General features: G+C 46.2%; 5 protein-coding genes, 3 long non-coding RNA genes and 1 pseudogene across 43 annotated transcripts in view; 4 read left to right on the top strand and 5 right to left on the bottom strand.

Annotated features, from left to right (window-relative positions):
• Positions 1 to 2,477, top strand: part of LOC112902640 (protein ACTIVITY OF BC1 COMPLEX KINASE 1, chloroplastic-like) — a 13,915-nt gene extending 11,438 nt beyond the window's left edge. Inside the window, exon 12 of the mRNA XM_025971783.1 lies at positions 2,015 to 2,477. Coding sequence (XP_025827568.1) covers positions 2,015 to 2,437 — 423 coding nt within the window. The 3' untranslated portion in view covers positions 2,438 to 2,477. The remainder of the gene's footprint in view (positions 1 to 2,014) is intronic.
• Positions 2,478 to 34,168: 31,691 nt separating this feature from the next.
• On the bottom strand, positions 34,169 to 42,688 carry LOC112902641 (cysteine-rich receptor-like protein kinase 5). Its single transcript, XM_025971784.1, has 7 exons — positions 42,468 to 42,688; positions 42,257 to 42,395; positions 41,806 to 42,070; positions 41,486 to 41,714; positions 41,242 to 41,392; positions 40,945 to 41,133; positions 34,169 to 34,567 (listed from the first exon to the last, which is right to left on the bottom strand). The coding sequence occupies exons 2-7, from the start codon at positions 42,359 to 42,361 to the stop codon at positions 34,559 to 34,561; spliced, it is 948 nt and encodes a 315-aa protein (XP_025827569.1). The 5' UTR covers positions 42,362 to 42,395; positions 42,468 to 42,688; the 3' UTR covers positions 34,169 to 34,558.
• An 11,318-nt stretch (positions 42,689 to 54,006) lies between these two features.
• Positions 54,007 to 58,451, bottom strand: LOC112903653 (serine/arginine repetitive matrix protein 1-like). The gene is made up of 5 exons (XM_025972886.1): positions 58,374 to 58,451; positions 55,067 to 55,959; positions 54,528 to 54,609; positions 54,371 to 54,423; positions 54,007 to 54,169 (listed from the first exon to the last, which is right to left on the bottom strand). The coding sequence occupies exons 1-5, from the start codon at positions 58,449 to 58,451 to the stop codon at positions 54,121 to 54,123; spliced, it is 1,155 nt and encodes a 384-aa protein (XP_025828671.1). The 3' UTR covers positions 54,007 to 54,120.
• Positions 58,452 to 58,553: 102 nt separating this feature from the next.
• LOC112902642 lies at positions 58,554 to 60,139 on the top strand. Its single transcript, XR_003230633.1, has 4 exons — positions 58,554 to 58,699; positions 59,118 to 59,282; positions 59,463 to 59,730; positions 60,125 to 60,139. It is a non-coding gene; the product is annotated as an uncharacterized LOC112902642 (long non-coding RNA).
• Positions 60,140 to 62,936: 2,797 nt separating this feature from the next.
• Positions 62,937 to 70,762, bottom strand: LOC112902637 (cysteine-rich receptor-like protein kinase 5). Of its 20 annotated transcripts, XR_003230630.1 has the most exons (10): positions 70,542 to 70,762; positions 70,331 to 70,469; positions 69,880 to 70,144; positions 69,560 to 69,788; positions 69,316 to 69,466; positions 69,019 to 69,207; positions 67,244 to 68,190; positions 67,024 to 67,089; positions 66,698 to 66,910; positions 65,406 to 65,538 (listed from the first exon to the last, which is right to left on the bottom strand). XR_003230630.1 is itself a non-coding variant. In XM_025971761.1 (9 exons), exons 2-9 carry the CDS (start codon positions 70,433 to 70,435, stop codon positions 63,515 to 63,517), a joined length of 4,026 nt encoding a protein of 1,341 aa, XP_025827546.1. In that variant the 5' UTR covers positions 70,436 to 70,469; positions 70,542 to 70,762; the 3' UTR covers positions 63,377 to 63,514. The 20 variants fall into 20 exon arrangements, 19 of the variants coding, with proteins under 19 accessions (XP_025827542.1, XP_025827545.1, XP_025827547.1 ...); XM_025971761.1 differs by lacking the exon at positions 66,698 to 66,910 and adding an exon at positions 63,377 to 63,517 and having other exon boundaries at positions 63,622 to 65,538; positions 67,024 to 68,190; XM_025971768.1 differs by lacking the exon at positions 66,698 to 66,910 and having other exon boundaries at positions 65,324 to 65,538.
• A 2,003-nt stretch (positions 70,763 to 72,765) lies between these two features.
• Positions 72,766 to 89,927, bottom strand: LOC112902635 (putative disease resistance protein RGA1). Of its 17 annotated transcripts, XR_003230622.1 has the most exons (12): positions 89,702 to 89,927; positions 89,498 to 89,636; positions 89,050 to 89,311; positions 88,733 to 88,958; positions 88,489 to 88,639; positions 88,192 to 88,380; positions 86,196 to 87,362; positions 82,255 to 84,777; positions 81,755 to 81,874; positions 75,732 to 75,783; positions 75,415 to 75,624; positions 72,766 to 72,984 (listed from the first exon to the last, which is right to left on the bottom strand). XR_003230622.1 is itself a non-coding variant. In XM_025971747.1 (9 exons), the coding sequence occupies exons 2-9, from the start codon at positions 89,600 to 89,602 to the stop codon at positions 81,866 to 81,868; spliced, it is 4,632 nt and encodes a 1,543-aa protein (XP_025827532.1). In that variant the 5' UTR covers positions 89,603 to 89,636; positions 89,702 to 89,927; the 3' UTR covers positions 81,593 to 81,865. The 17 variants fall into 17 exon arrangements, 9 of the variants coding, with proteins under 9 accessions (XP_025827532.1, XP_025827536.1, XP_025827537.1 ...); XR_003230628.1 differs by lacking the exons at positions 72,766 to 72,984; positions 75,415 to 75,624; positions 75,732 to 75,783; positions 81,755 to 81,874 and adding an exon at positions 85,819 to 86,099 and having other exon boundaries at positions 84,640 to 84,777; positions 86,196 to 86,261; positions 86,416 to 87,362; XR_003230625.1 differs by lacking the exons at positions 72,766 to 72,984; positions 75,415 to 75,624; positions 75,732 to 75,783; positions 81,755 to 81,874 and adding an exon at positions 85,819 to 86,082 and having other exon boundaries at positions 84,640 to 84,777; positions 86,196 to 86,261; positions 86,416 to 87,362.
• Positions 89,928 to 97,048: 7,121 nt separating this feature from the next.
• LOC112903030 lies at positions 97,049 to 99,193 on the top strand. Its single transcript, XR_003230714.1, has 2 exons — positions 97,049 to 97,248; positions 98,851 to 99,193. It is a non-coding gene; the product is annotated as an uncharacterized LOC112903030 (long non-coding RNA).
• Positions 99,194 to 112,411: 13,218 nt separating this feature from the next.
• Positions 112,412 to 118,077, top strand: LOC112872439 (annotated as a pseudogene).
• Positions 118,078 to 136,874: 18,797 nt separating this feature from the next.
• Positions 136,875 to 137,452, bottom strand: LOC112903365. Its single transcript, XR_003230791.1, has 3 exons — positions 137,390 to 137,452; positions 137,051 to 137,160; positions 136,875 to 136,935 (listed from the first exon to the last, which is right to left on the bottom strand). It is a non-coding gene; the product is annotated as an uncharacterized LOC112903365 (long non-coding RNA).
• Between the last annotated feature and the right edge of the window lie 5,708 nt (positions 137,453 to 143,160).

Genomic DNA, 143,160 nt, shown 5'->3' with positions numbered 1-143,160 from the left:
AAATAAGCAGAAGGGATGAGGCCCGATGAAGAAAATATTGATATTAGACCATAGGAGATGAGACCACATTAATGCACTGCACAATACTCTGGAGATGACCATATAGCTTAAAAATGTTCTTAATATGCACTACACCACAACACCAAATTGGCAACGGACATGAGTCGGTAAAAATCCAGCATTACCAATGAACAATCAGTTGGCGATTCTTGTTTTGCAAAGCAACCATTAGTCGGTTAATATCTATATTTACCGATATTTACTGATGAAAGGTTAGTCGGTGAATTGTACTTTCTATATCGAACCGTAGTAAAAAATGAAGCGTATAATTTTATTAGTCACTTTATAGTTTCTGAAATTTAATAATACCCTAATTTAATTATGATTTTCACCATATCATTTTTTCATGACTATTTAATATAATCTTGATTTAGTATTTTTATTCATAAGAATAATTTAATTATGACTTTAATGCAATAATTTGCTTTTTTATAACTTAAATGTACTTCGAAGTATTTATCTAAATTACCTTGCATTTGAACTGCATGTGTTGTAAAATGTTCTTTAAATTACAAATAATCATATATGCCAGCACATAAGACATTTCAATACCACATGAAATTTTGGAAGGAAAACTTCAAACCTTTTTACACTTTACAGTCTAGTTTTCTTAGTTACTTTATTGTTTCTAAAATATTAAAGTACCTAAATTTTCTTGAAAAGTTCAAAAATTTGGCTAGGAACCACAAAACACATTCTTATAACATCCCTAGAAAAGTTTCACCAAGAAACTAATTGAGGTATTTGTTTGCTTCATTAGATGTTCACTTGCGAGCACATGTTTATAGTCAATACTCCCATCTCTATCAAGACTCAGTGTTTTTAATTACTAACTTTATATTTTTTAAGAAAATTTAATACCTTATTTAGTATGATTTTTCATGAGAATAATGTAATTGCAATTTTAAGCAATAATATTTCTTTTCAACAATTTTATTGTATTTCGACCTATTTATTACAATTACTTTACACTTGAACTAAATGTGTTGTAAAAATGGTCTTTAATTACAAATAAGCATTATATAACTAGATCCATAAATTTTATTAGATGCACTTAATATTATCCTTAAATAACACAACACTTAACATTAACATCATTTATTAAATAAAATGGACTTAATAAGAAAATTGTAAAATAAAAGCATTTTAAATTCTAGTTGGCTTGAGACAACCTCATCTCAGCCCAATGCGTTAATTCAGACCAACAATATTGTCCAATCTGAGCCGTTGGTTTTGACATCCTATGACAGACGTCCCAACCCATCCTTGTGCTCTCGCACCGGCCGCTCCGGTTGCGACATGGTAGCTGGGCGGTAGCTAGCATGCACGGTCGGCCGCACTATGGCCTTCTGCCAGTGGGGCAGTGCGTGGCGTGCTTGCGGCGATGAGGGAAAAGAAGTGGCGTGGAGAGAGATGAGCAGATTTATTAACTCGTTTGGATTTAGTTTTCGGGTCCGTGTCGAAGAACAACGCCAGGTGGTGTGAAAACCCTATGGTGATACTTTCACCGATGGTTTTAGCGTCCAACTAGCAGTGAAGAATCACCGCCAGTTTCAACTGTAGCTGCCCCAGCTTCTACTAAACCGGTGGCGAAAGTACATCACCCGCCGGTGATAGGCCGTTGGTGAAAGCATCTTCTGTAGTAGTGTTTGCGTATCATTGGATTCTAAGTACTTCTTGCGCTTGTGACCAATTACATTGGTGCAATCCATCTCTAAGAATGGCACTTTGTTAGCTCCTCCGTAAAATTCGTTCATAAAACTCGTAAACCTGTGCTGGCTTCATCACGCCTTCCCTTACCTGGCCAATTAGTTGCATGTCCACTTCTACAACATTTTGTTAGGAACCCAGCTTAAACCTTTTATTTGGACTAACAAGGCGATGATTATGATCAAGTACAACATTCTGCACTGTCCAAATATCCTCCCTGATGATTATGATTATGACCTTTTAGTTGCCACGTCAAGTCGCAGACGAAGATGCCGCGAGTCGAACGATATCCCAGGCGAACAGATCGTCAAGAGAAAAGAATAGAGTCCAGGTGCTGAGGAAGCCGCATGTTGAGCCGAGCGTGTGCCGCCCCTGGAGCCGCGCTGATCGCGTCGAAGCAGCCGGAGCCACGCGTCTGCCGACTGCCGTCTACGCTTGGACGATACGTGGGCTGTCCACGTGGTGCAAATCTACGATGGTGCTGCACGGCGCTTTACAGCCCTCATATAATTTTTTTCCCGACGAACGGAGTGGCTGCTCGGCGTTTGTTGGCAAGCTACTGGGAAACTTTTTGTATGCCGCATCAGGAATGTTGCTGGAAATTTTTTTCTACATTACTGAGACGAACCAGCTGAGTCTCATGGTCGTCAAGCAGCTGAGCCATTAGCAATATATATTCAGCATAGCTATCTAGCTGATCAATTAAATACTAAGGTGATGCTTTAACTACTATCATGCCAATTCTACTTCTAAACATCATTGTCCCCGCATAATCTATCTGAAAGGCATGTAGTTTCTCTTGCTACTGTTTTGATTAAACTGATCATTATATTATCAACCAAAATTTTTTACTAATGGACAAAATCAAATTAGTTTGATCATCTAATCATCACCATCTCCATGGAACAATTAATTAGCATAATTAAGTATTCAAAATACAGCATGTAACTCGGCTACCACATTAACTCAATCACATGATCACCCCCCGGAGTTGTCAAATTTTATGGTAAACAAAGCAGAAACAAAGACTGAAGCAGAAAGGGTAATACACATCCTGCGGCCGCAAATTGGTGCTGTTGCTATAATTATTTTATGTACGGTGTGCATATGCATGCACGTAGATCTGGAAACGATATAGTAAATTACATCCTCTTACACACGTACGATTCATTATTCAATTTCTTACTAATTTGGTGCAACAAGAAAAGTATCATGGACATCACTGTGGACGCCGATCTAGCTAGTTAAACTAGAAAAGCTTGGATGCATGGCGATTGTTGGGTCCAATTATTTAGTTTATTCAAGCTCCATAAGTATCAGGCTCAAATGAAAATAAATGGGCAAAGCTACCCCTGGGTTGGAACTCGAGATACGATGGAGTTGAAACCGGTGTCAACGAATTGCCAAACAATGACACGGTCTAATTCTTCGATTTCTGGCTCCGGGTCATGACCCTCCGGACGGCCAACAACACGCAGGTCCGGCCGGTCTTGGTGTATAACATTCACGGCGTAGTCAGTATGCTTGCCCACCAGGTCCGGCCATGATTGCAGCTCTGGGACATTGTTCATGCTCTTCATGTTTCTCCCAAATCCCCTGCGAATTCAAAACAACAAAAAGTAATTTAACATGCATGGGTGACAAACAAAGACAAGTTTCAATGTTTCTCTTAAAAAACAACGAAAACATTCAAACAAAGTGCACGGAATGTACTGGTGTGAGGTTAATGCATGCGAACAAACCTGCAGATGAGATGGAGAACGAATCTGCACTACTGCGCTTGTTATTAGACATCGCACTGATAGGAGTGCTCTATATATACACTCACGCATACATGTACATCAACGTGCCACTCGTATTGATGACAACGATGCATATACATTTGCATTCATCTTTGCAATTAAACAGCCATGCATCGCGTAAATCGACACCATCTGTCTCCCTCTGCAAGCGTTGTTGGCACATATTTATTTACGGATAGATAACAAAGGACAGCAGACGATGCGTGGTGAATACACAGACAGAGATAGCATATACTGCACTTGAGTGTCCCCTATTGTTGCTGACTCGGCAACCACATTAATTACTTGGTTACATGATCATCCCTGATGTCAATTTTTGTTGTGCAGATGTCATAATTAGAGGAAATAAATTTTGTTGCGCTTAAGTTAGAGCAACTCCAAAAGTCTAGCCAAATCTTATTCTTCATATTTCCATTTACCTATCCATTTAGCCAAGATCCCTCTCTATATTTGGGTACACTCCAACAGACTAGCCAAATCTCACTCTTCATCCACGCGAGCTCCCTCTCCACGTGCAACAGGAGCAGCAGCTCATCTTCTACGTCCCCTTCTATGGCCGGCGCCCCTCTCCTCGGCCTCCTCCACCACCAGCAGTCGATGCCCCTCCCCCTCTTTACTCCCCTCGCCAGCAGGGGCCGCGTCGAGATGGCTGGGTCGTCGGAGGCCGGCCGCGCCTGACTTGCCTCGCGGCCGGTGGCCCTCATGGCGAGGCTTCGGGATCCGTCTGGATCTGCCGCAAGCGAGTTGCTGGGCCGTGCCGTGCCGCGCCTGGAGCCGCCCCGCGTTGGCTGCCTGGTCGTGGTTGGCTGCGTCACCGCCCCGGGTCCGGCCGCTGGCCACGTCCGTGGCGGCCCCGGTGCAGCGCTGGTGGAGGTGCTCCATGGGAGAGAGAGGGAGGGCTCCCTGGGGCTGCTCGGTGGAGAAGAAAGGGAAGAGGCAGGGAGGCTGCTGCGCTGCCGCTGGTGAGGGAAAGGAGAGGGGCACGCCATGGCTGCTGGTGGATCTTGGCGCGCGGGAAAGGAGGGGGAGGGCGTGGGAGCGCGCGGACCGCACGGATCTCGGCAAAGATTGCTAGTGGGGCGCCACGGATGGCTAGCGAGATAGCGAGGATTGGGAAATAAAGAGACCATTGGATCCAATTTTTACCCCAGTTTAGCTATTGTTACCTATCCAACTCCTTTTACAACCACTAGACATAAGATAGCACAAATGCTTTAACTATTCTCTAGGTTCTACCTGATGAAAACTTGAGTATTAAAAGGAATTGTCTCCGGCTTCTGGCACTACTGCACATAGCCAAGTTTTTACAATATTCTCAGCACAAAGGATTATTACAAATAAAATGAGAAGTTAGACAAACGAAAGAAACTTATCAAAAGTAAAGTCTATTATTGTTTCTCGGATTCATCTACTCCTAGAGAAAATATCCAGAGGAATATAACGAGCTTAGAATTGTTTCCAAAAGAACTCGTTTTTTTTATAGTACTAGGCAAATATACCCGTGTGTTACTACGGATAAAGTTGGTATAAGTATTGGATACGTACAGTTTCCCGTACGTTAATTTGTATAGGGATATACGTGATCGAGTCGTGGACGGAGGGCTGGTTCGACTCGCATACGAGATGGACTAAGACCCACCTGTCAATAACACAGGGCGGACCAACCAAAAATTTAGGTGGAAACCTTACGTGCTTTAGAAATAGGTATAGATATAGAAGACAAATTGATATAGATAGAAAGATTTATAGTAATATAGATATGAAACAACTGTGTCATCAGCACGTGAGAGTCATGAGATTTTAGGTGTGCGAAACTTTTCTCTTTCATATTTAGTAATCTCCTTATATTCATGAAATAGGCTGTTGAAACATTGATACTGTTGAAACATTCAAACATACTTCCCTTCTCCCTTACTTAGACTATAGTAGGCATGACGTAAGTCATGGCGTCCTTTATCACAATTTAATGGATGTAGGGCAGCTTGTTGTTTCATACAGTTCAGATCTTGCCATACTTACGGTGTATCTTTTATCTTCCCATACGTACCAAGGAAGACTAACATGTTCATGTAAAGATTCTTCATGAGGTGCATCATGTCAATTGCGTTTTGGACCTCTAAGACTTTCCAATAAGGTAGGTCCCAAATTAAACTCGTTTTCTTCCATAGAGGTGCATGGACGTTATCACTTGGCACTATTTTGCTACCAAGTCCTTTTACAAAGACTAATTTTATATCTTTGACCATTTCAAAAACAACTTTTCCATAACGGTACCTGGCATAGTATGATGGTCTGCCTTTCCATTATAATGCAGACTCATCTTTCTTAATGGGTGCTTGGCAGGAAGAAATCAACAATGGCCGGCATACAATCATTTGAAAGTGTTTCAGATATATGTTGTCAGTTTCGTCTAAGTGCAGGACAATCTTTGATGGTTATGAACAATAATGCACATAGGTTAAAATATTCTTGTTTGTGCGCATTCCACGTACTAACAGCCTACCCTTTTCACAACAATAGAAGATTGTCAACCAATAAGTTTAGATACACATCAATATTGTTACCGGATTGCTTTGGGCTTTGGATAAGCACTTGTATCATAATTGTCGGAGGAATCCTCCAGCCGGGTGGCGGAAAGCACCCGCCTAATCCTAGTTAAGGATGGGTTTGGAGGGGATTTAGGAGCGCTCGATCGGTAGGCGGATGAACACAGGAAAGACGCGAGGTTTTAGAGTGGTTCGGGCCGCCGGAGCGTAATACCCTACGTCCACTTTGGTGTCGTATTGACTGTGAGAGCCCTGAGAGGAACTTAGCCTGGACTAGAGCTTGTGTATCTGACCTTGTGTTCTAACGAGTGCACTCTCCCTTTTATAGTCCAAGGGGAGTGCTTACACTGAGCGGGGCCCCGACAGGTGGGTCCGGCCAACAGGAGCTGTTCTGCGAGAGATATGGAGGTCATCTCCTCGAGCTCCTCTCCGTAGTCCTCTCTATCGGGAAGTTGATGTGCGTATCCACAGTCAGGATACGGCCGTGTACAGCCTTGTCTTGCACAGTATCCTGTGTCAGCGTTGTCCAACAGTGAAGCCGTGCTGTCTCTGTTGGGACGGGACCTCCTGTCAGGTGGTGAAAACGCGCTGACCCGCGGCATGCGCACTGTTACAGCGCACGCCGTGGCCCGCCTACTACAGGCCATCATCACGCGCGCAGCGCCGTGACGGGACCATGCGCAGTATGCGCACTGTGCACGGTGATACGACGCGCCACCTTGGTAACAGGCGGGCTTACCGTGGTGTCAGTCTACCTGCCCCGTGCGTCAGTGGCAGGCCGCTCTTTTTGACTTGGGCGCGCCCAGCCCAGCTACCGCATTTAATGCTGGTAGGTGGGTTGGAGACCCGCGAAGGGCCTTCAGCCGGAGGCACGTGGCAGGGCCAGCCCCACTCCCTCTACAGGACGGCACGTGGCGGCACCGGACCCCTTCCCGGGGGAAGGGGGGTCCGGGCCCTCCGAGGCCGGTTGAAGCAGTCTGGCCCGTGATGGTCCGGCCATCACACGTAGTGGCCCCGGACCCCCTGGGGAGTCCGGGTCCGCGGGGGCAACCCGAGAGCCCTCCTGCCCTCCTGGGTGCGCAGGGGCCCCGGACTTCTTAGAGCTCGGGGAGGGTCCGGAGACCGTGGTCCCAGCTGTCAGGCCCGGGCAATGTGCCACGTCACCCATAAGGCGAGGGGGAGATTATTGGATTATGAGACGCCAAGGGCCTGGACACCCTAGCAGGAGGTACCCCTGTCTGTATGTACCGACAGAGGCCCCCGGGCCCACCTTGGGTGAGGGATGAACCCGCAGGTGGGGCCAAGTCCCAGCTTCACGCCGGGTGGACAGCTCGTTCCCGCCGGGTAAGGGCATGGATGTCCTTTCGCCCATAGCGGGATCCCCGAGGGGCCCGTCCTCCGCGCGCACTGTGCGCGTCAGACGGTTCAGATTCTTGTCTTATTCGAGCCCGTCGCGCGGCTCGGGCGGTTCGGATTCCGCCTTTCCCTCGATCCTCCAGCACCCACGCCGATGACTGGTGGGCCCGAGCCCACTGGTCATAGAGTGTGAGAGGAGGGGAAGCTGGTGCCGGCAACCGTTCGACTTCTCCTCGGTCGCCGCGGGACGCAAGAGAGGAACAGCTTTTTGCATAAAAGGTATGCGCCGAGGGGAACGGCTACCTTTTTGCTCTTGCCAACAGCAGACACTGTAGCGCCCCTTCGTCTCTGCATCCCTTCTCGTGATCGGTTTCCTTGCGCTCGGCTCCCTTCTCGTCCCTGCTCCTTTGCAATCCACCCCCAACAATCACCATGACTTCGCTTCCTTTCCCGCGCCGCTTCCAGAGCCAGGATCAGTTGGACGCGGTGCGGCGCCTTCTGGGGTGGACCGCGCCGGCATACGCCGGGAAGGTCAGGGCTGGCAAGATTCCCCTCCGCGACCTTGCCGCGGGGGAGTTCGTCCTTTTCAATTCGTACATTATGTGCGGGTTGGTTCCTCCGATCTCCTCCTTCTTCCTCCTGCTCCTGGAGGAGTTCGGCCTCCAACTTCATCATCTCACCCCCCACTCCGTCCTCCTCGTGGTGATCTTCGCCCACTTTATGGAGATGTTCATGGGGGTGCGCCCCTGCACCACCATCTTCAAACATTTCTACTCTCTGGTTGGGACCGGGAAGGCTAAGCGCGGCGAGATCAGCGCTTATTACTTCCAGCTCCGGCACGGGATGGCGGGCTCCTACATCGCCACCTTCTCCAGCTCCAAGTGGGAGGACTGGCGTGAAGGCTGGGTCATCGCGGCCGTCGAGCCCCACGACCGCCTGGAGCTGCCAACGGAGGGTCCCCAGAGCGACCGGAGCACCTGGAAGGCCAGGCCAACAATACCAGCGGAACTCGACCCGGTACTGTACCGGATCAAGAAGCTGGCAAGGAGCGGCCTGACTTCCATGATGGTGCTGGGCGACTTCCTGAAGCGGCGCATCGTCCCCCTGCAGCAGCGGTACCGGATGGCCTATGTGTACATGGGACTAAATGATTGCTGCAGGATCGCACGCGGGCCCGGTGGCGACTTCACCAGGACGGAGCTAGAGGCGGCGCTCCGGGCGATGACCGGCGAGGTGTTCATCCCAGAGTCCTTGGTCCTCCCGAGCGGGGTCAAGGCCCTGTGCGAGGACCAGGCATTGCGGTCATCAGTCCTGGCGTCGATGCCGACCCTGGACGAGGGCGGCCTGGCGGTCCGGCAGCTGGGAGGAGACCCCAACCGTGGGCTCCAGATCCCTGGCGCCTCTCCAGTCCGCCAGCAACGCCCCAGCGAAGGTGCCGGGGAGCCGGGACCCGGAGGTCCGGCTCCCGGCGGGAAAGGAAAGGAGAAGGCGCCGGTGCCAGAGCACCGGCAGAAGGACCATTCGGAGGGGTCGAAATCCCGGAGGCTCCAGCGTGGCGACGGCTCCTTTGTCGGGGAGCCGGCGCCCAAACGCCAGAGGACGGCGGGGGCAGAGGAGCAGAGCAGAGCTCCACCACCCCCGCCACGACAACAGCAGCCGGCGAGGAGACCGGAGGAGGCGCGACGGCCTCCTTCGAGGCAGCAAACTCCTCCACCACCACCACCGACACGGCGGCCGACGACACCACCACTGCCACCAACAGGGCAGAGGTCGCAAGCCCCACCCCTGCCTCCAGAAGCATCAGCGGCCGGAGACCAACACCAGAGGTCCGGGGGGTCCTTGACAGAGAAAAAGGTCCCCCCGGCTGCCCGGGGCAGATGGGAATGGTGCGACTTCCCATAAGTAGTTTTGACAAGGTTTTTCATTTTCTTTCTTGGCTTCTGGTCCTTAACCATACAGGTGATACGACAGGCCGCAATCTTCAGACGCACCAACTGGGGGAACCGGCCCCCAGCCAACGTTGGGACCCTCGGCGCCGACCCCAGCAGGACCCCTGCCTGAAACAACTCCAGAAGCCCCCGGACCCATGGGCCCGGAGCCGGAGGCCACCACACCGCCACGACCCGAAGCTGCCCCCCAGGAGGGGGGCACCAGACCCGCTGCGACGACCGAGGCATCGGCAACAGAGCCGGGTGTCGAGGTCGGGCCCTCTCCAACTGAGCTAGCAGCAGAGGGGGCCGCTGCCACGACGGAGGCTGCAGCACCAGAGGCAGCGGAGGTGGTGGAGGTCGCGGCACCGGAGGCAGCGGAGGTGGCTGCACCAGAGGCGACAGAGGCGGCGGCACCAGAGCCAGCAGAGGCAGCAGCACCGGAGGTCGCTGAAGTTGCCAGCAGCGCCGCCCCACCGGCAGAGGAGGAACCGGAGGTGGTGCTGGGAAGGCACCTCCTCCCGAGCACAGCGGAGGTCCCGCTACCCCGGCTCATAGCCAAATGCCAGCAAGCTCAACAGGAGCTAGAGGCTAGCATGCGCCGGGAGTGGGAGAAGCTGGAGGCGGAGCGCCAGCGGCTCTCCGACTGGGAGGTCCGCCTGGGGGACCACATCAACGCCGTCTCCGCCCGCTACGCCGAGGAGCGCGCCAAGCTAGTGCTGGGGCGCGAGCTCCTACGGGAGGAGCTGGAGCAGGCCCGCGACCGGGAGGCAGCGGCGCTCCAGCGGGAGAAGGCGGCCACGCGGCGGGAAGCGGAAGCCCTTAAGGGGCTGATCGCCGTGGAGGAGATGAAGCAGGCGGTAGCAGACAGGGAGCGGACCACCCGGAAGCTGGCGGCTCAGGCCAGGAAGGCGTCGGCAGCGGTCGAGGCGGAAAAGTCCGCCCTCGCAGATTTGGCGGCGGCGGCAGCAAAGAAAGAAGAATGGCTGGCCGCCCGCGAAGCAGAGGAGGTGGCCCGGCTCCAGGAGCTCCAGAAGCGGGAAGAGGCCGTGGAGGAGGAGCTGGCAGCCGGGAACCGGAGGCTCCAGGAACGCGAGGCGGCACTCCAGGAGAGGGAGGCCAAGGTGGAGGGACTCCTGGCGGAGCGGAGTGCCGGCATCGACCGGTTGACCAGATGGGTCGGTGCCGTGAACCCTCTGCTGGAAGCACTCGGAGCCAACCCCATCTGGGTGCCGGAGGCTCCTTCACCGTTTGGCGCCGCACTCCAGCTGTTGGACTCCACCGCCAGACGGCTACAGGACGTGGAGGCCGGCATATAAGACTTCCTGGAGACAGAGGGACGAGCAGTCGCTCGGGAGATGGCGGAGTACATCCTCACCAGCTTCCGGAGCCATGACCCCGCCGTCCAGCTGACTCCCATCCTGGTCGGACCCCTCCGGACGACAGCGGCCGCCGCGCGAGAAGGGGTCCAGGAGGCGGTCGACATGGTCGCGGCCCGATTCCGGCGACGTCCCGAACCTGCAGGGAGTGGGAGTGCCTCCGGACCACCAGAGCAGTAGTGCTAGTATCTTTTTGTTATTTCTTTTGTAACATAACTTTTGTTGTTGTAAGATAACTTTATAATGTTGTGCACATTATCAGTAATACGTTTAAGTATTTAATGTGTCTACTTTTTGCGAAAAACTTAGCTGGTTTCCTGATTGTCGATCTGCAAAGTGTTCTTGAGCACACCGAGGTCCCATGGCCCCCTGGGAGGTAGTCGCGATAGGTCGGGACTAGCTGCCATAGAGCCGAGGCCCTGCACATGACTTAGGATCGACGCTTAGTGGACATCCCCATGGGTTCTCAGTCTGGCCAGCGAAGGCCTCCTAAGTTGCGTAGCAAGCCAGAGCACTAGGACCTATGTTCGGGGATTAAAAGGGGTCCCGGCCCCTGGGTCCATGGTTCAAGGTACGACGGTACCCACCCTAGGGGGGCAGAGTGTGTAGGCTTAGGGTACGGAACCAGGCTAAGCGGCTACACGACCCTGGACCCCAGCAGAGGGCGAGCACGTCCCCCTGAAGCCAGTTCCCAGGGGTCCGGTTCCTTCTCTCCTGCGAAACAGAGGTCCGAGGCAGAGACGTAGCGTAGCAACTCAAGGGAGGCTTTAGGCACAACACAGACGTGAAGAACACGTGGGGGGTTAGCGTAACAAGAAGCGAAAAAAATATAGAATCGCATAGACTTCAAGGACGCATTTGAGAACAAATTTTTCCTTAATGAATTGGTACAGAAGAGTTGTGCGATGTACGCCAGGGGCCGGGTTTACGAGGGCGGACCTCTACCGCCCTGGTCCGCACGGCGATGCTACCAATTACAAAGGAAAAATTTCCTCTCAACCAGGTCCTAGGGATAGAACTTACGGAGGTGCTCAATGTTCCACGGATTGGGCAGTTGCATACCATCCTCCGCAGCCAGACGAACAGACCCGGGTCGGCACACCTTTGTTACTTTGAAGGGCCCCTCCCAACTGGGGGAGAGTTTGTGCATGCCCTCTCGGTTTAGGATTCGCCTTAGGACTAGGTCCCCGACCCGGAGCTCCCTACTACGCACGAGCCGTTGGTGGTAGCACCGGAGCGCTTGGTGGTACCGTGCGTTTTGGACTGCTGCTCGCCATTTGCGCTCATCAACGAGGTCCACGTCTTGGCGACGCTCCTGTTCCTGCATTTCCTCATCAAAAAACCGGACTCGCAGAGAGCCCATGGTGATCTCCGGGGGAAGGCACGCTTCGGCCCCGTAAACCAGGAAGAAAGGGGTCTCCCCTGTTGCGCGGCTGGGTGTGGTCCGGTTCCCCCATAACACACTCGGAAGCTCTTCGATCCACCTTGCGCCATGCTTCTCAAGATCACAGTAGGTCCGGATCTTGAGCCCTCTGAGGATCTCAGCGTTGGCCCGCTCAACTTGGCCATTGCTCCTAGGGTGCGCCACTGAGGCGAAACAGAGCTGGATGCCCATATCCTCACAGTACTCCTGGAAGTACTGGCTCGTGAACTGAGTCCCATTGTCAGTAATGACCCGGTTCGGGACCCCGAACCGGCACGCAATTGACCTAAGAAAAGCAGTTGCTGACGCCTTGGTGATGTTGACCACTGGGGTTGCCTCTGGCCACTTAGTGAATTTATAAATGGCGACATAGAGGTACCGGTACCCGCCGACGGCCCTAGGGAAAGGTCCCAAGATATCCAGCCCCCACACGGCAAAGGGCTAAGAGGGAGGAATCATCTGCAGTGTCTGAGGTGGAGTGTGAATCTGCTTTGTATGGAACTGGCACGCTTTGCAGGACCTTACCAGCTCAGCTGCATCCTGGAGCGCTGTCGGCTAGTAAAAGCCATGCCGGAAAGCTTTACCAACCAGCGTGCGGGATGAAGAATGACTTCCGCACTCACCTCCATGGATCTCCACAAGCAAGTCGCGGCCCTCTTCCTGGGTGATGCACCGCATGAGGACGCCGTTGGCGCCACGGCGGTAGAGATCCCCTTCTACCACTGTGTATCGCTTAGCCATCCGGACAATGCGCTCAGCAGATGCTTGATCTTCAGGAAGGTAATTATCTTTCAGGTAGTCCCGGACCTTAGAGATCCATGCATCGGGACCTTCCAGAGAAACTGGGCGTGGCTCCCTGAGGTCTTCGGGACCCTCAAGGGAGCACACGACCCTTGGCGGGCACCACGGATGGAGCGCCGCCGGGACCGCTAGCTTCGAGGTGCTAGTCCGACCCCCTTCGCCCAGGTCGGCAGGCTGGGCGGAAGGCTTCAGCAGACGTCTCTGGAAGACGCCCTCAGGCACGGGCGCCTAAGTCGATGCGCCCGCGGAGAGTGCATCAGCTACTGAATTGCCTTCGCGTGGAACATGTTGCAGTTCCAGCACATCGAAGTCCTTCTCCAGCCTCTTCACATGAATGAGGTAGGCTGCGAGCTGGGGGTTGTTGCAGCAACACTCCCCCCGGACTTGCCTGATGACGAGTTGGGAGTCCCCTTTGACCAGGAGCTCCCGGACCCCCAGGGACAGAGCCGCCGTGAGCCCAAAGATTAAGGCCTCATACTCCGCCATGTTGTTGGTGGCCTCAAAATCGAGATGCACCATGTACTTCAACTGCTCGCCACGTGGGTCGATGAGGACTACGCCAGCCCCGGCCGTCTTGCTGCGGGCGGACCCGTCAAAGAAGAGGGTCCAGTGAGGTCCGGTGAAGGCTGGAGTCCTGACTTCCGGACGCGGGGGATCCGTCCCTTGGTCCGGACCTCCGAAGACGCTTGGTGTAGGCGTCCATTCCGCGATGAAGTCAGTAAGGATCTGGCTCTTGATGGCATGGCGCGGCTGGAAGTCGAGCTGGAACCCAGCGAGCTCTGCTACCCACTTGGCGATGTTGCCTGTGGTGTTGGAGTTGTGGAGGATGGCCCTCAATGGGTAGGAGGTCACCACCACAATCCTGTGGGCCTGAAAGTAGTGGCGGAGCTTCCTGGACGCAACAAGTATAGCATAAAGGAGCTTATGCGTCTCAGCATACCTGGCCTTTGCCTCATGAAGAACCTCACTGACGTAGTAGACCGGCTTCTGGACGGTCCTGACTCTGCCAGGTGGACTGGATCCTTCAGCTTGAGCTGGGGACCCGTCGGCCCCCAGGTTGCTTAGCGCTTCTCCGGGTCGGGACCCGGCCGGACCCTCCGAAGTAGGACCAGTTGCTGGAGTGGCGGAGGCCGGACCTCCTTCTCCTGCAGGGGGGTCCACGGAGACCCCCTGCGGGAGAGGCTCGGACCTCTCGGTGACCAGCACCATGCTGATCACTTCGGTCGTAGCTGCAAGATAAAGAAACAGTGTCTCACCTGGGTCCGGAGCGACCAGGAGCGGCAAGGAGGTAAGGTACTGCTTCATCTCTTGGAAGGCACGTTCTGCCTCTTCGGTCCATGCGAATGGGCCGGACCACCTCATCAACTTGAAGAAGGGAAGTGCCCTCTCCGCCAGCCTCGAAATGAAGCGGCTGAGGGCTGCAAGGGACCCCGTCAACCTCTGTACATCTTTGAGGCGTGCAGGGGGCCTCATTGCCTCGATTGCCCGGACCTTATCCGGGTTGGCTTCGATCCCCCGGTGGGAGACCAGGAAACCAAGGAGCTTCCCCGCCGATACGCCGAAGACGCACTTCTCGGGGTTAAGCTTGGTGGAAGTCACTCGTAGCTTGTCGAAGACTTGAGCTAGATTTTCTAAGAGGGAATTCGACTCTCTAGTCTTGACAACGATGTCATCGACATACACTTCAACTATATTTCTAACCAAATCACCTAGAGTGATGTTCATTGCACGAGCAAAGGTGGGTAGAGCATTGAGCAATCCATAAGGCATCACTATATAACAATAAAGACCGTCCACTGTTACAAAAGCTGTGTGCTTCCTATCATCTCTAGCCATTTTGATTTGATGAAAACCAGAATAGGCATCTATGAAGGACAGCAAATCACACCCGGAGGTGGAGTCTACAATCTGATCTATACGCGGGAGTGGATAAGGGTCTTTTGGACATGCCTTATTAAGATTGGTGTAGTCGATGCACATCCGAAGCTTCCCGTTGGCCTTTGGGACCACGACTGGATTGGCCAACCATACAGGATGGCAGACCTCCTCGATGAAGCCAGCCAGCAGCAGTTTGCGGACCTCTTCACGGATGAAGTTTTGCCGCTCGATGGGCTGCTTGCGTGGCTTCTGCCGGACCGGCCTGGCATCAGGGTGGATCTTCAGATGATGCTCAATCACCTCCCTAGGGATCCCGGGCATTTGTGACGGTTCCCAGGCGAACACATCAACATTTGCCCGGAGGAAGGCGATGAGCGCGCTTTCCTATTTCTCTCCCAGGTTGCCACCAATGCGGGTGGTCTGGGAGGTCTCCGTTCCGACCTGGACGGTCTTCACGGGAACATCGTCCGTGTCGGACGGGCGGACCTTCGGTGCCTTGGCCAGAGCCTTGGCACGTAAGGTCGAGGGGTCGGACCCCTGGGCGCCAGCTGCAGGGGAAAGTCCTGTGGCCAGCGCATGGAGCTTTTCGACCGCCACCACGGTGGCGGCACGATCGCTCTGGACGGTGAGGACACCTGCCGGAGAAGGCATCTTTAGGACCGGGTACCCGTAATGGGCGACGGCCATGAACCGGTACAGGGCCGGTCTGCCGATGATGGCATTGAAGGGGAGGTTAACTTCCGCAACCTCGAACTGCACGTTCTCGGTACGGAAATTGTCCTCCGTCCCGAATGTAACCGGTAGGGTGATGGTCCCCACCGAGTACACGGGATCCGGGCCCACTCCTGAGAATGGGCGTGATGGAGCCAGCTTGGACTTCGAGATCTGCAGGTGCTTGAATGCTGCATAGCTGATGACGCTGAGGCCGGCGCCTCCATCGATCAGCACATGGTGAAGGCGAACATTGGCGATGGTGGGTGCCGTAATGAGCGGCAGCACTCCAGCACCCGCCATGTTCTCTGGGCAATCAGACGGCCCAAAGGAAATGGTGGTGCCCTTCCACCGCTGGTGGGGCGCCGCCCTCGGCACCCCTGGCTTCACCGAGAGGACCTCCCGGCGAAGGGCCTTGACGTCCCGCCGGGAGACGAGCTCCGAACTGCCGCCGTACATAACGTACAGCTTCTTGCGGCGCTCGTCCCCGCCGGACTCGGAATCGGACTGCTGGAAAAGTCCCTTGAGGTCTTTATTGGGGGTTTGAAACCCCAACTCCCTCTCTGTGGCAGCTGCGTCGGCATCGGAGGCTTTTTCCTTGCCGGACCGCCGTGGAGGGGAGGAGCCTTCCTTGGAGGCTTGGTCACGCCTCTTGCTGAGGCGCTCCGCGAGCTTCTGGATCTCGTGGCACTCAGCGGCGCTGTGGCGAGCCCCAGGATGGACAGGACACGACCCGGGGTCGGTGCGCTGCTGTCGTGGGCGCTTGCCACGGGAGTTCTGGCCCCCGGTCGTCGCTGCTGCAACGGCCGGACCCCCAATCCGTGACTTGTCGAAGCCTCGGTTCTTCTTGTTCTTCTTCTTGCCGCTGCCAGGGGCAGCGACACTGGGCCCACTCGTTTGAGCAGGTCCTGCTTGGGTTGCAGAGTGCCATGCACGGCCTTCTGCAGCCCGGGCGCACTTATCCGCCAGAGCGAACAGGGTGGTGACGGCTTCCACCTGGTGGGTCGCCAGCTTCTCTAGCATCTTTTCGTCTCGGACCCCCTGTCGGAAAGCCGTGATAATAGATGCATCGGAGATACGTGGGATAGTTCCACGTACCTTGGTGAAGTGGGAGATGAAGGCCCGGAGGGTTTCCCCGGGCTGTTGCCTCACGGCGTGGAGGTGGGCCTCCACGCCGTGCTGCTGGTACGCACTGGCGAAGTTCGCCGTGAACTGTGCGCAGAGCTCACCCCAGGACTGGATGGATCCCGGGGTAAGGTTCATGAGCCAGGTCCGGGCTGGCCCAGTCAAGGCTACATGAAAGTAACTTGCCATTACAGCTTCGTTCCCTCCAGCCGCCGTGATGGCGGTGATGTAGACCTGCAGGAACTCTGACGGGTTGGTGGACCCGTCATATTTTTCCGGCAGGTGAGGCCGAAACTTGGACGGCCAGGCAACCACGCGAAGGTGGTCTGCAAGCGCTGCGCAGCCCACGCCCGACACCGGCGCCTGGGGGAGTCCTTGCGGCCTGGCCGCAGCTGCATCGAGCTCGGGCGCAAGGTCCCGACCCTCAATGTTGAGCCGTCGGTTACGTGCTCGCTCGATGGAGAGCCTGGCATCCTCTCCCGCATGTCTGCGGTTGAGCTCCGCCCGGAGGTCCTCGGTCCGTGCACTCCTCACTGATGGTGAGTGCACAGAACCGGATGCGCCGCCCGGGCGACGGCGCTGCCTGGATACAGACCCCCCGCTGAGCTTGGGGAAGCCTGTGCCAGGTTGAGGAGGCGGTCAACGTCGTCACGCCATTGTCTGTGCGCGTCTGGCGACGCCGCCTCACCAGGGGGGTTGCGGAGCAACTCCCTGGCTGCCATGAGGGGCCCGCTCGGTGCGGGCACCGATTGGGCCACCGAGGCCCGCTCCGCCGCACACTGTGGAGCAGCACGCGGAGCCGTCCTGGAGGGGGACGGCGCGAAGCGTGTGGCGTCGTGGACGCCACTTCTTCTCCAATCAAGAGGTCGTGATGACCATATTCCTGTGCCATCGTGGCCTTGCACTTTGACCAAGCACGAACCAAAACTAATCCCCCTACCTGGCGCGCCAAATGTCGGAGGAATTCTCCAGCCGGGTGGCGGAAAGCACCCGCCTAATCCTAGTTAAGGATGGGTTTGGAGGGGATTTAGGAGCGCTCGATCGGTAGGCGGATGAACACAGGAAAGACGCGAGGTTTTAGAGTGGTTCGGGCCGCCGGAGCGTAATACCCTACGTCCACTTTGGTGTCGTATTGACTGTGAGAGCCCTGAGAGGAACTTAGCCTGGACTAGAGCTTGTGTATCTGACCTTGTGTTCTAACGAGTGCACTCTACCTTTTATAGTCCAAGGGGAGTGCTTACACTGAGCGGGGCCCCGACAGGTGGGCCCGGCCAACAAGAGCTGTTCTGCGAGAGATATGGAGGTCATCTCCTCGAGCTCCTCTCCGTAGTCCTCTCTATCGGGAAGTTGATGTGCGTATCCACAGTCAGGATACGGCCGTGTACAGCCTTGTCTTGCACAGTATCCGGTGTCAGCGTTGTCCAACAGTGAAGCCGTACTGTCTCTGTTGGGATAGGACCTCCTGTCAGGTGGTGAAAACGCGCTGACCAGCGGCATGCGCACTGTTACAGCGCACACCGTGGCCCGCCTACTACAGGCCATCATCACGCGCGCAGCGCCGTGACGGGACCGTGCGCAGTATGCGCACTGTGCACGGTGATACGACGCGCCACCTTGGTAACAGGCGGGCTTACCGTGGTGTCAGTCTACCTACCCCGTGCGTCAGTGGCAGGCTGCTCTTTTTGACTTGGGCGCGCCCAGCCCAGCTACCGCATTTAATGCTAGTAGGTGGGTTGGAGACCCGCGAAGGGCTTCAGCCGGAGGCACGTGGCAGGGCCAGCCCCGCTCCCTCTACAGGACGGCACGTGGCGGCACCGGACCCCTTCCCGGGGGGAGGGGAGTCCGGGCCCTCCGAGGCCGGTTGAAGCAGTCTGGCCCGTGATGGTCCGGCCATCACACGTAGCGGCCCCGGACCCCCTGGGGAGTTCGGGTCCGCGGGGGCAACCCGAGAGCCCTCCTGCCCTCCTGGGTGCGCAGGGGCCCCGGACCTCTTAGAGCTCGGGGAGGGTCCGGAGACCGTGGTCCCAGCTGTCAGGCCCGGGCAATGTGCCACGTCACCTATAAGGCGAGGGGGAGATTATTGGATTATGAGACGCCAAGGGCCTGGACACCCTAGCAGGAGGTACCCCTGTCTGTATGTACCGAAAATAATGAACTTCCGCTTCGTGCACAACCAAGGAGAAAGGTTGTATATACAAAGTGTGATATGCCAAGTACTAAGACCGCTGCTCATTTCACCGAAAGGATTCATATCATCCGTACTTAAGCTAAATCTTATGTTCCTTGCATCATCTGCAAACATTAGGAATGTTCTATCTACTTTTCTCCACTGGAACCATCAGCGGGGTGTCTCAACATCTGGTCTTGCTTACGATCTTCTTTGTAATATCGCAGTATTTTAGCATGCTTTTTTTCATTTACAAAAGTATCAAACGTGGTGTTATAGGAAAATACTACATCTCTGTGAAATTTAAAGAGAAACTTCTTGAGGAGGCTCACATTTTTCTTAGCCAAATTAGGGACACCCAGACCACCTTTTTCTTTAGGAAAGGAAAAATCATCTGATGTGAACCCGCTAGGGTTTGTTCCTGATCTTTCGATAAGAGGCATGGGATAACTCGATTGATGGAGGAGACGACGTTCACAGTCCGACTACAGCCTTCCAAGAATATTGCGCCTTAGCAACCGATACACCACCTCATATGGTTGCCGCGATCTTATGAAGCGCGACACACCGGCCACTAGCGCACTTGTACTGCAAGCAATCAAAGAACTAGAAAGAACAAGTAGAACAAGTACTTAAAATACAAGATGTAATTGAAGTTCTCAAACTAAATCTCAAATATGGTGGGGTTCCGAAAACAAGTGGACGGGTGGCTGCATCAGCACGCGCGCCTACAAGGAAGTAGCAAAACCTAAACTTGCATCTAACAAAACCCGAGTGTTTTTGGCGGCGGCTAAGGGTTATAAGGAAGTGGGAGAATGACCACAAGGGTTCTGGGATCGTATCCCAACCCTAGGACGCGGACTCAACTTGATACATGGTCCATTGGGCCAAAATAGGGTGACACAGCACCGTGGGCCGAAAAAAACTCTGTAGTAAATTGACGATTGCGGATGAATCCGAACAGATATGGAGGTGATTCTAGATCCATTGGAAAGTAGATTTGATAAATTTCCAGGAAGTACTTGAACACCCAAAATGGAGTCCGGATGATGTCGTGGCAGCCGTCACAAGTCGTGTCTGTACTGCTGTCCGAATCCAGCCTGCGCGATGCCTCTTCCCTTTTGATCCACTCCATTATTCCTAAGTCAAACAAGAGTGCACGTGTCTCCATTGTTTAAATTTGATGAACCTGAGCTTAAATACGAGCGCGAGTAATAGGATCAAGTGGTATTGGCGAAGAAGATGCTGGTGTAGGTGTGGATGTATCGTTGTTGTTGATATCCTCATCATCCTCCCTTTCTTGCATTTGAGTCGTCCTCAACTCAAGCTCATCATACTCTCCCAAATATGGCTTCAAATCCATAATGTTAAATGTAGGACTAACCCCAAAATCTACAGGCAAGTCTAGCTTGTATGCATTATTGTTAATTTGCTCTTGCACTTTTAAACGGTCCATCAGCCCAAGCCATCAATTTAGACTTTCGCAAAGCAGGAAACCTATCCTTTCTCAAGTGCAACCAAACCAACTCACCGGGTTCAAAAACCAATTGCTTTCTACCTTTATCACCAGCAAGCTTATACTTAGAATTCATGCGCTCTATGTTTTCTTTAGTTGTTTCATGCAGTTTTAACATCAGTTCAGCACGTTGCTTAGCATCAAAGTTTAATTTTTCAGAATTAGGCAAAGGCATTAAACCAATAGGAGCACGAGGTAACAAGCCATAAACAATCTCAAATGGGCACATCTTTATAGTAGAATGCGTGGAATGATTATAAGCAAACTCAACATGAGGAAAACATTCTTCCCATAATTTAATATTCTTCTTTAAAACAACCCTAAACATGGTAGACAAGGTTCTATTAACAACTTCAGTTTGACCATTAGTTTGGGGATGACAAGTGGTAGAAAATAGAAGCTTAGTTTCCAATTTTATTCATAAAGTTCTCCAAAAGTGGCTAATAAATTTGGCATCGCGATCAGAAATAATTGTTTTTGGCACACCATGCAAACGAACAATTTCCCGAAAGAACAAATTAGCAACATGTGTAGCAGCATCAGTTTTATGACATGGTATAAAGTGTGTCATCTTATAAAATATATCCGCAACCACAAAAATGCTATCACGTCCCTTCCTAGTTCTATGTAATTCTAACATGAAATCCATAGAAATACCTCCCAAGGAGCACAAGGAACCGGCAAAGTCCTAATCGTGACTTAGCTTTTTGACATGTAGTGCAGCGTGCAACAAATCGCTCCATATCTCTTCTCATCTTTGGCCAAAAGAAATGATCAGCAAATACATCATTTGTCTTCTTTGCTCCAAAATACTCCATCAAGCCACCTCCATGCGCTTCCTGTAACAACAACAAATGAACGGAGCTAGCTGAAATGCATAGCTTGTTAGCTCTAAACACAAACCCATCATTGACAACGAATTTGTTCCATACTTTTCCATCCTTACAATGCAGCAAGACATCCTTAAAATCAGCATCATTCACATATTATGTTTTAGTTGTGTCCAAACCAAAAATCTTGCAATCAATGGGTGTCAACAAAGTATATCGCCTAGACAAAGCATCAGCAATGACATTCTCTTTCCCTTTCTTGTGTTTGATAACATAAGGAAAAGATTCAATAAATTCAACCCACCCACTTAGCATGTCTATGGTTCAATTTTCCTTGACTATAAATATGCTTCAAAGATTCATGATCAGAATGTATAACAAACTCTTTGCGCTACAAATAATACTGCCATATTTCTAATGTGCGCACAAGAGCATACAATTCCTTATCATAAGTAGAATAATTCAGAACAGGTCCGCTCAATTTCTCACTAAAATATGTAACAGGTTTACCATCTTTTAACAAAACACCACCCAAACTAATTCCACTAGCATCATATTCAAGCTCAAAGATCTTATTAAAATCAGAAAGTTGGAAGAGAGGTGCATGTGTCAACTAATCTTGCAATATGGTGAACGCATTCTCTTGTGTGGTGCCCTAAGAAGAAGGCACCCCCTTCTTTGTAAGCGCATTCAATGGTGCAGCAATGGTGCTAAAATCCTTCACAAAGCGATGATAGAACCTAGCAAGTCCTAGAAAACTCCGCACCTGTGTGATGGTCTTTGGTACAGGCTATCCCTGAATAGCTTCCATCTTGGCTTGATCAACTTCAATTCCCTGTAGAGTAATGATATAGCCAAGAAAAGATACTTGATCTGCGCAAAATATGCACTTCTCAAGGTTACCAAATAAACATGCATCACGTAAAGCATTAAAAACAGCACGTAAATGATCAAGATGTGCCTCCATAGATTTGCTGTAAATCAATATATCATCAAAGTAGACGACAACAAATTTTTCAATGAAAGCACGCAGAATCTCGTTCATTAATCTCATGAAAGTACTAGATGCATTAGTTAACCCAAAAGGCATGGCTAGCCACGCATATAACCCGAACTTAGTTTTAAAAGTAGTTTTCCATTCATCTCCCAATTTCATACGAATCTGGTGGTACCCACTACGCAAATCAACTTTGGTAAAATCAACTCTGGTGGTACCTGAGCACGTCACCCACATCATGATGGGGGCGTATCTTGCAGCGCTGCTGCGGAAACCAATCAAACTGGTTCGGTAAGCCGACGAGGCCGGTTTCATCGGGGTGCCCGATGAAGATCCGATGTACGCTAGCCCGAGAGGGATCCCGTTGGAGTAGGCGCACCTTGAGTTGTTTTAGGGTTAGCAAAACACCGAGAGCATCCTCAAATACCGTAGAGACAAAATGAAGAACAATTGTATGGGGTTAGAAAAGCTAGGTTAGTGTTTGATCGATTGGATACCCTGAATTGGCTGTAGCCCTTTATATTTATATTTAGAGATTGGAAGTCTTACGCCATTAGGAGTTGAAACCCTAACAAATTTTATATCAGATAAAATACAACTCCTAACTCAGATTACATACTTAAAACCGATCTGGCCGTTTCAGAAATCCGTTATGATCGGTTTTCCTGGATCAGATCTTTCCAAAGTCATAATCCCTCATCTAAACTTCAAAGCAGAGGAGTTGCCAGAGGAGGAAGAAGAGAGGAGGAGGTCCGAGGGACTTTGTTGAAAATTGCAAAAACTTCAGGGACTGCATTGTAAACTGAAATTCTCCACTGATCCAGAGCTCTAATGAGAAAATGATCAAAATGAAAGTTGTAGAACTTTTCAAAACCTATAACTTTACTTTAGGGCTCAAGTTCAGAAACTTAAAGTACAAAATTTTATTCCACCATTTTGCACTCAAGTTAAACTTTACATAAGTTTTGCCCTAGTAATACAAATCTTATAACTTTTGGGGCTTATTTGCAAGCATTTAAGGCTGGTAATGATTACTTTCACCTTTTTCACTTTGATCCTTGGTAATTTTTGGATATTACTTTTATACTTCAACTACTTTACACAAAAGGACTTATACTTTCATCAATTTACACAATTACCCTTACTTTCATAACTTTGCTAGATTTCCACACAATTTCACACACACAGCAAACATTATTTCAATTGGTTTGATCTATTTGACACCTAGGGTGTCACAACCTTCCCCCCTAAAAGGAATCTCGTCCCGAGATTACAGGAATGTGATGATAAGAGCATAGATACCTAGGAATTTCTGAGAAAGTCTTGGAAGTTCCTCTGGAGATAGTCTTCAGTTTCCCAAGTAGCTTCTTCTTCTGTATGATGATCCCGCTGGATTTTAAACATTTTGACCGTTGCTCTTCTAGTACTTCTTTCCTTGGTATCCAAGATTTTGATTGGAAGTTCCTTATAAGAAAGATCTGGCTCGATGTCGATACTTTGTATATCAACGATTTCGGTAGGAACACGAATACATTTCTTGAGTTGAGATACATGGAAGATGTTATGAATGGCTGCTAGTTGAGGAGGAAGTTGAAGTCGGTAGGCTATAGGTCCACAAATTTCAAGGATTTCAAAAGGACCAATGTAGCGAGGAGCGAGTTTGCCCTTGATACCAAAACGTTGAACACCTCGAGTAGGAGATACTCGCAGGTATACAAAATCACCTACTTCAAACTGTATTGGTTTCCTCCTTTTGTCTGCATAGCCTTTTTGTCTTGATTGAGCTGCTTTAAGATTATTTCGAATGATCTTTACTTTTTCTTCTGCTTCATTAACAAGATCAGGTCCAAAGATTTCGCGTTCACCAATTTAAGACCAATTCAAAGGGGTTCTGCATTGACGACCATATAAGGCTTCAAAAGGAGCCATTCTGATACTTGACTGATAACTGTTATTATAGGAGAATTCTGCCAGAGCTAAGCATTTGTCCTAATGCTTATCATACTGGATCACACAAGCTCGAAGCATATCTTCTAGAATTTGGTTGATCCTTTCTGTCTGTCCATCTGTTTGCGGATGATATGCAGAGCTTCGGATTAACTTGGTTCCAAGAGTTTGTTGAAACTGCTCCCAAAAACGAGCAATAAACTGTGCTCCACGATCAGAAATGATCATTTTTGGTATCCCATGGAGACGTACTATTTGGTCGAGATATATTTCTGCATATTTCCTAGCAGTGTAAGTGGTATGCATTGGAAGAAATTGAGCGGTCTTAGTTAACCTATCCACAATCACCCAAATAGAGTCATGTTTTTGGGAAGTATTGGGTAAACCTACGATAAAGTCCATACTGATATCCTCCCATTTCCATGAAGGAATAGACAAAGGCTGTAGTGTACCAGAAGTCCTTAAATGACTGGCCTTAACTCTCTGGCAAACATCACACTCAGAAACGTATTTTGCTATTTCTCTTCTCATACGAGTCCACCAAAAATTCCGTTTCAAATCTTGATACATTTTCGTACTACCAGGGTGCATAGCAAATTTAGATAGATGAGCTTCATCCATTATTTGCTTGCGAAGCTGATGATTCTTGGGTACAACTATACGTTCCTTAAACCATAGAACTCCTTCAGAATCTTCTTGGAAACATTTATACTTTTCCTCTCCTTGGGCTAATTGTTGCTTGATCATTTTGACTCCCTTATCGTGTTGTTGTGCCATCACAATACTATTTTGGAGTATAGGCTCAATGGCTATATGATTTAGACTGCCTTGAGGAACGATTTCCAGATTAAGCTTACTCATTTCCCAGCAAAGAGTATTGCTAAAAACTTCTACTGATAAACAATGACAATGTGACTTGCGGCTAAGTGCATCCGCAACCACATTGGCTTTGCCTGGATGGTAGTGGACTTCAAGATCATAATCCTTTATAAGTTCCAACCAACGCCTTTGCCTCATGTTCAAGTCTGCTTGTGTAAAGATGTATTTTAAACTTTTATGATCCGTATAAATATTGCACTTGGTACCCATAAGATGGTGTCTCCAAAGTTTAAGTGCATGTATAACGGCTGCAAGCTCAAGGTCATGAGTAGGATAATTCTGCTCATGTGTCCGAAGTGCTCTAGAGGCATATGCAATTACGCGGTTGTTCTGCATAAGTACACATCCTAATCCGGTGCCTGATGCATCACAATAAACATCAAAAGATTGGGATGGGTCTGGTTGAGCCAAAACTGGAGCGGTGATAAGGTGTGCTCTTAAAGTATGGAAAGCTTCTTCACATTTCTCATTCCAGAAGAATTTCACTCCTTTCTTTAACAACTCTGTCATGGGCTTGGCTATTCGAGAGAATTCTGGGATGAAACGACGATAGTAGCCAGCAAGATCGAGAAAACTGCGGATCTGATGGACCGAAGTAGGGGATTTCCAATCCATCACTTCTTGAACTTTACTTGGATCAACAGATATATCGTCCTTGGAGATGGTATGACCCAAGAATTTGACGGTGTCAAGCCAAAATTCGCATTTAGAGAATTTGGCATACAGACGATGATCTCGTAAACATTGAAGAACAACATGAAGATGTTTAGCATGATCTTCAAGAGTTTTGGAATAGATTAGAATGTCGTCAATAAATACCACGACGAATTTATCAAGTTCCGGCATAAAGACAGAGTTCATGAGATACATGAAATATGCCGGTGCATTGGTAAGGCCAAAGGACATAACCAAATATTCATAGAGTCCATATCTGGTGAAGAAAGCTGTTTTCGGGATATCACTTGGTCTAATTTTTATCTGATGATATCCGGAGCGAAGGTCAATTTTAGAAAATATCTTGGCTCCGGCTAACTGGTCAAATAGGATATCAATGCGGGGAAGAGGGTACTTATTCTTAATAGTAACCGCATTGAGGGGACGATAGTCAACACATAGTCTAAGACTATTATCTTTCTTCTTGACAAACAAGGCAGGGCATCCCCAAGGTGAAGCACTTGGACGGATATAACCCTTATCAAGAAGTTCCTGAAGTTGAAGTTTTAACTCTGCCAGTTCATTGGGCGGCATACGGTAGGGTCTCTTAGAAATGGGGGCGGTGCCAGGTTGTAGTTCTATAACAAACTCAACCTCTCTATCCGGGGGCATTCCAGGTAACTCATCTGGAAAAACATCTGGATATTCACATACAACAGGAATATCCTCTAACTTGATTCCCGTTGTAGTATACACACAAGATTTGCTATATTCCGGTGATGGAAGATGAAGGATGGTATGTCCATATTCCGGAGAATTTATTTCGACCACCCGAGAAAAGATATCTAAAGATACTCGATGTCTGGTCATCCAATCCATACGTAGAAGAATATCCATCCCTTCGAGGTTTAACACAATTAAGGCTGTTCTTATTAAAGTGCTACCCATCTGGATTGGTACATCTCTACAAATTTGATTTGATGCAATTCTACCTCCCGGGGTTGTTATCATATAAGTTCCATTTGTGGGGTAGAAATCCAAACCTATTTTGGTCCCAAACCTTGTACTGATAAAACTATGGGTTGCACCAGAATCAAAAAGTATAATAGCAGGGTAATGGTGTAGAGTGAATGTACCCGTCATTACTGGTGCACCTTCCGGGAGTTCCGATAGAGTGGTGAAATTCACTTTTCCTTGACGGACTTGCATAATCTGCCTCTTGCCTTTATTCTTGGAGTTGGAGTTGGAATTGGAGGCTTGTCCGGGAAATGTTCTTCTTGGTTGTGGGCAGTCCTTAACAAAATGTGCCGGACTACAGCAGTTGAAACATCGATTGATGTTATTCCCTTGATTAGTTTGCGGAGGGTTCGGCCTTGGACCGACTGGTCGTTGCTGCTGCTGAGGTTGAGGCACAGGTGGCCTGTTGAATCGGGACTGCTGAGGAGGTCTAGCTACCCATCTGCCTGTGGGAGCATTTCTAGGTGGAGCTCGGGAAGTCGGGTTTTGAACTAATCGATATCTCGAAGGTTGTGCATTCGAGGATCCAGTAGATACTTTCTGCCTCTTCTCAGCACGATGTGCCGAGATACAGTCCTCTTGGGTAATGGCCATATTGACCAACTCATTGAAATTGTTAGCCCTGACCAAATTCAAGCGCTCCTTTAGCTTAGTGTTCAATCCACGACGGAAGCGATCTCTTTTCTTGGTGTCCGTGTCAGCATGGTAGCCCGCGTACTGGCACAGGTGATTAAAAGCCTGTGCATATTGAAGTACCGTACGGTTCCCTTGAGTCAGTGCCAAAAATTCATTGAGCTTCCGCTCAATGAGTCCTTCCGAGATATGGTGCGCTCTAAAGGCTGTCTTAAATTCTTCCCAATTGACAACATGTCCATCTGGCTGCATTGCATAGTAATTGTTCCACCAAATGCGAGCGTTACCACGAAGCTGTTGGGCTGCGAAGAGAGTTTTGTTTGCTTCGGAGCATAGGACGGAAAGTAATGCAAACTTGGACTCGATGGTATGGAGCCATGCATCTGCATCAAGAGGTTCTTCCATCTTATGAAAGAGTGGAGGCTGCGTACTGAAGAAATCCTGATATCTAGCTGATGGATGCTCCTCACATCCACGTTGAGGAGAACGGAACTGATGTTGCTGGGCCTGCACTATCATGTTTAGGAGTTCAGTCTGACGGGCCATCACTTCCGCTAGATTTGGTGGTGGCGGAGGTGGTTGTTGTGATCCACTAGCTTGTTCCTGTCTAAATCCCTCCGGGGTTCCGCGCGTAGCGCCAACCATCTGAAATATAGAAGTTATCCATGAGCATTCACCAATACTTGCTTCTAATTTCAGAAATCATACTATATCATCATAACACAGTGCAAAGTAATAACTCCAAATCTCAGGTGTTAACTCCACTATCCAAACAGCAACCCAAATTTACATAACCAACTGAAACTTATTCCAGATTACATCACATTGTTCCAAACCAAACCGTACATAGATTTGCCACACATACTACATCAAGTGGCTCGTAGGTCATTCAACTACTCACTCCCATGTCACACTATATTACACTATCTACATCTAGGATGCCATCAACTCAAACGAAACTAGAAGTCATCGAGGTTGCCCACGGATGACTGACTACCGGAGGAGGAATGGTAAGGACTAAGAACAGGATCTCCATGCTCAGAGTCGATCTCAGAGACTCCTTCGACTTCTTCAGGGTCTTCTTCTTCATCATCCTCCAGTTCATTGGCAACAGGTTGCTCTGGTTGTTCATGAAGCATGTTGATGTGGTCAATAGCTTGGCCCAGATTAAGGTTGAGCTCATGAACTTGCTCTTGGAGGAAGTCAATAACAGTGTCATGCTGGGTAATGAGGGCATCACTCTCAATAATCTGTTCTTCTCGATGTTGTATAGTTTCTTCGCGCTGAGTAATATCTTCTTTCTTGGCAGTGATAGTAGCTTGGAGTGCCTCAATCTGCGTATTCTGTCGGCCAACCTGATTACGATACCTTTGAGCTATGTTGGTCAAACGATAGATACCGTGTTGCTGAAGCGTCTGATAACGGTACTGTACACTCATGAATTGGACGGCAGTATGTAGAGTCTCTCCAGCCAGAGTTCCCAGTAAATGGTCACAATATGTCACTCTGAAAGTCCATTCTGGGTCACAAGAATCCATTGTAGGAAATAAACCGATAGGATGTCCTGCAACTTCCTTAGGATGTTGATCACAGAAGATGTGGATAGCTTCTATTGCTGCCGCTTCAAAAGTATCGGCGAGGCGATGACCGACCACATTGACTTCAATAGGTGGCCACAGAGATAAGGTAGGATGTGAAGGAACAGTCATCTTCACCCTACAACGAGGAACGCCTTCTTCATCATACTCTACTCCATCATAAGGTGGAGGCTCAGTGTAGCCAAACACCTGGAGAGATTCCCACAAGAGACGAGGAAAACCCTCCCAATGCAAAGCATTGGTATGAGCGTGTCCTGCGGAATCCCAAAAGAACCTTGGAAGCTCAGCCATCTGAAACAAGGACTCAAATGGTGAGATTACAAGTTTTCAACCATACTCCTTGAGAAGACTGCGGAAAAATGTAGGTTAGCTTGATAGATTGATTGGAATGCAGCTATCCTCACAGGGTAAAGGAAACAAGATGACCTACCCTGATAACAGCAGAATCTGAAGATCGAAAGATTGTTCTAGATCTTGGGAATAAAGCGATAAAGGTAGAAACATTAACCTTAAAGCTGTCAAAAATTAATCATTTCAAAATTGTACTGTTTACTAACACACTCCAGATATCCCTAAATTATCAAACCATGTCACTCATTCAATCAAATCAAGGAATATGCATGCACGTGCTACGCGTCCTCACATAAAACAACTGCCAAAACACTTAAACTTATGCGATTAATTCCGGTGGCACAATATATTCGTCTCTCCCTATAATAGCTAGTCGGATATCCCTATTCGTCTTAACCTATTTAACCGTGGTTAGCGTACCTGCAGAAAACCACATTGTAGATGAACCTTTCATGCCAGCACTCATGAAAACGTCCTCAAACATTACTGTTCACTATAGAAACAGTATCTATACAATTACCGCCGTACAGACAACGCTAGCATACGTTATCGAAACAACGTATTTACGGAATACCGCAAAATGCGGGGGTATTGCTATTCATACCCTGCTACTGACCATATACTCCCAATATCATCAACCTAAGTTGATATATTGGCAGCATCTCAAGTAGGCCACTGCTTGAGAAACAGCGTTCGGTTCGCACCACCGATGGGAAGGCTAACTCCCCAGTTAGCTGAGGATCCTTACCTTCTTACCTCACCATCGAAGATGTCGTTACAGAAAGTAAAATTGGGTTGTGCAGAAATTTAAGTTTAACAGAAATGTAGTGCTGGAAGTTAGAGTTATATACATATACTATAGCCACCTATAATTCCCATATTAATATTACCCTAGGGCTTTACGTACTAAGCACAATCCTTAACGAATCCAACGTAATTTTGCCAAACATTTTGTTGATCAAACTTTTATACTGAAAATATTTTTAAGGTAAAATGTATCTCCAGGGTAACCTTATAGCTCTGATACCAGCTGTGGCAGAACAAACCTGAATTACACCGGCTCAAGTAGGTGAGTCCATTCCAAAAGGCTCTAACGTACTTCAAACGGTATAATCCCTTGGCCTGTCGGGTAGCGTCCCAATAAACCACCGTTACATGATCAAATAAGGTTACCTCACACGAAGGTGAGTCCAGAGATACAATCACCATCACATTTTATCTTACAGATATTTACATTATAAAAGTTTGCAGAGTAACATAAGTACTAGAATGCTAAAAATTATTACAAACCATTTAAAACATTCGAGTTCACAGCAGCGGAGTTTAAAGTACGATAAGTATACACGTCGCTAGTATCAACATCATGCTAAGCCCGAGCATGACATTACTCGTTAGGGTCGATGTTAGCCGGGAACGGGTCCCACTCCACGGACCAACCATCAGGCAAAGCAGAAGGCCAAGGCATAGGGTAAGTAGGTCCTTCAGGGACATTACCTGAAACAAAATCATATAGCAAGGCTGAGTACTCTAATACTCAGCAAGGCTTACCTGGAATTGGGTATACTTAGCCCATAACTAGAACATGCAGGTTTTGCAAAAGGTTCAGGGTTTAGCTTTTGCTGAAAAGCAACAAAGAGTAGATCCTTATTTTATATTTTAGCTTTCAAGTTCTAGTTCTTTTAACCATTCTAGATAAGCACCTATAATTGCTCAAGCAAGGTGGAGTCTTTAAAGCATACATCAGTATTACTTATAAACAACATTACTCTTGTTACTCTATGTGGCAAAAGAGTTAAGCAGTCTCAATCTTCGTGAGAAACGGACGATTCTGAATCGAATTTCAACCCTTGCAAGGTAAACCTAACTCACACGCCTGGAACACCAACAGGCCGTTCCGAAGCAACCGTTTGCCTTTCATTCCAGGTTGTGGATCAAAACCACCACAAGCGACTGTAGGACCGTACGCACATCCAATGTGCAGGACATACGTCTGTAGCGCGACTACATGACCATATTCCTGTCTGCTCTGCAGAACGTACTCCCACAGTCGGTGCGTGTAAACATAAAATAAAAGTCGAGTGGTGGGGGACGAGTCCACTTGCCGGGCCGATTGGTTACTAGGCTTACCGCTTACCATATTTCGCGGCATGTGGCTAGTACTTTCAAACGCTTAACTGCCACTACCACACACTGCGACCTTAACCAAATTTCTCAACACAGACGGGGTATCATTCCTTTCCATGAAACTACACATAACCCCGTCCGTCATCCTTATAGCGATTGCAGAATTGTAAACAACCAATTCCTATATCGCGCGAGTGACAGAAAATCACTCGACTTCTACCGATCCTATTAGCATAGCACTAGTCGGACTCAGGTTCTAATGTTCAGTACACTGGTTCCTGGAAATATGCATCTAGGGTTTCATTACAATTCCTAGACTTAATGCATAAATATAGATAAATAGGCATAGGTTGCAGTGGAAAGAAAGTAATGGGATATGTCCGGGGCATGCCTTCACTGGCGGGGCTGGGGTCAGGTATATTAACAAATCCTTCCGAACTCGGGTTCGGAGCTTCAGTTAATTCCTCAGTGATGTTCCCGGCGGCTTCAGAGATTTCCACTTCAGGCTCTGGGAGGATCTGATAGTCACCATCGGCGAGAAACGTCGAGTCTACATGTGATCAAAAGGATGCAGCTTAAGAAATGTATAAATTTATTTCCTACTTCGCGATAAAGTTGCAATCCAACACATTCAACATTACATATCAGTAAACAACACAAACTCCCTTACTGGGCAGTCATTTATCGAGTATTAAAGAAACTATTTAGCTACACTAAGCAACATGGTTAGCTACCCTAAACATTTATCTAACTACCTTAAGTAGTATAGTTGATTATTTTAAATAATCACACTAATCCCTCTTAAAAGCTCTATTTAATTTAGGGGTTCTACACATGATCCTAGGTTGATAATTTGTGGTTATGCTATACTACTCAAGAACAAAGCTTCCAATTATTTTCATAATTTTTCATAAACTAGAGCTATGGTTTATGAATTTTTCTTTAAATCTAAACTTAAATTCATGGCTGAGGTTACATTAAGCATCTGACTCTCAATTTTTATCTTAGATCTCTCCTGTTGTAACAAAGCTAAGCTAAATTTTTCATCCCTAAATATGAAGGAATACATTTGGAATTAAATTAAGTAACTTTTATCAACATATAACAAAAAGTACTCGAAATCTAAGCAGATGAACAATAAAGTACTCGAACATTTTACACAGAGCTATACATAGCACATACAGTCTAAGTTCCAAATTTCAGCTATAACACATGCCTACAACATGAGATACAATTAAAACACTTATTTCCTAGTATTTAATCTACAATAGAAATTATACATATATAGCTTAAGTGTACTATACAAAAGTAGTCGAATTTAACTCAAGGATTCCAACAAAGCTGGTTTGGCATTTTTCTGAATTTTCTACGATTTTCTATGAATTTTTGAAGTTCACTGCTTTTGAAATGGGGGGGCTCTGCAAATTTACAGGGACACCCTCAGCATTTTTGAAATCCTTACAGGGATGCCCTTGGCTCGTCGGGAAAGAAGGGCCGTGAGGTTGCCGGCCAAATTCCGGCGAGGGGACGGCGAGGGGTCGGAGGAGAAGTGGTTAGCGAGCACCAGGAGGTCAAGGTGCACCTGCTGGAGGTCTTGGGAAGAGGATGGGATGACCGGAGGGAGCTTTCCCACGGTGGCCGAAGCGGCGGCGGAGGGGCGCTCGTCGGCGAGGGGGTTCCCGGCGAGGAAGAGGGCGAAGCTTGGGCTCAACAGCTGCAGGAAGATGTAGGGAAGCTATTGGAGTCGTCGAATTGGGCGGAGGAGGGGCGGAGACAAGAGCTCAACGGCGGCAGAAGCTTACCGGCGAAGGGGCGAACGGCGGCGAGGTAGCTCCGGTGGAGGTCCGACCTCGGTAAGTGGCTGGTGAACGTCAGTGGTGTACGGGGAAACTTCCTAAGGGGTTGTGGTGGTGCGGGGAGAACTGCAAAGGGGCTACCCACGGCAAGCAGAAGGGCGCCGGAGTCGGAGGAGATGGCGGCGGTGGTGCTCGGGGTCCTGGGTAAATAGAGAGCAGGAGCAAGAATGGAATGGGAAGATAGGGATGTAGTGCTGCTCTTGAACCAGAAGAGATGAGGCAAGGGGGCGCGCACGGGTAATGCCACGGCGACGGCGAGACGGCGGCGGCAGAGCCGCAGGACGGCATGGCACGCGCGAGAGAGAGCCAGAGAGGGGAAGCTAGAGCGGCGCTCGGGTTGGGGGCGACGCGTGGAGTAGCTAGGAGCTGGAGGTGGTGCCGGGGAGCGACCGAGGCGCAGCACATGGCCGGGGAAGCGGCGCTGACACCGGCGGCAGAGGTGCAGCGGCGGAGCAGAGGAGTTGCCAGAGGAGGAAGAAGAGAGGAGGAGGTCCGAGGGACTTTGTTGAAAATTGCAAAAACTTCAGGGACTGCATTGTAAACTGAAATTCTCCACTGATCCAGAGCTCTAATGAGAAAATGATCAAAATGAAAGTTGTAGAACTTTTCAAAACCTATAACTTTACTTTAGGGCTCAAGTTCAGAAACTTAAAGTACAAAATTTTATTCCACCATTTTGCACTCAAGTTAAACTTTACATAAGTTTTGCCCTAGTAATACAAATCTTATAACTTTTGGGGCTTATTTGCAAGCATTTAAGGCTGGTAATGATTACTTTCACCTTTTTCACTTTGACCCTTGGTAATTTTTGGATATTACTTTTATACTTCAACTACTTTACACAAAAAACTTATACTTTCATCAATTTACACAATTACCCTTACTTTCATAACTTTGCTAGATTTCCACACAATTTCACACACACACCAAACATTATTTCAATTGGTTTGATCTATTTGACACCTAGGGTGTCACAGTAAAGGCAGGGCCGGTCTCTAAAATGATCAGATTCTTATCTTATACAATTTTAAATTAGAAAAATATATAAGGATCAAGTTGGATTATGAAAAGAGCACTAAAGCCATAATCCGTTACCACCTCTGCAGGGTAACCCGCGAGTACAATGACCGGAGCAGGGGGAGACGACAGAAGTGAATACCAACAAAGGCAGAGAGATTTTTGAGAAGGAGCCGGGCCGGCCCTTGCAAACAGTTTATAATCTCCTCGCTCCTGAAGTCCTGATGATCCTCCATGGACCCAATGAAAATCCCTATATTATCTGCAACAAACAAATAAAAAACGTCAAATACTTCCGCAAGCGCGAATCTAGTTTCCATGAATGAAAAACATTACACATGCGGGAAATGTTTTGATTGTTTCATAAAAAATGCTAGTGAAAAATTCGGAAGTCCTCAGGATACTATTTCTTTGCATTTTTGCTGGCAGGCAATCACTAGTTGTTTTCTTCGTTTTACACTTGCTCGAGCATAACAATTAGTTCGAAAAGATGCCATTTGTAAAGAAAGAGCAGAAAAAAATAGAAAAATGGCAACGCAATATATATGAAAAAATAGGCATATCTGCATGGGACAAAATCGTGTAATGTATGAAAAACGAAGTAAATTCTGTACTAAAGAACTTTTACAAAAACGCCTGGTACCTTTACTTCGATGTGAGCAAGCATCGCCTTGTTCTCCTCAGTTTCACACCACCTCTCTAGTTTATTGCAGAGATAAATTTTTAGCTTTTTGAGCATGGTTAGCTTTTGTATGCTCTCTGGTAAAGACGTGACGCCGTTGCAATTGAGGATGGCGAGTTCGTTGAGAGAGATGAGGCACCCGATGGTCCCTGTCAGATCATTCAGGTTCGAACAGTGCCGGATTTCCAACTTTTGCAGAGAGATGAGGTCTGGCACCCATTGAGGAAGTGCTGTCATGCTTTTAATACGTTTCAAACATAATGACTGTAACAAACTGAGATGCCCCATGGAACCCTGCAATGCCTGCACCTCGTATCCCGCTATTGTCAACTCCTTAAGTGATGCAAGCTGACCCAACCAATTTGGCAGTTCTGGTTCTGGCTGGCCCTGGCTCTCCAGAGTTAGCGACTGGAGGGAGGAGAGTGCTTGCATGATCTCTGGCGAGCTGCACAGATTACTGCACCCGTTTATCTCTAATTTAGTGAGGGCAAGGAGGTGGTGAAGCAGCCTCCACTTATGCATAGGCACCTCGCAGGAATGTATACACAGAGTAGTTACCGGAGCAGAGGAGGGGGAGGAAACAGCGGTCTGTGATGCCCTCTCCTCCCATGAAGATATTACACCATCACATGCTCCACATATGTCCCATCGCTCCTCAGCTCTATGTGGACATGGTTTCTGCCTCAAGTTGAGGCAATCATTTATTGTCAATGTGCGAAGGTTGGGGAACATGAACTTGCTCACACCATCCCCGCCATGAGAGTACGTTGTGTACCACACCTCAAGGCTTTTCATTCTACTTAGGGAAAAATCCTTCAGTCGAGGAAATGATGGCCTTCTGGTGCCGTACAAGTCCCCATCAATTTTTGAAATGCCACTCATTCGACTAAATTTCAACTCTTCCAGATTAGGTAATTGGCCAAGTGGTGGCAGTGCGTTGCACTTGGGCAGATTGGATAAGGAGATCCGACAAAGATTAGGGAGATGATCGGCAATACCAATAAACCACTCAGGAAATCTTACACTACTGTAACCATCTATAAATAACTTCTCTAAAGTTATTGGGGGGATTAGCTCTGCCAACACTTCCATGTCCTCAACAAACCTCTCAGAATCTCTAGTCCAGTTGAGTTTCATTTCCTTAATTCTTCCTTTTTCCATTAGTCTTACACTCCGCGCCTCTTGCACAGACTTCACGTTTTCAAGTCCGCTTATCACCAGGTCAGTACGATTTACATCTTGAAGGAGAGCAAGGTTGCTGCTGGAGTTGTGATAATCAGCTTGGACCAGAAAGTGTGGTAATGTAATTAAATTTTTGTTGAGTGCTGGCACCTTCAACAGTTTATGCAGATGCAAAAACTTCAGACTATCCATTTCATGCAGAGTTGCCGGTAGACTCCGCAGACTGTAGCAGCACGAGAGATCCAGTCTATGTAACTTTCTTAGGCTACAAATACAGTCAGGAACTCTCGTAAGCTCTCTATTATTGGACAAATCCAGATGCTCTAGGTTTGGAAGGTTACTTATACACTCAAGAAAAATGGGAAGTGCTTCATAAGATCCTGAGACGGTTGAGCAACTTGATAAATCCAAATAACGGAGCTCGGTGAGATTTCTCATGGCTTCTGATATCCATGTGAGATGCGAGTCTCTAACTAAGAGTGAACATTTTGACAAATTCAAACATTGGAGTTTGGTAAGGCTGCACAAGGCTTGTATTATACCATGATCATCGATGAAGAATGTAGAACCTGATAAGTTTAAATACTTCAGATCGGTGAGTCTCCTCAAAGCTTCTGGTAATTGTCTCTTTGTGGTACTCAAGGTCGTGTAGTGCGATAAATTCAGATATTCAAGGTTGGTGAGGCTCTCCAAGGACTCTGATACACCTGTAACATCAGAACAACCTGACATATCTAGATGCACCAACTTTGTTAGCATGCCAAATGACACCGGCAGTTTTTCTAATCTGGAACAACCTGACAAATCAAGATACATCAAACCCTTCAATTCTCCAATTGATTCTGGCAGTGCCAAGATCTGATACGATCCACGAAGGCTGAGGTAAATTAATTTTTTCAGCTTTGTGATACAATTGGGAATGGCCCGATGTTCGACCCTCGGAGCATTAATATATCTCAAATGCTTTAAATTACCAATAGATTTTGGCAACTTCTGTACAGAGCACTCATTTAAATCCAAGACGCAAAGGTACTTAGCCGACAAAAATGACGCACCATGGAGCACATTTTGGTCTGAACCATGAAAATGCAGTGCTCTTACCGCGGTAGGATATTGCGTGAATGACTTCAATGGTTTGGTACAATCATTGAGTAACGCAAATTGGAATCTGCTTCCCCCAGTATTGCATTGTTTGCTAGCATCTAGAATTTCGTAAAGCATGATCGATCTTGCTAAGTCATGAACCAGATCGTGCATAGTGAACACTGTAGCAGCCACGTCGTCCTCTCTATCACCCTGCAACATGAAGAACATGCATGCCAGCATCAGCTCTCAGGCAACACAGAGTGCACAGCTGTTTTTAAAAATAGAGTGGACACAGGTACTACTCCTGGAGACGGAATCAAAGCATGAAAATCACAACAAGAACCAAATACCAAAGGGCACTCCGGATATTGAAACGAACACATAAAACCAACAATTGTTCAATTGTTCAAGTGGAGTTCTTCATTCAACATCGATTGGCACAGAACGACACCAAATCCCTCATGCGCCGCCGCCCTCCGGCTCTACTTCCCCGCTCACCGCCGCTCGAGCGGCCGCCGGAAGCCCATGCGGCCGCAAGGAAGGTGCAGCTGCAGGGCTCTCTCTCACCCAGACATAAGTATACCGGCGGTACCGTCTCGCCGGTACAATTTTTTTACCGTCAATATTGGTCACATCAAGATACGTGCAGGGCTCAGGGAAACCGTTTTATATTAGTCGAGTGCCTCGCGCGGTGCCTGACTACTGATGCGCGGCGGCACATGCCTGGCTCGGCCAACGGGGGTTGTGCCTCTTGACACGCGGCAGTGGTGTGGCTGTGTCGGTCGACTGCAAGGCTGGTCGGTGGCGTTGCGGCGGTGTGCATCCTCCGCGACTGCGGCGGCCGGCCCTGTCGTGGCGCCTCGGTGGCTTGGGCCAACTGGTTAACCCACGCGCCGCCGGGCAGATTCGCCCGGCTGCTGTGCATGGCGCTCCGCGGTGCCCTTCATGTGTGCAATACGGGGATGCTCGTAGTGTGCGTCATGGGCTCGTGGCGTCTGGTGGCAGTTGGGACATCCGCGTGCATCCCCTGATGAGGGGTCTAGCGGCTTCTGGGGCACGACAATGGCAGGTTTGCGACATTTTCTTACACTAGATTCAACAATATGTGAACCCTTTATCAACATTTCTAATAGGCTAATTCAACATTGCTCGGGGGTAGATATTTATTCATGGCTTGCTCCCCTCACCTCACCTGGATTTCTCTATGTCTGATGCATGCTTTGGCATTTTCTTACAACTGACTCAACATGGTCCAAATCTTGATTCAACATTTTGAAAAGGCTAATTCAACATTATGCGGGGTTAGGTATTTATTTACGGTCGGCTTGGGGGATGAGATATATTTATTTATGGTTGGATTGCTCCCCACCTTATTTTAACCATCCATCTAGTGTAGCACGGATCTCAAATACTGGAAGTTTCATAAGTAAAAAACTTCCGGAAGCTATATAGGTTTCCCCGTACAAGCACGCTTCATGACCATGTAGATTTAGTCCCGAGCCCACATAAGAGTAGCCCTAATAAACCATGTCCCTTAGGGTCTTGACTACCACTTGCTTTTTCTAAAAAACAAAAGTCTGAACTGCAAGTGAGTCATGACTTGGCAAAAATCGCAAAATGTAAGTCTTATTTCAACTGATTGAATTATGAGTAAGAATTATTCAAATGTAGTATTGGTATGCAGAAATAACACACCGTGGGTGACGCTGAATGTTGGAAGAAAGATAGTCCCAGGAGCTGCACAATATACTTCTCGCAAAGCTGCAAATTGGAGAGTATTTTGGTTGGCTTGATGAAATCCAAAGAAATCCATTGATAAATTACATCATATTTAACTATCTTGTGGCCTTTTGGAAAGATTGCACAGTAGCTAAAGCATTTCTTCAAGCTTAAATCCATTTGACTATAACTTAACTTCAAAGATGCAAGAACATGATTTGGCAAAGATGCATCGGTTGAAACAGGTTCATTCCAGATATCATTGTCTTTCACGTTCATCCATTGATTAAAATTCATGGACCTCAAAGTAAAGCCAAGAGATTGAGCTGCTAAAGCCACACCACCACACTTCTGGGCGATCTCCCTTCCAATATTCATCAACTGTTTTTTGTCGTCTCTAGCTTCAAAAGCACTTCTTTGTCTTATTATATCCCAGCACATGTCATTTGTCAAGGGTAATATCTTGTATGGTTGAAGGTTAGTACAGATTCTTCCGGCAACACATTCACTGCGTGTTGTTACTAAAATAATTATGTTGCTATCAGCATGATATAGCATATCCTTCAACTCCTGCAGGTGGAATTGATCATCCTCCCACAGGTCATCTAAAACAATCAGAATCTTCTTACCAGAAAGTAGTTTCGTGAGGCAACTATGTACTATCTTTCTTTCATTAGCCCGGCTTTCTTTTCCAGATATTTGTGAAATTGTAGACTCACAAATTTTATTCAAGTCAAATCTCCGGGACACATCAACCCATACATGAGTATAACATTTGAAATTTGGATCATTGTAAATCAACCTTGCCAAAGTTGTCTTGCCAATGCCTCCAATACCATATATAGGAAGGATGATGATCTTTTCTGACATACCCGCAAGTAAAGAACCAATTATTTTCCTTTTCTCCTCGGCCCTCCCAACAATGAGTTCTTCTACTACATCTGACGATGTTTGTCGTGCATCAACAAATTCCGGCTCACTGCAACTAGGGCCTATCAAATTAATATTCTGGTGTTGACCTTTGACATCCTTTGATTTGTTTCTCATATCTATATTCTTGTTATAATGCATTGTCATTCCAGAAACATTTTTTATACATCCTTTCTGGGGAAGCTGCAATATTTCAGTTGGTTTGTGAACAAACTGCAAACTCAATTAATAATGCCGTTTAAGACATTGATACAATATTCAAGATGATATTTCAAGTAACAATTTGTTCAAAACGTGTAAGTTCAATAAAAATGTATATTATGATTTTTTTCTTGATGTTTCAATTAATATCAGTATGGTGTAGTCATTCTCAGTAATTATTTCTATACGAACATGAATCATAAAATGAATATAATTTTGATTAGAGGAAGTGGTGTTTAAATATAATGCAAAATTTAGTTTTCCATTTGATCACACAAATATTAAGCTATATGCCAATTTGTTTATTTGACTTGACAGAAACCACAATTTAGCATAAACAGTGCAATGTGATGTTTTTTTTCTTAAGATGCAGGGCAGTCTGCATGTGTTTAGGCATTGCTGATAGCTGAAATAACAGCTCCTCTGCATATTACACAATAAATTGGTGATGTCAAGCCAAATAACTTTAGTATCAAAAAAATTAATCATAAGTTCTTGCTTCATGTGCCTATACATTATCCAGTTTTGATATGAAGATGTGACTAATATAGCTTTCAATTCCAGAGAGAACATTACATGTGTAGTCATAGACTTGAACTTTCTCTATCAATCAATATGTTTCACATCGTCGCTATCAGTTTTAGATGATTGGAAAACTGCTGTATATTATTGTGTTCCTGACTCCTGGAGAGATCCATACTGTTGAGTGTTGAGAAACAATTGCTAATTTACTAGAAAAAAATAACTAAGTGAACTGATGACATGATTTCGCTTTTATTGAAATTAGTTCCTGACCTAGATATCCATTATATGCCTTCTCAAGTGATATTAATTATTACCTCGCCAATGGCAGTTTCAATCTCATTCAGCTTCTCAGTGATCTTCCCTATGTTGGGCCTTTTTTTGCTGTCTTCCTCCACACATAACCATGCTAATTGAATGCATGTCTTTACTTGGTGGCAATATGCTTCAACCAAGGAACCACTACTGTATGTCGCCTGCAACCTGTTCCTCCAGTTCCTTTGGACCTGATAAATTGAACTGTCAAGCTAGGCTGATATATACTGTTCCAATGTAAATATGAGATAGTATTAGATTAAAAAAGGGCCCTGTTAATAAGAAATATCATTTCTTACTTGATCAACAAACTCGTCCAAAGACATATCTAGACATTTGGGGTAGCCCTTGGGTCCTGACACAACCCTTATCATTATGACACCCAAGCTAAATATGTCAAATTTTCCTGATATTTCACCACTGTCGATGTATTCTCGTGGCTGATACCCTCTGCATTGCATCATATTCAACCAATTTGTAATGCGCATGACTTAATTTGTACGCTTAGAAAAACAATATGTTCAGTTGAGACATTTAGCTTACTGTGTTCCATACGGATTTTGTGTGATTCGCGTTGGTTCTTTATTATGAATGATCCTGGACAAACCAAAATCTGCAATCTTTGGCACCATGTCCATATCTAGCAATATGTTGTCAGGTTTTAGGTCCAAGTGGTAAATAGGTTCTTCCAGCTCATGAATATACTTTAGACCCTCACAAGTCCCCTTGATTATTTTGAACCGTGTGTGCCATTCAAGTCCAGAAAACTCATCTGCAGCAGCGGTAAACAAAAAAGATTCTTAATCAAATGTAAATATACAAGTATTCTTACAACACATACTGATAATAGGGCAGGAGCGTACCAGAAAGAAGTCGTTGAAGGCTGCCATTGTGCATATATTCCAAGCATAGCGCTCCTTGTGTCTCATCAACAAACACCTTACTTCCATCTTCCATGATAAATGGTTTTTGCTCTGTTTCAAAACAATAGCCCAGAACGTGTACAATGTTCGGATGATTAAGTTTCCTGAGGTTATAGAGCTCATTTTTTAACTGATGCTTAAAGTCTAGACTGGAATTGATCAGAAGCCTCTTCACAGCAACATCATCTCCGTTTTTAGTCACTCCCTGCCAAATATATATCATCAGTACTTAGTACAAATTGATCCTGTTTCTACTACTTATATTTATTGGTTTACTGTATGCAATAAGCCAATAACACCATATATTGTTTCAAAGCACTCCCGTTGTGCTGGCCAGGCTTGTTGAGAATATGGTTGTCCATAAAGATAAAGCTAGATGACCGAGCCTTACCTTGTAAACAACTCCAAATGCTCCTTGACCAAGTTTCCTCTCCTTGGAGAAACCATCCGTGATTTCTCGCAAGATTTGAAATGGTATCTCATCCTCTGAATCCATATTTATGTGCCGTCGTGTCCTGTAATTTTTGCTACTACAAAGATCCCTGGGTGAGAAGATGGAAACATGAGCTTAGAACTTAGAGATGCAAGATCTAGGATGGAACCTGACAAGGGAGGCGCAGGCAAGGCACGGCCGAAGATCCGAAGAACTGCTGCGCTGTGGTCTAGGGGATCCTTGATGAGACAGATAGATCGAGCTCAGCTCACTGGTTAGAGGAGAGATTGAAGTAGACGCGCGGACATGCGCGCGAGGCAGCAGCAGAGGCGCGCTGGTAGTGGTAGGTAAGAAGTCAACTGGGTAGGAGTGGACGAAGTGCAAGTGAACGCGAAGACACACTAGCTTGTGCTGCACGCGCATTCAGGGTCACGTGCTCGCCACTGGCTGGTGGACCAACCCAAAGAGAGGTTGGGGTAGGGCCTGCATCTGACGCCGATGCACATGGATGGGCTTGTCCAATAATTAACGTGAATTAAATAATTTAGGCTGTGTTAACGTTAAAATTTTGCTTGCATGTATAATTTTGGTAAGTAAAATCAGAGCCGGATGAAGGATTTGGAGAAGACCGATGCCCGTTTTGCCCGTTTTGCTCAAGGTAAAGGGGACTAGTCAAGATCGTTAGGAGCAGCGGTCAAAGATGACGTGGTGTCAGTCAAGGGCATAGTAGGCAGCGGTCAAAGATGACGTGGCGTGAGTCAAGGGCATAGTAGGATTCAGTGAAAGAGCACTACCGGAAAAAAGATCTTTGCCGAGTGTCGAATATTTTGCCGAGTGTTTTTTCTCGGGCACTCAGCAAAGAGCTTCTTTGCCGAGTGCCGGTCTTTGCCGAGTGCCTTTTTTAAACACTCGGCAAAGATAATTTTCAAATCATATTTTGAAGTAGTAAATTAATTTAAATAAAAATATTTTCAACTACAAAGTTGTATAACTCATTAAGATGCACAATTTTTATTTTGGATATTTCTTCATTTGACAAAATAAATGTACATTTGTTCACAAAATATATATATCTCTCGTAGTTTATGAAACTATAAGAGAGATATATAAGATTTGTGAATAATATTAGAATTATCATGTCAGATGAAGAAATAATAAAACAACCAAAATAAACTTTGTAGATCTTGAGAAGTTATAAGATTTTATAGTTGGCAACATTTTAATTTGAAGTCATCTTATCAACAAAAACTACATCTGAATATAGAAAATTTAAAATTCGAATTTTGCAAATGACCTTGAATGGAAAAACTATCAAAATTAAAGTTATAGATCTCAAAAAGTTATAAAATTTTGTAGTTGACAACTTTTTAATTTGAAATCATTGTGTCATATTAAAATACGTTTGAAGTTTTCAAATTTGAAATTCAAATTTTGTAAACGATCTCGGATGAAGAAACTACCAAAATAAAAGTTGTAGATCTCGAAAAGTTATGCCACTTTATAGTTAACAACTTTTTCATTTGAATTTAGTTACTATCTCATTACTATCTCAAACAAACAATTTACACTCGGTCAATTATAATATGTGGAGAATAAAAACGTAATGTTGACACATGTGGTTCAATGGTGCAGTGGTAGAGGGAGTTGTTTGTGTGCAGGAGGTCGTGAGTTCGAATCCTATCATCGACAACTTATCAAAAATTGCTGAAAAAAATGTGCAACCCATTAGATGGGTCATTAGCTGGCTGTGCATGCCTCCCCTAATAAAATTTATTTTTTCCTATTTCAGTTTTTGGATTTTTTCCGATTTACATTTTGCCGAGTGCCTCTCTTTGCCGAGTATTTTTTAGCACTCGGCAAAGCCTTTGCCGAGTGCCCGACAAAAGGCACTCGGCAAAGACGTCTTTACCGATGAAATCTTTGCCGAGTGCTCTTTGCCGAGTGTTACACTCGGCAAAGGCTTTGCCGAGTGCAATCGGGGCTTTGCCGAGTGTCCCAGACACTCGGCAAAGCCCCTGAATCCGGTAGTGGAGTCGTGTAGAAGGATTTTGAATCGGACCGAAAGATGACGTTATTGCAAGATTTTGCAGGAGTCCGGTTTCCTTCTGATTTATCTTGTAGATATGATAGTTTTTTCCTTTAAAGTCAAGTTTGTAACCGGTCGTGATTGACCTAGAGTTTTAGCACTAAGGCTATATATAATAGGTTTTTGTAAAGAATAATCATCAATTCAATACAACACCTTTTTCCGGCACTTCGCCAAAACCCTAGGAGTAGGAGTAGAGTACTTTTTGCCGAATTCTTCAATAAGTAGGGTTGCATCGGATCAATCTCTGGCTTATTGGTAAGTTTGTGTTTATCAGATTATCTAGACTTTTAGCTTTTGGCATATCGCTATAGTTTCGTCTAGTTCAATCTACCAAGTTATCGACTTCTATCAAGTTCTTGTAAGGCTGCATGTTTGATCTCTTGCTAATTCTTAATAGAATTCACAATTTTATCCAGTGGTAATCATCAAGTTATTGGCTTTATCTAACCTTTTCTGCAGAGCATCTATAGCCGATCTCTTTGTTGGTTATTGTCACATCCGGTTTTAAGAAGAAACCAGATGCATCTCATATGTGCACCAGGAACGAGTTCACACACATATGATAGACAATACAAGTGTATATTCGAAACAATGCCATAATGAAAGAGAGTATTAAAGGACCGAAAGTCTTATTCTTAAGCAAACAAATGAACATCTTTAACTAGTAGCAGAACTTCAACTTCACAGGCAGATGACGGAGAGACATATGCCTGGAACTCCTCGAAGACTTCAGGGAACTCCGAACAATTATCTTATTCTGAGCAGCATTGATTTTAATAAAGCAAGCGTGAGTACATTTATAGTTGGTACTCAGTAAGTGGAGTAAATTATATGACATGCAAGGCCAATTTTAAGGAATAGCTGACATGGTTTGACTATGATAAACACTTTTAGTTGGTCAAGTTTTATTTAGCAAGTATTAACTAAGTGTAAGTATATACCATAAACCCTTAACTAAGTAAAAGAGATAAGTACCAACAACATAAATAAAGAACACCAATTTAGATCATCTTCAAGTTTAATTATCATGTGAGGGTCCAAGCCGCTCTTAACCGTGAGCACGGCTGATATATCAGTTTTCACTCTGCAGAGATCATACACTTTACCCACAACTCGTGTTTTTCTTGATGCCCAAGTTTGCAAAGCCCTTAAACACTTTCGAGGTGAGTGGCAGGGATTCACTACGAGGCCTTTACAAAAATTCCTTAACTTGCAAGAGTCCACGAAGATTTTAGGCCGCAGTGGTCATAATCCTCGCTAATGAGGAAGACACCTTAACCAGGATCATATCTAGGCCTCAAGAGGACCGAGCTATACCCTATCACCGCACTCCCCTCGTGCCCTTTTGGTAAGACCATTACAAGCTAAAGTTTCTAATTAATTAGCCAAGACCAGAGCCATGTTGTATTGTGGTTGCACTATTTTTCTAGATGGTTCTCCATGTTCCAATTAATGCAATGATCTTATAGTTATCACCCTAAAGATATTTCAGAACATGAAGTAAAAATAAGTGTAGCATTGTTTCCAAGTTCACCAACCATAGTCTAAGTAGATGAGCCGCTAGCATAGCTACAATTTGAAGTAAACAACCAAGGTTCAATCCAGGAAGTACAATAGAAGCGAGGCATATTCTTAGTTTGGGATCAATCATGTTATAGACACATGCATGCATATAAAGTAAATGTGTGTATATTGAAAATTATTGGGACCGAACTATGACCAAGGACCACTTTCCTTCTTCAAAGCACTGCTACTGCTCAGGAGCGTCTTTAAAGCCTTGCTCTTGCGGATCCTCTAACTGCGCACCGTCTATCGCACTACACAAGTTCATACAAGCAAACAAGGACAACAAATAAGAAACAGTACACCAAACAATATAAACAGAATGAAATAAGTTTATAAAGCTACTGAACACGTCGCAAGGATCGCGTGAGTGCAAGAATCGATGAAAAGAGAAGTTATGGCTAAAACATGGTTTCAGGGGCTTATTTGTAAAAGATTTGAAACTTAAAGGGCTCCGAACGAAGAAACAAAGAACTAAAATATAAATAAACCTAAAATCTAGGGTTTAGATTGCAAAACCGATGGGTTTTGGATGGCGGGTTTAATTTTAGAAAAAGATAGGGGCTAAAATAAAAGAAAAAAGGACTGTTTTGCAAATACTTTTGAACTAGCATGGACTGCGGGTTGATTTCTAAAAATAGAGGGTCTGTTTGCAAAGTTGCCTAGGGTTTGACCAGTACGGTTTCTGGTTACTTTGGTTAGATTGGATCTGATCTATCGGATCGAGATCCAACGGCGGGCAGCGGCCGAGGCGGTACAGGCGGTGGCGCAGCGGCGCCGGTGGCGGGTTTCACGACGGCGGCTTGCCGGACTTCATCGATTTCGATGCTCTGGGGCTTGTTCAGCTCGGGGACAGGCTGGGAAAGAGAGGGGACGAAACCATGTAGTATATAAGGTTCGATTTTTGGAAACCGTAGTGTATGGTAGGAACAGTACAGAACTGTTCGTTCTTTGTTTGCATCAGAATTCAGAAATGATGTTCCAATCGTCTCTGGTGTGCGCAAACAATGAAATGACCATGAAAAGGGAGTTCAGTTCTTATTTAGGATCTCTTTGGATTGGTTAAAGTTGAATGCTAAACTTTATCACCTATTAGTACTTATACTTTTGCTAAAATTTTTTAAGTCTTGTATAAAGTTTAGCCCACCCTATTAGCACTCCTGTTTGGATGGACTAGTGCTAAAATTTAGCACTTTTGAATATTATCACTTGGATCTAAGTACCCTGTTAGCACAGTACCAGCTGAGATCGCTGCGCATGAAGAATTAAATGCACTAATCAGTCGTACCCAAATGTAACCGCTAATGGTTCCGTGGAATCTGGGTACAAAGGTTTTGATTTCGCTTTGATCCCACTTCACTTTGGTGGGAACTAGGTTGCTTTAGCTATCATTTTGGCTTGGTTTGGTTTCACAAGGCGATTGGCGGGCCCAATTTGGCTGAACTGGATGGATTTGGCCGAAGCGTACATCCCACTGACTTGCCACGTGCACAACGGGGATGCTTTCCAGGAGTCGATGCCTCACAGTTCAAGGCGTGACAGGGATAAGTATTACGGGTGACTTCCGGCAAGCTAGCTATATTGGCGACGACGGCCCGCCCCAGTACTGTCTTCCTTCTTCGTTTTACCCCAAAGAAAGATCCTTAAGGGCCTAAGCGGGAATTAGCCTTCCACTGTCGGGCAGCCCGGCCCGCTGGGGCAGAGACACGGCCAGCACCAGCCCATCAATTGGAGAAGACGCGAAGGCCCAACAGCGAGGCCCTGGACACGTGGCGCCTTGCCAACCCGTAGCGAGCTGCGCGGGGTCGGGTGCCCCGTGCCGACCCCGGGGCGGAGCCCGACCCCGAGATCCCTCGGGGAAGGAACAAGGAGGCATTAATTGCGCTAGCTTGGACAAGACGTGCATGCGTGCCCCTCAACCGACAGCCAGGGTAGGGGCGCCGCCTATGGACCGGAGGACCGGCGGGGCACCCCTATCAGCCGGGCAATCATGACGTCGCAACCGGCGTTGCGTCGGTCACACCCCCCTCTGTCAGCTCAGCGGGACAGATCGTACCGGGTCAACCTCTTGACAGCGGAGGGAGAGGCGGGTGCGCCGAGCTAGCAGGCCCCGCCTTGAGCCGGCGGCAATGGTAACAGGGCGCCCGGCCTCCTGACCACCGTGATGGAGGCTGGCCCTGCCAACCGGACAAGCGGCCGGCCCCCGGCGCACCAGGATGGCGTGTACGGCGCCATCCCCTACCATAGGGATCGCGAATGGGACCAAGGACACGTCTAGCGGCGCCACGGACAGGACGGACAGGACTTGACTTCGGGAAGTGGCGGAGCACGATCGACCGAGGGCCCAGCAGGACACGTGCGATACTCCCGACCTCCTTCCCGGGATGCCAACCCCGAGGGGCGAGGAACCCCCTCTCTCTCACGCATTGTAGCCCAGCCCACCAGAAATATAAAGCGGAGCTGGGCCTTCTCTTTCATGATCAGAACTCTACGTAACACACACCGCTTACAAGCGCCTCATTGTAAGCACCCAGCACTCGAATGCAAGGAACATGAAGAACACCACTCCTACTGGACGTAGGGCAGTCACCCGAACCTGTCTAAACCCTTGTCTTTGAGTGTTAGCCATCGAGCTACGGAGAGAAGCGCGGCGCTAACTAATACTCGGTGATCGAAACACCGACAACAGGTTCTGGGTCCATTTGCGCCAAGGCTAGTTCGGTCGAACCATACCTAGTTCAGTTGACTCTCTGATGCACCGCCTTGCTTCGTGGACATCCTAGATTATATTGCCTCCTTAGGTTGGTGGACAGGTAAGTTCGGTGTTCTTGCTTTTTTGGCTCATTGATCCACATGGTGATATGAGGTCATTAGGATCAAACCGTTATATATCCCATACTTCACAATGATTCCAAGTGTGTTTCCTGACATGGTTGAAGATCACTGGGAGAAGACTCATGCCCAGTTTGGCCGAACCAAGCGAGTCCGGCCAAACTGGCATTTTAGTCATTTTGGTCTTAATTTGTCTGGCACAGTACTACATACAAGTAAACATCAAAATTTATGGAACTTGTTAGATAAAGACTTATTGCTAAAAAATAGTATTGCATACTAGTAAACATCAAAACTTATGAAACTTGTTAGATAAAGTTTTATTGCTAAAAAAGGTTTATTTCATACAATATTGAAGGTCGAGATTATTGAGATAAGACGGCCAACAGTGCTACTATTGTGGCTGCACGGTCTTATGTGTTTGTGATTTTTGCTTTTGTCACGTTGCAGGTCCTTATGCCCGGAGTAGCTGCATGCTGCTTGCTTTCTATAAGCGGTGTGCTCCTGATAGCTACGGCACCCTATAACTTGGCTATTGAAATTTGTACTACTTAAAATATGGTAGGAAGTAACATTCAATACATGAAGAAATAAACTTTTATTCATAAGATATAACTTCATCATTTTGATTTGTACTATTTAAATGTGGTAGGAAGGAACATTTAAATGAAGAAGAAGTAACTTTTATTTTATACGAAGAAGTAACTTATCGGTAATTTAGTGACATAAGGAAGTAACTATCTATAGTTTACATGGCAGAAAAAGTAGCTTATCAAGTCACAATTTGCATGACAGAATAAGTAACTTTGAACTTTGCAGTATGTAAATGTTAGAAAAAGTAAACTTTATTGTGACAAACTCCTCTTCTTGGTAATGAAACGCTTGCTCATGCAAGTTCTTGAAAAGAATTTTTGCGCGTGTGATGAGCTTACAATTTTTTGATCTGTGCAGATACAACTCAGTTCATTGTGAACTAAAACTGTTGCTAGCGCCATTTGTTCCATATTAATAAATATAGGAGAGTTGAATATAGGAAGGCAAACATGAGCGGTTTGTTAAAGTCCATTGTAAAATCGGTAATGCTTGCTTCAAGACGTCCGACCACAATCAAAATATCGGACGTTCGTATAGGCCCGCATCTCTCCAGCTCGGACGGTGGATCCGAAATTTTTATCCGCTGAAGTTAATTACTCTGGGTTCAGTTGATCATTTCGTTTTCCTCCATCTGCTTCTACTCCTTTCCCCTCGTACCTCTCGTTTGCATACTCGCTTGCATCTAGCACCAATCCCGTTCAGGCTCTGCTCCAAAATCCGGCCATTTTGCCTCTTTCTCGTACTCGTCCAGTCTCGCCGAATGGCTTGCTGACTATCAGAGCTCTCCTGTCTTTTAACTGTCCCCGGTCTCTTTAATTTTGCTCATGCACTTGAGCCCATCAGCCATTGTTGCTCATATACAGGAGGTCACAACAGAGCACCTGGAGAAGCGGTACGCTGATTGGGCCTTGTATTTGCATTGCGTCGTGACGAAGCTCGATCTCCTCTTGAACCTCATCTACGTATGTAATTGTGCTCATCCTCGAGCACGACGAGGACATGTCGGTGCTCCTCTGTTTCTCGACCACTAGGATGCATAGTTGATTTAATGATGTTGCGGTAGGTAATTTGTGATGTTGTAGTAATATTTTCTTTTGACGTTGCATGGTGATTTGAGATGTTTCGTTGGTTGATCTATAATGTTGCATAACTTCTTTGTTGATGTTGAACTGGGTACTTTTAGCAGAAAGGTCGGTCAAATCTAAAGGGGGTAGCTGGTATTTTTTGATATTGCATGGTTGATTCGAGATGCTCCAATAGATAGCTTTGTAAAGTTTCACTAGTTGATTCGAGGTGTTGCAAATATTTCAATCCGTTTTTATTGTAGCTTTTCTATAAAGCTGCAATTATGAAGCAATTTCGAATATTTTATGAGATGACAATTCGACGTTAGATGGTTTTTTTTCGTGATGTTTCAGTATGTTGCACAAGATGCTCCCACATGTTGCAGTAGTTAGTTTAGGATGTTGTATTTTTCGATACTACAACATATAATGTAGTCTGACGATTGAATGTTGCAAGCAACACGACGCACATGTTGCGGCGGGTTTTTCAATTCTTGTCGGATAGCTGAGAAGATTTTTTAGTACACTTTTTGAATGTTGCAATTATTATTAATTTTTGTTGCAGATACTATTTTCTCATGTTGCATATGCTTTTTTTTATGGTGCAATTGAGTGACGGATAGAGTTTTATCATATGAATACTGTCCGACGCTAGCCCCGGACGTCGGACATGCGGACGCTAGCAAGTCTGTTGTAAAATATAGGAGAGAGAACTGGATGGGAGGTCCTTATTTGAGCCCAACAGAAAGGCAAAAGTAGGATTTTTGTTGGAGTTTCTCTATGAAATTTACATTAGAAAACCATCCTCTTACTAACTTATCTCACAAGCTGGACCCTACGTGCCAGTGAGATGCATTCAGGGACGCAGAGCCAAAATCTGTCCTTACTAGCGGAGGCATGAACGGCGCCGGCGGCCGCGCGCGGCGCGGAGGCGTGAAGCGCGCCACGCTTTCAACCGCTCCACCACTCGCTCCAACTCCAACCACACAACGAAATTAACCGGAGGTCCAGAGCTTATAACCTGCTGCCAATAAACAAGTACGACGATGCATCAGTTTGCATGCCGCATTCACGAGACAACCACCCACCAGAACTCCCTTGCCATCCACGCCGCCGCCGCGAGCTACATATATAAACATACCCTTCGTCCGCAGCACGAGCATTTGCTTTTTCGCATCGACGGCATTGCTCGAGAGGGCGGCCCAGCAGCTCCTACCATGGCGGCGGAGGCGGTCCGGAGCCAGGAGGCGTCGTCCGCCGCCGTGCTCGCCGCGCACCGCACGACGGGAGGGAACCGCAAGGCCGCGATGACGATGATGAGCGAGTCGGTCAGCACCGGCGCCCGAGTGGACGGACGTGTGCGCGGCGGCGGCGTGCCGGCCGTGGCGGCGCGGGGATCCTGCAAGGTGGAGGCGAGCGCGCGTGGCCCTGGTGAGGGAGGGGATGGCGGCAGCGGCGGAGGGGCGGCCTTCCTTGTGGCGCGCTGGAACGCGGCGTCGCGCCGTCTGCTGCCACGTTTCGTGTCATGCGTCGTGGTGTAAGCGTACGGTGTTTTATACGTTCAAAATCCGACATGTGTACGTACAAGCGTAGCGCTTAGTACTCCGTATGTGATGGGGATAAGTATGGCCTCGGTGAGAACGTGCAAATATCAAGGAATACAGTTTTTTTGAAAATAAAAGGATTATTTACAATCCTGAAAAAAATCCTATGTCAGTCCTGCTTGCTTGGAATGAAGAACCTCCCTAAGACTTCATAAAGAGAGAACAGGGGAAGGTGTTGATGCCTGAAGAATAAACAAGAAACAATAAAGATTAGATTAGAGATGTAGGTTTCAAAATTTAACTACTTTGAGATTAATAAAGACATGAAACTTCATAAAAAAAGAAGTACGACCAAATGATAGCTTAGCCAAAGAGTAGGCCTCATTGGTCATGGAGGAGTCCTGAAATCATGCAAATCTATTCATTGATTGCAAAATTACCTGGTCAGACCTCCAATTGTCGATAGTTATGTTTGGTTCAAGCCCTAGAATAATGCTGGAGTGCATAGGAGAGGCAGTGATTGTTTGGTCCATGAGTTCCCTGTGAATGCTCTCGCAATTCTGAAGAATTCAGATATGACTTGTATGCTATTGTTGCAAGAAGATTAGAATTTGTTATGAAGAAAATCAGAATTAGTGATCAATTTATTGTAGTTAGTTAATTAGTGATTAATAACATCACATTAGTTGCTTACAAATCACGAAAGGGCCAATCCCGAAGGGATGTCCCTTCAGCCCTTGGCCTCTTGGGCATGTATATAAACAGTGATCCCCTATCAATGGAATACACAAGTCACTTTCATCTCTCTTCTACTTACATTATCAGTCGCGTTGTTCTCCCTGGGCACAAGAAAGAAGACAGAGGCCGGCAGGCCTCACGTTCGTTGGGTAAGTATGGACCCGACAAACTTACATTTCTTTGCACTCGATGATGGATTTCTCATCCTTCCGCTTGGTGGCCGCCATCAATGAACTGCATGCCACCCCAGCCACTACTTCCGCAACAGGAATAGCCACTTTTTCTGAGCCATGGTCGTTGTCATGCGGGACACCATGGCTGAAGTGCTTGTTGTGGCTGCCGCTTCTGTGGTGGCCACGGATGGCACTTGAACGACGGCTGAGGATATTGGATGCCTCGCCATCCGACTCATCGCCGACACCCGCTCAGCTGCCATCGGCGGCGCAGCAAGCTCCAGCAGCGCCCACCTGGCCGCTATCGGCGGTGGCGCCCGCACCAGCAGCACTCGCCCCTCCATCGCCACGGTGGTGCCGCCCTCGGCAGCGCCCGCTCCCGCGATGCCCTCCTCTCCAACAGCGGTTGTGGACCACCGCCCCCGGAATCCGGTGCGGCACTTGGAGCCCGTCGCGCTAGGGCTCCCCTCCGACCATTGAATCAGCTGGCTAAGGCCGGCGGCCGGAAAGGGCCAGCACATAAGGGTGCAAGTGGCACAATAAGAGGAGGAGGGGAGGCGGAGCCGCATCCCAAGGCGGCGCACGACTTGCACCGGCACGCGGCAAGGCGGAGGCGGCGGCGCACGCGGTCGACATTGGCGGCTCAAGAGGAGGGAGCGGTTTAGGGCAAACCCTAACCGCTCCTCTGCCCCTTCTATACAGGCCGGCCTCGGCTCGGCTGCCCTAGGCCAACCACAATGGCCCGCAGATCGGGCCACAAGCAGGCCGCGTTTCGAGGTACTTGGCGAGTTGCACCTATCGGGCCTTCTTCCATGGACAGGAATAGCCTTCTAAAGTGCCAATTCTTCTTCTGGTTAGCGACATATATACAAGCGTTGTTGGACCTATGAGAGGCTTCAGAGACAGGGCAAAATCTTTTTGGAGCTAGTTGATCTATGAATTTTACATTAGACTAGGTGCGTGTGCCCGTGCATTGCAACGGGATATAAATTATATATCTATGAGCGACATATTCAGGTGGTGCTATCAAGAATCATCGGAATCAAAACTACTTCATTCAAATTTACAATGATCCCTTTTATTATAGGGTCATACATCAGCTATACTTGTATTCATGTAAATAGAAATGTGTAGTTTACACACGATCCCCTCGAAAGTATTTTTATCATTTGACATTGATCAAATCAATTTGCTCATAATAACAAGATGAACAAATAATTTACTGTTATTTCTGCCCCCAAGATACATGTACCTTGCTTTCTCCAACATCGATCCTAAAAATATAATAGAAATGTCAATTCTAATCAACTGAAGGTCATCTATATACTTCTTCCCATTGATATCATAAACTTAGGCATCTAATATAAACTGCATGATGCAAAGCAAAACCTAACTACGACTGCCATGTGACAAGAAACCAACGATGGATGACGAAATGAAATGAAATGGCGTGGCGTGGCGTGGTGAGGACTTACGGACGTGTGTTTAGATTGAACTGCTTGTCCACATAATATCCAGATTCCTCTTCCTATTCACATATAAATATATTGATTTTGACATCCTATTTCTATATACTTTCAATGTTCAATGCACTAAAGGTTTGACTGGGTCACAGCATAATCCGCTCCGAACCTTCAGAAGGTTTGACTTGGAGATTCGACGTTGCTGAGGTATGACTGTAATTCCAGGATATCCTACATCATCACTGTAGCATCTACACATGAAATTGAAGGAACTTCAGTTCACATAAATGACAAACAACGGATGTTTTGCATATGCATTGGCCATGAGCAGATATTACGTACAAGAATTGGAGATCAATGAAAAAATTTTAATGCCAAATACAACACTGTTAACTCTTGTAGTCTTGCTCATGCACCCAGAATGAAATTGAGACCATAGGTTATTCCTATTGCATGAAGAATGATGAACTATTGAAAGAAATATACGATTTCCAACTTGAAAACATAGAAAGACAGCAGTTCACTCGGATAAAAACATTTCAAATAAGTCAAATGCAGCCTACTCTCCAATTCCAAAATTGCGCTGTGTTTTGTTTATACTATCAGGTGGTAGAAGTGTTATGCAGACGTATTTGCATCTTCTTGCATCTCAAACAAGGCAATGTTGATGCAAAGCAGTTTTGAGCTATCACCAAGCAAATGATGTACCTTGCAGCTATTCCCTCGAGCAGGTTGTGTGCATCCTCCATGCCAGAGTTGGTGAAGATGGTGGCTGCCGCTGGTTGCCTGTGGGGGCTGCAGGTTGCGCAGAAGAGGACGCTGGGGTTCACGTCGGCTTTGGGACGGTGGGCAGCTTCCTCCGGGCCGCGCCGGCGGGGGGCACCGAGCTCGCAGTGTCCTGCGGCGGTGCTAGAGCCGCTGCAGCACACGATGTCGTGGCTGTGCTCGCAGGCGGCGCCGAGGGACGGGAAGGGCGCCGGCAGACGCTGGAGGAGGGGGGAGGTGGCAGCGCGGCGGAGGGGGTACCGGTGCTCACTGTGGGCGGCGGAGCAGCTCCGGCGGTCAGAAAAACGGCCGATTCGGGCTGGCGGAAGGTCGGCCGTTGTCTGGGGTTGCGCGAGGAGGACGTGGGGGGAGGCAGCCGCCGATCCGTTCACAGCTCGGTCTCCGGCGGCGTGGAGGCGGCGGCCGCGCAGTCTTCGTGGTGAGGAGGTCCACGCGTCGCTCCCGCCGCGGCGCGGTGGGGCACGGCGTCGCCGCGCCGAGTCATCTTCGCGGTGTGGCGGCGCTCGGCGCCGCGATGCGGATGGAGGAGGCGGAGGAGGAGGGTGCCGAGCGCGGGGGGTGGCGGACGGAGAGGAGGGGGAGGGCGGAGGGCGTCGGGGCTGCGCGAGGGGGAGGGTGTCGGGGCGGAGGAGATGGAACCGTCGCGTGGCGTGGGCACGGGGTGGGAGGCGGCTGGTGGGAGCGATGGCACGACGGGGTGACGATGGGACGCCGGCAACGATGAGGAGACGGAGGCCGTAGAAGCCGGCGAGGGACTCCGTAGGATGCCGGGGGCGGCCGCCGTAGGAAGCCCGCGACCGAGGACGGTGGCCGTCCTACGCCAACGACGCCGCGATGGCGCGACTTGGGTGACGGCGCGGCGGCGCGGGCACCGTGACGAAGCGACGTAGGACGCCGGGGACGGCGCGACGTGGGTGACGGCGCGGGGGCGTGAAGCGGTTGGTACACCTATGAAGCTGAAAAAGGAGATGGGTGTGCCAGATGCTCGCTGTGGGTGTGTGGGCGTGGTGTGCAGCCAAGCCGTGACGTGACCGGATGTGATTTGTGGTGATTGATGACCAGAACATGAATGCTGCCGTTACCGGTGACTGATGACGATTATTTTCAACAGTTATATGACCTCCAGGTGCACCTCACACTACATGCACAAAAGCTTGGAAGAGCAGCGCTACTGAGTTCCTGCTCAGGATAGGCGGATAGTCAGGTTTATTTTTTTTTGGAGCGCACTCTCTTGCGCAACTGCTGCTCGTGAAGGATGAAGAGCCCGGACTGATACAATGCGCTGTTTAAGAACGGTGGATCTAGTGCCTTCAGCACTGACACTGATTTCGTGTACACCCTTAACTTTCTATGGTTCTTTTATCAGCGTTTTATAGAAATTTAAACATGAACACTTGCATATATTTGGTTGTCACAAGAGGACTCATGGTAACTAAGTTCATGATTTACCTGATGTACACAAGTAGAAAAAAAGCTATCGGTCCACCCTAAAAGTACCGATGTGAACTAGACCTGGTATAATACTAGTATAGCATTACTGGTATTTTTGAGGTGGATCAAAGCCTATGGAACCATTTAGTTCCGGGTGGTAATACTACCTACTAAAAGGTTGGGTGGTAATACCGCCCAGTACCAATGTCTCCAGCCACATTAGTACCGGATGGTGATACCACCCGATACTAAAGGGTCCTTCACGGTTTCAAAAGAAAAGTATCTCTCTCCCAATCAGAATTGTTGTGTAGGTGAGATGGTAAGAGAGGGATGTCCGAGGCCAGAGGTCGTGAGTTTGAATCCCGTCTGCCGCAAGCGGGCGTAAAAAATCGTGTGACTTGTGTCGTCTCCCTCTTCCTAGATTTAAAATAGTTTTCTAGTAGTGTTATTTTAAAATTAAAATATACTGCAAATTGCCTAAATTTCTAACGGTTCTCAATAAAAACGAGCACATCCCTCAAATATCTTCCGGGTCACCTGTGGAGCAGAACGAAAAAAGAGCGTAGTCTTCTACACAAAAAGAAAAGCAAACAAAATTTTGTTAAAGCCCAATCACTCGCAGCAATTGCAAATCGTGCTCGAATCCTGCCTGCCTAATTATAAGAAAAACTAGAAAAGTTATTGGCAGGGTTACTAGCGAAACATTTCAACCAAGTCTTATCAAAATGACCCAAACATTTAAAATAGTTTTCTAGTAGTGTTATTTTAAAATTAAAATATACTGCAAATTGCCTAAATTTCTAATGGTTCTCAATAAAAACGAGCACGTCCCTCAAATATCTTCCGGGTCACTTGTGGAGCAGAACGAAAAAAGAGCCTAGTCTTCTGCACAAAAAGAAAAGGAAACAAAATTTTGTTAAAGCCCAATCACTCGCAGCAATTGCAAATCGTGCTCGAATCCTGCCTAATTATAAGAAAAACTAGAAAAGTTATTGGCAGGGTTACTAGCGAAACATTTCAACCATGTCTTATCAAAATGACCCCAAATGCCAATAGCATCTGTCCACCTAATGAGGGTTTACAAATGTAGCTTGGAGGCTATCTACAAATGTAGGGGATGAAGCGTTTATCGGTGCTTGAGGAGCCTATGACGAAGAAATATTTTTGAAATGATTGGCAACGATAAAGTAAAGAAGTGGAGGGGTGGTTGACGTGACTTGGCTTGAGGAGTGCTGGGCGCCGGCGTTGATTCTGCTCGGAAGATTCCTGCGGTCCCATTATTCTCTGTTCTTGTCCTAAGTGAGAATTAAATCATGCCACCGAATATACCCGCAAAAGCATAGCGTAGTTTGTTTGGTTGATGTCTAACTTTAGTGCTTTGTTAGAAAAATGAATATTTCTGACAAAGAAACACAATATTCTAAGATACAATTGAAATTTTTTGGGGATTCTTAGAGAGTATTTGGTAATTTTTTTAAAAATGCTTATCAAATTTCAGCACGCGCGTCTCATAACACAGTTTACCTGAACCAAACGTCAGGCCCAAGCCTTTTCTTTTGAGCATCTTCAGTATCCCAACCCGGAAAAAAAACACTAAAGACAGAGAAAGCTAGATATTTCTCGTCCCACGGAGGTGGAAGATAATATATGGAGTGTTTAATTACGGAAGCTCAAGGTTCAGTCCAAATCCTATCTATTTCCCCAATTTGGAAATTTCCCGTGGTCCAACTCGAAGCGATCAGGGAGCGGGCACCGTACTTGTGGCTGTGGATAGCAAGGTTCCCCCAAGTTTGGGCACGGGTGACGTGGCCACGCCGTAAAACACTGAGTGGCCAGCATCGACTCCACCCATCTTCGCCAATCGCCAATTCGCCATGGCCACGGCTGCGTGTGCTCCTCCACTCGGCGCCACAGAAAGGGTGCCAAGAAAAGGAAAAGAAAACCATTTTTTTCCCTACCCAAATCGAGGGCGTGTCCAGGTAAACAGGAGCGCGCCAGAGAGTGCGCGGCTCGGCGCCGAAGGAATCCATCGAGTTCGCCCCCAAGAATTCGTGGGAGCTGCGGACAGGAGTGAGTTTTCGCCGCCGATTCCGTCGCCGGCGACTGTGTCGGCAAGCGCCGAAGGTGAGTGTTCAGAGCTCCCTCTGTTGCTGCTCTATCCTTTCTGTTTTCATTGGGGGGCCACGCCGTCGGTGCCGGCACGGGAGACCTGCGATGGCCGGCGGGTCAATTGGCGGCCCCGGCGGGGAGGGAGAGAGCGGGGAGGAAAAACGTGGGGACGGGCCCTTCTTCTCTTCTCTATTTCCCCCTTTTCCAATTGTTTCTGTTATCAGTTTACTTCTTTTATTACCTTTACTATTCTTTTTCTATCTAGACACATTATTTTTTTTTCTAAGTATGGTCTTTAAAAAAGGATGAGTATAACTGTTAAGTATACCCTGGTAATTGTGTCTCTGTACACTTCGCATGTCATGAACCAAATGCTTAAATGTGCTCCGGGAATCAATACTTATCTATTTGATTTATGTCATTGAAATTGCAGGTTCAGAGACCAGGGATTGAACCAATAATATACCGAGACCTTTTTCTGTTCCGCACTTTGGCTTCATTTTTGAATGGGATTAGTCTTCAGAAATTAGGGTGCAACGCAGAGCTTATTGTTGATGAATTTGGTGAAAAACTTTTGGAAGAACTTGATTACACTCTTGTAAGTATCTTTGTAGCATTTAACTGTCATTGTCAATTTAGCAAATTAGCTGTTACAGCTGTCATGTTCCTAATATAAAGTGCATTTATTCTGTTTCAACATTAAATTACTTATCTTTGCTTCCTTTTTGATAAGTTTATAGGAGGCTAATGTTTTTAATTGCCTTTTGCATCATATTAGGAAGCTACAAATATCGAGGATTTCCTAGAAAATTTTAAGGATGATCCAACTGTTAAGATACCTCAAGTGTACAAGCAGCTCTCAGGTTCTCGTGTTCTGGTGATGGAGTGGGGACGGCAAAGTGTTTCTTGAGAAATTCTTGTGTGATGGCTAATGCGATGTGGCTGCATCGGCCGGTCTTCTTGGCTAGCCAGAGGGCTCTCATCCACCATGCCAGGCCTCCCTCTTCAAAATTCTCCAGATTTTTGCTCTCTGCATGTGGAATTTGGTGATGTATCCTGAACCCACTCTTTGTATCCTTACTTGTTTTTCATTTCTGGAAATGATTTTCAAATCTTTGTAGGCATGGGTTTTTTTCTTGTTTCTTATATGAAGTTTGGGTTTAGACCATTCTGTGGTGCTGATTGGAGAGCATGCATGGTTTTAAAGTTCATCACACAAGACAGAGAAGGGAAGCATATGCATGCCATATTACCAATCGAAATATTTGGTTTGATCTCACTTTTTTGAGCAAACAATATGAAGCTTAGCAGCCAGCCTAACATATTACTACTAATAATCTACTATGCTGAGTTGCAAAACCAAGCATGTGACTACTACTAAACTCATAGAAAATATAGAATGGCCTTTGCATGTCTACTGATGTTGCTGCTTCTCTGTAGGTGATCGTCATGTTTGTCAGTTATGCAGTGGCAGTCACCAGATCCAAGAAAACTCCTGCCAACATTCACGGCCACGGGGGCACGAGGAGTTGGTGTCTGCTTGTGTGCAGCTAGCGTATAGAACCCTGATCGTCACACGTGTAGTCCACTGCACCCGCGGCTAGTTCCAACGTGTGCTTTCCCGTTTGCATGTTGCATTCAGGATTTCGTCGTCACATGTACAACGGCATGTTTTTCTTTACCCCTATAGAAATCTTGTCATGACAAAGGAGCCATTGCTAGGATATGAAAATTGTTATGAAAATTGTTTTACTGTAAATATTGGCGTAATACGATATGCACAGGTACACTGTGCATCAGATATCGATCTTATCACAAAACATTTTGAGTATCAGTGCTTCATTAGGCCAGAGAGTGTGGGCCGCGATGAAATTTGTTTATCGTCAATGAATACAATTAGTTTTCCATAAAAAAAGTAAATTTTGTGTCCAATTAAGGAATTTTTCAAATTATAGTGAGCTCCTAAATCTCCCAGGTGTAATTATATAGGTGAGAAAAACGCAGTTGTAATAGGAAAAGCTTCCATATTGCTCGCAATAAATTGTGGGAAAATGTTAGTCCATTATTATTTATTAGCAACAATGATATTACTCAACAAAGAATCATATATAAAGATATTCAGCATGGCTATTTCCAAATGTATAATACCTTTTTGTTCATTCGTTCATACAGCTGTTTCCCTACGCAGATAATGTGTACCCTGTTTGAGATCGTTGTCTTTTAGTCACGGCATTAGACCAGTCCTATTATTCAGAAACTTATTGCAAATATTAAGTAGAACTCATTCTTAAAGCACCTTTAATAATAAAACAAGTTACAAAAAGAAAAAAGAAATCTCTATAGTTTTTTATTAAGATGAATGGTCAAGGGCCATGTCCAAAAGTCATCTGTGCAAAGAACAGAGGAAGTATTTCTTTCGTCACAAAAAGGGGGAGTATTTCTTTCCTAAGAGAATAAGATATATATTTCTTGTGTTAATTTATATATCTTCGGATATCCATAAGTATGAGGAAAAAATAATTTTCACACCTATCCTTCTACAATTTAATTCATGTTTTCTGAATGCTGAAAAAGTACAACAAAAATTAGGATGCACAACTAACTTTAGAGTTGAATATTCGAGGTTAATGGTAAAATTCACTTTGAGTGCCGGTCCAAATATGGTCTGATCCAGCTCGTCCAATTCCTCCACGTCCTCCTCCCCTCTCTCTCTCTCTCTCCCTTCTTTCTCTCGTTCCCCTATCCCCCCCCTCTCCCAGTTGCCCCTCTCTCCTCGCTGCCCCTTCCCTTCCCCGCCGATGGACGAGAAGCCGGCGCATGCGCGGCGGAGGCGGTGCGCGAGCAGCGGGGAATGAGCTGGGGGCGCGGCAGAGGACAGCTGCCGATGAGCGCGTGGCAGAGACCGGTGGCTGGCACGGGGGACAGCCGGCGTGAAGGCGGCGGAGGCTGGTGGCCGATGGCCGTGCTCGACGGGTAGTTGGGCTGCCGTGCTTGATGGGCTAGTCGGTCCGGCCCGGCCCGATCAAGCCATCATGGTGCTGTGTGGCTGCCGTGCTTGATGGGCTAGTCGGTCCGGCCCGGCCCGATCAAGCCATCATGGTGCTGTGCCTGGGCTGCCGGCTTAGCCCGCGGACCGGCACGACACGACATGGTTAATTTTCCCATGCCGTGTGGGGCCGTGCAACCCATTTGACCATGTATATTGTATATGGAGACGGAAAATCCCATTTTCTGGCAAATTGGGCCTGTTGGAAGAAGGCATCTGATGGCAAGGTTTCCCTTTTGGGCAGTCGTGACGTGGCGAGCATTGACTTTTACTCAACTCCTGTTTGTCGTGGCCAACGTTATTACGTGCGTTCTCCTTCGCTCGACACCACACCACACACACATGGGAGCCACCGCACATTTGTCTTTGTTTCTAGCAAAGCGTGAATGTTTACTTAAACGACCAGAGCGAGACTGCACAAATGATTTTTCATTTAGGTGAGAGAAAGATGTGTTTCAATGATTACCAAAAATATTTTTGAAGATGAGATTGGATTGGTAATTTGCTGGAGAATCTCCAGTTATAAAAAAGTATTTTCTTAGTATTAGGGAGAGTTACGAGTAATCTGCTGGGATGCTCTAACCCTATGTAGAAAATTCTTTTAAATTATGGTATCTCAGGACGTAACCAATTTGATTGGAAAATAAATCCTTTCCTCCTAAATAATAGGTCTTGTCGATTTCTTTTCATGAAGCTGAGTCTTACAAAAGATAATATAGCTACGAAGAATTGGCACCAAAGAAAAAAGTGTTGTCTTTTCTAGTAACAATAAAACCATCCCATAATTGCTATTGCATTGTAATTTGGTTAAGTTTGTTTGGAGGATTGTACAAACTACCTTTGGCTTACAAGTTACAACCTCGTGGCAGTGTAAAAGAACATGTTTGCAGGAGGTAAATTCATAAAATCCAGCTGAACAAAAATGATCTACAAATCGGTAAAAATTATGGGACACCGTTATTATAACAAACAAATAACGGTCGAGCGCGAATCTATGTTTCCATGAATGAAAAAACATTACACATGCGGGAAATGTTTTGATTGTTTCATAAAAAAATGCTAGTGAAAAATTCGGAAGTCCTCAGGATACTATTTCTTTGCATTTTTGCTGGCAGGCAATCACTAGTTGTTTTCTTCGTTTTACACTTGTCGAGCATAACAATTAGTTCGAAAAGATGCCATTTGTAAAGAAAGAGCAGAAAAAAATAGAAAAATGGAAACGCAATATATATGAAAAAATAGGCATATCTGCATGGGACAAAATCGTGTAATGTATGAAAAACGAAGTAAATTCTGTACTAAAGAACTTTTACAAAAACGCCTGGTACCTTTACTTCGATGTGAGCAAGCATCGCCTTGTTCTCCTCAGTTTTACACCACCTCACTAGTTCATTGCAGAGATAAATTGTTAGCTTTTTGAGCATGGTTAGCTTTTGTATGCTCTCTGGTAAAGACGTGATGCCGTTGCAATCCATGATGGCGAGTTCATTGAGAGAGATGAGGCACCCGATGGTTCCAACTGTTGCAGAGAGATGAGGTCTGGTACCCATTAAGGAAGTGCTGTCATGCTTTCAATACCTTTCAAACATAATGACTGTAACAAACTGAGATGCCCCATGGAACCCTGCAATGCCTGCACCTCGTATCCCTCTATTGTCAACTTCTTAAGTGATGCAAGCTGACCCAACCAATTTGGCAGTTCTGGTTCTGGCTGGCCCCGGCTCCACAGAGTTAGCGACTGGAGGGAGGAGAGTGCTTGCATGATCTCTGGCGAGCTGCTCAGATTACTGCAACCGTATATCTCTAATTTAGTGAGGGCAGGGAGGTGGTGAAGCAGCCTCCACTTATGCATAGGCACCTTGCAGGAATCTATACACAAAAGAGTAGTTACCGGAGCAGAGGAGGGGGAGGAAGCAGCGGTCTGTGATGCCCTCTCCTCCCAGGAAGATATTACACCATCACATGCTCCCCATATGTTCCATCGCTCCTCAGCTCTATGTGGACATGGTTTCTGCCTCAAGTTGGGGCACTCACATATTGTCAATCTTTGAAGGTTGGGGAACATAAACTTGCTCACACCATCCCCGCCATGAGAGTACGTTGTGTACCACACCTCAAGGCTTTCCATTCCACTTAGGGAAAAATCCTTCAGTCGAGGAAATGATGGCCTTCTGGTGCCGTACAAGTCCCCATCAATTTTTGAAATGCCACTCATTCCACAAAAGTTCAACTCTTCCAGATTAGGTAATTGGCCAAGTGGTGGCAGTGCGTTGCACTTGGGCAGATTGGATAAGGAGATCCGACAAAGATTAGGGAGATGATCGGCAATACCAATAAACCACTCAGGAAATCTTACACTACTGTAACCATCTATAAATAACTTCTCTAAAGTTATTGGGGGGATTAGCTCTGCCAACAATTCCATGTCCTCAACAAACCTCTCAGAATCTCTAGTCCAGTTGAGTTTCATTTTCTTAATTCCTTTTTCCATTAGTCTTACACTCCGCGCCTCTTGCACGGACTTCACGTTTTCAAGTCTGCTTATCACCAGGTCAGTACGATTTACATCTTGAAGGAGAGCAAGGTTGCTGCTGGAGTTGTGATAATCAGCTTGGACCAGAAAGTGTGGTAATGTAATTAAATTTTTGTTGAGTGCTGGCACCTTCAACAGTTTATGCAGATGCAAAAACTTCAGACTATCCATTTCATGCAGAGTTGCCGGTAGACTCCGCAGACTGTAGCAGTACGAGAGATCCAGTCTATGTAGCTTTCTTAGGCTACAAATACAGTCAGGAACTCTCGTAAGCTCTCTATTATTGGACAAATCCAGATGCTCTAGGTTTGGAAGGTTACTTATACACTCAAGAAAAATGGGAAGTGCTTCATCAGCTCCTGAGACGGTTGAGCAACTTGATAAATCCAAATAACGGAGCTCGGTGAGATTTCTCATGGCTTCTGATATCCATGTGAGATGCGAGTCTCTAACTAAGAGTGAACATTTTGACAAATTCAAACATTGGAGTTTGGTAAGGCTGCACAAGGCTTGTATTATACCATGATCTTCGATGAAGAATGTAGAACCTGATAAGTTTAAATACTTCAGATCGGTGAGTCTCCTCAAAGCTTCTGGTGGTTGTCTCTTTGTGGTACTCAAGGTCCTGTAGTGCGATAAATTCAGATATTCAAGGTTGGTGAGGCTCTCCAAGGACTCTGATACACCTGTAACATCAGAACAACCTGACATATCTAGGTGCACCAACTTTGTTAGCATGCCAAATGACACCGGCAGTTTTTCTAATCTGGAACAACCTGACAAATCAAGATACATCAAACCCTTCAATTCTCCAATTGATTCTGGCAGTGCCAAGATCTGATACGATCCACGAAGGCTGAGGTAAATTAATTTTTTCAGCTTTGTGATACAATTGGGAATGGCCCGATGTTCGACCCTCGGAGCATTAATATATCTCAAATGCTTTAAATTACCAATAGATTTTGGCAACTTCTGTACAGAGCACTCATTTAAATCCAAGACGCAAAGGTACTTAGCCGACAAAAATGACGCACCATGGAGCACATTTTGGTCTGAACCATGAAAACGCAGTGCTCTTACCGCGGTAGGATATTGTGTGAATGACTTCAATGGTTTGGTACAATCATTGAGTAACGCAAATTGGAATCTGCTTCCCCCAGTATTGCATTGTTTGCTAGCATCTATAATTTCGAAAAGCATGATCGATCTTGCTAAGTCATGAACCAGATCGTGCATAGTGAACACTGTAGCAGCCACGTCGTCCTCTCTATCACCCTGCAACATGAAGAACATGCATGCCAGCATCAGCTCTCAGGCAACACAGAGTGCACAGCTGTTTTTAAAAATAGAGTGGACACAGGTACTACTCCTGGAGACGGAATCAAAGCATGAAAATCACAACAAGAACCAAATACCAAAGGGCACTCCGGATATTGAAACGAACACATAAAATCAACAATTGTTCAATTGTTCAAGTGGAGTTCTTCATTCAACATCGATTGGCACAGAACGACACCAAACCCCTCATGCGCCGCCGCCCTCCGGCTCTGCTTCCCCGCTCACCGCCACTCGAGCGGCCGCCGGAAGCCCATGCGGCCGCAAGGAAGGTGCAGCTGCAGGGCTCTCTCTCACCCAGACATAAGTATACCGGCGGTACCGTCTCGCCGTTACAATTTTTTTACCGTCAATGTTGGTCACATCAAGATACGTGCAGGGCTCAGGGAAACCGTTTTATATTAGTCGAGTGCCTCGCGCGGTGCCTGACTACTGATGCGCGGCGGCACATGCCTGGCTCGGCCAACGGGGGTTGTGCCTCTTGACACGCGGCAGCGGTGTGGCTGTGTCGGTCGACTGCAAGGCTGGTCGGTGGCGTTGCGGCGGTGTGCATCCTCCGCGACTGCGGCGGCCGGCCCTGTCGTGGCGCCTCGGTGGCTTGGGCCAACTGGTTAACCCACGCGCCGCCGGGCAGATTCGCCCGGCTGCTGTGCATGGCGCTCCGCGGTGCCCTTCATGTGTGCAATACGGGGATGCTCGTAGTGTGCGTCATGGGCTCGTGGCGTCTGGTGGCAGTTGGGACATCCGCGTGCATCCCCTGATGAGGGGTCTAGCGGCTTCTGGGGCACGACAATGGCAGGTTTGCGACATTTTCTTACACTAGATTCAACAATATGTGAACCCTTTATCAACATTTCTAATAGGCTAATTCAACATTGCTCGGGGGTAGATATTTATTCATGGCTTGCTCCCCTCACCTCACCTGGATTTCTCTATGTCTGATGCATGCTTTGGCATTTTCTTACAACTGACTCAACATGGTCCAAATCTTGATTCAACATTTTGAAAAGGCTAATTCAACATTATACGGGGTTAGGTATTTATTTACGGTCGGCTTGGGGGATGAGATATATTTATTTATGGTTGGATAGCTCCCCACCTTATTTTAGCCATCCATCCAGTGTAGCACGGATCTCAAATACTGGAAGTTTCATAAGTAAAAAACTTCCGGAAGCTATATAGGTTTCCCCGTACAAGCACGCTTCATGACCATGTAGATTTAGTCCCGAGCCCACATAAGAGTAGCCCTAATAAACCATGTCCCTTAGGGTCTTGACCACCACTTGCTTTTTCTAAAAAACAAAAGTCTGAACTGCAAGTGAGTCATGACTTGGCAAAAATCGCAAAATGTAAGTCTTATTTCAACTGATTGAATTATGAGTAAGAATTATTCAAATGTAGTATTGGTATGCAGAAATAACACACCGTGGGTGACGCTGAATGTTGAAAGAAAGATAGTCCCAGGAGCCGCGCAATATACTTCTCGCAAAGCTGCAAATTGGAGAGTATTTTGGTTGGCTTGATGAAATCCAAAGAAATCCATTGATAAATTACATCATATTTAACTATCTTGTGGCCTTTTGGAAAGATTGCACAGTAGCTAAAGCATTTCTTCAAGCTTAAATCCATTTGACTATAACTTAACTTCAAAGATGCAAGAACATGATTTGGCAAAGATGCATCGGTTGAAACAGGTTCATTCCAGATATCATTGTCTTTCACGTTCATCCATTGATTAAAATTCATGGACCTCAAAGTAAAGCCTAGAGATTGAGCTGCTAAAGCCACACCACCACACTTCTGGGCGATCTCCCTTCCAATATTCGTCAACTGTTTTTTGTCGTCTCTAGCTTCAAAAGCACTTCTTTGTTTTATTATATCCCAGCACATGTCATTTGTCAAGGGTAATATCTTGTATGGTTGAAGGTTAGTACAGATTCTTCCGGCAACACGTTCACTGCGTGTTGTTACTAAAATAATTATGTTGCTATCAGCATGATATAGCATATCCTTCAACTCCTGCAGGTGGAATTGATCATCCTCCCACAGGTCATCTAAAACAATCAGAATCTTCTTACCAGAAAGTAGTTTCGTGAGGCAACTATGTACTATCTTTCTTTCATTAGCCCGGCTTTCTTTTCCAGATATTTGTGAAATTGTAGACTCACAAATTTTATTCAAGTCAAATCTCCGGGACACATCAACCCATACATGAGTATAACATTTGAAATTTGGATCATTGTAAATCAACCTTGCCAAAGTTGTCTTGCCAATGCCTCCAATACCATATATAGGAAGGATGATGATCTTTTCTGACATACCCGCAAGTAAAGAACCAATTATTTTCCTTTTCTCCTCGGCCCTCCCAACAATGAGTTCTTCTACTACATCTGACGATGTTTGTCGTGCATCAACAAATTCCGGCTCACTGCAACTAGGGCCTATCAAATTAATATTCTGGTGTTGACCTTTGACATCCGTTGATTTGTTTCTCATATCTATATTCTTGTTATAATGCATTGTCATTCCAGAAACATTTTTTATACATCCTTTCTGGGGAAGCTGCAATATTTCAGTTGGTTTGTGAACAAACTGCAAACTCAATTAATAATGCCTTTTAAGACATTGATACAATATTCAAGATGATATTTCAAGTAACAATTTGTTCAAAACGTGTAAGTTCAATAAAAATGTATATTATGATTTTTTCTTGATGTTTCAATTAATATCAGTATGGTGTAGTCATTCTCAGTAATTATTTCTATACGAACATGAATCATAAAATGAATATAATTTTGATTAGAGGAAGTGGTGTTTAAATATAATGCAAAATTTAATTTTCCATTTGCTCACACAAATATTAAGCTATATGCCAATTTGTTTATTTGACTTGACAGAAACCACAATTTAGCATAAACAGTGCAATGTGATGTTTTTTTTTTCTTAAGATGCAGGGCAGTCTGCATGTGTTTAGGCATTGCTGATAGCTGAAATAACAGCTCCTCTGCATATTACACAATAAATTGGTGATGTCAAGCCAAATAACTTTAGTATCAAAAAAATTAATCATAAGTTCTTGCTTCATGTGCCTATACATTATCCAGTTTTGATATGAAGATGTGACTAATATAGCTTTCAATTCCAGAGAGAACATTACATGTGTAGTCATAGACTTGAACTTTCTCTATCAATCAATATGTTTCACATCGTCACTATCAGTTTTAGATGATTGGAAAACTGCTGTATATTATTGTGTTCCTGACTCCTGGAGAGATCCATACTGTTGAGTGTTGAGAAACAATTGCTAATTTACTAGAAAAAAATAACTAAGTGAACTGATGACATGATTTCGCTTTTATTGAAATTAGTTCCTGACCTAGATATCCATTATATGCCTTCTCAAGTGATATTAATTATTACCTCGCCAATGGCAGTTTCAATCTCATTCAGCTTCTCAGTGATCTTCCCTATGTTGGGCCTTTTTTTGCTGTCTTCCTCCACACATAACCATGCTAATTGAATGCATGTCTTTACTTGGTGGCAATATGCTTCAACCAAGGAACCACTACTGTATGTCGCCTGCAACCTGTTCCTCCAGTTCCTTTGGACCTGATAAATTGAACTGTCAAGCTAGGCTGATATATACTGTTCCAATGTAAATATGAGATAGTATTAGATTAAAAAAGGGCCCTGTTAATAAGAAATATCATTTCTTACTTGATCAACAAACTCGTCCAAACACATATCTAGACATTTGGGGTAGCCCTTGGGTCCTGACACAACCCTTATCATTATGACACCCAAGCTAAATATGTCAAATTTTCCTGATATTTCACCACTGTCGATGTATTCTCGTGGCTGATACCCTCTGCATTGCATCATATTCAACCAATTTGTAATGCGCATGACTTAATTTGTACGCTTAGAAAAACAATATGTTCAGTTGAGACATTTAGCTTACTGTGTTCCATACGGATTTTGTGTGATTCGCGTTGGTTCTTTATTATGAATGATCCTGGACAAACCAAAATCTGCAATCTTTGGCACCATGTCCTTATCTAGCAATATGTTGTCAGGTTTTAGGTCCAAGTGGTAAATAGGTTCTTCCAGCTCATGAATATACTTTAGACCCTCACAAGTCCCCTTGATTATTTTGAACCGTGTGTGCCATTCAAGTCCAGAAAACTCATCTGCAGCAGCGGTAAACAAAAAAGATTCTTAATCAAATGCAAATATACAAGTATTCTTACAACACATACTGATAATAGGGCAGGAGCGTACCAGAAAGAAGTCGTTGAAGGCTGCCATTGTGCATATATTCCAAGCATAGCGCTCCTTGTGTCTCATCAACAAACACCTTACTTCCATCTTCCATGATAAATGGTTTTTGCTCTGTTTCAAAACAATAGCCCAGAACGTGTACAATGTTCGGATGATTAAGTTTCCTGAGGTTATAGAGCTCATTTTTTAACTGATGCTTAAAGTCTAGACTGGAATTGATCAGAAGCCTCTTCACAGCAACATCATCTCCGTTTTTAGTCACTCCCTGCCAAATATATATCATCAGTACTTAGTACAAATTGATCCTGTTTCTACTACTTATATTTATTGGTTTACTGTATGCAATAAGCCAATAACACCATATATTGTTTCAAAGCACTCCCGTTGTGCTGGCCAGGCTTGTTGAGAATATAGTTGTCCATAAAGATAAAGCTAGATGACCGAGCCTTACCTTGTAAACAACTCCAAATGCTCCTTGACCAAGTTTCCTCTCCTTGGAGAAACCATCCGTGATTTCTCGCAAGATTTGAAATGGTATCTCATCCTCTGAATCCATATTTATGTGCCGTCGTGTCCTGTAATTTTTGCTACTACAAAGATCCCTGGGTGAGAAGATGGAAACATGAGCTTAGAACTTAGAGATGCAAGATCTAGGATGGAACCTGACAAGGGAGGCGCAGGCAAGGCACGGCCGAAGATCCGAAGAACTGCTGCGCTGTGGTCTAGGGGATCCTTGATGAGACAGATAGATCGAGCTCAGCTCACTGGTTAGAGGAGAGATTGAAGTAGACGCGCGGACATGCGCGCGAGGCAGCAGCAGAGGCGCGCTGGTAGTGGTAGGTAAGAAGTCAACTGGGTAGGAGTGGACGAAGTGCAAGTGAACGCGAAGACACACTAGCTTGTGCTGCACGCGCATTCAGGGTCACGTGCTCGCCACTGGCTGGTGGACCAACCCAAAGAGAGGTTGGGGTAGGGCCTGCATTTGACGCCGATGCACATGGATGGGCTTGTCCAATAATTAACGTGAATTAAATAATTTAGGCTGTGTTAACGTTAAAATTTTGCTTGCATGTATAATTTTGGTAAGTAAAATCAGAGCCGATGAAGGATTTGGAGAAGACCGATGCCCGTTTTGCTCAAGGTAAAGGGGGCTAGTCAAGATCGTTAGGAGCAGCGGGTCAAAGATGACGTGGCGTGTGTCAAGGGCATAGTAGGATTCAGTCAAAGAATCGTGTAGAAGGAGTTTGAATCGGACCGAAAGATGACGTTATTGCAAGATTTTGCAGCAGTTCGGTTTCCTTCTGATTTATCTTGTAGATATGATAGTTTTTTACTTTAAAGTCAAGTTTGTAACCGGTCATGATTGACCTAGAGTTTTAGCACTAAGGCTATATATAAATGGTTTTTGTAAAGAATAATCATCAATTCAATACAACACCTTTTTCCGGCACTTCGCCAAAACCCTAGGAGTAGGAGTAGAGTACTTTTTGCCGAATTCTTCAGCAAGTAGGGTTGCATCGGATCAATCTCTGGCTTATTGGTAAGTTCGTGTTTATCAGATTATATAGACTTTTAGCTTTTAGCATATCGCTGTAGTTTCGTCTACTTCAATCTACCAAGTTATCGACTTCTATCAAGTTCTTGTAAGGCAACATATTTGATCTCTTGCTAATTCTTAATAGAATTCACAATTTGTCCAGCGGTAATCATCAAGTTATTGGCTTTATCTAACCTTTTCTGCAGAGCATCTATAGCAAATCTCTTCGTTGGTTATTATCACACTCGGTTTTAAGAAGAAACCAGATGCATCTCATATGTGCACCAGGAACAAGTTCACACACATATGATAGATAATACAAGTGTATATTCGAAACAATGCCATAATGAAAGAGAGTATTAAAGTACTTTGTTATATGACCGAAAGTCTTATTCTTAAGCAAACAAATGAACGTCTTTAACTAGTAGCGGAACTTCAACTTCACCGGCAGATGACTGAGAGACATATGCCTGGAACTCCTCGAAGTCTTCAGGGAACTCCGGATAATTATCTTATTCTGAGCAGCATTGACTTTAATAAGCAAGCGTGAGTACACTTATAGTTGGTACTCAGCAAGTGGAGTAAATTATATGACATGCAAGGCCAATTTTAAGGAATAGCTGACATGGTTTGACTACGATAAACACTTTTAGTTGGTCAAGTTTTATTTAGCAAGCTTTAACTAAGTGTAAGTATATACCATAAACCCTTAACTAAGTAAAAGAGATAAGTACCAACAACATAAATAAAGAACACCAATTTAGATCATCTTCAAGTTTAATTATCATGTGAGGGTCCAAGCCGCTCTTAACCGTGAGCACGGCTGATATATCAGTTTTCACTCTGCAGAGATCGTACACTTTACCCACAACTCGTATTTTTCTTGATGCCTAAGTTTGCAAGGCCCTTAAACACTTTCGAGGTGAGTGGCAGGGATTCACTATGAGGCTTTTACAAAAATTCCTTAACTTGCAGGAGTCCACTATGGTTTCAGGCCGCAGTGGTCATAATCCTCGCTAATGAGGAAGACACCTTAACCAGGATCATATCTAGGCCTCAAGAGGACCGAGCTATACCCTATCAACGCGCTCCCCTCGTGCCCTTTTGGTAAGACCATTACAAGCTAAAGTTTCTAATTAATTAGCTAAGACCAGAGCCATGTAGTATTGTGGTTGCACTATTTTCCTAGGTGGTTCTCCATGTTCCAATTAATGCAATGATCTTATAGTTATCACCATAAAGATATTTTAGAACATGAAGTAAAAATAAGTATAGCATTGTTTCCAAGTTCACCAACCATAGTCTAAGTAGATGAGCCACTAGCATAGCTACAATTTGAAGTAAACAACCAAGGTTCAATCAAGGAAGTACAATAGAAGCTAGGCATATCCTTAATTTGGGATCAATCGTGTTATAGACACATGCACGCATATAAAGTAAATGTCTGTATATTGAAAATTATTGGGACCGAACTATGATCAAGGACCACTTGCCTTCCTCAAAGCACTGCTGCTGCTCAGGAGCGTCTTCAAAGCCTTGCTCTTGCGGATCCTCTAACTGCGCACCGTCTATCGCACCACACAAGTTCATACAAGCAAACATGTACAATAAATAAGAAACAATACACCAAACAATATAAACAGAATGAAATAAGGTTATAAAGCTACTGTACACGTCGCAAGGATCGCGTGAGTGCAAGAATCGATGAAAACGGAGTTAAAATGGAGAAGTTATGGCGAAAACATGGTTTCAGGGGCTTATTTGTAAAAGATTTGAAACTTAAAGGGCTCCGAACGAAGAAACAAAGAACTAACATATTAATAAACCTAAAATCTAGGGTTTAGATTGCAAAACCGATGGGTTTTGGATGGCGGGTTTAATTTTAGAAAAAGATAGGGGCTAAAATAAAAGAAAAAGGACTGTTTTGCAAATACTTTTGAACTAGCATGGACTGCGGGTTGATTTCGTAAAAATAGAGGGTCTGTTTGCAAAGTTGCCTAGGGTTTGACCAGTACGGTTTCTGGTGACTTTGGTTAGATTGGATGTGATCCATTGGATCGAGATCCAACGGCGGGCAGCGGCCGAGGCGGTACGGGCGGTGGCGCAGGGGCGCCGGTGGCGGGTTTCACGACGGCGGCTTGCCGGACTTCATCGATTTCGGTGCTCTGGGGCTTGGTTCAGCTTGGGAACAGGCTGGGAGAGAGAGGGGCGAAACCATGTAGTATATAAGGTTCGATTTTTGGAAACCGTAGTGTATGGTAGGAACAGTACAGAACTGTTCGTTCTTCGTTTGCATCAGAATTCAGAAATGATGTTCCAATCGTTTCTGGTGTGTGCAAACAATGAAATGACCATGAAAAGGGAGTTCAGTTCTTATTTAGGATGTCTTTGGACTGGCTAAAGTTGAATGCTAAACTTTATCATCTATGAGCACTTATACTTTTGCTAAAGTTTTTTGAGTCTTATCTAAAGCTTAGCCCATCCTATTAGCACTCCTGTTTGGACGGGCTAGTGCTAAAATATAGCACTTTTGAATATTATCACTTGAATCTAAGTACCCTGTTAGCACAGTACCAGCTGAGATCGCTGCGCATGAAGAATCTGGGTAACCGCTAATGGTTCGGTGGAATCTGGGTACAAAGGTTTTGATTTCGCTTTGATCCCACTTCACTTTGGTGGGAACTAGGTTGCTTTAGCTATCATTTTGGCTTGGTTTGGTTTCGCAAGGCGATTGGCGGGCCCAATTTGGCTGCTGGATGGATTTGGCCGAAGCGTACATCCCACTGACTTGCCACGTGCACAACGGGGATGCTTTCCAGGAGTCGATGCCTCACAGTTCAAGGCGTGACAGGGATAAGTATTACGGGTGACTTCCGGCAAGCTAGCTATATTGGCGACGATGGCCCGCTCCAGTACTGTCTTCCTTCTTCGTTTTACCCCAAAGAAAGATCCTTAAGGGCCTAAGCGGGAATTAGCCTTCCACTGTCGCGCAGCCCGGCCGCTGGGGCAGAGACACGGCCAGCACCGGCCCATCAATGGGAGAAGACGCGAAGGCCCAACAGCGAGGCTCTGGACACATGGCGCCTTGCCAACCCCGGGGCGGAGCCCGACCCCGAGATCCCTCGGGGAAGGAATGAGGAGGCATTAATTGCGCTAGCTTGACAAGACGTGCATGCGTGCCCCTCAACCGACAGCCAGGGTAGGGGCGCCGTCTATGGACCGGAGGACGGCGGGGCACCCCTAGTCAGCCGGGCAATCATGACGTCGCAACCGGCGTTGCGTCGGTCACACCCCCCTCCGTCAGCTCAGCAGGACAGATCGTACCGGGTCAACCTCTTGACACCGGAGGGAGAGGCATGCACGCCGAGCTAGCAGGCCCCGCCTCGGGCCGGCGGCAATGGTAACAGGGCGCCCGGCCTCCTGACCACCGCGATGGAGGCTAGCCCTGCCAACCGGACAAGCAGCCCGCCCCCGGCGCACCAGGATGGCGTGTACGGCGCCATCCCCTACCACAGGGATCGCGAATGGGACCAAGGACATGTCCGGCGGCGCCACGGACAGGACGGACAGGACTCGACTTCGGAAAGTGGCGGAGCACGATTGACCGAGGGCCCAGCAGGACACGTGTGATACTCCCGACCTCCTTCCCGGGATGCCAACCCCGGGGGCGAGGAACCCCCTCTCTCCCACGCATTGTAGCTCAGCCCACCAGAAATATAAGGTGGAGCTGGGCCTTCTCTTTCATGAACAGAACTCTACGCAACACGCACCGCTTACAAGCGCCTCGTTGTAAGCACCTAACACTCGAACGCAAGGAACATGAAGAACACCACTCCTACTGGATGTAGGGCAGTCACCCGAACCTCTAAAACCTTGTCTTTGAGTGTTAGCCATCGAGCTACGAAGAGAAGCGCGGCGCTAACTAATACTCGGTGATCGAAACACCGACAACGGGTTCTGGGTCCATTTGCGCCAAGGCTAGTTCGGTCGAACCATACCTAGTTCAGTTGACTCTCTGATGCACCGCCTTGCTTCGTGGACATCCTAGATTATATTGCCTCCTTAGGTTGGTGGACAGGTAAGTTCGGTGTTCTTGCTTTTTTGGCTCATTGATCCACATGGTGATATGAGGTCATTAGGATCAAACCGTTATATATCCCATACTTCACAATGATTCCAAGTGTGTTTCCTTGCATGGTTGAAGATCACTGCGAGAAGATATTACTCAACAATTATTTATTAGCAACAATGATATTACTCAACAAAGAATCATATATAAAGATATTCAGCATGGCTATTTCCAAATGTATAATACCTTTTTGTTCATTCGTTCATACAGCTGTTTCCCTACGCAGATAATGTGTACCCTGTTTGAGATCGTTGTCTTTTAGTCACGGCATTAGACCAGTCCTATTATTCAGAAACTTATTGCAAATATTAAGTAGAACTCATTCTTAAAGCACCTTTAATAATAAAACAAGTTACAAAAAGAAAAAAGAAATTTCTATAGTCTTTTATTAAGATGAATGGTCAAGGGCCATGTCCAAAAGTCATCTGTGCAAAGAACAGAGGAAGTATTTCTTTCATCACAAAAAGGGGGAGTATTTCTTTCCTAAGAGAATAAGATATATATTTCTTGTGTTAATTTATATATCTTCGGATATCCATAAGTATGAGGAAAAAATAATTTTCACACCTATCCTTCTACAGTTTAATTCATGTTTTCTGATTGCTGAAAATGTACAACAAAAATTAGGATGCACAACTAACTTTAGAGTTGAATATTCGAGGTTAATGGTAAAATTCACTTTGAGTGCCGATCCAAATATAGTCTGATCCAGCTCGTCCAATTCCTCCACTATCCTCCTCCTCCTCCTCCTCCTCCTCCTCCTCCTCTCTCTCTCTCCCTTCTATCTCTCTGTTCCCCTATCCCCCCTCTCCCAGTTGCCCCTCTCTCCTCACCGCCCCTTCCCTTCCCCGCCGATGGACGAGAAGCCAGCGCATGCACGGCGGAGGCCACCGGTGGCCGGTGCGCGAGCAGCGGGGAATGAGCTGGGGGCGCGGCAGAGGATAGCTGCCGACAAGAGCGTGGCTGAGGCCGGCGGCTGGCATGGGATGGCCGGCGTGAAGGCGGCGGAGGCTGGTGGCCGATGGCCGTGCTCGACGGGTAGTTGGGCTGCCGTGCTTGATGGGCTAGTCGGTCCGGCCCGGCCCAGCCCGATCAAGCCATCATGGTGCTGTGCCTGGGCTGCCGGCTTAGCCCGCGGACCGGCACGACACGACATGGTTAATTTTCCGGATGTCGTCGGGCCGCGTCTAAACCAGGCCCATGCCGTGTGGGGCCGTGCAACCCATTTGACCATGTATATTGTATATGGAGACGGAAAATCCATTTTCTGGCAAATTGGGCCCGTTGGAAGAAGGCATCTGATGGCAAGGTTTCCCGTTTGGGCAGTCGTGACGTGGCGAGCATTGACTTTTACTCGACTCCTGTTTGTCGTGGCCAACGTTATTAAGTGCGTTCTCCTTCGCTCGACACCACACCACACACACATGGGAGCCACCGCACATTTGTCTTTGTTTCCAGCAAAGCGTGAATGTTTACTTAAACGACCAGAGCGTGACTGCACAAATGATTTTTCATTTAGGTGAGAGAAAGATGCGTTTCAATGATTACCAAAAATATTTTTGATGATGGGATTGGATTGGTAATTTGCCGGAGAATCTCCGGTTAAAAAAAAGTATTTTCCTAGTATTAGGGAGAGTTTCGAGTAATCTGCTGGGATGCTCTAACTCTACATAGAAAATTCTTTTAAATTATGGTATCTCAAGACGTAACCAATTTGATTGGAACATAAATCCTTTCCTCCTAAATAATAGGTCTTGTCGATTTCTTTTCGTGAAGCTGAGTCTTACAAAAGATAATATAGCTACGAAGAATTGGCACCAAAGAAAAAAGTGTTGTCTTTTCTAGTAACAATAAAACCATCCCATAATTGCTATTGCATTGTAATTTGGCTAAGTTTGTTTGGAGGATTGTACAAACTACCTTTGGCTTACAAGTTACAACCTCGTGGCAGTGTAAAAGAACATGTTTGCAGGAGGTAAATTCATAAAATCCAGCTGAACAAAAATGATCTACAAATCGGTAAAATTATGGGACACCGTTATTATAACATGAGGTAAGTAGATGAATAAAATTCAAAGGAAAATATCATGATCTGTGTCGGTACATCCGGATAGGGGTACCTCCTGCTAGAGTGTCCAGACCCTTAGCGTCTTGCTGTCTGGAGCCTCCCCTTGTCCTCTGGGTAACGTGGCGTACGGTCCGGACTTGTCAGCTCGGATCATGGTCTCCGGACCACCCCCGTGCTCTTATAGGTCCGGGGCCTCCACGTGCCCAGTGGTGCAGGAGCGCTCTCAGAAGGCATCCGCGGACCCGGACCCCCCGGGGGGCCCGGGGCCGCCACGTGTGGAGGCCGTCCCTCCATAGACCGTACCGCTCCAACCAGCCTCGGGGGCCCGGACCCCCCTTCCCCCAGGAAGGGGTCCGGCGCCGCCACGTGCCACCTCCATGGTGGGAGCGGGGCTGGCCCTGCCACGTGCCCCTGGCACATGGCCCTTCACCGGGCTCCAGCCCAACTACCGCATTAACTGCGGGTAGGTGAGCTGGGCGCCCCAAGTCAAAAAGCATGGCCTGCCACTGACACACAGGGCAGGTAGGCTGACACACGGTAAGCCCGCCTGACCTGAAGGTGGCACGTCACTGTGCTCTGCGCGGGCAGACGGCGTATTGTCCCATCACCGCGCCGCGCGCGTGGGTAATGATGGCCTGCAACAGTGTACTGAGGCGTACGCTGCTACAGTGCGCGCCGAGGCGACAGTGCGGCGCATCTGCACTGTTCCTCGCCTGACAGCACAGAGGCCGACGCGGGAGAAGGCGTGGAGGCCGCAGAGGAAGATCTCCATATCTCTTATAGACTAGGCTCCTGTTGGCCGGGCCCACCTGTCGGGGCCCCGCACAGTGTAAGCACCTCCCTTGGACTATAAAAGGGAGCGTGCGCCCGTTAGAACACAAGACTCTCCAAGGCCTCTCAGCTCCTTAGACTCCCTCAAGCACACTCTCAAGCTCTCAAACTCAAGAGCAATACAACCCCCAAGTGGACGTAGGGTATTACACTCCGGCGGCCCGAACCACTCTAAAATCCCTGTGTCTTCCCTGTGTCCATCCACCATCGATTGAGCGCTCCTAACTCTCCTCCAAACCCATCCTTAACTAGGATTAGGCGGGTGCATTCCGCCACCCGGCTGGAGATTTCCTCCGACATTTGGCGCGCCAGGTAGGGGACTAGGTTTGGTTTGCGCTTGGTCGAAGCTCAAGACCACTATGGCGCAGGAAGACGGTCATCACAACCTCCTGTTGGGTGAGGGAGTGGCGTCTCCGACGCCACGCGCCTCACGTTGTCCCCCGTCAAGGGGGGCAACACGCACTGCTCGGCGGCGCCCTGCACCACGGGCCTCCGTGGCCCATTCGGTGCCTGCACCGAACGGGCCGCTCATGGCCGCCAGGGAGTTGCTCCGCAACCCTCCTGGTGAGGCAGCCTCGGCTGACGTCCAGAGGCTTTGGCGTGACGACGTCGACTACCTCCTCAACCTGGCACACGCCTCCCCAAGCTCTGCGGGCGGGTCTGCGTCCAGGCAACACCGTCATCAGGGCGGCGCGTCCGGTTCTGTGCACTCCCCATCAGTAAGGAGTGCACGGACCGAAGACCTACGGGGGAAGGCATGCAACCGCCAAGCCCATGGAACATTGGGCACCTCCGTAAGTTCTATCCTTAAGGCCTTGCTGAGGGGAAATCTTTCCTTTGTAATTGGTACCGTCACTGTGCGGACCAGGGCGGTAGAGGTCCGCCCTCGTAAACCCGGCCCCTTGTGTACATCGCGCAATTTTACCGAGGTCCGCCCTCATAAAACCCGTACCAATTCGTTAAGGGAAGATTTGTTCTCAGTGTGCCCTTGAAGTTTATGCAATTCTATTTTTGCTTTACTTCTCGCTGCACTAACCCCCCACGTGGTCACTCACGTCCATGACGTGCCCGGGGTCTTCCTCGAGTTGCTACACCGCGTCTCTTCCCCAGTGCCTCTGTTTCGCAGGAGAGAAGGAGCCGGACCTCGGGAAACTGGCTTCAGGGAGACGTGCTTGTTCTTTGATGGGGTCCAGGGTTATGTAGCCGCTTAGCCTGGATCCGTACCGTAAGCCTACATACCCTGCCCCTGGGTCCAGGGTCATGTAGCCATTTAGCCTGGTTCCGTACCCTAAGCCTACACACCCTGCCCCCTTAGGGCGAGTACCGTTCTACCTTGAACCATGGATCCGGGGGTCGGGACCCCTTTAATCCCCGAACCTAGGCCCTGGTGCTTTGATTCGCTACGCAACTCAGGAGACCCTCGCTGGTAAGTCCGGGACCTCGTGGGGACGTCTACTAAGCGTTGATCCTAAGTCATGTGCAGGATCTCGGTTCTGGCGCAGCCGAACCTGGCCCGCGCGCGACTACCTCCGAGGGGACCTTGATGCAAGACCTGCTGTCCTGGTGGTCCGGAAGTGTCTTCACTTCTTGCAGGCCCGGGACGGCATCGGCGTAGGAGCTGCTCCACGACCAGAAGGTTGTGGTGGTCCGCTGCGAAGCTGGCCCTAGCGGGTGTGCCGAGCGCATCATGGTGGACGCGCGCCACCACACGCTCGGCCGTCTCTCCTCGATCATCGCCAAGGAAGCAGAAACCAAGACGGAAGCAAGCTGTCCACTCGGCGCATCGCTGGGATATGGCCCCACCTGCGGGTTCGTTCCTCACCCGAGGTGGGCTCGGGGGCCTCTGTCGGTACATCCGGATAGGGGTACCTCCTGCTAGGGTGTCCAGACCCTTAGCGTCTTGCTGTCTGGGGCCTCCCCTTGTCCTCTGGGTAACGTGGCGTACGGTCCGGACCTGTCAGCTGGGATCATGGTCTCCGGACCACCCCCGTGCTCTTATAGGTCCGGGGCCTCCACATGCCCAGTGGTGTAGGAGCGCTCTCAGAAGGCATCCGCGGACCCGGACCCCCCGGGGGGTCCGGGGCCGCCACGTGTGGAGGCCGTCCCTCCATAGACCGTACCGCTCCAACCAGCCTCGGGGGCCCGGACCCCCCTTCCCCCGGGAAGGGGTCCGGCGCCGCCACGTGCCACCTCCATGGTGGGAGCGGGGCTGGCCCTGCCACGTGCCCCTGGCACATGGCCCTTCACCAGGCTCCAGCCCAACTACCGCATTAACTGCGGGTAGGTGAGCTGGGCGCCCCAAGTCAAAAAGCATGGCCTGCCACTGACACACAGGGCAGGTAGGCTGACACACGGTAAGCCCGCCTGACCTGAAGGCGGCACGTCACTGTGCTCTGCGCGGGCAGACGGCGTATTGTCCCATCACCGCGCCGCGCGCGTGGGTAATGATGGCCTGCAACAGTGTACTGAGGCGTGCGCTGCTACAGTGCGCGCCGAGGCGACAGTGCGGCGCATCGGCACTGTTCCTCGCCTGACAGCACAGAGGCCGACGCGGGAGAAGGCGTGGAGGCCGCAGAGGAAGATCTCCATATCTCTTATAGACTAGGCTCCTGTTGGCCGGGCCCACCTGTCGGGCCCCCGCACAGTGTAAGCACCTTCCTTGGACTATAAAAGGGAGCGTGCGCCCGTTAGAACACAAGACTCTCCAAGGCCTCTCAGCCCCTTAGACTCCCTCAAGCACACTCTCAAGCTCTCAAACTCAAGAGCAATACAACCCCCAAGTGGACGTAGGGTATTACGCTCCGGCGGCCCGAACCACTCTAAAATCCCTATGTCTTCCCTGTGTCTATCCACAATCAATTGAGCGCTCCTAAGTCTCCTCCAAACCCATCCTTAACTAGGATTAGGCGGGTGCATTCCGCCACCCGGCTGGAGATTTCCTCCGACAATCTGAAACCTAAAAGAAAAAATGCCCCGTTTCCAAATAAAGAAAGAAGAAAAACCTTGTCAGGCACGTCACTTGAAACACCTTCAAGGTCTCAGCTGCGCTGCCGTCGGCAGCCTCAGCCATCTAGGTCCATCCGCGCCGGTGGCACCAATGGCGCACCATCGGCCTCGGGGTAGGTGTGGTAAAGGCAGGGCCGGGCTCTAAAATGATGAGACTCTTATCTTATACAATTTTAAATTAAAAAATATATAAAGATCAAGTTGGATTGTGAAAAGAGCACTAGAGCCATGATGTGTTACCACCTCTACAGGGTAACCCGCGAGTACAATGACCGGAGCAGGGGGAGATGACAGAAGTGAATACCAACAAAGGCAGAGAGATTTTTGAGAAGGAGCCGGGCCGGCCCTTGCAAACAGTTTATAATCTCCTCGCTCCTGAAGTCCTGATGATCCTCCATCGACCCAATGAAAATCCCTATATTATCTGCAACAAACAAATAAAAAACGTCAAATACTTCCGCAAGCGCGAATCTAGTTTCCATGAATGAAAAACATTACACATGCGGGAAATGTTTTGATTGTTTCATAAAAAATGCTAGTGAAAAATTCGGAAGTCCTCAGGATACTATTTCTTTGCATTTTTGCTGGCAGGCAATCACTAGTTGTTTTCTTCGTTTTACACTTGTCGAGCATAACAATTAGTTCGAAAAGATGCCATTTGTAAAGAAAGAGCAGAAAAAAATAGAAAAATGGCAACGCAATATATATGAAAAAATAGGCATATCTGCATGGGACAAAATCTTGTAATGTATGAAAAACGAAGTAAATTCTGTACTAAACAACTTTTACAAAAACGCCTGGTACCTTTACTTCGATGTGAGCAAGCATCGCCTTGTTCTCCTCAGTTTCACACCACCTCACTAGTTCATTGCAGAGATAAATTTTTAGCTTTTTGAGCATGGTTAGCTTTTGTATGCTCTCTGGTAAAGACGTGACGCCGTTGCAATTGATGATGGCGAGTTCGTTGAGAGAGATGAGGCACCCGATGGTCCCTGTCAGATCATTCAGGTTCGAACAGTGCCAGATTTCCAACTGTTGCAGAGAGATGAGGTCTGGCACCCATTGAGGAAGTGCTGTCATGCTTTTAATACATTTCAAACATAATGACTGTAACAAACTGAGATGCCCCATGGAACCCTGCAATGCCTGCACCTCGTATCCCTCTATTGTCAACTCCTTAAGTGATGCAAGCTGACCCAACCAATTTGGCAGTTCTGGTTCTGGCTGGCCCTGGCTCTCCAGAGTTAGCAACTGGAGGGAGGAGAGTGCTCGCATGATCTCTGGCGAGCTGCTCAGATTACTGCACCCGTTTATCTCTAATTTAGTGAGGGCAAGGAGGTGGTGAAGCAGCCTCCACTTATGCATAGGCACCTCGCAGAAATATATACACAAAGTAGTTACCGGAGCAGAGGAGGGGGAGGAAACAGCGGTCTGTGATGCCCTCTCCTCCCATGAAGATATTACACCATCACATGCTCCACATATGTCCCATCGCTCCTTAGCTCTATGTGGACATGGTTTCTGCCTCAAGTTGGGGCAATCACTTATTGTCAATCTTTGAAGGTTGGGGAACATAAACTTGCTCACACCATCCCCGCCATGAGAGTACGTTGTGTACCACACCTCAAGGCTTTCCATTCTACTTAGGGAAAAATCCTTCAGTCGAGGAAATGATGGCCTTCTGGTGCCGTACAAGTCCCCATTAATTTTTGAAATGCCACTCATTCGATAAAATTCCAACTCTTCCAGATTAGGTAATTGGCCAAGTGGTGGCAGTGCGTTGCACTTGGGCAGATTGGATAAGGAGATCCGACAAAGATTAGGGAGATGATCGGCAATACCAATAAACCACTCAGGAAATCTTACACTACTGTAACCATCTATATATAACTCCTCTAAAGTTATTGGGGGGACTAGCTCTCCCAACACTTCCATGTCCTCAACAAACCTCTCAGAATCTCTAGTCCAGTTGAGTTTCATTTCCTTAATTCTTCCTTTTTCCATTAGTCTTACACTCCGCGCCTCTTGCACGGACTTCACGTTTTCAAGTCTGCTTATCACCAGGTCAGTACGATTTACATCTTGAAGGAGAGCAAGGTTGCTGCTGGAGTTGTGATAATCAGCTTGGACCAGAAAGTGTGGTAATGTAATTAAATTTTTGTTGAGTGCTGGCACCTTCAACAGTTCTAAATCCTCCAGATGCATAAACTTCAGACTATCCATTTCATGCAGAGTTGCCGGTAGACTCCGCAGATTGTAGCAGTACGAGAGATCCAGCCTATGTAACTTTCTTAGGCTACAAATACAGTCAGGAACTCTCATAAGCTCTCTATTATCGGACAAATCCAGATGCTCTAGGTTTGGAAGGTTACTTATACACTCAAGAAAAATGGGAAGTGCTTTATCAGCTCCTGAGACGGTTGAGCAACTTGATAAATCTAAATAACGGAGCTCGGTGAGATTTCTCATGGCTTCTGATATCCATGTGAGATGCGAGTCTCTAACTAAGAGTGAACATTTTGACAAATTCAAACATTGGAGTTTGGTAAGGCTGCACAAGGCTTGTATTATACCATGATCTTCGATGAAGAATGTAGAACCTGATAAGTTTAAATACTTCAGATCGGTGAGTCTCCTCAAAGCTTCTGGTGGTTGTCTCTTTGTGGTACTCAAGGTCCTGTAGTGCGATAAATTCAGATATTCAAGGTTGGTGAGGCTCTCCAAGGACTCTGATACACCTGTAACATCAGAACAACCTGACATATCTAGGTGCACCAACTTTGTTAGCATGCCAAATGACACCGGCAGTTTTTCTAATCTGGAACAACCTGACAAATCAAGATACATCAAACCCTTCAATTCTCCAATTGATTCTGGCAGTGCCAAGATCTGATACGATCCACGAAGGCTGAGGTAAATTAATTTTTTCAGCTTTGTGATACAATTGGGAATGGCCCGATGTTCGACCCTCGGAGCATTAATATATCTCAAATGCTTTAAATTACCAATAGATTTTGGCAACTTCTGTACAGAGCACTCATTTAAATCCAAGACGCAAAGGTACTTAGCCGACAAAAATGACGCACCATGGAGCACATTTTGGTCTGAACCATGAAAACGCAGTGCTCTTACCGCGGTAGGATATTGCGTGAATGACTTCAATGGTTTGGTACAATCATTGAGTAACGCAAATTGGAATCTGCTTCCCCCAGTATTGCATTGTTTGCTAGCATCTAGAATTTCGTAAAGCATGATCGATCTTGCTAAGTCATGAACCAGATCGTGCATAGTGAACACTGTAGCAGCCACGTCGTCCTCTCTATCACCCTGCAACATGAAGAACATGCATGCCAGCATCAGCTCTTAGGCAACACAGAGTGCACAGCTGTTTTTAAAAATAGAGTGGACACAGGTACTACTCCTGGAGACGGAATCAAAGCATGAAAATCACAACAAGAACCAAATACCAAAGGGCACTCCGGATATTGAAACGAACACATAAAACCAATAATTGTTCAATTGTTCAAGTGGAGTTCTTCATTCAACATCGATTGGCACAGAACGACACCAAACCCCTCATGCGCCGCCGCCCTCTGGCTCTGCTTCCCCGCTCACCGCCGCTCGAGAGGCCGCCGGAAGCCCATGCGGCCGCAAGGAAGGTGCAGCTGCAGGGCTCTCTCTCACCCAGACATAAGTATACCGGCGGTACCGTCTCGCCGGTACAATTTTTTTACCGTCAATGTTGGTCACATCAAGATTCGTGCAGGGCTCAGGGAAACCATTTTATATTAGTCGAGTGCCTCGCGCAGTGCCTGACTACTGATGCGCGGCGGCACATGCCTGGCTCGGCCAACGGGGGTTGTGCCTCTTGACACCGCCGCGACTGCGGCGGCGGCCCTGTCGTGGCGCCTCGGTGGCTTTGGCCAACTGGTTAACCCACACGCCGCCGGGCAGATTCGCCCGGCTGCTGTGCATGGCGCTCCGCGGTGCCCTTCATGTGTGCAATACGGGGATGCTCGTAGTGTGCGTCATGGGCTCGTGGCGTCTGGTGGCAGTTGGGACATCCGCGTGCATCCCGTGATGAGGGGTCTAGCGGCTTCTGGGGCACGACAATGGCAGGTTTGCGACATTTTCTTACACTAGATTCAACAATATGTGAACCCTTTATCAACATTTCTAATAGGCTAATTCAACATTGCTCGGGGGTAGATATTTATTCATGGCTTGCTCCCCTCACCTCACCTGGATTTCTCTATGTCTGATGCATGCTTTGGCATTTTCTTACAACTGACTCAACATGGTCCGAATCTTGATTCAACATTTTGAAAAGGCTAATTCAACATTATACGGGGTTAGGTATTTACTTACGGTCGGCTTGGGGGATGAGATATATTTATTTATGGTTGGATTGCTCCCCACCTTATTTTAGCCATCCATCCAGTGTAGCACGGATCTCAAATACTGGAAGTTTCATAAGTAAAAAACTTCCGGAAGCTATATAGGTTTCCCCGTACAAGCACGCTTCATGACCATGTAGATTTAGTCCCGAGCCCACATAAGAGTAGCCCTAATAAACCATGTCCCTTAGGGTCTTGACCACCACTTGCTTTTTCTAAAAAACAAAAGTCTGAACTGCAAGTGAGTCATGACTTGGCAAAAATCGCAAAATGTAAGTCTTATTTCAACTGATTGAATTATGAGTAAGAATTATTCAAATGTAGTATTGGTATGCAGAAATAACACACCGTGGGTGACGCTGAATGTTGAAAGAAAGATAGTCCCAGGAGCCGCGCAATATACTTCTCGCAAAGCTGCAAATTGGAGAGTATTTTGGTTGGCTTGATGAAATCCAAAGAAATCCATTGATAAATTACATCATATTTAACTATCTTGTGGCCTTTTGGAAAGATTGCACAGTAGCTAAAGCATTTCTTCAAGCTTAAATCCATTTGACTATAACTTAACTTCAAAGATGCAAGAACATGATTTGGCAAAGATGCATCGGTTGAAACAGGTTCATTCCAGATATCATTGTCTTTCACGTTCATCCATTGATTAAAATTCATGGACCTCAAAGTAAAGCCTAGAGATTGAGCTGCTAAAGCCACACCACCACACTTCTGGGCGATCTCCCTTCCAATATTCGTCAACTGTTTTTTGTCGTCTCTAGCTTCAAAAGCACTTCTTTGTTTTATTATATCCCAGCACATGTCATTTGTCAAGGGTAATATCTTGTATGGTTGAAGGTTAGTACAGATTCTTCCGGCAACACGTTCACTGCGTGTTGTTACTAAAATAATTATGTTGCTATCAGCATGATATAGCATATCCTTCAACTCCTGCAGGTGGAATTGATCATCCTCCCACAGGTCATCTAAAACAATCAGAATCTTCTTACCAGAAAGTAGTTTTGTGAGGCAACTATGTACTATCTTTCTTTCATTAGCCCGGCTTTCTTTTCCAGATATTTGTGAAATTGTAGACTCACAAATTTTATTCAAGTCAAATCTCCGGGACACATCAACCCATACATGAGTATAACATTTGAAATTTGGATCATTGTAAATCAACCTTGCCAAAGTTGTCTTGCCAATGCCTCCAATACCATATATAGGAAGGATGATGATCTTTTCTGACATACCCGCAAGTAAAGAACCAATTATTTTCCTTTTCTCCTCGGCCCTCCCAACAATGAGTTCTTCTACTACATCTGACGATGTTTGTCGTGCATCAACAAATTCCGGCTCACTGCAACTAGGGCCTATCAAATTAATATTCTGGTGTTGACCTTTGACATCCGTTGATTTGTTTCTCATATCTATATTCTTGTTATAATGCATTGTCATTCCAGAAACATTTTTTATACATCCTTTCTGGGGAAGCTGCAATATTTCAGTTGGTTTGTGAACAAACTGCAAACTCAATTAATAATGCCTTTTAAGACATTGATACAATATTCAAGATGATATTTCAAGTAACAATTTGTTCAAAACGTGTAAGTTCAATAAAAATGTATATTATGATTTTTTCTTGATGTTTCAATTAATATCAGTATGGTGTAGTCATTCTCAGTAATTATTTCTATACGAACATGAATCATAAAATGAATATAATTTTGATTAGAGGAAGTGGTGTTTAAATATAATGCAAAATTTAGTTTTCCATTTGCTCACACAAATATTAAGCTATATGCCAATTTGTTTATTTGACTTGACAGAAACCACAATTTAGCATAAACAGTGCAATGTGATGTTTTTTTTTTTCTTAAGATGCAGGGCAGTCTGCATGTGTTTAGGCATTGCTGATAGCTGAAATAACAGCTCCTCTGCATATTACACAATAAATTGGTGATGTCAAGCCAAATAACTTTAGTATCAAAAAAATTAATCATAAGTTCTTGCTTCATGTGCCTATACATTATCCAGTTTTGATATGAAGATGTGACTAATATAGCTTTCAATTCCAGAGAGAACATTACATGTGTAGTCATAGACTTGAACTTTCTCTATCAATCAATATGTTTCACATCGTCACTATCAGTTTTAGATGATTGGAAAACTGCTGTATATTATTGTGTTCCTGACTCCTGGAGAGATCCATACTGTTGAGTGTTGAGAAACAATTGCTAATTTACTAGAAAAAAATAACTAAGTGAACTGATGACATGATTTCGCTTTTATTGAAATTAGTTCCTGACCTAGATATCCATTATATGCCTTCTCAAGTGATATTAATTATTACCTCGCCAATGGCAGTTTCAATCTCATTCAGCTTCTCAGTGATCTTCCCTATGTTGGGCCTTTTTTTGCTGTCTTCCTCCACACATAACCATGCTAATTGAATGCATGTCTTTACTTGGTGGCAATATGCTTCAACCAAGGAACCACTACTGTATGTCGCCTGCAACCTGTTCCTCCAGTTCCTTTGGACCTGATAAATTGAACTGTCAAGCTAGGCTGATATATACTGTTCCAATGTAAATATGAGATAGTATTAGATTAAAAAAGGGCCCTGTTAATAAGAAATATCATTTCTTACTTGATCAACAAACTCGTCCAAACACATATCTAGACATTTGGGGTAGCCCTTGGGTCCTGACACAACCCTTATCATTATGACACCCAAGCTAAATATGTCAAATTTTCCTGATATTTCACCACTGTCGATGTATTCTCGTGGCTGATACCCTCTGCATTGCATCATATTCAACCAATTTGTAATGCGCATGACTTAATTTGTACGCTTAGAAAAACAATATGTTCAGTTGAGACATTTAGCTTACTGTGTTCCATACGGATTTTGTGTGATTCGCGTTGGTTCTTTATGAATGATCCTGGACAAACCAAAATCTGCAATCTTTGGCACCATGTCCTTATCTAGCAATATGTTGTCAGGTTTTAGGTCCAAGTGGTAAATAGGTTCTTCCAGCTCATGAATATACTTTAGACCCTCACAAGTCCCCTTGATTATTTTGAACCGTGTGTGCCATTCAAGTCCAGAAAACTCATCTGCAGCAGCGGTAAACAAAAAAGATTCTTAATCAAATGCAAATATACAAGTATTCTTACAACACATACTGATAATAGGGCAGGAGCGTACCAGAAAGAAGTTGTTGAAGGCTGCCATTGTGCATATATTCCAAGCATAGCGCTCCTTGTGTCTCATCAACAAACACCTTACTTCCATCTTTCATGATAAATGGTTTTTGCTCTGTTTCAAAACAATAGCCCAGAACGTGTACAATGTTCGGATGATTAAGTTTCCTGAGGTTATAGAGCTCATTTTTTAACTGATGCTTAAAGTCTAGACTGGAATTGAGAAGCCTCTTCACAGCAACATCATCTCCGTTTCTAGTCACTCCCTGCCAAATATATATCATCAGTACTTAGTACAAGTTGATCCTGTTTCTACTACTTATATTTATTGGTTTACTGTATGCAATAAGCCAATAACACCATATATTGTTTCAAAGCACTCCCGTCGTGCTGGCCTGGCTTGTTGAGAATATATTTGTCCATAAAGATAAAGCAAGATGACCGAGCCTTACCTTGTAAACAACTCCAAATGCTCCTTGACCAAGTTTCCTCTCCTTGGAGAAACCATCCGTGATTTCTCGCAAGATTTGAAATGGTATCTCATCCTCTGAATCCATATTTATGTGCCGTCGTGTCCTGTAATTTTTGCTACTACAAAGATCCCTGGGTGAGAAGATGGAAACATGAACTTAGAGATGCAAGATCTAGGATGGAACCTGACAAGGGAGGCGCAGGCAAGGCACGGCCGAAGATCCGAAGAACTGCTGCGCTGTGGTCGAGGGGATCCTTGATGAGACAGATAGATCGAGCTCAGCTCACTAGTTAGAGGAGAGATTGAAGTAGACGCGCGGACATGCGCGCGAGGCAGCAGCAGAGGCGCGCTGGTAGTGGTAGGTAAGAAGTCAACTGGGTAGGAGTGGACGAAGTGCAAGTGAACGCGAAGACACACTAGCTCGTGCTGCACGCGCATTCAGGGTCACGTGCTCGCCACTGGCTGGACCAACCCAAAGAGAGGTTGGGGTAGGGCCTGCATCTGACGCCGATGCACATGGATGGGCTTGTCCAATAATTAACGTGAATTAAATAATTTAGGCTGTGTTAAGGTCAAAATTTTGCACGTATAATTTTGGTAAGTAAAATCAGAGCCGATGAAGGATTCGGAGAAGACCGATGCCCGTATTGCTCAAGGTAAAGGGGGCTAGTCAAGATTGTCAGGAGCAGCCGTCAAAGATGACGTGGCATGAGTCAAGGGCATAGTAGGATTCAGTCATAGTAGGATTCAGTCATAGAGTCGTGTAGAAGGAGTTTGAATCGGACCGGAAGATGATGTCATTAGAAGATTTTGCGGGAGTCCGATTTCCTTCTGATTTATCTTGTAGATATGATAGTTTTTTACTTTAAAGTTAAGTTTGTAACCGGTCGTGATTGACCTAGAGTTTTAGCACTAAGGCTATATACAACAGGGTTTTGTAAAGAATAATCATCAATTCAATACAACACCTTTTTTCGGCACTTCGTCAAAACCCTAGGAGTAGGAGTAGAGTACTTTTCGCCGAATTCTTCAGCAAATAGGGTTGCATCGGATCAGTCTCTGACTTGTTGGTAAGTTCGTGTTTATCAGATTATCTAGACCTTTAGCTTTTGGCGTATCACTGTAGTTTCATCTAGTTCTTGTAAGACTGCATGTTTGATCTCTTGCTAATTCTTAATAGAATTCACAATTTATCCGATGGTAATCATCAAGTTATCGGCTTTATCTAACCTTTTTTGCAGACCATCTATAGCCGATCTCTTTGTTGGTTATTGTCACACCCAGTTTTAAGAAGAAACCAGATGCATCTCATATGTGCGCGAGGAACAAGTTCACACACATATGATAGATAATACAAGTGTATATTCGAAACAATGCCATAATGAAAGAGAGTATTAAAGTACTTTGTTACATGACCGAAAGTCTTATTCTTAAGTAAACAAATGAACGTCTTTAACTAGTAGTGGAACTTCAACTTCACCGGCAGATGACTGAGAGACATATGCCTGGAACTCCTCGAAGTCTTCAGGGAACTCCGGACAATTATCTTATTCTGAGCAGCATTGGTTTTAATAAAGCAAGAGTAAGTACACTTATGGTTGGTACTCAGCAAGTGGAGTAAATTATATGACATGCAAGGCCAATTTTAAGGAATAGCTGATATGGTTTGACTACGATAAACACTTTTAGTTGGCCAAGTTTTATTTAGCAAGCATTAACTAAGTGTAAGTATATACCATAAACTCTTAACTAAGTAAAAGAGATAAGTACCAACAACATAAATAAAGAGCATCAATTTAGATCATCTTCAAGTTCAATTATCATGTAAGGGTTCAAGCCACTCTTAACCGTGAGCACGGCTGATACATCAGTTTTCACTCTGCAGAAATCGTACACTTTACCCACAACTCATGTTTTCCTTGATGCCCAAATTTGCAAGGCCCTTAAACACTTCCGAGATGAGTGGCAGGGATTCACTACAAGGCCTTTACAAAGATTCCCTAACTTGCAATGGTCCACTAAGGTTTCAGGCTACAGTGGTCATAACCCTCGCTAATGAGGAAGATACCTTAACCAGGATCATATTTAGGCCTCAAGAGGACCGAGCTATACCCCATCACCGCACTCCCCTCGTGCCCTTTTGGTAAGACCATTACAAGCTAAAGTTTCTAATTAATTAGCCAAGACCAGAGCCATGTAGTATTGTGGTTGCACTGTTTTCCTAGGTGGTTCTCCATATTCCAATAATGCAATGATCTTATAGTTATCACCATAAAGGTATTTCAGAACATGAAGTAAAAACAAGTATAGCATTGTTTCCAAGTTCACCAACCATAGTCTAAGCAGATGAGCCACTAGCATAGCTACAATTTGAAGTAAACAACCAAGGTTCAATCAAGGAAGTACAATAGAAGCTAGGCATATCCTTAATTTGGGATCAATCATGTTATAGACACATGCATGCATATAAAGTAAATGTGTGTATATTGAAAATTATTGGGACCGAACTATGATCAAGCACCACTTGCCTTCCTCAAAGCACTGCTGCTGCTCAGGAGCGTCTTCAAAGCCTTGCTCTTGCGGATCCTCTAACTGCGCACCGTCTATCGCACCACACAAGTTCATACAAGCAAACAAGTACAACAAATAAGAAACAGTACATCAAACAATATAAACAAAATGAAATAAGGTTATAAAGCTACTATACACGTCGCAAGGATCACCGGGAGTGCAAGAATCGATAAAAATGGAGTTAAAACGGAGAAGTTATGGCTAAAACATGGTTTCAGGGGCTTATTTGTAAAAGATTTGAAATTAAAAGGACTCTGAATGAAGAAACAAAGAACTAAAACATAAATAAACCTAAAATCTAGGGTTTAGATTGCAAAACCGATGGGTTTTGGATCGCGGGTTTAATTTTAGAAAAAGACAGGGGCTAAAACAAAAGAAAAAGGACTATTTTGCAAATACTTTTGAACTAGCATGAACTGCGGGTTGATTTCGTAAAAATAGAGGGTCTATTTGCAAAGTTGCCTAGGGTTTGACCAGTACGGTTTCTGGTGACAACGGCGGGCGGCGGCCAAGGCGGCATGGGCGGTGGCGTAGGGGCGCCGGCGGCGGGTTTCACGACGGCGGCTTGCCGGACTTCATCGATTTCGGTACTCGGGGGCTTGGTTCAGCTCGGGAACAGGCTGGGAGAGAGAGGGGGCGAAACCATGTAGTATATAAGGTTCGATTTTTGAAACTGTAGTGTATGGTAGGAACAGTACAGACCTGTTCGTTCTTCGTTTGCATCAGAATTCAGAAATGATGTTCCAATCGTTTCTGGTGTGCGCAAACAATGAAATGACCATAAAAAGGGAGTTCAGTTCTTATTCAGGACCTCTTTGAATAGGCTAAAGTTGAATGCTAAACTTTATCAGCTATTAGCACTTATATTTTTTTAAAGTTTTTTAGTCTTGTCAAAAGTTTAGCCCACTCTATTAGCACTCCTGTTTGGATGGGTTAGTACTAAAATTTAGCACTTTTGAATATTATCACTTGGATCTAAGTACCCTGTTAGCACAGTACCAGCTGAGATCGCTGCGCATGAAGAATTAAATGCACTAATCAGTCGTACCCAAATGTAACCGCTAATGGTTCCGTGGAATCTGGGTACAAAGGTTTTGATTTCGCTTTGATCCCACTTCACTTTGGTGGGAACTAGGTTGCTTTAGCTATCATTTTGGCTTGGTTTGGTTTCGCAAGGCGATTGGCGGGCCCAATTTGGCTGAACTGGATGGATTTGGCCGAAGCGTACATCCCACTGACTTGCCACGTGCACAACGGGGATGCTTTCCAGGAGTCGATGCCTCACAGTTCAAGGCGTGACAGGGATAAGTATTATGGGTGACTTCCGGCAAGCTAGCTATATTGGCGACGACGGCCCGCCCCAGTACTGTCTTCCTTCTTCGTTTTACCCCAAAGAAAGATCCTTAAGGGCCTAAGCGGGAATTAGCCTTCCACTGTCGGGCAGCCCGGCCCGCTGGGGCAGAGACACGGCCAGCACCGGCCCATCAATGGGAGAAGACGCGAAGGCCCAACAGCGAGGCCCTGGACACGTGGCGCCTTGCCGACCCGTAGCGAGCCGCGCGGGGTCGGGTGCCCTGCGCCGACCCCGGGCGGAGCCCGACCTCGAGATCCCTCGGGGAAGGAACGAGGAGGCATTAATTGCGCTAGCTTGACAAGACGTGCATACGTGCCCTTCAACCGACAGCCAGGGTAGGAGCGTCGCCTATGGACCGGAGGAACCGCGGGGCACCCCTAGCCAACCGGGCAATCATGACGTCGCAACTGACGTTGCGCCAGTCACACCCCTCTCCGTCAGCTCAGCGGGACAGATTGTATCGGGTCAACCTCTTGACAGCGGAGGGAGAGGCGGGCACGTCGAGCTAGCAGGCCCCGCCTCGAGCTGGCGGCAATGGTAACAGGGCGCCCGGCCTCCTGACCACCGCGATGGAGGCTGGCCCTGCCAACCGGACAAGCGACCCGCCCCCGGCACACCAGGATGGCGTGTACGGCGCCATCCCCTACCACAGGGATCGCGAATGGGACCAAGGACACGTCCAGCGGCGCCACGGACAGGGCGGACAGGACTTGGCTTCGGGAAGTGGCGGAGCACGATCGATCGAGGGCCCAGCAGAACACGTGTGATACTCCCGACCTCCTTCTCGGGATGCCAACCCCAAGGGCGAGGAACCCCCTCTCTCTCACGCATTGTAGCCCAGCCCACCAGAAATATAAGGTGGAGCTGGGCCTTCTCTTTCATGATCTGAACTCTACGCAACACGCACGCTTACGAGCGCCTCGTTGTAAGCACCCAACACTCAAACGCAAGGAACATGAAGAACACCACTCCTACTGGATGTAGGGCAGTCACCCGAACCTGTCTAAACCAGTGTTAGCCATCGAGCTACGGAGAGAAGCGCGGCGCTAACTAATACTCGATGATCGAAACACTGACAACGGGGTTCCGGGTCCATTTGCACCAAGGCTAGTTCGGTTGAACCATACCTAGTTCAGTTGACTCTCTGATGCACCGCCTTGCTTCGTGGACATCCTAGATTATATTGCCTCCTTAGGTTGGTGGACAGGTAAGTTCGGTGTTCTTGCTTTTTTGGCTCATTGATCCACATGGTGATATGAGGTCATTAGGATCAAACCGTTATATATCCCATACTTCACAATGATTCCAAGTGTGTTTCCTTGCATGGTTGAAGATCACTGCGAGAAGACTCATGCCCAGTTTGGCCGAACCAAGCGAGTCCGGCCAAACTGGCATTTTAGCCATTTTGGTCTAAATTTATCTGGCACAGTGCTACATACAAGTAAACATCAAAACTTATGGAACTTGTTAGATAAAGGCTTATTGCTAAAAAATAGTATTGCATACTAGTAAATATCAAAACTTATGAAACTTGTTAGATAAAGATCTATTGCTAAAAGAGGTTTATTTCATACAATATTGAAGGTCGAGATTATTGAGATAAGACGGCCAACAGTGCTACTATTGTGGCTGCACGGTCTTATGTGTTTGTGATTTTTGCTTTTGTCACGTTGCATGTCCTTATGCCCGGAGTAGCTGCATGCTGCTTGCTTTCTATAAGCGGTGTGCTCCTGATAGCTACGGCACCCTATAACTTGGCTATTGAAATTTGTACCGCTTAAAATATGGTAGGAAGTAACATTCAATACATGAAGAAATAAACTTTTATTCATAAGATTTAACTTCATCATTTTGATTTGTATTATTTAAATGTGGTAGGAAGGAACATTTAAATGAAGAAGAAGTAACTTATCGGTAATTTAGTGACATAAGGAAGTAACTATCTATAGTTTACATGGCAGAAAAAGTAGCTTATCAAGTCACAATTTGCATGAGAGAATAAGTAACTTTGAACTTTGCAGTATGTAAATGTTAGAAAAAGTAAACTTTATTGTGACAAACTCCTCTTCTTGGTAATGAAACGCTTGCTCACGCAAGTTCTTGAAAAGAATATTTGCGAGTGTGATGAGCTTACAATTTTTTGATCTGTGCAGATACAACTCAGTTCATTGTGAACTAAAACTGTTGCTAGCGGCATTTGTTCCATATTAATAAATATAGGAGAGTTGACTATAGGAAGGAAAATATGAGCGGTTTGTTAAAGTCCATTGTAAAATCGGTAATGCTTGCTTCAAGACGTCCGACCACAATCAAAATATCGGACGTTCGTATAGGCCCGTATCTCTCCAGCTCGGACGGTGGATCCGAAATTTTTATCCGCTGAAGTTAATTACTCTGGGTTCAGTTGATCATTTCGTTTTCCTCCAGCTGCTTCTACTCCTTTCCCCTCGTACCTCTCGTTTGCATTCTCGCTTGCATCTAGCACCAATCCCGTTCAGGCTCTGCTCCAAAATCCGGCCATTTTGCCTCTTTCTCGTACTCGTCCAGTCTCGCCGAATGGCTTGCTGACTATCAGAGCTCTCCTGTCTTTTAACTGTCCCCGGTCTCTTTAATTTTGCTCATGCACTTGAGCCCAGCAGCCATTGTTGCTCATATACAGGAGGTCACAACAGAGCACCTGGAGAAGCGGTACGCTGATTGGGCCTTGTATTTGCATTGCGTCGTGACGAAGCTCGATCTCCTCTTGAACCTCATCTACGTATGTAATTGTGCTCATCCTCGAGCACGACGAGGACATGTCGGTGCTCCTCTGTTTCTCGATCACTAGGATGCATAGTTGATTTAATGATGTTGCGGTAGGTAATTTGTGATGTTGTAGTAATATTTCTTTTGACGTTGCATGGTGATTTGAGATGTTTCGTTGGTTGATCTATAATGCTGCATAACTTCTTTGTTGATGTTGAACTGTGTACTTTTAGCAGAAAGGTCGATCAAATCTAAACGGGGTAGCTGGTATTTTTTGATATTGCATGGTTGATTCAAGATGCTCCAATAGATAGCTTTGTAAAGTTTCACTGCTTGATTCGAGGTGTTGCAAATATTTCAATCCGTTTTTATTGTAGCTTTTCTATAAAGCTGCAATTATGAAGCAATTTCGAATATTTTATGAGATGACAATTCGATGTTAGATGGTTTTTTTCGCGATGTTTCAGTATGTTGCACAAGATGTTCCCACATGTTGCAGTAGTTAGTTTAGGATGTTGTATTTTTTGATACTACAACATATAATGTAGGCTCCGTTTAGTTCCGCTTCGTAGGACCCATTCGCTTCAAAAAATCCGTTTACGCAACCAAAGACCTCCACCGGGCGCAGCGATTACGTGGAAGCCATCGATTCCTCCAGTTGAAGCGGCGCAGCGGCTGGTACCCAGATTTTCACCGATTCCATGGGTATTTACCCACCTGCCATCGGTTATGCGTACCGGTTCGGCTTCTTTCTCTTTTGTTTCCCGTGAGCTTCTCTTTCCTCCTTATCCACGAGCTGCCCTCGCCGCTGCAGGTGCTCCCGCCGCCGCCCCCACACCCCCCCCCCCCCCCCCCGACGCCCTCCCCGGCGCCCCCCGCCGGCCCCGCCGCGCCCCCCGCCGGCCCCCGGGCCCCCTCCCTACCGACGCCCTCCCGCCGCTCCCCCCCTCCCCCCAACGAAGAGTCCAAAGCAAGAGCACAAGATGGGCGTGGCCATGGCCATGTGAGGGAGATTTGTAGGGCGCATGGAGAGTTGATGCTTCGTTCCCCCTGGAGCTCTGGTAAGTGATGCTTCCTGATTAGCATTCTTGCGTAAAATTTGATTGTTTCCGCGGCTTGAGATATTCTGGAGGTGTATATGCTAGGTTCGTGCTATAGCTTTTGCCATCCCTACTGTTTTTCATCAGACCAAAGCATGACAGACGAGGGTCACCATTCTGCAATCAGGAAGTTCATTGTAACAATTTCGTTTTATTTGAAAATAAGATAATTGGTATAACATGACATATTCAACTGCTGGAAGCAATTACCATCTTATAAAACATGCTACCTGAAATTGTTAACAAAAGAACATAATACATGCCATGTTACGAAGTCCAATATCAGTTCAGATCTGCAACTCCTATAGGTTTCTTTAAGTGTTTCTGTACCCTTCTAGTCAGCACCGGAGCAGAGAAATCAGCTGGCATTTTCAACTTTTAGCCCATTCTTCCAACAACTGGAGCGAGCAAATGGCAAACTGATGTCTAGTGGCCCTCAATTTTTAAATTTTTTGGTTTAGTAAGAGGCAGAGATCCAGACTTGCAAGTCACCATCCCAGTATGTACTAATGATATTGCCATAAACAATGAATGTCATCGATAAAATTATCAAGGGCATATGCCACATGGTCAGCAACACAACACCATAATAAGGCTTTATACACCACTTGCAGTACTCTACGCCCAAACAAACTGCACAGATTGCCCGTTTACCGCGTCAAAGAGGACCCTGTATGCATTTAAGTCATGATATAAAGGCCTGCCCTTGATACTACAATATTCCAATGCAACCACTCTTCTTCTACGCAGGTAGTTTTGATAAACACAGGTAGTTCTGCAGGGCTGGCAGAGATCGCAGTGATCCTTCTTTTTCCTTTTGATAGTTCTTCACTTGTGTGCCTGAGATCGCAGTGATCCTTCTTTTTCCTTTTGATATCTTTGCCCTTCTATTCTGGCCTCTTATTGAAAAAATTAGGCATGTTGGAAAAAAAAGATTCATTTTTGACTGACACCGGTTGGAACTTGGAAGCCAACTTTTCCCATGTGGCCAAATTCCTTTCATGCAGAACATTTGTTATTGATCCTTGTTTCTTGGGACAGTTAGTTCCAAAGTAGCTGATTCCTACTTATTTTGCAAAACTTGAAATCCTTTCATGTCCCCTTTCGAGCTTTAGATACTGCAGACATGCTAGGTGTACCATGATAATTTCATGTCTTGGGCTGTAAGAATCATTTACTCAGTAAATTAACATCATATGTTGTTATTTTCATTATGCTAATCTGTGAAACTAACCTAATTATGCTGAATCAGCAATTGTCTCTGTAAGATTACAAATGCTGCAGCTAGTCAGAATGTAAAATGTGAACTGCTTTGGCTTAAAGAAAATATATCAATAGCTATGTGCTTGGTTAGGTGATGCTTATATTGCAATTTGTGTTTGTTCTGCTTAATACATGGGCATGTACAATCTTTGGCAACTGCAGTTGTATTTTTCTGTTTTGTGACTTTATAGCTTTGTTGTCAAGTGTATCTGACTGTTTGTGCACAAGTATCTGAAGGCTCCGATACATGTTATCTGCTGCTGTGATCTTATCTTTCTCTGTCTTGCTGGACTTCAACAGGTGTAATTGTTGGGGGAACAACAGGAGAGGGTCACCTTATGAGCTGGGATGAACATATCATGCTCATTGGGCATACCGTAAACTGCTTTGGCACTAGAATTAAAGTGATCGGCAACACAGGAAGTAACTCAACCAGAGAGGCTGTTCATGCAACAGAGCAGGGATTTGCTGTTGGCATGCATGCAGCTCTCCACATCAATCCTTACATCTATTTTATTGGTGCTGCCTTGGATTCTTTGTATAATATATATATCAAGTTTACAGGTTTTTAGCTATATTGGCTCATGAAAAACGGTTTTCCTATCACTGTCATATATACCAAATCTGTCGAGAATTATCCTTAGCAACGGAGAATGAATGCGGCAGCAAATCTACCTCATTTCTTTCTACATACCTTGATCAAAACATTTTATTAGGGAATGTTACAAACTAGATCAAATGGTTGCCCCTGTATCTTTCTTCAGCAAGAATTGCCCATGGTTGTTGGTCAAGTCAGAAGCCTCCCAGTGTAAAGGGTCACCTTGCCACAGAACTGATCCTCGCCCATTTTCATCAAACTAGAACATTGAGTGCGCGTTGCGTGCCCTATCATATCCCTAATTGTAGAAATAAATGTGCAAACAATAAACAAAAATGTGTATTTCAAAATAGGTAAGACCAAGCATGATGGTCCCAAGCACATGATGGTACCAACATCTCCAAATAGAGACAAGAAATGATATAGATGCAACCTATTCGATTTTAGTACTAAGATGATATAGGGAATTATGTAGAAAGAGCTGAGTCCATTCCATAACATATATCTACATGGCTTAACAAAAATCAAAATGGTAATATGTCACCAATTTCTCAAGTACCAGGATATTCATCTGGCCACAATCACATGGCCAACTAATTTGATTTATCAAATGATAAATGAACCAAGTCTCTCATGTGTAATGGCAGCAACAGTTCATCATAATGACAGGTGCACCCACTACTTCATCATTATTACGCCATAGATACGAACTTTAACCAGAAGTGGATGAAATTATTGAGGAGGAGAATGAGGTTACCATGAACACTGTTCGTGATAACATAGCTAATGCTTTGATTAGTTGAAGATAATATTTTAGTTGGGTCGAGGTGGATCTATATATATCTTTTATATTAATTATATATGTAAAATAATTCTAATTATGATAATTTCCTTTCTAAAACGGTCATCTACATATCCTTACAATTAATTAGCATATAAACAGTCCTATACAGTCTCAGGGGCAAAACTGACATTTTTACAGGAATCCACAGCTGACAGCTGTTTCAGCCAAACAGCTTTCAGCTTTCCCACAACTGTCAGCTGTTTCAGCCAAACAGCTTTCAGCTTTCCCACAACTGTCAGCTCACTGCAGCTTTCCCACAGCTGATTCCAGAAATCAGATTTTCAGGAATCCACAGCTGAACCAAACACACCCGTAGTCTGACGATTGAATGTTGCAAGCAACACGACGCACATGTTGCGGCGGGTTTTTCAATTCTTGTCGGATAGCTGAGAAGATTTTTTAGTACACTTTTTGAATGTTGCAATTATTATTAATTTTTGTTGCAGATACTATTTTCTCATGTTGCATATGCTTTTTTTATGTTGCAATTGAGTGATGGATAGATTTTTATCATATGAACACCGTCCGATGCTAGCCCCGGACGTCGGTCATCCGGACGCTAGCAAGTCTGTTGTAAAATATAGGAGAGAGAACTGGATGGGAGGTCCTTATTTGAGCCCAACAGAAAGGCAAAAGTAGGATTTTTGTTGGAGTTTCTCTATGAAATTTACATTAGAAAACCACCCTCTTACTAACTTCTCTCACAAGCTGGACCCTACGTGCCAGTGAGATGCATTCAGGGACGCAGAGCCAAAATCTGTCCTTACTAGCGGAGGCATGAACGGCGCCGGCGGCCGCGCGCGGCGCGGAGGCGTGAAGCGCGCCACGCTTTCAACCGCTCCAGCACTCGCTCCAACTCCAACCACACAACGAAATTAACCGGAGGTCCAGAGCTTATAACCTGCTGCCAATAAACAAATACGACGATGCATCAGTTTGCATGCCGCATCCACGAGACAACCACCCACCAGAACTCGCTTGCCATCCACGCCGCCGCCGCGAGCTACATATATAAACATACCCTTCGTCCGCAGCACGAGCATTTGCTTTTTCGCATCGACGGCATTGCTCGAGAGGGCGGCCCAGCAGCTCCTACCATGGCGGCGGAGGCGGTCCGGAGCCAGGAGGCGTCGTCCGCCGCCGTGCTCGCCGCGCACCGCACGACGGGAGGGAACCGCAAGGCCGCGATGACGATGATGAGCGAGTCGGTCAGCACCGGCGCCCGAGTGGACGGACGTGTGCGCGGCGGCGGCGTGCCGGCCGTGGCGGCGAGGGGGTCCTGCAAGGTGGAGGCGAGCGCGCGTGGCCCTGGTGAGGGAGGGGATGGCGGCAGCGGCGGAGGGGCGGCCTTCCTTGTGGCGCGCCGGAACGCGGCGTCGCGCCGTCTGCTGCCACGTTTCGTGTCATGCGTCGTGGTGTAAGCCTACGGTGTTTTATACGTTCAAAATTCGACATGTGTACGTACAAGCGTAGCGCTTAGTACTCCGTATGTGATGGGGATACGTATGGCCTCGGTGAGAACGTGCAAATATCAAGGAATACGGTTTTTTTGAAAATAAAAGGATTATTTACAATCCTGAAAAAAATCCTATGTCAGTCCTGCTTGCTTGGAATGAAGAACCTCTCTGACTTCATAAAGAGAGAACAGGGGAAGATGTTGATGCCTGAAGAATAAACAAGAAACAATAAAGATTAGATTAGAGATGTAGGTTTCAAAATTTAACTACTTTGAGATTAATAAAGACATGAAACTTCATAAAAAAAGAAGTACGACCAAATGATAGCTTAGCCAAAGAGTGGGCCTCATTGGTCATGGAGGAGTCCTGAAATCATGCAAATCTATTCATTGATTGCAAAATTACCTGGTCAGACCTCCACTTGTCGATAGTTATGTTTGGTTCAAGCCCTAGAATAATGCTGGAGTGCATAGGAGAGGCAGTGATTGTTTGGTCCATGAGTTCCCTGTGAATGCTCTCGTAATTCTGAAGAATTCAGATATGACTTGTATGCTATTGTTGCAAGAAGAGTAGAATTTGTTATGAAGAAAATCAGAATTAGTGATCAATTTATTGTAGTTAGTTAATTAGTGATTAATGACATCACATTAGTTGCTTACAAATTACGAAAGGGCCAATCCCGAAGGGGTGTCCCTTCGGCCCTTGACCTTTGGGCACGTATATAAACAGGGGTCCTCTATCAATGGAATACACAAGTCACTTTCATCTCTCTTCTACTTTCACTCTCAAAACGTTATCAGTTGCGTTGTTCTCCCTAGGCACAAGAAAGAAGGCAGAGGCTGGCAGGCCTCACATTTGTTGGGTAAGTATGGACTTGACAAACTTATATTTCTTTGCACTCGATGATGGATTTCTCATCGTTCCGCTTGGTGGCCGCCAGCGATGAACTGCATGCCACCCCGGCCACTACTTCCGCAACAGGAATAGCCACTTCTTCTGAGCCATGGTCGTTGCCATGCGGGACACCATGGCTGAAGTGCTTGTTGTGGCTGCCATTTCTGAGGTAGCCACGAATGGCACTTGAACGACGGCTGGGGATGTTGGATGCCTCGCCATCCGACTCATCGCCGACACCCGCTCGGCTGCCATCGGTGGCACAGCAAGCTCCAGCAGCGCCCACCTGGCCGCCATCGGCGGTGGCGCCCGCACCAGCAGCACTCACCCCTCCACCGCCATGGTGGTGCCGCCCTCCGCAGAGCCCGCTCCTGCGATGGCCTCCTCTCCACCAGCGGTTGTGGACCACCGCCCCAGAATCTGGCGCGGCACTTGGAGCCCCTCGCGCTGGGGCTCCCCTCTGACCATTGAATCAGCTGGCTAAGGCCGACAGCCGGAAAGGGCCGGCACATAAGGGTGCAACTGGTGCAATAAGAGGAGGAGGGGAGGCGGAGCCACATCCCAAGGCGGCGCACGACTTGCACCAGCACGCGGCAAAGCGGAGGCGGCAGCGCACGCAGTCGACGGTGGCGGCTCAAGAGGAGGGAGCGGTTTAGGGAAAACCCTAACCGCTCCTCCTCCCCTTCTATACAGGCTGGCCTCGACTCGGCTGCCCTAGGCCAGCCACAACGGCCCGCAAACCGGGCCACAAGCAGGCCGCACTGACCTACAGGCTGACCCGACCTGAGCCGCCAGCAGGCTGACCGAAGCCAGCCCGCAGCGAGCCAAGCCATGCCACAGCAGGCGAGCAGTTGCAGGCCGAGCTAGGCCACCAGCCGAGTCGAACCAAGCCCTCCTCTGTCCCATGAGTTTTTACAAAATGGCACAAGATTTCTATCTATTTACATGCTTAGACTATCCAGTCCTACATATTTTTTATTTAAGGTCTTAGATTGTTCTGTTTTACTCCTCCGACTATTATGGATTTGCACAAATGTTGTAAATAGCTATCTAGACCATCCGGTTTGGAAGCTAGCACCGATGTGATATGAATGCTATGATTACTACAGTAATTGTACATTATGTGATCCGTAGATCTCATAATGGTTATGCAAATATTACCTTAGAACAATCTTTTCATGTGCTATTTATTTTATTTATATCTTTACAAATATGGCACTGGATTTATATTCTACATCATGTAGCAATATGCAAAATGAAAATTAAGGTATATAAATCTGAATTTTTGGAAAAACACAAAGGTGATGCAGACCTAAACATCGGCTGCAATAAATTCTTTGCTCTGAGATCATGCTTTTAGGTAGCAAGTTACTTGCCCATTACTGAGAGGTCTACATCTTATGATAATTACCTACAATATGTATATCCAAAATATTCTATATAATGAAATTTGTATCAAATATGACTATCAAGTTATTAATTTCCGTAGGAATACAAACAAAATAGTTGCACTATTACATGCAATATACCTTAATTATGTTGCAAGAATCATCTTGACTTCATTATTTTGCATAAATTTACACATCACATGTTATTTAATTTACCGCAGTAAATTAATCCTATACGTGATCTCTCATGTAGGAATATGGCTTATTTAGTCAACAAAGATTTCGCTGAACTTGCAGCAGATGGTAGCAACTATCTGACTTGCACTATGGATGTAAAAATCATGCTAACAGGCTTCAATAATACAATTGAAGAGCCAAATACCACACTATATTTCTTAGGACACCATCTCACCTAGATCTCAAGAATGAATATATGATGGAAGAGAACCCTAGAGCACTTTGGGTTGCACTCAAGGAACACTATGATCAACAGAAGGCAATCATTTTGCCCGAAGCAAGGCGAGAGTGGTCTCTATTTTGTCTTATGGATTTTAAATCTATTGCCGAATATAACTCTGTCGTCCACAAGATTTGTTCCAAGATTCAGTTTTTGATCAACCGCTTAATGATGCAGAAAAGATGTTGTCTACATTTCTCCCTACAAATAGGTTATTTCAACAGCAATACCGCAGCCACAACTATGCAAATATTTTGACTTTATATACGACTTACTCCAAACAGAAAAATATGATGAACCCTTAACAAAGAATCATCAAATGCGCTTTGTGGGCACATTACCTCTGCCTGAAGTTCATTACAATAATCAGAACACTCAAAAGAAGTTCAATGCCAAGAAATTCAAAAGAATTTCAAGGGAAAATGGAACAACAAAAACAAGCATCATTATCAGAAAAACAAGGATTCTCATAAAGGCAAAGGCACTTCCAAAGAAAAATTTTCGCCATGACAACTGTCAAGTTTCTCAAAGGTGTGGATGTAACAACCACATCACTAAGAAGTGCCACACTGCCAAGCGTTTGGTTGAACTCTACTAGAAATCTATTAGCAAACAAGTTCAAGAGGACAAGTATGAAGCACACTTCACTATTGAATGTACTGACGCCAGTTGCTCCAAGATACTCCTAAGGAAAATAATGATGAGAAGATCCCATCGCTGTTGGGGGACTTATTTAGCACTGATGATATGCTCATGGAATTCCAATCTAACGACATATTTGGGGACACCAACTAGTCTCCATTACCCCAAAACTTGATTATTAGCCATATTCATGTAATATTACGTTGTGTTGTGTCGGTGTTTTACCGCCAAGCCCACTGAGGGATACCCCGACGTGGTAGGTTTTAGGTTTTGTGTCGTCAAGATTAGGAACTCGAAGGTGCAAGGAACACAAAGATTTAGACAGGTTCGGGCTGCAAGAAGCGTAATACCCTTCATCCTATGTGGTGGTTTGTATTAGCTTAGGGTTTTTGGTGGTTGTTCTTTTTCAAGGGGGTTCCTGCCCGCCCTTATATAGTCTGGAAAGACAGGGTTACAAAGAATCCTAGCCAGATACGAGCTTAGGAGTCTGTCAGACCAGGGGCTACGGACTGCGCACATAGCATAGAATATTCTAGAGTAAGGGTTGGGGCATGTCCCATACCTTACATTTGTTGTAACTACTCGCATACAAGTAGAACTAGTTGGAACAGAAGGAAACTACCCGAGTAGTACTTGGGTAGGACTTCTAAGCTAGTATCAGACTAGGATTCCATGTAACCCTATCCCCCAAGAGTATATAAGAGCGGGCAGGGACCCCCTCCAAAGCATAACAAATCCAAGGCAATACAAACCACCATACAGGACGTAGGGTATTACGCACATTGCAGCCCGAACCTACCTAAACCTTGTGTTGCTTGCACCTTCAAGTTCCTGATCTCGGCAACATCCCACCTACAACCTACCACCTCGGGGGTATCCCTTGGTGGGCTTGGCGGTAAAACACCGACAGCTGGCGCGCGGGTGTTCATTGAAGATCCACCAGATAACTCGATGGCAACATTCAACTTCAACAGTGCCGTGCTCCCAGAGGGCACAACTTTCATCTTCGACTCGTGGGTTTGTGTCGTTGACGGTGCAGGCGATTTCTATCAGCACCTCGTCGACAACATGAAACCGGAGTCCCCACAGCAACCAAACGCAGCGAACTCGACGAGTTCATCGATAAACTTGACAAGATGTTGCTCCCTAGCTTCGTCGGGGATCTCAAGAAGCAGTCTGTTTTTTACGCGACTTCGACCTGTGTTGCACCAAGCTTCCTCGAATCGAATTCAATTCAGTCCGAGGGACAGCATACCTGATTCTCATTCGGGTTGCACAACGCGTCCACTGTATATCAGGAGGCCATACAATCCAAGTTCCTCTCTTCATCAGAGAAGGACTTGGATGGCCTACTCAAGATCGGAGAAGTTGGGACCACCGCATGTTGGGAGGCCTCGATCTTCGATGACTATGACTCGGACTCTGATGACAACGTGGAGCCTTTTATGGGCGATAATCAGGGTCTGGTGATCACCTCAACACCACAAGGTCGCTTCGTGCATTGGAAGGGCATGAAACTCTCTGAAGACGACGCTCATCTTGTGGTGCACCGTAACATACTGCCTTTTCAAGAAGGCAGGTCCCTCTCCGCCATCGCGGAAGAGAACCTTCTGGTCGACTACACAGCTCCGATGAGCACTCCTCACACTGTCACGTCTACATGGCGAAGGTGGAGGAAGGAGAGCAACCACGACCCCAACGAGCTGCTCGAACAAATCTCTAGGGACGAGCTCACTATTGACGCCAGCAATGAGAATGACGAGCGCGATGCCCACAGGTTGAGGTACGAAAAGCGCACCAGTTGCAGAGCACGACGCAACCTTATTGCCAAGTTTGTGGCAGCTGAGGAGCGGGGTTTCCAAACCCCGATCGCCAACATCGCAGGTGTCACGGCCATTCTGGCTGCCAGCCAAGAACCACATGCGCAGCAAGGACTGCAACTGGCTCAGAAGACATGGCTACATCTTGACCGCCAGAATCCAGCTCCATTGATGCCGGCTAATGAAGAACAAATGGGCGAGAGTCGCAGTCAATGACCATAGGCTAGTCGGACACCCGGAGGACGTCATTGTCAACACCCAGGAGGCAATGAAGGAAACAACGACGCTGCACAAGGTAGCCTCAACGTAGGTGGGAGACCCCGGCCATGAAAACGGGACAACCATGTTAACCAACCGCCACGGCAGCGTCCCGCCAGCAGTCACAACCAACAACTCGAGGAACTATCGATGGACGACCTTCGCTAGAAGATCAATGAGGGGCGCAACGCCCGCTCTATCATTAAAGCCCAGCATGAAGAGCGAGCTGTTAAGCAAGGATATCGCGCATCGGATGATAGTGATCGCTTCCCAGCGTTCACATGCCGATTCAATCAGTACTGGTACCCGGAGGGCTTCAAACCGATCCGCATCACCAAGTACGACGGCAAGCAAGCTCCTCAACTGTGGTTAGGTGCTACTCTATAGCTATAGAAGTCGGGGCGGCTCCAACACCACCAAGGTTGTCCACTTCCCCATGGCGCTAGAGACCGCTCCCCTCACATGGCTGAAGAGCCTCAGAAAAGACTCGATCGACTCCTGGGATGACCTGAAAGCTATCTTCACCGACAACTTCCAAGGGGTGATCACTCGAGCAGGTACTCATCACGATCTATCGCAGTGCAAACAGGAATGTAATGAGCTCCTATGATCCTACACTCGCCACTTTTTTGACACTCGCACCACCATCGCCAACATCTCCGAGCAAGACATCATCGACTGCTTCCATAATGGCATCACCGACCACACTCTCTTCAGAGACTATGGCCACAACCGACCCAAGATTGTTGTAGGCTCCGTGACATGATGCAAGCTTGGGCCGATCAAGAGGAGTAGGAGCGCGACCGCTTTATGAAGCGTGGCAATGATAAAAACAACAACAATAAGTAGGGAAACGACCACCGCAACGATAGAAGCCAGTGGGACAACTCGGGATCTTCCAGAAAGCACAAGCCAAATGAGCTCGTCACGGCTATCGACTGTCCCCCATGAGGCAAGATGTCGGGGAATGGCGCAGGAGTAATTCGAGAAACTCCTGCAAAAGCAATGCCCATGGCATCCAGATGCCAAGCATTCGGCGATCGAGTGCTACAACCTCCGAAGGACCTTCAACGCCCTACCTTTTGAAAAGAATGCCAAGAAGAAGGGCATGGACAAGGAGGATGATGAACCAGAGGACAAGTCAGGAGCTGGTCAATTCCAAGACACATCAAAAACCATCAATGTCATCTTTGGCGGTGAATCCGGCTTCGCCTCCAAACGAGCTCAAAAGCTTGCACTCTGTGAGATATTGTCTATCAAGCTAGCGGTACCACGACCACTTCAATGGTCGGAGGTCCCTATCTCGTTTTCAAGAGACGACCAGTGGACTAGCTTCTTTGAGCTAGGCAATTTCCAATTGTGTTGGATCTAGTGGTGGCCAATGTCAGGCTCACCAGCATACTCATCGACGGAGGGAGTGGCCTCAAACGAACCGGTTGATAGTCCCTGCATCAGTAGCTATCACATATAGAACTTATTTCAATTACATGTCACAGTCATACATCGCATAGATTCAAACATGGATTTAATTATTACATAATCTAGAGGATTGTATTACGAGTTTCCTAGTACACGCCCCTCGGGCTAAATGAAATAAACAGAAAACGGAAGCGGTAACTAAGCTTCTAGGCATCTTTCATCTTGGTGTCTCTCCTCCACAGGCAAACTTGAGTGTAGCACCGGCTGTCCTAGTTTCATCCATCGTCGTCGGGCTTGATCTTCGGGTCGGATCCTGCATCTACCAAACTATCACCAAGGACGGGATAGGTTCATATCTCCATCCGCATGCAAGCTTTAAGTGGAATGCAAGGGTATAAAAAGTAGCCAAAGGATAAGGCTGGGGTTTTCCTATGCAAGCTGCAAGCGAGTTTATATCATCATCCAAAACACCTTAACACGGGCTATCCCAACATCCCAGGTTTTCGGTCTAGACACACCTTCCAAAACCACCAAGTCGGTGCAAGAACTCCCTCTCCTCGCACCTCAGCTGCCCCAGGAAGGAATTCATCACTAGAGGGAGGTAGAAGATCAGTAACACTAATCTATGAAAGTGAAACTGGATCAAGAGTTGTACATGATCGAGTATGTGGCTATACGTATAGTTTTCATCCTGCAGGGGTTGTACACCTGGACCCACTCGAATCGGAGCCAGCCAGGAGCAACCTAACTGAACGATGAGACATTGGTCTACTGTAATGAAACTAGCGGCTACAGCCACCATCCTGATTTCCTGGGTTTGGTGGGTGCGTTCTTCCGCGAGAAGTCGCCCTGGGACTATGAAGCCTTCCTACACCGGGATCCCATAGAATCCTGCCACTCGGGAGACGTGAGGTCAACACCTCCTCCCCTTACACTGATACCCTATCCTCCTATAGGCTTGGTGCCATGCGTAGCTAGCTCTGACCGGATCCACCTGCATAATGGATAAGTGGTGTGCATGTTTGATATAGTTCCATCTCCAGGTCCACTAACTCAGCTTTAAGTGCCAAGGTGAGTATCTTCATCACAAGGTCTATCCGCCGCAACGGTCCATCGATGGCACCCATTACAGGTATGGCCCCCAAACTCCTCAAGTATCACAAGTAATTAGAAAGAATGTACCCGCAACAGGTACTCCGTAGGGTCTGCCCAACACACACCAAGCCCCAGATCCGAGGATCAGGTTAATTCACTCGGCCCAGCTAGAAGCTCCTAATCACCAACTGCTCAGAAGTGTATCTCCACTCACGCCAAGACTATTTGACCATATACCACACATACACATGCAAGGCAAGGCATCTCATAGATTCAACGTGGTAAATAGGAGTACAAGGAGTTTAAGCATAAAAGTAGGCTATGCAGGTTCATCTCATCATAATAGAAAATAAAGCGATAGCATATCTAGCAAGAAATGCCTAATCAGATCATAGATGGGCATGAACCTGGCATCTCTGCATAGTCTTCCTGGGCCTCTTGGGTCTTCTGGTCGTCCGGGACGTCAATCAACTCCTTCTTGCGGGGACCTATACGTAAATACGTATAAAGATAGGGCCAAAGTGCAAAAGTGGACAAAACTGCTCAAATAGGATCCAAATCACAACAAAACCTATCTAACGTGTCTGCATATAGAGGAAAACCATGTTCAAACAAACAAAAAAGTATATTTCAGAGCATTCTATGCAAGCACATGAATCAGAGGGCCCACGTCCTGAAGCAAACAACCCAAGAGGCCAAGAAACACACCTCCAACCAATCAGAGGCAGGCACACAGATTCAAGGGCCCATCTTGTAGACCAAACAAGCGCGCCAAAGCATGAATCACCAAGGATTAACACCAGGGCCCACCTGCCAGCCAACCTGAGGAATGCAAAGCCTGGGAGGTTCACCTAGGGTCGGCCGAACCCAGATGGGTTCCTGTCCGGGTGCACTTTGACGTGGATTACCCCTTACGCTTCCTCAAGACCGTGGCTAAGGTTTCCATACTTAAAGATGGCGGGAACCACCCTGGGAGGCTATAAAAGGAGGCCCTCTCCCCCTCATTCAACACACACCATTTTGGAGAAGAGAAGAAGTAGGGGGGCTCCACCCTTTTAGAGATACTTTGTAGAGTAGGTTAGGGAGTGTGTGGAGGAGAAGTTTGGGAGGAGAGCCGGAGTTGTCGGCCTCCCTCTACTTGTATCTCGGCGGATACGAACCTCTTTTGATTAAGTATCTGGGTTCGTCTACGGTAGTGAGTACTTATCAAGGTTAAGTTCTAGTTATCATTCGCTTGTGGGATCATCATTCGTCCTCGGATGTTTGCTTCTAGCCTAAGGATTTGAGTCTTAAGACGGAGTTTTGCCGGGATTAGAAGTAGTGATCGATAGCGTAGACGTGGTGTCTAGGCTTGAAGTCGCCTTTATTTGCTACCCTTTCCCACAGTCTATCGGGGTAGGTGGTGGTGGTGACAGCCCTGTCCGTCCTTCCTAGTCCCCCACGTTTGGATTGGTCGTAGAGCTAATAGCCGGATATGCTTGGCAGACCAGGTGTAAACCGGTACCCGAAGCAAGCGGGTAATACCTACAATTATCTTTCTTAAGTATCTCTATCCTTAGTCAACCACACTACCCAGACTAAAAAGAAGCGGAGGGGGTGGTTGACGTGACTTGGCTTGAGGAGTGCTGGGCGCCGGCGTTGATTCTGCTCAGAAGATTCCTGTGGTCCCATTATCCTCTGTTCTTTGTCCTAAGTGAGAATTAAATCATGCCACCGAATATACCCGCAAAAGCATAGCGTAGTTTGTTTGGTTGATGTCTAACTTTAGTGCTTTGTTAGAAAAATGGATATTTCTGACAAAGAAACACAATATTCTAAGATACAATTGAAATTTTTTGGGGATTCTTAGAGAGTATTTGGTAATTTTTTTGAAAATGCTTATCAAATTTCAGCACGCGCGTCTCATAACACAGTTTGCCTGAACCAAACGCCAGGCCCAAGCCTTTTCTTTTGAGCATCTTCAGTATCCCAACCCCGAAAAAAATACACTAAAGACAGAGAAAGCTAGATATTTCTCGTCCCACGGAGGTGGAAGATAATGTATGGAGTGTTTAATTACGGAAGCTCAAGGTTCATTCCAAATCCTATCTATTTCCCCAATTTGGAAATTTCCCGTGGTCCAACTCGAAGCGATCAGGGAGCGGGCACCGTACTTGTGGCTGTGCATAGCAAGGTTTCCCCCCAGTTTGGGCACGGGTGACGTGGCCACGCCGTAAAGCTGAGTCCAGTGCATCGCCTCACTCTCGCCCCGCCACGTCAGCTCTTGCCCCCACTCTCACCTCACTCTCACCCCACCCCTTCAATACAGAGCCTATAATGCCAGCTCTCACTTCTCTCTCGTTCACGTCAGCTTTTCTTTTTCAGATTTAATTATTTCACTTTCTTTTGTTCGCGTACGCAAAATAATTCAATAAACTAATTTTATTCAACTTAAAAAAAGTTACCGATTACATAATAAATAAAAAATTACATAATAAATAAAAAAATACATAAATCTAAGGATGACTATGTGCCCACATGCTTAACCAAATCTTGAAGTGTGGATGGGAGAAATGAGCTCAAATGGGGTGTGGAAGGAGTGAAAACCGGATGGAGTATTTATAGGGGGTTAGAGATGAAATTTGAAATTTTTTGCAATTTTTTTTAAATTTTTTGGAGTTCAAACGGTCAAATAACGACCAGTTCAACGGATAGTCCGCGTGGACCAATCAAAACGCGCCACGTTACGTCCTCTCGCCTGGAACCCGCCGCGCAACGCACCGCCTCGCTACCGCCCGCCTACCGCCCCACCGCGCCTGCCAACGCCAGCGGGAGCATAACACTACTGCCTAGCGCCCGCTGTCGCCCAGTAGCACTACAGCTCTCTCTCCCTCTCACCTGGGCCGGGGCGACAGGGGGCGGTATCGCCCCGCATTGGCACCAGCCTAACACTGAGTGGCCAGCATCGACTCCACCCATCTTCGCCAATCGCCAATTCGCCATGGCCACGGCTGCGTGTGCTCCTCCACTCGGCGCCACAGAAAGGGTGCCAAGAAAAGGAAAAGAAAACCATTTTTTTCCCTACCCAAATCGAGGGCGTGTCCAGGTAAACAAGAGCGCGCGAGAGAGTGCGCGGCTCGGCGCCGAAGGAATCCATCGAGTTCGCCCCCAAGAATTCGTGGGAGCTGCGGACAGGAGTGAGTTTTCGCCGCCGATTCCGTCGCCGGCGACTGTGTCGGCAAGCGCCGAAGGTGAGTGTTCAGAGCTCCCTCTGTTGCTGCTCTATCCTTTCTGTTTTCACGCCGTCGGTGCCGGCACGGGAGACCCTCGATGGCCAGCGGGTCAATTGGCGGCCCCCGCGGGGAGGGAGAGAGCGGGGAGGAAAAACGTGGGGACGGGCCCTTCTTCTCTTCTCTATTTCCCCCTTTTCCAATTGTTAGGAGAAACTAACCAAGTAATTTTTGTTTTGGAGGTTTAGGCTACGTTTGGATCCAAAGGCAAATGACAAAAAGTTAAATGGTAAAATTTTTGCTCCTGTCACATCAGATGTTTGGACGCTAATTAGAAGTATTAAATATAGTTTAATTAAAAAACTAATTACATAGATGAGGACTAAATGACGAGACGAATCTATTAAGCCTAATTAATCCATAATTAGCAAAATTACGGTAGCATTTGCCCTTTTGCACTTTGGAATGTTTGGATCCAAAAGTGCAAAAAAAGTGCAAAAGAGCAAAAGTTTTGCTCTTTCTCTTTCTCTTTCCGTTGGATCCAAACAGGCCCTTAATAGTGTATGGCTAAGCGCCAATTTGCATTTATGTGCTATATCTTGCTTGAAGTTTACTGTGTCCTGATTACACCACCCTTAATGCACCTGAGGTGGTGATTTCCAATTAGTTGCATGTCTACCTATCAAAAATGTTGTTTGGCAAGGCAACAGCGTAGCAGAATGAAGAAATCTGCATTTGAGTCCGTGAATGTTCTTTCCAAATTCCAAAAAAAAACTACATAGGAGAGTTGGATTTCAGTCCATGGCAGCCGAGAGAGCTTCCCTTCTCCATGCTCAATTGTTGCCATTTCTAAACTGCGAACCTGCACAAACTAATGTTCAAAATGTCACCTAATCTGATGTCAATATTCACAAAAAAAAGGTCAGAGACAGATGAACAGATTGTTATTCTTATTCTTATACAATTAACTTTAGGAAAGTAGTGCTGTAATGACGCTCCATAAGTAGGGATTAAAGTTTGCTGATGTAGTTTGCCATCTCTTCTAGATATCGGAACTTGAGGCCCAAGATGGAGCTCTGCACGGCATGTATCTGGACTTCAGCGCAGTGGTCTCAAACAGTAACTCCTAACAGACGAGCATCATACCATGGATTTGTGAGGTCAATCTCCACATCACCCCAAAGGAGAAGGCGATCAACCCTCTGTGTCATGAATGCTGCATCAACTAGTGCTCCAGTCTCATCTCAAAGCGTAACCCAACTTCCACGCAGCAGCGGCTCAGGTCTCAAAAGTATATCCAGCAACAAACCCAGCAGTGCAATGGAGCAACTTGATATTGAACGTGGTGTTTGTATCCCATTCCGAAAGTACACTCCAGAAATGGTACTGAAATCTGCAAGCTTTTATGTTTATAGGATTGACTTGCTAAAAGTTATTTTAATTGTGTGCATTTCTACAATTGCTAGGTCAGGAAGAAGGTATTGGATTCAAGAGGCTCCATACTATCCCTCGCTAGTCGGGGAGTGTAGATAATTTGGAAACTCGGATTTTACTGGTCATCTCTAATGTATGATTTCTTGGTTGGACGGGATGAAGAAATTGTTCCATATCGCGCCCGCCAGCTTCGCAATCTTTTATGTGATCTGGGGCCATCTTTCATCAAAGCAGGACAGGTCATATCATTTAGCCTTGATGATAAAGGATACATCTCATTGTACAATAGGAATCACTGGTCCTATCTTTCCTACACAATCGTCCTAACTTTCTTTGGTTCTGTTCTTCAGGTTCTAGCAAACAGGCCTGATATTATTCGAGAGGATTATATGAATGAACTCTGCATCTTGCAAGATGATGTTCCTCCAGTCCCTAACCAGGTATATGGTTACAGCAGATATTTGTTCTTCAAGATAATATTAGAGTATGTGCAGATGAAATTAGAGTGATTAACCAAGTTGAGTTTGTTGCTGAATACTTGGTAGGTGGCTTTTGCCATAATTGAGGAGGAACTTGGACAGCCTCTAGAGAGATTGTTCAGCAAAATTTCATCAGAGACAATAGCAGCTGCTAGTTTGGGCCAAGTTTACCGCGCCACACTAAGAGAAACTGGCGAGGATGTTGCTATTAAGGTTCCTATATTCACTTTGTTTCTGTTATCAGTTTACTTCTTTTATTACCTTTACTATTCTTTTTTCTATCTAGACACATTATTTTTTTTCTAAGTATGGTCTTTAAAAAAGGATGAGTATAACTGTATAAGTATACCCTGGTAATTGTGTCTCTGTACACTTCGCATGTCATGAACCAAATGCTTAAATGTGCTCCGGGAATCAATACTTATCTATTTGATTTATGTCATTGAAATTGCAGGTTCAGAGACCAGGGATTGAACCAATAATATACCGAGACCTTTTTCTGTTCCGCACTCTGGCTTCATTTTTGAATGGGATTAGTCTTCAGAAATTAGGGTGCAACGCAGAGCTTATTGTTGATGAATTTGGTGAAAAACTTTTGGAAGAACTTGATTACACTCTTGTAAGTATCTTTGTAGCATTTAACTGTCATTGTCAATTTAGCAAATTTGCTGTTACCGCTGTCATGTTCCTAATATAAAGTGCATTTATTCTGTTTCAACATTAAATTACTTATCTTTGCTTCCTTTTTGATAATTTTATAGGAGGCTAATGTTTTTAATTGCCTTTTGCATCATATTAGGAAGCTACAAATATCGAGGATTTCCTAGAAAATTTTAAGGATGATCCAACTGTTAAGATACCTCAAGTGTACAAGCAGCTCTCAGGTTCTCGTGTTCTGGTGATGGAGTGGATAGATGGAATTAGATGTACGAACCCACAGGTTTGACCATCCATAATGTTGTTTGTTTGTTTCAAATGTGCAATAGTTCATGGTGAATCTTTAGCAGCACTGATTCCAAATTCATTCATGCAGGCTATAAAAGAAGCTGGAATTGATGTGGAAGGCTTTCTCACAGTTGGAGTAAGTGCTGCCTTGCGTCAGTTACTTGAATTTGGTCTTTTCCATGGAGGTCCACATCCTGGGAATATTTTTGCAATGCGTGATGGTCGGATTGCATATGTCGACTTTGACAATGTGGCCGTCCTTAGCCAGGTCTGTAAAATGCTCTTGTCTAGTAGTAGAATTCTTTGCACTTACAGTTAGTTACATTGTTATTGCTGCTTTTTTTCCTGTCTATATATATGCATTTTCTACCTTGTATCTGATAATGCTGCATCAAATGTATTTTCACGAAATGGAATTCCTTCTCTTTTGTGAACTCATGTTTGCAGTGTCACATTTGCACGTTATACATGGAAACAAAAAGTGGTTAACATGCTGTTTTTTCATTGTTATCTCCTATGTGCAGCAAAATAAACAAATCCTAATCGATGCTGTTGTTCATGCTGTCAATGAAGATTACGCTGAAATGGCAAATGACTTCACTAGGCTGGGTTTCCTCCCTAGTGGAACAGATGTAGCCCCAATTATTCCAGCTCTGGAAGCCATTTGGCAAAACTCAGCTGGAAAAGGCTTGGCAGATTTCAATTTCCGGAGTGTGACTGGTATGTTGATATGGTTAGAATTGTGTCGACGCTGACAAATTAAAGCTTGTTTGTTTCTTTTTCTCACGCCGTACACAAGTTGTTGTTTTTTCAAATCTCAATGTGTTGTTACTTTATTTTTTTAGCACTTGGTCATATGAATTGTGAATATTATTTTTTACTGCATTTCTGTATGGTTGCTTATTCATGTATAGTACACATTTTTTTCCTTCCACTAATGAGAAGTTTTTTTGTAACATGTTATATGTTCAGATATTTCAAAATATCCAAAGGAAAATATACTTCATTTTTTAATGTTAATTAAAATCACAGGGAAGTTCAATCAGCTCGTCTACAACTACCCAATCCGCATTCCAGAAAGGTTTTCCTTGGTTATCCGTTCGTTGTTGACGCAAGAAGGAATTTGCTTCACACTAAAGCCTGATTTTAAGTTTCTTGAGGTATGGTGTGTGCTGCCTTTGAGCTCATGGAAACACCAATTTGCATTTCTGTGTTTACTTACATTCTTTTCTCTATGTTTCCTCATATTTAGGTTGCATATCCATATGTAGCAAAGCGTCTGTTGACAGATCCAAACCCTGCTCTGAGAGAACGCCTGATTCAGGTAACTTGTGTAGACCCTATTATTAGAGATGTGTGTGTGGTGTTTCCCAATCCCTGTACGTCTCTACACCTATTGACATAAATGCAAAGACTATGTGAACCAAATAGTCAAATTAAGCATTATTACTGGGAAATAAATGGAAACTCTTCTGTGAATGTGGAAAAGTTGCGAGTTTCAAGTGCATGTTGAAGTGCACCATTATGCATCTACTTTTCAGATTCTACAATTGCTTGTGCCTTTTATATTTTTTAGCATTATTTCCTCATATCTTTTCTGTGCAGGTATTATTCAAAGATGGGGCATTCCAGTGGAAACGACTAGAAAACCTTATAGTTCTTGCCAAGGAATATGTGTCCAAGATGAGCAGCAATCCTGCACTGAAAAAAAACAGTTCGTGAGTATTGGAACCACTGTCTTGCCATCCTGCATATGTTTGTTCGATCTAGAATTTTCCTGATCTTTTGATCTATCAGGCAAGCTGTGAGAAGTCAACAGCTGGAGAGCAAACTTGATCTCACTGAAACAATAAAGGATGGAGCACGGATGTTCTTTATCGATGCTGGGATCAGGAGACAACTTATACTGGCTTTCACTGAAGACTCCAAGTTGCATGTAGAAGAGGTACTATAGATAGATTGTTCAATCGTCCTGTAAATTGCTTGTGTCCCTATAAAATAAAAATAAATTTGACATAATCTCACTCAGTGAATGAATGCAACTCATTTCTTTTTTTGCAGCTTGTTGATGTGTACAGACTGGTTGAAGATCAAATAGATATGCCTTCAGTTGCCCTTGAGGTTCTCCAAGGTCAGTCAGTCAAATTCTGTTTACTTGATCTTATCACTATGGGAACATTTCTCCTTGCTAGGAATATAATGTATTACTTACTCTTTTGTGCAGATCTGCCATCAGTTGTGCGCGATTTCATGCTTTCTTGGAGTGATTCCATCCTGTCAGATCGCCGGTACTAAATACTTTTAATCACCCGCACAGCTAGCACAGAAAGCAGAGCGAACTTTAGACCCTGCAAGATCATGGTACCTCAAGACAATCTGCACAAACTACACAGGCATTCCTCGCTGTATACAATTCGTTTTTCCTGTAATTTTTGTATAGCGAAATCTGCAACGTTCAACTTCTTTCTTTTCTTAGATCTTCTCAGTTTGTATGTTCTGTGTAGCGCAAGGGAACTTGTATATAGAATGAGCTTGTAATTTTGAATACTGTAGGTGTACAGAACCAGCTTACGAATATATACATCAGGATCAACGTCTTTCTGTTGACTTCTACGTGTCTGCAGGGACATTTGTTTCCCTTTCCTCCACTTGCTTTTTTTTTTGTCTGCAGCGATCATAATTTTTGACCGCAAATAAGTAGGCTGCCATCAACAGTTTTCTGGTTGCTCTGTTCTGTTGGTTGGTGCAAAAAGATTAGTAAGCATATTGTGTTTAGGTATATGTACTACATCTTGTTACTAGTCGTGGGGATGTAGCTCAAATGGTAGAGTTTGTTTTGCATGCGAGAGGCACGGGGTTCGATCCCCCGCATCTCCATGCTTTCAAATATTTCATTTTTAATTTCCATCGCCACGGCTCCCAAGGTTTTCAATTCCGGAATGAAAAAAATCAGTGCCCAGCGAAAAATGCGATATTTCTGGAATTTCGGATCAAATTCAAATAAATTCAATTTTTTTAAAAAATTTTGTAGAATTTCACTAGAAACTATGTCTAGTCCACCCTACATCATAACTGTATAAAAAAACAGACAAACAAACAAGACCATTTGACATGTTATAGCACAGATTAGATAGATTCAGGCATCTCAATGTGTCGATGTCATCCATCACTCTAAATGCAGTCCCAGACTGCTAGTGTCCCACATATTACAGTCCACAGTACATGCTTGAAGCACAGAGCACCAATGTAGATCCCAAATGAACATCATTTGCGTTGCAAAATACAGGAGGGCACTTCAAAACCAAAAAAAAAAACTTGGACAAAGAACATGCACCAACAAGGAGTGTCATAGCTACATCTTCTCCATGGAGGCCTACAAAATAGACATGAAATATTTCAAAATCTGAGAAACAAAAAATCTCTAAAAGGCCAAAGCATGCTCTTGCTTTTGTTCAAACAATATTCTAATTGTGCAGCAAATGAAATCTGAGCAGGTGTTAGGAGCATTGTAAACTGACCTTTTAGAGTTGAGAGACTCTCTTAGGAGTTGGCTTCTTCTTCCTAGTTGATCTTGGACGGATAGAACAGCTTGGCCCTCCAATATCTTAACTCCTGAACGGCGGGCTGCACCACCACGGGCTCTACTACCACTACTTCCATCACCTATCACAGATCATATTTTTCAAAAAGAAAAAGAAACAAGCAAGTTAACAATAATCAGTGGTTGAAGTTCACTGAAAAACAGAAGGCACGTCTCTTTGTGCCGCTTGAGGATGAAGTGACATACTGCATTCTTCTACGCCTGTTAGGGAGATCATGCTCGCCTCTGCAGAATGGCTTTCATCCTCATTTGGTGTGCCATGTATCGCCCTGGCGCATGGTGGCCTTGGCTCTCCTGTCTCCCGTTTGGTGCGCGTGCTTTGCAGCCTTTTGCCGTCACGCACGCATCACGTGCTTCACACGTGTCTCCTCGTGATATCTGTTTCCACAAATCAACACGAGGTCAGATAGGATAGTTTGGCCTACATACTTGCAACGCTTTTACCTCAATCAATCGATGGTTATTCACGCGAATATCCAACTCTATCACTCCGTACCTCCTGCAGGTTGAACAAGATGTGATCTGGGAGATGCTGCCCAATGTTGTGGAAGGTTTCTGTAGATATAATGATCAACGACAAGCACTAGAGTACAAAAGGAAGACCTGGTGTCCTCAAAGCGCAAAATATAGCACAGTTGCTCTAGAGATTACATAGCCACTGATGACGCTTTCGAAAGCATACCTGATGGAAACTTCTAGCGCCCCTACCAGGATGATGATGTCAAGGACGCCGAAGCCTTGACTGGCCGGACCTCGGCTACGCAATTCGTAGCCACCGTCCGTCTTCTCCGGTGAGGTTAGACCCCTCTACCGCAGGCTCTCTCTTGAGAGAGAGAGAGGAGATTAGGAGATAACTTCGTGCTTGATTCCGTCCAAGTATAGTTACATGATTATATGGCCCTTAGCCCACTAATTTTAGAAACTAACAATAGGAAAGAGCTACTAACAAGGGAAAGCTATCTTTGTTTTCCATCTTAGCCACATGCCGTGACTTCCTCTTCATGCGTGCCTGCTGTGCGCAATGCACGTTCTGCTGCGCGTCGCACATCCCGCGCCCGGCGACGCCTGGTGTATGTCCGGCTGTATCGCCCGGACATGACATCTCTCCCCTCCTCGAGAGGCAGCTCGTCCCCGAGCTGAAATGCTGGATACCTGGCACAGAACGGCTCGACATCTTCCCAGGTGGCCGATGCAGAGGACTGACCCTTCCATTGGACCAGGACTTGCTGGACGCCGCGAACGAGGCGTCGACGGACAGCGCGTTCCGGCTCTGGAGCAATGGCGCCGTGGTGGACCGGCGGAAGTGGCGGAGGAGCGTCTGGCGGGGTGCCATGGAACTTCTTCAGGAGGCCAACATGGAACACATCGTGCAGGCGAGCCTGAGGTGGAAGGGCGAGGCGGACAGCGACCTCGTTGATCAGCTCGGTGATGCGGTAGGGCCCGAAGTAGCGCGGCTTAAGCTTGCCGGTGGTGGCCTGGGGCAGCGACGCAACCGGCCGTTGACGAAGGCGGAGCAGCACCCAATCATCAACCTTGTACGAAACAGCACGATGGGCCTTGTCGTAGTGACGCTTCTGAACCGCCTGAGCTTGCTCGAGACGAGCACGGATGTCGGCGATGAATTCCTGCCGTTCTTCCATGTTCTTGGCAACTGCTGCCACCCGAGTGTCCCCCGGCTCGTAGGACCGGATGGTTGGTGGCTCGCGCCCGTAGACGACTTGGAACGGAGTGTCCCGAAGTGAGCTTTGGTACGCCGTGTTGAAGACGAACTCCGCCCATGGCAACCACTGCAGCCAGTGTCGTGGACGGTCGCCCGTGAGGCAGCGAAGATACATGATGATGACTCTGTTAGCCGCCTCGGACTGCCCATCTGACTGCGGGTGGAAGGCAGTGGTCATGTGTAACTTGGTGCCCACCAAGCGCATGAGCTCCCTCCAGAATGTCGACGTGAAAATCGGGTCGCGGACGTGAAGATCGGGTCGCGGTCGGACACAATGGATTGCGGCACCCCATGAAGACGGACGATGTCGGCAAAGAAAGCTTGGGCGACCGTCTCGGCGGAGTACGCGTGGGCGAGCGGAATGAAGTGGGCATATTTGCTGAACCTGTCGACCACGGTGAGGATGACCGACTTGCCCCGCACACGAGGAAGCGCCTCGATGAAGTCGATGGCGATGTCCGACCACACACCCTGCGGAACAGGCAGAGGTAGAAGAAGGCCGGCAGGGTGCAGTTGCTCCGACTTGTAGCGCTGGCACGTGACACACTCGCGAACAAAGTCCTGGACGACCTGCTTCATGTTAGGAAAATGAAAGTCACGCCGGAGCCGATGAAGGGTCCGCTGCACCCCGTCATGTCCCTCTTCATGCACGGCTCGGAGGACCTCCAGCAGGAGGGGGGACGCAGGCGCGATGTAGAGGCGGCCCGCATACTGCACCATGCCGTCGACCACCGCCCATGGAGCCCCACGGGAGCCGGCGCGCACTTCGTCCTGGATGGCGGCGAGAGCTGGGTCGGTGAGCTGGGCTTGCCGAAGACGCGCGATGAAGTCGAAGCGCGGGGCCGATAGGACCAAGACAGTCCCTTCTTCTAGCGTGTCATGGCGGGAGAGCACGTCAGCCACCACGTTCGCCGCCCCAGCCTTGTACTCGACGGTGAAGTCGAAGCCCAGAAGCTTGCCCACCCAATGGTGTTGAGGGATCGTCGCGAGGCGTTGATCGAGCAGGTATTTCAAGCTGTAATGATCAGTCTTGACGATGAAGCGACGCCCCCAGAGGTACGGCCGCCAATGGCGGACGGCTTGGACGAGGCCGATGAGCTCACGCTCATAGGCGGCGAGGGCGCGGTGTCGTGGCGCGACGGGTCTGCTGAAAAACGCCACCGGGTGGCCCTCCTAGACGAGGACCGCGCCGAAGCCGTGCAACGAAGCGTCACATTCGACGATGAACGTCTTGGTGAAGTCCGGCATGGCGAGGATCGGAGCGGAGGAGACGGCCGCCTTGAGGGCATCGAAGGCCGCTGTTGCCGCTGCACTCCATGCGAATCCATCCTTCTTAAGAAGGGCAGTCAGGGGCGCGGCGATTGTACCGTAGTTGTGGACGAACTTGCGGTAGTACCCCGCCAGGCCGAGGAAGCCCCGGACCGCCCGAGCTGAACGTGGAGCTGGCCACTCATGGATGGCCTGCACCTTGGCCAGATCCAAGGCGACTCCCGCCTCTGAAATGACGAGGCCAAGGTACACGACCGAGGTGACGCCGAAGGCACACTTGGTGTGCTTGACGAAGAGGCGCTGGCGCCGCAGCTCGGAGAAGACGTCCCGGAGGTGGCGCAGGTGGTCGGCCCATGTCTTGCTGTAAATTAAAATGTCATCAAAGAAGACGAGGACAAACCGGCGGAGGAACGGTCGGAGAACATCATTCATGAGCGCCTGGAACATGGCCGGAGCGTTGCAGAGGCCGAAAGCCATCACCAGGAAGTCGTACAGGCCATCATGAGTATGAAACGCGGTCTTGTGCACGTCCTCGGGCCGCATCCGCACTTGATGGTAACCCGACCGCAAGTCAAGCTTGGTGAAGAAGCGCGCGCCGTGGAGCTCGTCGAGTAGCTCGTCGACCACCGGGATGGGGAAGGCGTCCTTGACGGTGAGCGCGTTCAGGGCGCGGTAATCCATGCAAAATCACCACGACCCATCCGGTTTCTTGACGAGGAGGACGGGCGAAGAGAACGGCGAGTCGCTGCGGCGGACGATGCCCTGCTCGATCATGGCGGCACACTGCTGCTCGAGCTCGTTCTTGTGGGCGACCGGGTACCTGTATGGCCGCACCGCCACCGGGGAAGCATCAGGCTTGAGGATGATGCGGTTGTCGTGACCCCGGGCTGGCGGAAGACCGGTCGGCTCAGCGAAGACGTCGGTGAAAGTGCCCAATAGCCCTTCGAGAAGGGCGTCCGCGGCCACGGCCACGGTGGCCTGTAGGCGCGGTGCGGTCGGTGATGGCACGCCGTGCCAGCAGATGGTGTGGCCCTCGTGCTGGAACAACATGCGCCGGCGGGCGAGGTCCCAGACGATGGGTCCCCTCGCGCCGAGCCACTTGGTGCCGAGGACGACGTCGTACCCTGCCAACGGCATGACGAAGAGGTTCGCCGGGAACAGAGCGCCTGCGATGAGTAGGGGCGCGTCGCGGAGGACGCCCTCGCAGGTGATCCATTCGCCATTGGCAACCATGGCCGTCATACGGGGTCGCTATCGTAGCGGTAATCCGGAGCGCCGCGCCGCCTCTTCCGAGATGAAGTTGTGCGTGCTGCCGGAATCCAGGAGCGCAACGAGGGAAGTGGCCCCAAGCGTCACGACGATCTGCATGGTGTCTGCCGTGGGCACCCCGGCCAGGGCCTGCAGAGAGAAGCAAGGTGCCCCGTTGTCCGCGTCGGCCGCGACGTCCTCGGTGTCGTCAATCTCCACCCCGTCAACGAAGAAAAGGCGCCTGCAAAATCTGTTGCGGCCACGAGAATATTTTTCGTCACAGTTAAAACAGAGCCCCAAGCGACGCCGCTCCGCCTGCTCCTCCGGAGTCAGCCGCCTCTGATTTCCCGCACCAGGAGCCGGGGGAGCGCCCACCGGGGGCGCCGGGAGAGCGAGCGGTGGAGGGGGTGCGGCCAACGCTGGGCGGGGCGCCAGAGCCGGGAGAAGACCGCGCGGGGCGGGCCGAGCTGGAGCCGGAGCCGGAGCCGGCCTGGAGATCTCCATCAATTCGACCTGGCGCACCAGGCTCATCGCCGCCGCTAGCGTCTCCGGGTTGTGGAGGCGGACCGCGTGGCTAAGCGGCGGAAGGAGACCACCGGTGTACAGCTGGACGCGCTGGATCTCATCAAGCCGACCCGCGCGAGGAAGAAGAGCCTGGAAACGGTTCGAGTACTCCTCCACGGACCCCAAGCGCCGGCACTCGGCGAGCTCAAACAAAGGCGCCGCGCGGAGGGGCGGCCCAAACCGCAAGTTGAGGAGGTCCTTGAAGCGGCCCCAGCGCGGTGTGCCTTCGTCCTCCTGCAGCTGTATGTACCACAGCTGCGCCACATCCTCGAGGTTGTAGGAGGCCATCCAGACCTTCTCCTCCGCCATGGTTCGCTGCTGATGAAAATAGGATTCACAACGGTTAATGAAGATCAGCGGATCTGACTTGCCGTCGTAGCGCGGGAAGTCCATCTTCTGGAACCGGGGCGGGCGATCGTTGTGGTGCTCGCCGGTCGGTTGGCGGTGGCCGGCGGACGATGACTGATCGGTGGACAGGGCTTGGATGGCCCTGGCATTGGCCTCAGCGGTGGTTTGGAGGGCTTGGACGGCCTTGGCGAGGTTCTCGACGGTGGTCCTGAGGTCGTCCCCCATGGTTGGCGCGGCGCAGGAGGTGGCTGAGCCTGGTGAAGAAGGGCCGGTGGCTGGTGATGACGAGGTGGGTCGAGGAGGCGAGGATCGCCGGGATCGTGATACCAGGTTGTCAAGGACGCCGAAGCCTTGACTGGCCGGACCTCGGCTACGCAATTCGTAGCCGCCGTCCGTCTTCTCCGGTGAGGTTAGACCCCTCTACCGCAGGCTTGAGAGAGAGAGGAGATTAGGAGATAACTTCTTGCTTGATTCCGTCCAAGTATAGTTACATGATTATATGGCCCTTAGCCCACTAATTTTAGAAACTAACAATAGGAAAGAGCTACTAACAAGGGAAAGCTATCTTTGTTTTCCATCTTAGCCACATGCCGTGACTTCCTCTTCACGCGTGCCTGCTGTGCGCAATGCGCGTTCTGCTGCGCGTCGCACATCCCGCGCCCGGCGACGCCTGGTGTATGTCCGGCCGTATCGCCCGGACATGACAGATGACGACGATGACGATGCTGATGATGAGGGCATCCCAAGCGATGTCAGAGTAATAAGAGATCTCACTAAGTTATCTCTTGTGGTTTGGGTCATGGCAATGGCTGGTGCGCGTGTCGTTTTCTTTCAGAGACGTTGCTTTAGACGGGCTTTCACTGGGTCCAGGGGTTGCAGTTGGTCATGGCCTCATAGGTGATGCTAAAGACTTGTCTTTTACTCGCTGTGGTATAATAGTGATCATATCGTTTGATTTCTTTTTATTCTTTAGCTGTGTGCTTGTGGCGGAGGCTGGAACCAGTTTATGTTTGATTATATCACTGATGTTATTATCTGAGATCAATAAAATTTTCCTTTATCTAAGAAATCTCTAGACTCCACAGGTATACTTAAAGACAGTGTCTCGTTTCAAAAAAAAAGACAGTGTTGTTCTCAATTAATTTTTTTTCTAAGCACGAGGCCCACATAATATGCATGATTGTAAATAACCTAAACTTGTCAATATCATTATCGCTAACTTCACCATATTGTATAATAAATTGGTCTATATGCTCTAATATGGTTCTACCATCATCATTAGTGAATTTAAAAAATTCAGGAATTCCAAACCCCTAAGGATATGCAACGTACTCATAATCATTAGGGTATGTTTAGATATAATCGACATTTGACTTTAGGTTCCTTGCAAAAAGTACCTAAAGATCTTAGTCAACTCCTCCTTTGAAGGTGACTTGATCAAAAATCTTCAGCGCTAGGCCAATTATTTGCAATTGATGGACTATAGGCTTAATTAGCTTGTGCAAGGTTTGGGGGTGAAGAAACATGTCACAGCGAACTTGCTGGCCTATATGGCACACTTACATTAGGGGTGAGCTATATAAAATTTTATGATGTGAAATTGGTTCATTAATTCAGCTAGGCATTTGGTTGGCCAAATTAATTACCATAGCAATAGTAGCAAGAGCTGAAATCCCTTCGCTAGCCGAATCATCAATGATAGTTCGGCTTTGTATATTATTTATTGGTGCTCCCATAGGAATTTTATTTGCTTGCCAATTTGATATATCCTCTAATGCATTACCTAGGTAATAAGAGTATTAGAATTAGAAGTAGATGCATGTTTATCACTATTGATTGACTTTATAACAAGTTAGATCTCTATTTGACTAAAGAGAGCATCAAATATACTATAAATATTTTGCTCCACAGATTCAAGCTTATTATTTAAATGAGAAGCAATAGCGCCATCAACAATATTACCAATCTTTGTTTCAAGAACAGGTTGTTTACTCATATAGGGTTTTATCTCAAGTTGTGGAGGATCGTAGATGACATCCTTGATCTTCATGAAAGCTCCTTGTCCATTCACGGACAAGTGTGACATATTATGTTTCATAGCTTCTTCTTCCTACTTTCAGATTTCGTTCTCCTTCTCTTCTCGGATCTTCTTCTTATATCATCAACAGCTTTCTGATTCTTGATCGAGAGATGCTCAAACCTCGGCCATACAATGTTTTCGGCATCAACCTCACTGATCTAAGGTATCTTACCGGCCATGGCAACCGGCTTTTTCTTCCTAGCGGAGTTGCTAAAAAGTATATTAACGCAGAAGCATACTGCATCAAATACTGAGCACATCACCCACAACATGATGGGGGCGTATCTTGCAGCGCTGCTGCGCAAACCAATCAAACTGGTTCGGTAAGCTAGCAAGGCCGGTTTCATCGGGGTGCCCGATGAAGATCCGATGTACCCATTGGAGCAAGCGCATCTTGAGTTATTCTAGGGTCAGCAAAACACCGGGAGCATCCTCAAATACCGTAGAGACAAGATGTGTCACGTAAACATGCATCAATATATCACGTAAAGCATAATATCGATCTGCGCAAAATATGCACTTCTCAAGGTTACCAAATAAACATGCATCACGTAAAGCATTAAAAACAGCACGTAAATGATCAAGATGTGCCTCCATGGATTTGCTGTAAATCAATATATCATCAAAGTAGACGACAACAAATTTTCCAATGAAAGCACGTAGAATCTCGTTCATTAATCTCATGAAAGTATTAGATGCATTAGTTAACCCAAAAGGCATGATTAGCCATGCATATAACCCGAACTTAGTTTTAAAAGCAGTTTTCCATTCATCTTCCAATTTCATACGAATCTGGTGGTACCCACTACGTAAATCAACTTTGGTAAAATCAACTCTGGTGGTACCTGAGCACGTCACCCGCATCATGATGGGGGCGTATCTTGCAGCGCTGCTGCGGAAACCAATCAAACTGGTTCGGTAAGCCGACGAGGCCGGTTTCATCGGGGTGCCCGATGAAGATCCGATGTACGCTAGCCCGGGAGGGATCCCGTTGGAGTAGGCGCACCTTGAGTTGTTCTAGGGTCAGCAAAACACCGAGAGCATCCTCAAATACCGTAGAAACAAAATGAAAAACAATTGTATGGGGTTAGAAAAGCTAGGTTTGTGTTTGATCGATTGGATACCCTGAATTGGCTGTAGCCCTTTATATTTATATTTAGAGATTGGAAGTCTTACGCCATTAGGAGTCGAAACCCTAACAAATTTCATATCAGATAAAATTCAACTCCTAACTCAGATTACATACTTAAAACCGATCTGGCCGTTTCAGAAATCCGTTATGATCGGTTTTCCTGGATCAGATCTTTCCAAAGTCATAATCCCTCATCTAAACTTCAAAGCAGACGTTCTGTATATGCATTTCGATCGTACCAGATTCTATCAAAAGCCAGGGTCAACCAAGGACCAAACAACCACGCAGGTCTTGCCTGTCATGGCGGGTAATTCTAATGGTCTAGTCTTGGTGTCGGATCAGCTATTCAGCTCCACACAAGAAGACGAACTAGCTGAGTTTGACGGTAGTCAATCTCTCCCTCTCGTTTCTAATTAAACTAATAAGCCATTAGCAATATATATTCATCATCACGTAGCTGGCTGACCAATTAGACACTGGTCATACTCCGAAAGGCATCTAGGTTCTCTTGCTAAACTGATCATTATATTATCAACACTATGAATAAAATTTGTTTGATCATCTAATCACCATCACGATGAATAATTAATTAGCATAATTAAATATTCAAAATACTTGTAACTCGGCTAGACGGCTACCACATTACTTAATCACATGATCATCCACACGAGATGTCAAATGTTGTTGTCAACAAAGCGGAAACAAATATTGCAGCAGAAGGGATAAAGCACATGCACCCGCTGGCTGCGATTTAGTACAGATGCTTTAATTATTCGCCGCTTCCCACCGCATACAAACTTGAGTATTGGTCATTCTTAGCGGCCGGTTTTGTTTCACTGTTTCCAAGCCAGTAACACCGTCCAAAGTTGAATGAAATTAACTACGAATGAAACAATCCCTATAATGCAAGGTTTCATCTTATTGTTTTTAAGGCTAAGCCATAGCATTTAATTCAGACATGATGTGAAAATATTTAATTGGACAAGTAATTGGATGAAATGAAACTCTAGTTCTCAATAGATACGTGGAAGAGTTTCAGCGCGTTAGAAACATTGTAAACCGCCATGTCATCATATATGCTTAAGTGACACATCATTTATGTAGAATGAAACTCACACTGAGACTGACCTTACAATCAAACATGGATCAAAAGTAACGGTGTGCATATATATATATATATATATATATATATATATATATATATATATATTAGTCCACTTATCAATTTAGTACCACAACCAAAGTATGGTGGAATGTTGAGAGCATAAAAGCAGATCTAGATAGGTACACTAGAAAAGATGGTATGCATGGCAATTGTGGGCTCACATTATTTAGTTTATTCTAGCCTTCGAGGTATCGGGTATAAATGAAGAGCCATCATAAATGGCAGGCTACACCTGATTGGAATCCGAGATATGGCACAACAAATTTACAGCAAGAGGCCTAACATGTTTCGATGATATGGGATTTTCGTTTCTGATATGCATTCATGCCTATACTGATACGCTCGTCCTTTTGCCTATATTTGCAAAAGGTTCTGCATTCCTTGTCCTATCAGGCGCTGCTTGCTTCCCCCTGTTTTCGAAGGGAATGTTGCCAGAATTTTTTCCTTGACTAGTTCGATGCTCGTTGACAGTTGCTGAAGATTTGCACCTACCTTTGAAGCAATGATACCTTTCAGATGCTTTGGTCGACCTTAGCATTGGGCATCTTGGTCCGTTCAGATGCAAGTTGTGCATGAGCATGAGATTTCAAAAGATTTTGGGTGAAGTCAACTACGGGAGGGAAATCCACATGATTCTTCAGGAAAGTTGAAATCCAGCTTTTAGGCTATGGCAACCTCCAGCATAATTCAAAATGCCCGAATCCAGAATTTGCCCCTTTGAACGGAATAAAGTTTGTCATAAAGGGCAGCAAATACATGGGCGGATCATGTTGCAGCTACTGGTTTGCTTACAAAGTTATTATGTACTTGGTACATCTGTAAGGTAAATTTATGGGACTCTTGTGAAAATCATGTCCTAGCTTAGCTTCTATCACAAAATATGCATCTATTTAACATTTTTTAATGAAGGAAGCTTTATTAGCAATAAAGTTTCGGCTTCTGCAACAAGTTGAAAAAAGAACAAAATCAGGGCAGAGCACTATAAGCAACACCTGAGTAAACATTCTCTCTGAAGGTCTAGAATTTCCGCGCACCTCCATCCCTACCATTGGTTTTCAACTCAACGCAAATGGCACCATACCTTTATTGCCATTTGAATGGAGCAAGAGGAGGTCACAGTTTCCATCCAAAGAAATGTGGCAAGCATCATGAGCATACATGTACATTATCAAGGTCAAACACTACAGCAGTGATTCTTTTGTAGCACTAATATAAACATGCTCTTTTAGGAGTCTCACGATTTTCACAAAAGGGGTGATTTAGCCAACTATACCATGGCATAGCCTTGAATCAAAGAGATGATTAGGCAATGCACGACGTATACCTTTAGTTCTCCCTAAAACCACATCATGTATTCCTTTCGAGGCCTATATGGAAATCAAAGATGATCTCTAAATCTTCTTTTTCTCGAGAACATGTAGGAGAGCAGTGTATCTTTGTATTAAGAAGGAGAAATTCTCGGAAGGTTTACAATGTGAGCTATCTGTAGGCGCTCATGGCGAACCAACACAATGTAAGGTTTACATCAAACATGATCTCTAAGCCCACAACAAGCACTCTACAATGATGTCAAGGCCTTGCACTCGATTCTTAATTAAGAATTTTTACATGCGGCGAGTATACTGGGTAGCTGCAGCTGGCATCATTATTGGCAATGGAAACCACACTACTTTTTTTTTCCTTGGATCAAATCGTAGCAAGATATGGTGATGCAAGCGTGATATGTCCGTTTTGCTCCCTTTTAAGACCGCATATTGTGCTTTTGAGGAATGCCTATATAGATAGCGCAGATTTGGATCTCTATCCAATACATAGAAATTCCAAGATAGTCTCGTTGAAGGTCTGAAATTCTTGTGGACCTCTATCCCAACCATCAATTTTCGACTCGCCGTGAATGACACCGTATATTTGTTGCCATCTGAATAATGGAACGAACAAGAAGATATGGCAGATGCCATTCAACGAAATGTGGCAATCATCACCTGACCCCTTTCCTTGTCCACACTATAAATACCTCGGGTATGCAACCAGGGATGACACAGAGACACCAAGCTCAATAGAAACAGCCATGGCTGAAGGCCTCAACAGAGCAGGTGGAGAAGAAGAGGGCGGCCTCACATGGGGATGGAGAGCCCCTTTTGGTAGCCAAGAATGACTTGCCTATGCGTGCCCTCTGTTGGCATATATCCATCAGCCATGGGGACGGCAAAGTGTTTCTTGAGAAATTCTTGTGTGATGGGTAATGCGATGTGGCTGCATCGGCCGGTCTTCTTGGCTAGCCAGAGGGCTCTCATCCACCATGCCATGCCTCCCTCTTCAAAATTCTCCAGATTTTTGCTCTCTGCATGTGGAATTTGGTGATGTATCCTGAACCCACTCTTGGTATTCTTACATGTTTTTCATTTCTGGAAATGATTTTCAAATCTTTGTAGGCATGAGTTTTTTTCTTGTTTCTTATATGCAGTTTGGGTTTAGACCATTCTGTCGTGCTGATTGGAGAGCATGCATGGTTTTAAAGTTCATCACACAAGACACAGAAGGGAAGCATATGCATGCCACTATCGAAATATTTGATTTGATCTCACTTTTTTTGAGCAAACAATATGAAGCTTAGCAGCCAGCCTAACATATTACTACTAATAATCTACTATGCTGAGTTGCAAAACCAAGCATGTGACTACTACTATACTCATAGAAAATATAGAATGGCCTTTGCATGTCTACTGATGTTGCTGCTTCTCTGTAGGTGATCGTCATGTTTGTCAGTTATGCAGTGGCAGTCACCAGATCCAAAACCAAGCATGTGACTACTACTAAACTCATAGAAAATATAGAATGGCCTTTGCATGTCTACTGATGTTACTGCTTCTCTGTAGGTGATCGTCATGTTTGTCAGTTATGCAGTGGCAGTCACCAGATCCAAGAAAACTACTGCCAACATTCACGGCCACGGGGGCACGAGGAGTTGGTGTCTGCTTGTGTGCAGCTAGCGTATAAGACCCTGATCGTCACGCGTGTAGTCCACTGCACGCGCGGCTAGTTCCAACGTGTGCTTTCCCGTTTGCATGTTGCATTCAGGATTTCGTCGTCACATGTACAACGGCATGTTTTTATTTACCCCTCTAGAAATCTTGTCATGACAAAGGAGCCATTGCTACGATATGAAAATTGTTTTACTGTAAATATTGGCGTAATACGATATGCACAAGTACACTGTGCATCAGATATCGATCTTATCACAAAACATTTTGAGTATCAGTGCTTCATTAGGCCAGAGAGTGTGGGCCGCGATGAAATTTGTTTATCGTCAATGAGTACAATTAGTTTTCCATAAAAAAAGTAAATTTTGTGTCCAATTAAGGAATTTTTCAAATTTTAGTGAGCTCCTAAATCTCCCAGGTGTAATTATATAGGTGAGAAAAACGCAGTTGTAATAGGGAAAGCTTCCATATTGCTCGTAATAAATTGTGGCAAAATGTTAGTCCATTATTATTTATTAGCAACAATGATATTACTCAACAAAGAATCATATATAAAGATATTCAGCATGGCTATTTCCAAATGTATAATACCTTTTTGTTCATTCGTTCTACGAAGATAATGTGTACCCTGTTTTAGATCGTTGTCTTTTAGTCACGGCATTAGACCAGTCCTATTATTCAGAAACTTATTGCAAATATTAAGTAGAACTCATTCTTAAAGCACCTTTAATAATAAAACAAGTTACAAAAAGAAAAAAGAAATCTCTATATTTTTTATTAAGATGAATGGTCAAGGGCCATGTCCAAAAGTCATCTGTGCAAAGAGCAGAGGAGGTATTTCTTTCGTCACAAAAAGGGGGAGTATTTCTTTCCTAAGAGAATAAGATATATATTTCTTGTGTTAATTTATATATCTTCGGATATCCATAAGTATGAGGAAAAAATAATTTTCACACTTATCCTTCTACAGTTTAATTCATGTTTTCGGAATGCTGAAAAAGTACAACAAAAATTAGGATGCACAACTAACTTTAGAGTTGAATATTCGAGGTTAATGGTAAAATTCACTTTAAGTGCCGGTCCTAATATGGTCTGATCCAACTCGTCCAGTTCCTCCATTGTCTTGCTCCTCTCTCCCTCTCTCTCCCTTCTTTCTCTCGTTCCCCTGTCACCCCCTCTCCCAGTTGCCCCTCTCTCCTCACCACCCCTTCCCTTCCGCACCGATGGATGAGAAGCCGGCGCATGCGCGGTGGAGGCTGGTGGCCGGTGCGCGAGCAGCGGGGAATGAGTTGGGGGCGCGGCAGAGGACAGCTGCCGACGAGCGTGTAGTGGAGGCCGGCGGCTGGCATGGGGGACGGCCAGCGTGAAGGCGGTGGAGGCTGGTGGCCGATGGCCGTGCTCGACGGGTAGTTGGGCTGCCATGCTTGATGGGCTAGTCGGTCCGGCCCGGCCCAGCCCGATCAAGCCATCATGGTGCTGTGCCTGGGCTGCCGGCTTAGCCCGCAGACCGGCACGACACGACATGGTTAATTTTCCGGATGTCGTCGGGCCGTGTCTAAACCAGGCCCATGCCGTGTGGGGCCATGCAACCCATTTGACCATGTACATTGTATATGGAGACGAAAAATCCCATTTTCTGGCAAATTGTGCCTGTTGGAAGAAGGCATCTGATGGCAAGGTTTCCCGTTTGGGCAGTCGTGACGTGGCGAGCATTGACTTTTACTCGACTCCTGTTTGTCGTGGCCAACGTTATTACGTGCGTTCTCCTTCGCTCGACACCACATCACACACATGGGAGCCACCGCACATTTATCTTTGTTTCTAGCAAAGCGTGAATGTTTAATTAAACGACGAGCGTGACTGCACAAATGATTTTTCATTTAGGTGAGAGAAAGATGTGTTTCAATGATTACCAAAAATATTTTTGATGATGGGATTAGATTGGTAATTTGTCGGAGAATCTCCGGTTAAAAAAAGTATTTTCTTAGTATTAGGGAGAGTTACGAGTTATCCCAGCGCTCTAACCATACATAGAAAATTCTTTCAAATTATGGTATCTCAGGACATAACCAATTTGATTGGAAAATAAATCCTTTCCTCCTAAATAATAGGTCTTGTCGATTTTTTTTCATGAAGCTGAGTCTTACAAAAGATAATATAGCTACGAAGAATTGGCACCAAAGAAAAAAGTGTTGTCTTTTCTAGTAACAATAGAACCATCCCATAATTGCTATTGCATTGTAATTTGGCTAAGTTTGTTTGGAGGATTGTACAAACTACCTTTGGCTCACAAGTTACAACCTCGTGGCAGTGTAAAAGAACATGTTTGCAGGAGGTAAATTCATAAAATCCAGCTGAACAAAAATGATCTACAAATCGGTAAAAATTATGGGACACCGTTATTATAACATGAGGTAAGTAGATGAATAAAATTCAAAGGAAAATATCATGATCTGAAACCTAAAAAAAATGCCCCGTTTCCAAATAAAGAAAGAAGAAAAACCTTGTCAGGCACGTTGCTTGAAACACCTTCAAGGTCGCAGCTGCGCCACCGTCGGCAGCCTCAGCCATCTAGGTCCATCCACGCCGGTGGCACTGATGATCCAATGGCGCACCATCGGCCTCGGGGTAGGGGTGGTATAAGACTCTTATCTTATATAATTTTTAGCTAAAAATATATAAAAATTAAGTTAGATTGTGAAGAGAGCGTTAGAGACATGATCCGTTACCACCACTGCAGGATAACCCGTGAGTACAATGACCGGAGCAGGGGGAGATGACAGAAGTGAATACCAACAAAGGCAGAGAGATTTTTGAGAAGGAGCCGGGCCAGCCCTTGCAAACAGTTTATAATCTTGCTCCTGAAGTCCCGATGATCCTCCATCGACCCAATGAAAATCCCTATATTATCTGCAGCCTGCTATGCGTTTGGTACTGTCTGTCTAGCTACGAGTCAATAAATTTCTGCAACAAACAAATAAAAAACTTCAAATACTTCCGCAAGCGCGAATCTAGTTTCCATGAATGAAAAACATTACACATGCGGGAAATGTTCTGATTGTTTCATAAAAAATGCTAGTGAAAAATTCGAAAATCCTCAGGATACTATTTCTTTACATTTTTGCTGGCAGGCAATCACTAGTTGTTTTCTTTGTTTTACACTTGTCGAGCATAACAATTAGTTCGACAAGATGCCATTTGTAAAGAAAGAGCAGAAAAAAATAGAAAAATGGCAACACAATATATATGAAAAAATAGGCATATCTGCATGGGACAAAATCGTGTAATGTATGAAAAACGAAGTAAATTCTGTACTAAAGAACTTTTACAAAAACGCCTGGTACCTTTACTTTGATGTGAGCAAGCATCGCCTTCTTCTCCTCAGTTTCACACCACCTCACTAGTTCAATGCAGTGATAAATTTTTAGCTTTTTGAGCATGGGTAGCTTTTGTATGCTCTCTGGTAAAGACGTGATGCCGTTGCAATCGATGATGGCGAGTTCGTTGAGAGAGATGAGGCACCCGATGGTCCCTGTCAAATCATTCAGGTTCGAACAGTACGAAATTTCCAATTGTTGCAGAGAGATGAGGTCTGGCACCCATTGAGGAAGTGCTGTCAAGCTTTCAATATGTTTCAAACATAATGACTGTAACAAACTGAGATGCCCCATGGAACCCTGCAATGGCTGCACCTCGTATCTCTTTATTGTCAACTCCTTAAGTGATGCAAGCTGACTCAACCAATTTGGCAGTTCTGGTTCTGGCTGGCCCCGGCTCTCCAGAGTTAGCGACTGGAGGGAGGAGAGTGCTTGCATGATCTCTGGCGAGCTGCTCAGATTACTGGTCAGAATCGCTGTAGTTTCGTCTAGTTCAATCTACCAAGTTATCGACTTCTATCAAGTTCTTGTAAGGCTGCATGTTTGATCTCTTGCTAGTTCTTAATAGAATTCATAATTTATCCTATGGTAATCATCAAGTTATCGGATTTATCTAACCTTTTCTGCAGAGCATCTATAGCCGATCTCTTTGTTGGTTATTGTCACACCCGATTTTAAGAAGAAACCAGATGCATCTCATATGTGCATTGTGCATCAGGAATAAGTTCACACACATATGATAGACAATACAATTTTATATTTGAAACAATGCCATAGTATTAAAGTACTTTGTTACATGACCGAAAGTCTTATTCTTAAGCAAACAAATGAACGTCTTTAACTAGCAGCGGAACTTCAACTTCACGGGCAGATGACTGAGAGACATACGCCTCGAACTCCTCGAAGTCTTCAGGGAACTCTGGACAATTATCTTATTCTGAGCAGCATTGGTTTTAATAAAGTAAGCGTTAGTACACTTATGGTTGGTACTCAGTAAGTGGAGTAAATTATACGACATGCAAGGTCAATTTTAAGAAATAGCTGACATGGTTTGACACGATAAGCACTTTTAGTTGGTCAAGTTTTATTTAGCAAGCATTAACTAAGTGTAAGTATATATCATAAACCCTTAACTAAGTAAAAGAGATAAGTACCAACAACATAAATAAAGAATATCAATTTACATCATCTTCAAGTTCAATTATCATGTGAGGGTCCAAGCAGCTCTTAACCGTGAGCACGGCTGATATATCAGTTTTCACTCTGCAGAGGTTATACACTTTACCCACAACTCGTGTTTTTCTTAATGCCCGGGTTTGCAAGGCCCTTAAATACTTCCGAGGTGAATGACAGGGATTTACTATGAGGTCTTTACAAAGATTCCCTAACTTGCAATGGTTTGCTAAGATTTCAAGTCACAGTGGTCATAACCCTCGCTAATGAGGAAGACACCTTAACCAGGATCATATCTAAGCCTCAAGAGGACCGAGCTATACCCCATCACCACACTCCCCTCGTGCCCTTTTGGTAAGACCATTACAAGCTAAAGTTTCTAATTAATTAGCCAAGACCAGAGCTATATAGTATTGTAGTTGCATTGTTTTTCTGGATGGTTCTCCATATTCCAATTAATGCAATGATCTTATAGTTATCACCATAAAGGTATTCCAGAACATGAAGTAAAAATAAGAGTAGTATTATTTCCAAGTTAACCGACCATAGCATAGCATAGCTACAATTTGAAGTAAACAACCAAGATTCAATCAAGGAAGTACAATAGAAGCTAGGCATATCCTTAATTTGGGATCAATCATGTTATAGACACATGCATGCATATAAAGTAAATGTGTGTATATTGAAAATTATTAGGACTGGACTATGATCAAGGACCACTTGCCTTCCTCAAAGCACTGCTGCTGCTCAGGAGCGTCTTCAAAGCCTTGCTCTTGCGGATCCTCTACCTGCGCACCATATATCGCACCACACAAGTTCATATAAGCAAATAAGTATAAAAAATAAGAAATAGTACACCAAACAATATAAACAGAATGAAATAAGGTTATGAAGCTACTGTACATGTTGCAACGATCGTGTGAGCGCAAGAATCGACAGCATGAAGAAGCACGACATGAGGAAGAGATGATGCCTCGGCACAAGGATCATTGGAGATGCCCATTCTTCATATACTGTTGGGAGGAAGGAATCAAACTGCCGTCAGGTGATAATTGTCCAGAGTGCAATGGGCCATTTCGGGATAGCCAATGGTTCAAAAGACCATGTTTTGATGACAGGAAGTAGAGGCCGATCATCAGGGATAGGCGTGATTATGAAGAAAAGCATGTTTTAGTTGATGATCGGCTGGGGGGGCAGAGTTACGGTAAACGATCAGATGAGAGTAAGTGTGGCAGAACCAACCTGAATTATACCGGCTCAAGTATGCGAGTCCATTCACGAGGGCTCCAACGTGCTTCAAACGGTATAATCCCTTGGCCTGTCGGGTAACGTCCTGATAAACCACCGAATACAGGATCAAATAAGGTTACCTCACACGAAGGTGAGTCCAGAGATACAGTCACCATCATATTTTACATCACAGAGAATTACATTACAAGGGTTTCCAAAAGTAGTATGAAGTTCCAAATTTAGAGAAAACGTTACAAACTATTAAAGTTATGGTTTTTGGCAGCGGAAAACATACGCGATGATCTATAGCACGTCGATAAGACGGATGTCATGCTAAGCCCGGGCACGACATCACTCGATATCATCAGAATTGGCCGGGGACGGAGCTCATTCCACGGACCATCCATCTGGAAGAGTACAGGGCCAAGACAGGGGAAGAGTAGGGTCTTCAAAGACTTTACCTGAAAAACATAAAGCTAGCAAGACTGAGTATACTAATACTCAGCAAGACTTATTTGGAATTGGGTATACTTTAGCCCATAACTAGACTCATGAAGGCATTGTAAAGGTTCTGGGTTTATTTTCAGCTGAAAAGCAACAAAGAGTATAATCTACTTTCAAGTTTTAGCTTTCAGGTTCTAGCTTGATTAGCCATTCTAGGTAAGCACCTATACTAAACAAGCAAGATAGATATTATCATCCATCAAAAATTATTTCATCCATAATTATACTTTTGACTCGATGTGGCAAAACGGATAAGCAGTCTCAATCCTCGTGAGAGGCGGACGATTCTGAATCGAATTTAACCTTGCAAGGTAAACCTAACACACACGCTTGGAACACCAACAGGTCGTTCCGAAGCAACCGTTTCCCTTATATTCCGGGTTATGGATCAGGGCCACCACAAGCGACTGCAGGACCGTACGCACAACAATTGTGCAGGACATACGTCTGTAGCGCGACTACAAAACCTGTATTCCTGTCTGTCATGCAGAACGTACTCCCACACGTCGGTGCGTGTAAACATAAAATAAAAGTCGAGTGGTGGAAACGTGTCCATTTGCCGGGCCATTCGGGTACTAGGCTTACCGCTTACCATATTTCGCGGCATGTGGCTAGTACTTTCAAATGCTTAGCCACCACTACCACACATTTCGACCTTAAAACTTTTATCAAAACAGACAGGGTAATCCTCAGGTCATGATACAGCACATGACCCTGTCCATCATCCTTATAATGGTTGCAGAATTGTAAACATGCAACTCTTATATCACGCGAGTGACAGGTAATCACCCGACTTTTACCGGTCCTATTTAGCAGAGCATCTAAGCGATAAGGATTTGGGTACAATACATTGGATTCCTAAGATCTCATGCAACTAGGGTTTCATTTCAACTCCTAGACATAATGCAAGATATATAATACATAAGTGAAATGGTAATAATTTGAAATACTGGGATATGCATCGGGGCTTGCCTTTACTGGTGGGGCTGAAGTCAGGGATGTTAGTATTGTTATCTTCCGAACTTTGGTTCGGCGCTTCAGATAAACCCTTGGTGACGTTCATTTGGTCTTCAGGAACATCCTCTGCAGACTCCTGGGAGATCTTGTGGGTACCGTTTGCAGAAGTAGTCATATCTACATGCAATGCAACATTACATTCAAAGTGTGCACATAAAACTATCTTACTTTACAATAAATTTGCCCTCCAACACTCATTTAACACACTATTCACATAACAACCAAAAAGATCTGAAACTAAACTTAGATAGAGCTTTAGGTGGACAACTAATTAGGATCGGCTACTTGTTGAAGATTACAACAGAGCCGATTGGAACAACAGGGGTTCAGTCGATAGATTTGATAAAGAAGGGAGTTCTCTATACAGTGTTAGGAAATCTGCTAATTTCATCTCGGAAGAGAAATCGGCGGAAGTAATCTCTGTATATGAGTAGAAAGGATTAGCCGATTTGGTTCACCTGAGGTTAAATCGGCTGATATGGAGAGGAATATTGAAGGTATAGTGTTACAAGGATAGATTAAGGGAGGATCTTGCCGATTGGATTATCAGCATGTTTCTGATCTATCTAATTGGTTGGTGTATTGGTCTTGGCCTTAACCGATGAGAATGCATCAGGTTTAGCCGATTGATAAGTGCATCGGGTTCCTAATTGATCGATGAAAGCATCGATTACTTTAGCAGAGGGATGATTCCTAAAGCAGCTGTGTCTTAACTAAGATGTGCTTAAGTGTTATTCTAGGTAACTAGGTGTGGTTGTATCGGCTTGATTATGTCAGCACAACAATTGAGTGACGTACAGCAGATTGGAATGTGATTGAGGGTATGTGACCGATACTTATATAGCCGATCTCTTAGCCGATAAATCGGCTGATTGAAGTGTGTGGATAAGGATGGGAAAGATTGATCGGCCACCTTTGACCGCTATGGAAAACAACTAGAATCAGCTTAGATCAGCCGATAGCAAGAACCCTAAGATCGTGTGTGTATCTCCGATACATCGACTATGCGTAGTCGATGTAGGATAGAATAAAAGAATTGTATCGGCAGTAGCCGATATTAGAAGGGTAACAACCGGATCAGCTAACCAGCCGATGGTAGAAGCATATCAAAAGAAGTGCATCGGCTGACAGCTGTTACACAGAAACATCATAGACTCAAAGGAAACGGATGCTTAGCGGCTGAGCTGATAGCCGATACTGAAGCATAGCTGCCGAGATGTATAAGCTAAGCAGCAGATACATACAAATCAACAAGGATCCCCATACGGAAAAGGCCTTAAGGAGACTGCAATCAAGACAAGGACAAAGTCTTGATGGCAGGGATGTGAGCACTCGCGTGAAAATTCACTAAATATCACACATCTCTACTTAAGACATATATCCTATGATTTACCTTTCAGCTACAGCACATGCATATCACATAAGGTACAAATAAAGCACACATTTCCTAATATTTAACCTAGACCACACTTCAAAGACCTTCAGCTCAAGATCACAACATAAAACTTGTAGATTTTGACCTAGGGTTTCAAACAAAGCTGATTTTGTACTTTTATGAACTTCTTACGAAAATCTATGAAATGTAGAAGTTCACTGAGTTGAAATAAAGGAAGCTCTGGAAATTTTACAGAGAATATCCTAGAACTTTCTAAATCAAAGCAAATAAGTCCCTGGTCGGGAAAAACAGAGAACAGGAAGATAACGATGATATTCCGGCAAAAGAGGTCGCCGGCATTAGGAAGATTCAGTGGATCGGGGCAAACCTTGGGGTAGCCTTAGTTGTGGAGAAGAACGGGTGGAAAGTGAATTTCCTTGGTGAACAGGATCAACGATGAGAAGAGCTCGACGGTGACGAGGTTCCGTGGGTGACGAAGAAGCTTGCCAGGGGATTGTAGTGGGTGAAGAATAGCCGGAGGGACATTCCTCACGGTGATCCGTGGTGACGGTAGTCGGTTGAGCGATCAACGAGGGGTATGAGCTGTTGGATGTCGTGGACCATAGAACGAGACGATAGAGCCGGATGGGTTCGCTATGCCAACTTCTCCGGGAACCCCAGGGTTTTCCTGCTCACGGCTAAGCCTCCACTGCTCACGCGCGTGTGCTGCAGAACACGGTCAGCACACTCGCGTAGCCTCCTGCAGGACCGCCGCGCCTGGTCGCATCTCCTACGCGCTGTTCCCGTTCCACTTCCGTATCCCTAGCCCTCAACCTGCATGCGCGTGGTCGGTTGCCTTGCATACGCAGGCGCCTGTGGAAACGAACCGAGCCGGCCGTCAATCCTGCGTCGCGCGTTGGACTCGCGTCGCGCTGCTCTTGCCTCGACCTTCGCATGGATGAGGGGAGCTCGCCGTGCCTGGCTGCGCCTAGCTCCTCCGAGCTCGTCGCACCTGATCGCCGCCTTCGCTTTGCCGCCTCTCCTTCCGGCTTGCCGCGCCATAGCCGCCCCTGCTGCTCTTCTGCTCCCTTGCACATGCTTCTGCGGCACGCACATCCGCTCCTCGCTACTCCTCCTCCTCCTCCTCCTGATGCGGACCCGCGCTCCGCTCTAGCCTTGCCGCGTCGCAGGTCCCTCCGCGGCCGCCCTCGCCAAGCTACCGCCGTGCGCGGCCTCGCTGCCCTCCGTGCGTGCCTGCCCTGAGCTGCCGCACCTCAGCTCCATCCGCGCACGCCCGAGCCGCGCGCGTTCCTTGGCCCGCGTCGCGCGTGTGCTGCAACTGCTCTCCTACACAGGAGGTCGCGGGGAAAAGACCCAGGACATCGCCGCCGTTGACCTGGGGTGCCCGCACACGCGCCTGCGCGCGCTCTGCCAGCCCCCCGCGCCTCCACGTTCCAGCACCCGCTCTGCTCCGCCGCGCACGCGCTGCTCGCTCGCGCGCCACTCCACCCACGCGCTCCGCACGCCGCCCACGCCTGATCACGAGCCTGCGCCTGAGCCGTCCGCACGCCTGCACAGCGTTCGAGCCCAGCGCCGCCCGCACCAGCGCCGCGCTCCTCCCGCGCTCGCTCGGGCCGCGCCCGGCCCGCACCTGCCGCGCTCGCGCCAGCTGCCCGCAGAGCCGCTCGCTCTCCACCCGAGCGCCTGCGCCGGGCCTCGCTCGCGCGCCCGAGCCGAGCCGCCCCCGTGGCCCGCCGGTTCAACGCCGCCGCCCGCTGCCGCAGCTGCCCGCGCGCCACGCCCGCGAGCCGGCCTCGCTCCAACGCGCTGCCAGCCGCGCGCCACCGCCGCCCGGGGCAGGAGCGCCCCTGGGCGCCGCCCTGCGCCGTGGCTCGCCTGGAGCCCGAGCCACACCAAGGGAAGGGGCAGGGGAAGACCCCCAGGAAGAGTGCCGCCCGTGGAAGAAGCAAGAAATCGGATAAGGAAGAACAGAGAGAGGAAAAGCAGAGGAGGAAGGGAAATAGAATTCTCCAAGGACTTATGCGTAAATCTAGAAAATTACAGGGACCTTTCTGTAAAGCATAAATTTCTCATCAATCTAAAACCCTAATGAAGAAATACCCAAAACGAAAGTTGGAGAGTTTTTCAAACTCTACAACATTGCTTTAGGGCCCAAGTTCAAAAACTCAAAACTTGTATCTTTACATGTGAAATTTTGAACAAAGGTTGGATTTGAATCGCTTTTGTCCTAAAAAGTGTAACTTCATAAAATTCAGGACCTAAATGCAAGCATTTATGACACGTCATGATGACAGGATAGACACGTCATAATGATTGGATAGACATATCATGATGACTTGCATCTTTTATACTTTAGTCCTGAGTAACTTTGAAAATTACTTTTGTAAATCAACTACTTGCATAAAAGGACTTGTACTTTTATAAAATTACATAAATACCCTTATTTTCACCACTTTACCCAAATTTTTTACACATTTCAACACATGCATTTCTATTGCAACTTTTTGGATAAATATATATTTTTACAGGACATAAAGTAGGAAAAACACGTTGCAAAACCACCCTTCACTTATTTCGAAGTTACCTCACATCCAAATACATTTTGCAAAAACAACCCTAGGTTTTTCTGTAATTACAAAAATACCCCTTTTTACTTGCACTTTAAATTTTCAAAAGCTTCACATAAACATACACAAGTTCTACACTAACAAGCACATACTTCACACTAACACAATATATGCCTAGCATTACAAATACATGAACTGTCACAGTAAGCATCCGTGATCGGTTGGAGGAAAGGGCTTATAACAGAGTCCCTGACAAAGAGCCGTTGTGTCGTGAACCGGAAAGATGGCGGGCCCCAGAA

Source organism: Panicum hallii, chromosome 8, assembly GCF_002211085.1.
Source record: "Panicum hallii strain FIL2 chromosome 8, PHallii_v3.1, whole genome shotgun sequence".
NCBI classification, from domain to species: domain Eukaryota; kingdom Viridiplantae; phylum Streptophyta; class Magnoliopsida; order Poales; family Poaceae; genus Panicum; species Panicum hallii.
The sequence above is the reverse complement of the archived record's forward strand: the minus strand, read 5'-3'. Positions and strand labels throughout refer to the sequence as shown.

What these genes read in the sequence shown, in the direction of transcription:
- LOC112902637 (XM_025971757.1), bottom strand. Translation starts at nt 70,435, where the DNA reads ATGGATTCAGAGGATGAGATACCATTTCAAATCTTGCGAGAAATCACG. An exon ending in CATTTGGAGTTGTTTACAAG is followed by an intron (nt 70,145 to 70,330) that starts GTAAGGCTCGGT and finishes TATATTTGGCAG; the next exon opens with GGAGTGACTAAAAACGGAGA. An exon ending in AACATTCAGCGTCACCCACG is followed by an intron (nt 65,539 to 67,023) that starts GTGTGTTATTTC and finishes TTCATGTTGCAG; the next exon opens with GGTGATAGAGAGGACGACGT.
- LOC112903653 (XM_025972886.1), bottom strand. Translation starts at nt 58,451, where the DNA reads ATGGCGAATTGGCGATTGGCGAAGATGGGTGGAGTCGATGCTGGCCAC. An exon ending in ACGGCGTGGCCACGTCACCC is followed by an intron (nt 55,960 to 58,373) that starts GTGCCCAAACTT and finishes TCGTTGGCGTAG; the next exon opens with GACGGCCACCGTCCTCGGTC. An exon ending in CTCGAGGGAATAGCTGCAAG is followed by an intron (nt 54,610 to 55,066) that starts GTACATCATTTG and finishes TTTCATGTGTAG; the next exon opens with ATGCTACAGTGATGATGTAG.
- LOC112902635 (XM_025971747.1), bottom strand. Translation starts at nt 89,602, where the DNA reads ATGGATTCAGAGGATGAGATACCATTTCAAATCTTGCGAGAAATCACG. An exon ending in CCTTCAACAACTTCTTTCTG is followed by an intron (nt 88,959 to 89,049) that starts GTACGCTCCTGC and finishes CCGCTGCTGCAG; the next exon opens with ATGAGTTTTCTGGACTTGAA. An exon ending in CAAAATCCGTATGGAACACA is followed by an intron (nt 88,640 to 88,732) that starts GTAAGCTAAATG and finishes GATGCAATGCAG; the next exon opens with AGGGTATCAGCCACGAGAAT.
- LOC112902641 (XM_025971784.1), bottom strand. Translation starts at nt 42,361, where the DNA reads ATGGATTCAGAGGATGAGATACCATTTCAAATCTTGCGAGAAATCACG. An exon ending in CATTTGGAGTTGTTTACAAG is followed by an intron (nt 42,071 to 42,256) that starts GTAAGGCTCGGT and finishes TATATTTGGCAG; the next exon opens with GGAGTGACTAAAAACGGAGA. An exon ending in TGGACGAGTTTGTTGATCAA is followed by an intron (nt 41,134 to 41,241) that starts GTAAGAAATGAT and finishes TCAATTTATCAG; the next exon opens with GTCCAAAGGAACTGGAGGAA.